The following is a 116,338-nucleotide window of genomic DNA, read 5'->3' on the forward strand; positions in this document are numbered from 1 at the left end:
GCGTGGGTTTTGGGCAAGCGCAGTTCACCTGTAAAAAAGGCCTTTTAAACATTTTTTGCCAAAAGTGGACGTGCAGCAAAATCAAAATTACCACGGGCCCGTTTTGGGTCTGAGACCTTACTGCCAGCCATTGACCTAGCAGTAAACTGTCATCGGTAACCGGGCAGTAATGACCTATGCCTGCCAAATGCCACTTGGCGCATGTCTGATACGTGTGTCAGAAAATAAAATTATTTTTCTGACGCGCCTATTGGACGCTCGTCAAAAATGAAATCACCGCAAGAGCCACATGGTAGCCGTGTGGTAACTCCATTTTGGTGCGTGTTGGGCGCGTGTAGACGCTTATGCGGCTTAGTAAAAGGGCCCCTCTGTTCAGCCTTTTCATGTAGTAAAGTCACTGTTACAAAAAGATAAATCTCTAGAGCCCTGTTTACTAAGCCGTACTAGAGACGCGTTAGCGTTTTTAGCACACGCTAAGCATCAGCATGCACTAAACATGTAGACACCCATAATATTCCAATGGCCGTCTACACAGCTAGCACATGGCAATTTTTAGTACGCACTAAAAACAATAGCACAAGAAAGAGAGAGGGAGGGCCATCAGAGCACAGGCTTTCCTTCCTTTCCTGAGAGGATATTAGATAGTTGGTTCACATTGACGTTCATTTAGACAAATTAGATTATTTGTTACAGTAGAGTTGGGGGAGGGGGGAGATTTAAATGAAAAACTTGAAGACAAAATATTATGTCGGTAACAGCTGATCCTTAGTTGGTGTTAATATTATTGTATGTTGAGATCATAAAGATGATCTGTTTGATGCTGTCTTCAATAAAAATTGTTGAAAACTAAAAACAATAGCACAACTTAGTAAACAGGGCCCATAATATACCTGCTGCTTTTACTGAGGATCAGTTTGCTCAGACTTGTGATAATACGTTCGTGTATTTTGTCTGCTAGACCAGCAGTTTGCCCGTCTAGATCTGGTCCTGAAATATGGTCTTATTTTTCTTTACTGTTTGAATCTGACATTGTCTACCTGCTGCAGCCTGTGAGCTCCAAGACATTTTCTCCTTCAGTGCTTAAGGCAATGACAGATGTTATTTCTCACTGTGAGCAAAAAGGCCAATACATCTTTTCAAACAGGTAAAGTTCATCTCAATTTAAATCATCAGTTGTTCGTCTAATTGCTAAAAGAAAAGAACCACAAACTATGATGATCCATCCCAAGAAAGGAACGTTGATTACGTGGATCCATCTACGTATTGACCAATTTCCTCTTTGTCTTTTCTTCCTAAAGTTTTAGAAAAAAGCAGTTTTGCTACAGTTAACTGATATTTTTTGGATAGTAATTCAGACTTAGATGAACATCATCATGGACTTAGGCAAAAGTACAGTACTGAAAGTTCCTTATTTCCAATTGATTCCATACATTTGGGTTTTGACAGATGTGAAATGTTTCCAGTAGTCTTATTAGATATTACAGTTGCAATTGTCACCCTAAATCATATCAGCTAGTATAAGTGGTCAAGTCAAATCTTGAGTTCTATGTTATTTTATTGGGCAAATGCAACAAAACGTTTGCAACAAACCTGTTGACTGTAGCCTCTCTTAAAATGCAACTGCTGCACAATAGATTTGTTGTCCTAGTAAGTTCCCCATTATTCTGGAAACCTGATGATTACAGTTTTCTATTTGATTCAATATCTTAGTAAGTCCTTTATTACGCTGTAAACCTGTTAAGTACATAAGTAACGCCACACTGGGGAAAGACCAAGGGTCCATCGAGCCCAGCATCCTGTCCACGACAGCGGCCAATCCAGGCCAAGGGCACCTGGCAAGCTTCCCAAACGTACAAACATTCTATACATGTTATTCCTGGAATTGTGGATTTTTCCCAAGTCCATTTAGTAGTGGTTTATGGACTTGTCCTTTAGGAAACCGTCTAACCCCTTTTTAAACTCTGTCAAGCTAACCGCCTTCACCATGTTCTCTGGCAACGAATTCCAGAGTTTATGCGTTGGGTGAAGAAAAATTTTCTCTGATTTGTTTTAAATTTAATACACTGTAGTTTGCTTGTAATTCCTTGTTATAATGTGTAAACCATGTTAACTGAGTCTGTTATAGAACTGAACTTGATTTGGATAATGTGGGATGTAAGATGTGGGGTCCTTTTACTAAGCTGCGGTAAAAGAGGGCCTGCGTTAGTGTCGGCGTATGTTTGATGCACACTGAGATTGTTTATTTTTGGGAAACAGAAATGGTTGTGCAGTAAGTGAACCGCTTACCGCACGGCCATTTTGGTGGCATTGAGCTGGCAGTAAGGGCTCCCATGCTATCCCTGCAGTTACTGGGTAAAGTATTGTGCTGCCCGATTACCACTGGTTAATTTCCAGCGGTACAAAAATAGGAGGTATTTGCGTAGTTCTGGAAATGGCACGCGCTAGGGGTGGGAACTACTGCCAGGCTCCCGTTCCGGACTGGCACGCAGTAAGCCTGCCGCTGCTTTGTAAAAGGGCCCCTAAATAAATGGAAATGGAAAAAGCTTTTGGTAAAATTGTCTTTGATTCTATGAGCTGTTTCTACAGGTGTTCCACAGAGATCAATCCTTTCAGCTACTTTATTTAATGTTTACATGCAAGTGCTTTGAGTGCTTTTAAAACATTTGGAAGAAGTCTTAAAAATAATTTGCTGAGGATATTCTCTTCTGCTTTTTGTTTTAAAGGCAACCTTCATGATGGGTTGTCAAAAGAAATGTCTATGCCTGATTCAGGAATGGCTGTTTTTAAACCTTTTAAAAACTGAAATATTGATTTGTGGTAGATTTGTCTTCATTTATTTTACCATCTTTTTTGGAAGTTGACACTGTATCCATTCTTTTATGTACACAGTTTAAAGGAATGGGAGTTTTCTAGGCTTCTCTTTTTCTATGAAGCCATTTGTTAGTACTTTGATTTCTTCCCCTTATTTTCGTTTGAGACTGTCAAACTTAAAATGATTCTTTATCAGGTTTTTGAACAGTTCTTCAGGCATTAATCTTGGTTTACCTAGATTATTGCAATTCTCTGTTTTTAGACTGCCACGCACATGTTAAAAGCATTACACGCTGTTCAAAATTCAGTTGCTTCTGACTGGATCCTCAAAATTTGAACATATCAGTTCAATTTTGTTTTCTCTGCACCGGTTTCATATTTGTCTGAAAGTTACATTTCTTTGGTTTTTTCATGAGTCTTTCATGTGATGCTCCTTCATAGTTTGTGTCAATTTTAAACCCTTATGTTCCTACTACTACTGATTTCTCTCTGCAATCAGAAAACACTAGAAGGCTTCAGTTGCTAAATTCTCAGCAATTGTCTTGCTCAGACTTATAATAAGTCATTTACAGCGGTGAGCATTTTTGAATGGAATAATTTACTGAAAGACATTAGAATGATGGAAAATTAGTGTGTCCTTAGAAAGCACCTGAAGGCAATTTTATTTAATGAGGCTTTTGCTTCTTAGCTTGATGCTATATGATGGCAGAATATTGTTGACTTTTTTGAATGATGGAGTGTATAATATGTATTTTCATGTTTTGATTTTGTATGGTCTCTTATGTTTTATTGTTATTATTATGTTTGTGAATCTGTACTCTGCCTAGAACCTGGGACAGAGTGAATTAGAGTGTTTTAAAATAAATAAAATAAACTGTTCCCTAATTACCTATTATATTAACGGGATGACTCCTAGTCATGGTACACAATATAAAAGGGTAAACAGCTGTCCCCTGTTTTCCTGTTTCACCCCACTCATGATTTTATAAATCTCTATTATATCTCCTCTTGGTTTACTGTGCTCCAAGCTGAAGAGCCTTGATCTGTTTTCTTTTCTGAGGAAGGAACTATATCTCCAATTTGCTACCCTTCTCTATACTGTTTCTAGTTCCTTTATATCTTTTTTGAGATGCGGTGACCAGAAGTCCACACAGCACTCCAGATGTGGTCACACCATGGAGCGATATAGAGACATTATGATATTCTCCATTCCACTCTCCATCCTTTTCTGAATAATTCCTAACATTACACGGTATCTGGAAGAAAAATAGACTCCCTTACATAGTTTCAAAATACTTGGCAATTGTTTAAACATTTACCCCCCTGTTTACTAAGCCATGGTAGTGGCCGCTACCACGGCTTAGTAAACAGGGGGGGGGGGGGGGGGTTAGCATGACCTTTGAAAATAAATTAATATAATGCTTTTTTTCTTAACACAATAACTTGTGTTCAAAGCATCCTCCTTCAACCTTGACACATTCACAGTCTTCAATGCCACTGAGCCGTTGGCTCATTGAATTCTGAGGTTTCATAATAAACAGTGCTGAATTTCAGGCAAAATTTTCTACTGCAGTAGGACATATTTGGATTATTTGGAAAAATGTTGGGGTCCCTTTTTTTCCAGACACCATGTATATTTGCTTTTTTGATTGTTTTTGACACACTGAGGTGAGGATTTTGATGTATTGTCCACAGTGACTCCAAGATCCTTTTGCTAATAAGGATTCCAGTTTCATGTACTTATAACTAAGATCACTTTTCCCTATGTGCATGACTTTGCACTTATCCATATTAAATTTCACTGGCAATTAATATTGGGTTGTATTATATTCAGGTGTCAATAAAATAGTTGGAACATAAAATAGTTGAAGGGGGAGGGTTAAAATGTAAAGGTTTGATGACTATCAATAAGGTGTTCATGTCAAACATGCTATTACTGTGTTATAGTAAAGTTGTATTTTCTGATTTGTCATCAATAAAAACCGTTGAAACATAAATTTCATTGGCCATTTAGATGGTCAGGTTTCTAGTGTGGCAAGGTCCTCCAGCAATTCCTCAGAGCCTGGTTGTATTTTAACTATTAAAATAATTCTCCGAGGACAAGCAGGCTGCTTGTTCTCACTGATGGGTGACGTCCACGGCAGCCCCTCCAATCGGAAACTTCACTAGCAAAGTCCTTTGCTAGCCCTCGCGCGCCCGCGCGCACCGCGCATGCGCGGCCGTCTTCCCGCCCGAAACCGGCTCGAGCCGGCCAGTCTTCTTTTGTCCGCACTCGGTACGGTCGTGTTTTCGCCGTGTCGAGCCCCGGAAAGTCGACCTCGCGCGTCCAATTTGTTTGAACGTGTTTTTTTTCCTTCGGGAAAGCTTTGTCCTAGTCGGGAAGTGCTCCGGAAACCCCCCGCCGGGTTTCGTGTAAATCCTCCCCGTACTTCCAGCTTTTTTGCCCCGGTAAGTTTTCTTTCGTCGTCGGGGTAGGCCTCTTTTCGGCCTCGGTCGAGATTTTTTCTCCCTCTAAATTTGGTGCTTCAAATTTCGCCATTTCGGCTTTTGATTTCGCCGGCGTGATTTTTCCGCCCATGACATCGAAGCCTTCCAGCGGCTTCAAGAAGTGCACCCAGTGCGCCCGGGTTATCTCGCTCACTGATCGACACTCGTCGTGTCTTCAGTGTCTGGGGGCCGAGCACCGCCCTCAGAACTGCAGTCTGTGTTCCCTGCTTCAAAGGCGGACTCAGGTAGCGAGACTAGCCCAGTGGAACGTGTTGTTCTCGGGCTCTTCGTCGGCATCGGCACCGGGATCTTCGAGTGCATCGACGTCGTCAGCGTCCAGACCATCTTCCTCGGCCGCCCCTGCATCGAGTGCATCGAGGCATCGGGCCTCTGCATCGGCGCCGAGACATCGGATAGCTGCATCGACGTCGGTGGTACCAGGACCTCGTCTGCTGATGTCGTCGGACGGTGGTGCATCGGGTGGAGTGCAGGTGAGGGCTGTCCATTCCCCTGCTGGTGGCGGTGAGCCCTCGGGTGGGTCTCCGCCTACCCTGAGGGCTCCTGCGGTACAGCCCCCCCGAGATCGACCTTCTTCAGTCTCGGCCCCGAGGAAGCGACGGGTGGATTCGACGTCCTCCTCGTCGGTGCCGGGGAGCTCCGGTGACATGCTTCGGAAGAAATCGAAGAAGCATCGACACCGGTCTCCTCCCCGTGTCGGCACCGAGAGCTCTGGGTCGCCGAGGGATTCGGCACCCAGCAGGCATCGGCACCGAGAGGACCGCTCACCCTCTGTTCAGGAGGTGTCGATGCGCTCCGCTCTGGACAGCCTGGAACAGCCTCCACGCCCGGAACAGGTACTGACGTCGACGCCTGCATCGACCTCTCAGCCTTTCTCTGCAGCCGCTCTAAACGAGAGCCTCCGGGCCGTTCTCCCAGAGATTCTGGGAGAGCTGTTGCGCCCTACCCCTCCGGTACCGGCGGTGCTTGCGCCACCGGTACCGTCGAGCGTGGCGCCGGCTGGCCCATCGCCCAGGTTGAGGTCCCCGACGTCGGTACCGCGTGCGGTACCGACCGCGGCCACCTCCCAGGAAGGCTCCCCCGACTACGTCGGCGGAGGGAGCTTCGCCGATGCGGGCGAGGGAGTCTACCTCTCGACGCCCCCATCGTGGACGGGGTTCCACGGAGTCGAGCAGGGCGAGGTTGCAGACACAGGTCCGTGAACTTGTGTCTGACACCGAGGGTGAGGCCTCGTGGGAGGAAGAGGAAGATCCCAGATATTTCTCTGACGAGGAGTCTGGGGGTCTTCCGTCTGATCCCACTCCCTCTCCTGAGAGACAGCTTTCTCCTCCCGAGAGTCTGTCTTTTGCCTCCTTTGTCCGGGAGATGTCTACGGCCATCCCCTTCCCGGTGGTTGTGGAGGACGAGCCCAGGGCTGAAATGTTTGAGCTCCTGGACTATCCTTCTCCACCTAAGGAAGCGTCCACTGTTCCCTTGCACCATGTCCTGAAGAAGACATTGCTTGCGAACTGGACCAAACCATTAACTAATCCCCACATTCCCAAGAAGATCGAGTCCCAGTACCGGATCCATGGGGACCCAGAGCTGATGCGCACTCAGTTGCCTCATGACTCTGGAGTTGTGGATTTGGCCCTAAAGAAGGCTAAGAGTTCTAGGGAACATGCTTCGGCGCCCCCGGGCAAGGACGCTAGAACCTTAGACTCCTTTGGGAGGAAGGCCTACCATTCCTCTATGCTCGTGTCCAAGATCCAGTCTTACCAGCTCTACACGAGCATACACATGCGGAATAATGTGCGGCAGTTGGCGGGCTTGGTTGATGCTCTTCCCCCTGAGCAAGCCAAGCCTTTTCAGGAGGTGGTCAGGCAGCTGAAGGCGTGCAGAAAATTCCTGGCCAGAGGAGTTTATGACACTTTTGATGTTGCGTCCAGGGCCGCTGCTCAAGGTGTGGTGATGCGCAGGCTCTCATGGCTGCGTGCCGCCGACCTGGAGAATAGAATCCAGCAGCGGATTACGGACTTGCCTTGCCGTGCGGATAACATTTTTGGCGAAAAAGTCGAGCAGGTGGTAGAGTCTCTCCACCAGCGGGACACCGCATTCGACAAGTTCGCCCGCCGGCAGCCTTCAGCTTCTACCTCTACAGGTAGACGATTTTTCGGGGGAAGGAAGACTGTTCCCTATACTTCTGGCAAGCGTAGGTACAATCCTCCTTCCCGACAGCCTGCGGCCCAGGCTAAGCCCCAGCGCGCTCGCTCTCGTCAGCAGCGTGCGAATCAGCAAGGCCCCGCGGCTCCCCAGCAAAAGCAAGGGGCGAGCTTTTGACTGGCTCCAGCAGAGCATAGCCGACATCCAAGTGTCAGTGCCGGGCGACCTGCCTGTCGGAGGGAGGTTGAAAGCTTTTCACCAAAGGTGGCCTCTTATAACCTCCGATCAGTGGGTTCTCCAAATAGTCCGGCAAGGATACACCCTCAATTTGGCCTCTCAACCTCCAAATTGTCCACCGGGAGCTCAGTCCTACAGCTTCCAGCACAAGCAGGTACTTGCAGAGGAACTCTCCGCCCTTCTCAGCGCCAATGCGGTCGAGCCCGTGCCATCCGGGCAAGAAGGGCTGGGGTTTCTATTCCAGGTACTTCCTTGTGGAAAAGAAAACAGGGGGGATGCGTCCCATCCTAGACCTAAGGGCCCTGAACAAATATCTCGTAAAAGAAAAGTTCAGGATGCTTTCCCTGGGCACCCTTCTCCCCATGATTCAGCAAAACGATTGGCTATGCTCTCTGGACTTGAAGGATGCCTACACACACATCCCGATACTGCCAGCTCACAGACAGTATCTGCGATTTCAGCTGGGCGCACGCCACTTCCAGTACTGTGTGCTACCCTTTGGGCTCGCCTCTGCGCCCAGGGTGTTCACAAAGTGCCTAGCTGTGGTAGCAGCGGCGCTTCGCAGGCTGGGGGTGCACGTGTTCCCATATCTCGACGATTGGCTGGTGAAGAACACATCCGAGGCAGGAGCCCTGCAGTCCATGCAGATGACTATTCGCCTCCTGGAGCTACTGGGGTTTGTGATAAATTACCCAAAGTCCCATCTTCTCCCAGTGCAGAAACTCGAATTCATCGGAGCCCTGCTGGATTCTCGGACGGCTCGCGCCTATCTCCCAGAGGCGAGGGCCAACAACTTGTTGTCCCTCGTCTCGCGGGTGCGAGCGTCCCAGCAGATCACAGCTCGGCAGATGTTGAGATTGCTGGGCCACATGGCTTCCACAGTTCATGTGACTCCCATGGCCCGCCTTCACATGAGATCTGCTCAATGGACCCTAGCCTCCCAGTGGTATCAGGCCGCCGGGGGTCTAGAGGACGTGATCCACCTGTCCACGAGTTTTCTCGAATCCCTGTATTGGTGGACGATTTGCTCCAATTTGACTCTGGGACGTCCCTTCCAAATTCCTCAGCCTCAAAAAGTGCTGACCACGGATGCGTCTCTCCTGGGATGGGGAGCTCATGTCGATGGGCTTCACACCCAAGGAAGGTGGTCCCTCCAAGAAAGCGATCTACAGATCAATCTTCTGGAGTTGCGAGCGATCTGGAACGCTCTGAAGGCTTTCAGAGATCGGCTGTCCCACCAAATTATCCAAATTCAGACAGACAATCAGGTTGCCATGTACTATGTCAACAAGCAGGGGGGCACCGGATCTCGCCCCCTGTGTCAGGAAGCCGTCAGCATGTGGCTCTGGGCTCGCCGTCAAGGCATGGTGCTCCAAGCCACATATCTGGCAGGCGTAAACAACAGTCTGGCCGACAGGTTGAGCAGGATTATGCAACCTCACGAGTGGTCGCTCAATTCCCGTGTGGTGCGACAGATCTTCCGGGCGTGGGGCACCCCCCTGGTGGATCTCTTCGCATCTCAAGTGAACCACAAGGTCCCTCAGTTCTGTTCCAGGCTTCAGGCCCACGGCAGACTGGCGTCGGATGCCTTCCTCCTGGATTGGGGGGAAGGTCTGCTGTATGCTTATCCTCCCATTCCTCTGGTGGGGAAGACTTTGTTGAAACTCAAGCAAGACCGAGGCACCATGATTCTGATTGCTCCCTTTTGGCCGCGTCAGATCTGGTTCCCTCTTCTTCTGGAGTTATCCTCCGAAGAACCGTGGAGATTGGGGTGTTTTCCGACCCTCATCACGCAGGACGAAGGGGCTCTGCTGCATCCCAACCTCCAGTCCCTGGCTCTCACGGCCTGGATGTTGAGGGCGTAGACTTTGCCTCTTTGGGTCTGCCAGAGGGTGTCTCCCGCATCTTGCTTGCTTCCAGGAAAGACTCCACTAAGAGAAGTTACTTCTTTCATTGGAGGAGGTTTGCCGTCTGGTGTGACAGCAAGGCCCTAGATCCTCGCTCTTGTCCTACACAGACCCTGCTTGAATACCTTCTCCACTTGTCTGAGTCTGGTCTGAAGACCAACTCCGTAAGGGTTCACCTTAGTGCAATCAGTGCATACCATTACCAAGTGGAAGGTAAGCCGATCTCAGGACAGCCTTTAGTTGTTCGCTTCATGAGAGGTTTGCTTTTGTCAAAGCCCCCTGTCAAGCCTCCTACAGTGTCATGGGATCTCAATGTCGTTCTCACCCAGCTGATGAAACCTCCTTTCGAGCCACTGAATTCCTGCCATCCGAAGTACTTGACCTGGAAGGTCATTTTCTTGGTGGCAGTTACCTCGGCTCGTAGAGTCAGTGAGCTTCAGGCCCTGGTAGCCCAGGCCCCTTACACCAAATTTCATCACAACAGAGTAGTCCTCCGCACTCACCCTAAGTTTCTGCCAAAGGTTGTGTCGGAGTTCCATCTGAACCAGTCAATTGTCTTGCCAACATTCTTTCCCCGTCCTCATTCCTGCCCTGCTGAACGTCAGCTGCACACATTGGACTGCAAGAGAGCATTGGCCTTCTATCTGGAGCGGACACAGCCCCACAGACAGTCCGCCCAATTGTTTGTTTCTTTTTATCCCAACAAGAGGGGAGTGGCTGTAGGGAAACGCACCATATCCAATTGGCTAGCAGATTGCATTTCCTTCACTTACGCCCAGGCTGGGCTGGCTCTTGAGGGTCATGTCACGGCTCATAATGTTAGAGCCATGGCAGCGTCGGTAGCCCACTTGAAGTCAGCCACCATGGAGGAAATTTGCAAAGCTGCGACGTGGTCATCTGTCCACACATTCACATCTCATTACTGCCTGCAGCAGGATACCCGACGTGACAGTCGGTTCGGGCAGTCAGTTCTTCAGAACCTGTTTGGGCTTTAGGATCCAACTCCACCCCCCGAGGGCCCTGTTTGTTCTGTTCCAGGCTACACTCTCAGTTAGTTGGTAAATTTTTTAGGTCAATCTCAGTTATGTCCTCGCCGTTGCGAGGCCCAATTGACCAATGTTGTTGTTTTGAGTGAGCCTGGGGGCTAGGGATACCCCATCAGTGAGAACAAGCAGCCTGCTTGTCCTCGGAGAAAGCGAATGCTACATACCTGTAGAAGGTATTCTCCGAGGACAGCAGGCTGATTGTTCTCACAAAACCGCCCGCCTCCCCTTTGGAGTTGTGTCTTCCCTTGAAGTGTATTGTCTTGCTACATACTGGACTGGCCGGCTCGAGCCGGTTTCGGGCGGGAAGACGGCCGCGCATGCGCGGTGCGCGCGGGCGCGCGAGGGCTAGCAAAGGACTTTGCTAGTGAAGTTTCCGATTGGAGGGGCTGCCGTGGACGTCACCCATCAGTGAGAACAATCAGCCTGCTGTCCTCGGAGAATACCTTCTACAGGTATGTAGCATTCGCTTTCTGTGTTATTTGCACACATCATCACCTCACTTGTTCTTTTTTCCAGATGATCTATGAATATGTTAAATACCAATTCATGACGCACTCTCCAGTGGGAAAACTTGACTGTTTAGGCTTATGCACTTTTCTATTTTTTAATCAGTTACCAATCCATGATAGGACATAGTTTTCATTCTGGGATTTTTTAATTTCCTGAGGAGTTGCTCAAGTGGCACTTTGTCAAAGACCTGAAACTCCAGATTACTTGTACAGTGTACTCTTGCTATTCATCAGGGTATAGTTAAAAAAAAATCTGCATGAACTGTAAAAATGTGCAAGGAGATGCACTGTTCCTATGGGAAATACAGGGTTGGGTTCTTGCCAGCTCTGGTTCTGCGAAAAGATGAAAAATGAAGCATTGTTCCTATAAGATATACAGGGTTAAGGTCCTGCTTGCATTTTTGTCAGGCAATTAAAAAAATACTGTACACAACCAAATACTGTGCCAGCAGTGACTCTACAGCTTTCAGTTCTGGACACACATTCGAAGCCATTAGAAGCTCCTGATTAGCTGTGATGGGGGATTAGCTGATATATATGTAATGCCCATTTACCTGGGTGCTTCTGGGTCTGGGGTCTGAGCGGACTGGAGCCCCCTCTCTGGAGAGTAGACTCCATTAGACCCTCACTCACTCACTCGGTGCACAGTACCTCCACCTGGGGAATGAAGCATTAGTGGGTGATATTATCCTCTTCTTCCCCAGGAACTTCAAAACAAGTCCAAATGCTGCTGTGGGAGATAAGGCTGGCTTTTAACTTAGTCAAGTTAAAAGCCACTGAAGTCCAAAAACAACTCTGGGGTCAGCAGTTCATGCAAAATCAACTCTGGAAAATCAGGAACATCAACCAGGATCAACTCTCCAACATTTAGGGCAAGTCTTTTAAAACCATCAATCCTTCTAGTATTCTTCAATGGAACTCCTGTATTCTCGTTCCTTGTATTTATGTACAGAGACTTTTCAGCAGGGCTATTTACACTTTTTACAGACTCCTGTCCATGCCTATCCCAGAGAATAATGTCCCAGTGGCTGTGCTCCTCACTTTTACAGTCTAGACCCTCCTGGCCTGACCTTTCTTCCAAGGTGACCTTTGCGTTGGCTCACCTTGGTCCTGGAACGGGCACTCCCTGGCGCCTATCCCATGCTCCCAGGCTGGGTCTCTTCTCTGCTCACCTGTAGCTCTCCTCTGTCACAGTTGCCGCTTTGCTGAGCTACAACTCCTCTTTACAGCCAAAGGTGTACTTGCGATCCTCCTTCTCCTTTGGGTCACTTGGCAAGGGCTTGCAGGCAACCAAAGACTCATCTAAACAGCAAACACTTAACTTTATCTCCTCCTAGTCTCCCCCCCCCCCTCCTTGTCACTGTTCAGAACTAGGGCACTGTCTCTCTGTATTTTATTCCAAATTACTCCCCTTGGGTTGGGCTTCCTCTCACCCAGGGACCTCCCAGTCACTCCCCTCAGTAATCCCAACCTAACGGGATTATGTATAGATCTTCAGTAAAGTGAAAGAAAGAACTTGTTTTAAAATGCACATGTGTGGAATAACTGGAAACACAGCATGAAAGGCGATTTGTTGGTTACATATAGATCTCTACGAATGCACAAATCTGCAAATAGCGAGAACGCCCTGCACTCACCAGTCTGCCCTTTTTTCACATTCTTATTTATAGTTAGCTACTATTCTCAGTGAAGTATCAACAAACTAACCCTAGAGCAAACAAACGGGCTCATTCAATTCTGGTCTTGCCAATCTGCATGCAAGGATTTCCAGTTCTGATATTTTTAGGAAAATCAAGGAGAAGAAAAAAAATCTGAACTGTAACAGGACAAACCCAGGTGTGGACCAGTCTTTTTGGCTGATCTGGGTTGAAACTGATAACCCTAATTCTGATTCTTTTTTAGCCAGATACCTCAGTTGAATTTCCTTTGCACCAGCTCCTGTAACATTATTTCTCATAGTCACTCCATTCCAGTTCTAGCTTCCTGAACTCTGTTTCTGTTTTATGTGACTCTGTCTTCTTTCATTGCTTTGGTTGGCCTCATTTTTTCAGAATGAACTGAGCTGTGTGATAAACTGTTACAGTTGTATTTGAATTCCAGAATGCTTTTCTGTGAGCCCAGTAATTCCATTTTTTGTAGTACTTTGACCTTTTCCAACTGCTAGCGTCATCTTGTACATATCATATCCGTTGCCTGTATATTTCTGTTTGTCAGTAGCATTAATGTGCTGCCCTCTGAGATGCAAGTGAAGCAGTCATGGGACTGTAAAGAAGCTCAGATGTGCACCAGAGACAGAGACATAGTAAAGGTCAACCATAGTCTCTGTGCGTAGGACAGAAGAGCATTTGGAGTTTTGATCTAAGTAGAAGAACGGCGAGGAGGAATGCTGGGTATGAGAAACTGACTATGGAGGTTTTTGGAGTTTCAAAAGCTTGAAGCATGTCGAAGTAGCATTAATTTAGTCATTGGGTCACTAATCACCAAAGATTCATCACTCAAAATGGGAAATAACCGTAACATCAGCTTCAGATGAAGTGACTCCATCAAGCGTAATACAGTGTAATGGATTAAAACTAGCCCTTTGATATTTCAGTGAGATGACTGGAAGAAAATGTCAACTCTGTCAAACTGAATGCAGACAACGGTGGAGACGTTGGCCCTGATGCAGAGAAGTAAACGTGGGTGCTAGAGGCCATTAGTGCCCTACCAGCACCCACATCTACTTACGCAGAATGTTCAGAGGCTCAAAGCGTGGGAACAAACAAGCGCCAGACGAACAACACAAATAGCATGCTAATGTAGTCAAGCTCATGTTAATGTATTCCTCCCCAACGCTTAGAAAAGAGCACCCAAAATAAAACTGCCTTATCGCTGCAGAAAATATTACCAGGTCAGAGCAGGCATTAGGCTGTTGGAAGAAAAGATTCATGACAGATGTATGAGAATCATGAGAAATCCTTCTGCAAAAACGGCTGGTTTTCATTGCTTTTGAAAGCAGAAAGAAGCCTGTGCAAGCCCTTAAGTGCTGGTCGTGAGAAACAGCAGACCCAAGTGAATGCACACATTGGTGCCTGTTTCCTGCATCTAAATATATGCATCCAAGCTAAAAAAAAATGTTTTAAATGCTTATATTTAGGCCACAGAAAACAGACACCAATGTGTGCTTCACGTTCAGGTTTTATCCAGGCTGCGTATGCCCCAAGCACAATCCTCCTGCCAGACTCCCTAATGCTCAGTTCTATGAATGGGCCTATATTGGCATCTCATTAGCGTTGAGCATTAGGACACTGTTCTGCGCTGTTCTGGCGGTATTTTTACAGCGCTATTTGGCACAGTCCTGGAGTTTTGAGCATCGGGGCCTTTGTTCTTTAATTACGTATCAGGAAAGATCTGCTGTGCTAAAAAGAATTACATTACTAGACGTATTTAGTCTTAACAAAATAAACAGCAAGAGCTCTTCTGTATAGTAAAGCAATTATCACAGACTGGACGTGAATGAAGTGATGGAATCAGGCTTGATCCTCAGCAAATAAAATGGAAGGTTTGCATGTTAGTCTTGTATCTCAATCAATGTTGAGAAACAATCATGTCTTTAATGCTCTCTCTTCTGGGACATGGAAACATTTTGATGCTATTTGTACAGCAATGATAACACAAATGTTTAAAAAAAAAATTGTGTAAATTAAAAAAAATTGTGTAAATTAAATAGCTATAGTAAGGCCCTGATGAAGTCAATTTGTGAAACTTGCACGTTGGTAGTGCTCTCGTCTCAAGCCCACCCAACAGTAGCACACGTTTAACAGTAGCTGGTGGGGATTCCAAGCTCAGTCAGCTGAAGACTATCCCCTGATGGTAATGAAAACGCTATTGTCCATGATACCGGCACCCGCACATGCCTGCTGCAGGCTGCCAAGGTGGAAAGAAACGTTTTCTCACCAGCTGAGATATTTTTTTGGTAGTGGTTGGGGGGGGGGGGGGGGAGAACACTTGGTGACCACCCACTTCTTGCCTAGGTCCAGCCAAGATCTGTTGTCTGGCTGTGTCCCTGTCCATAGGTGAAGACAAATTAATATAGCCTCCTGGCTTGGTTTTGCTGATTCTTGGCTTAGAGATTACAGCAAATAAGGATAGGTGATAATGTTTCTACATGGAAATTGTTAAAGATTGGCATTGTCAGCATCCTGTTTAATAACTGATGGGGTGAGAGGGCACATTTTAGCCCCCCCCCCCCGGCGCCGCCGACCCCCCCACCATTGTCGACCCCCCCCGCCACTGCCACCGCCACCGCCACCACCACCACCACCACCACCACCAACAACTTTGCCCCCCCCGCCGATGACCCTCTCAACCCCCTCCCGCCGCCAACCCTCCCCCACCACCGCCGTCGCTTACCTTTGCTGGAGGGGGACCCCCAACCCCCGCCAGCCGAGGTCCTCTTCTTCCGGCGCAAGGCTTCGTTCTGTTTCTGTGAGTCTGATGTCCATCCCCTCCTACCTGTTACACTTGTGCTGCTAAATGGGAGCCCTCGAAACCGCCACCAAAACCCATGGTACCCACATCTAGGTGCCCCCCTTCAGCCATAAGTGCTATGGTAATGGTGTAGAGTTGTGGGCAGTGGGTTTTGGGGGGATTTGGGGGGGCTCAGCACCCAAGGGAAGGGAGCTATGGACTTGGAAGGTATTTTACTTTTTTTTTTTTAATTGTTACAAGTGCCCCCTAGGTTGCCTGGTTGGTGTCCTGGCATGTGATGGGGACCAGTGCACTACGAATCCTGGCCCCTCCCACGACCAAATGCCTTGGATTTGTTCATTTTTGAGCTGGGCATCTTTGGTTTCCATTATCGCTGAAAAACGAAACCGCCCAGCTCAAATCCACACAAATCCGATGCACAAACCGTATTATCAAAAAAAAAGATGGACGCCTATCTTTTTCGAAAATATGGTCTGTCCCACCCCTTCAGGTACCCGTTCTCGGAGATAGATGCCCATGGAGATGGGCGTTCGCGTTCGATTATGCCCCTCTAAGTCACCTAGACTACTGCAACGGAATCTATGCGGGGTGCAAAGAACAAATTATTTAAAAACTCCAAACTGCTCAAAGCACAGCAGCCAGGCTTATATTTGGAAAAGCGAGATTCGAAAGCGCCGAACCCTTACAAGAAAAACTGCACTGGCTCCCAATCAAAGAATGTATTGTGTTCAAAATCTGCACCCTGGTTCATAAAATCATCTACGGCGAAGCCCCGGGATACATGACAGACCTCACAGACCTACCAACCAGAAACACAACAGGATCAACATGAACATACCTAAATCTCCACTACCCAAGCTGCAAGGGCCTCAAATACAAATCAACCTATGCATCCAGCTTCTCCTATATAAGCACACAACTATGGAACGCACTACCAAATGCCGTGAAAGCAACATATGACCACCTAAACTTCCGGAAACTACTAAAAACTAATCTGTTCAAAAAGGCATACCCTAACGATCCAACTTAAATGTCCTAACTCTGCAACATAACGTAACCAAAGCTCGTGCAGCTCTTCCTCCTTATGAGTACCCAATATGTCTGTCACACATGAACTCTACTCTGCCACAACATCACTCTGTATTGGTTCATACCAATATTGGCGATCGCCTGTATGATAACATGCAAGCCACATTGAGCCTGCAAATAGGTGGGGAAATGTGGGATACAAATGTAACAAATAAACAAACAAACAAACAAATAAATAAATAAAACAGTGCCCCCAACACTATTATATATCTGCCATCTTTATCCATCATTGTTTTATGTGCTTGAAAAGTAATTGTTTGTGGATCAGGATGGCGGTTTGGTGCCACACAGCACATGTATTTATTGGTACTTATATCACACATTTTCCAAAGAAACTTCAGTTCAATGTGATTAACTGTACATACAATTAATGAAATAGATTACACTGTTTAAAGTAATAAAGATTAAGAATTCAGGAACTTATAAACTTAAACTTATAATAGGAATGTCAATGATAAGGAAGGAAAGAGCTGCAATAACATATTGTAATATTGAAACCACTTTGCTGGTAATATCTTTGGCAGTATATTAGGATTTCAATTTTAATACCAGGTACAGACGTACAGATTCACGTTTTTACCCAATTATGGAATATTAATAAGCAGGTGTGAGAGATGTACTGGCATGACTGTTCAGTCTTGTCAGCTCTCCAACTCAAGGTTCAAGGGGAGTAATCCCCAGAAACTCTTAGCTTTAGAATTGCCAAAACACAACCATAACTCCATCAACTGATGGCCAATTTTCAAAAGCTAAATAGCTACTATGGAGGTTAAATCAACTGAAAAACAACCAGTCACCCCAGCTGGTTAAAAATGTGTTAGGGTTTCCTCAATGCTTGTTTTTTTTTTTTTTTTTACCTGATTGATGAAAATCAATCCAGGGTGTGTTTTACATAAAATTAATTACATTAGCAAAATATGGAACGCTTCACGAATTTGCGTGTCATCCTTGCGCAGGGGCCATGCTAATCTTCTCTGTATCGTTCCAATTTTAGTATATGTGCTGCCGAAGCGAGCACGATCCTAAAGCAGGTCCCATCTCTATTTATAGCCCTAGCATCCAGCAGTCTTTTAGGTTACAGTGAATAGATTGTATGCCAGGCAAGAAAATAAGCAAATCTTCAAATGCCATTCTGAATTAATTATAGCTGAAGAAATTAGTAGTACTTTATTCTTTTGTGAGTAATTAGAATAATTAGGGTGATAATTGATACTATGCAGCAGCGTTTCTATTCATTTTTACTTTTTTTTTTTAACAACTAAAGATATATTAACTCTCCCCCCCCCCCCGAACTGCAAATGTTAATTTAAGAAGAGAATGCAAGGCAGTAATGTACATGTGTCCTCGACGGTAGAAAAAGTAACTTTATTTCTTTTACCCTTTTGCCACTTGGAAGCGTACTGCATCCTGGGAAGTATATATGTAAATGTACCTGTGCAGAGTGAATCGTCGACTGGCTGGGAGTGACGTCTTCTGCGGACGCGACACTGACTAAGGCAGTGTGGTGTGCGGCGCTTGGCAGTGACATCAGCAGGGCTCTGAGGGATCGCGCCTCAGTCTGGGGATTCTGACCCTACTGCACGACAGTCAGACATGAGTAGACTGGTGCAGCTTTCCCCGTTGTAGCAGCCCGGTGGGCTGGGATTGCGTTGCCCACCGACCCAGTGGCCCTTGGACTGTCCTTTCACCTGCCAGGCAGTACCGATTCAGCACTCATCCTTTCCTCACCCCAGTTCTGTCCATTAGCTGCGGAATGGATGTAGCTTATGTCTGTGAGTGGGATAGAATACCCAGAAGCAATCACTGTCCTTCTATCCCTTTGGTCTGTGCTTGGTCCTGTCGTAACTTGATAGCTTTTACCACAGATCTCAAAAATGAAGAGGAAAAAGGTATGTGTGTCAGGGTGGGCTGGCAGTTGTGTGCTGAGATGTAGTCTGCTCTTTCTATCGTGTGCCCAACCTTGAGCTCTCTATATTTCTAGAGCAGTGATGACAGGAGTTTTTTTAAACCTATTTTTTTCATTGTTTTCTAGATCTTACACACATGATTCATATTCTGGACACGGAGCACCCATGGGACGGCTATTCCATTAACTCTGGGCACAGTGAGCCCATCACATGCTTGGAATGGGACCAGTCAGGTAGAGTTCTCCATCCTTTTTCTGTGTGCCTGCAGCAACAGTCTTGCCATTGAGGCCCAGGCACAGGTGACCTCTTTGCAGTGGCGTAGCAAGGGGAGGGCGGGAGGGGCGGTCCGCCCCGGGTGTCAGCTCGGGGGGGTGCTTCCTGCCAGCTTCCCCCCCCCCCCGGGGTGCAGCACGATGACCCCCCCCCCCCAACGACCCAGTGCCTACCCTCCTCCGTCCAACCAGCTCCATACCTTTAAAAAAATATCAGAATCTGAGGCGAGGCGCAGTGCCTCGTGCCTGCACGTAAAAGAAATGTGGACCGTCCCATCAGGCCTTCCCTCGCTCTATCTGTCCCGCCCTCCGCTGATGCAACTTCCTATTTCTGCAAGGGCAGGACAGACAGAGCGAGAGAAGGTCCGATGAGACGGTCCACATTTCTTCTACATGCAGGCGCGAGGCGCTGCGCCTCGCCTCGGATTCCGATATTTTTTTTAAAGGTAGCAAGTTGGTTGGACGGAGGAGGGTAGGCACTGTGTCGGGAGGGGGGTGTCGATGCGCTGAGGGGGGGTGTAATCGTGCTGCACCTGTGGGGGGGGGGGTGCAACGGCGAACCGCCCCGCCCCGGGTGGCAGCCCCCCTTGCTACGCCACTGCCTCTTTGGTCCTGCCCTGGGGACTGAGTGTCACTTCTACTGTGACTGGCTGAAGGGTTGTAAAGGACTATTAAAGGAAATAAATGCAGCTGAGAAAATGAAGCACTGATGTCTCAATAGGTGACAGAGTGGGTTTGTTGGGTTTTTTTTTTTGGCTCAGTAGGTGAAGTTAGGTTTTTGTTTTGTCACAGGGGGCCTATTATATATTTTTGGCTTAAATTTTGTTTGTTAGATTCTTGATATACCACCTTTCTGTGATACAACCAAATGTTAATCACTCTATATATAAAGTGAATAACTATATTGTTTTTATTTGTTAAAATCAATAAAAATATATTAACATATGAACACATACAAAAAGAACACAGCAATCAAAAAGAGAGTCATTGCACCTCCTCTCTCCAAGTGCAGTTCTATAAATACTAAGAGAAAGAGAGAGAAAAAATAAGGGTTCTTGCCAGATTCTCCTTTGTCATGCTGCCCAAAAGAACAGTTTGTAGTAAAAAAATTGGTGGGGTTAACGGACAAGTAAGTTGAACATAAGAGGAATAGGGTGTAGAAGGAAAAGAGCATTGGGAGGTAGGCGTAGAAAGGTGGAAAGGAGTGGATATGGGGTAACAAAAAGGATAATGGGAAACATGGTCAATGTGTAATTATTGTCAATTATTAATCATGTGGGCAAGTTTTGGTTAGGTTGAATCATTCGGGTAGGCTATCTTGAAGAGATGTTCACCTATTGTTAAACAAATGTTGTTTTCTTACAGCTATGATCAATTCACATTAAACATTTTGGGCCTTGTTTACTAAGCCACGCTGTAGACGCACTAATAATAGAGAAACCCGGAGATCACGTGATGCTGAGCTAGAGAGTGGATGTCGCTGAGCTGAGCTCCCGGCTTCCCTGGCTTAACATCCACCCCCACGCTTCTTTTTAGTTTTTTTTTTTTTTAGTTTGTGTGCAGTTTTGATACTTTACCGTGTTCGGTGTGCGGCTGAGAGTGCTGGTCATTCGCATCGGGCTGTGATGTCTAAACAGCCGAGGAAAGAAGGGGCTTGGAGCCGTGCAGGAGACTAAAAATGGTGGACAGAGAGAGCTCAAGTCCGAAGTCTGTAGGTTCCGCGTGGGCTGTGGAGATTGCTGCGGATGTCTCCCTCATGTTGGAATCTTGTGGATCAGAAGCTGCAAAAGATAACCGATCAGCTTGCAGGAATCGATGGTAAATTGGGCACCATTTGCTCGGACCTTTCCGTATGTCAGCAGTCCCTTTCCGTTGTTGAAGATAAAATTCATCAGCATGAGGAGTCGCAACAGACTATGCAGCAGAAACTGGATCAGTTGGAGGCTAAATTGAAGGATTTCGAAAATCGGGCATGTAGGAGCAACATTAGGATGGTGGGGCTCCCTCAGACAATCAAGGATTCGGAGTTGCGGGCGTTCTTGGAGGAATGGCTTCCCAAAGTTTTAAAGCTGCAGCTTTTGGCAGGCCCACTGCGCATTGAGTGCGCACATCGTTTGGGGCCTGGGTGAGCTTGAGACCCGCACCCTCGGATTGTGATCTTTAATGTGCTAAACTTTGCCCATAAACAGATCTTTCGGGCTCTTTATTTATTTATTTATTTATTTATTTATTTGTTACATTTGTATCCCACATTTTCCCACCTATTTGTAGGCTCCATGTGGCTTACATAGTACTGGAGAGGCCTTTGCAGTCTCCGGTGTGAACAAATACAGGGTGATGTTGTGGGAAGATCAAGTTCATGTGGCACAGCCACATTAAGGAATCGGAGAACGGAAGAGTTGTGTTATGTCCATTACGTGCTTTAGTTTGGTTGTGTTGCAGAGGTTAGGCATTTAAGTTGGATCGGTAGGATATGCCTTTTTGAACAGTTTGGTTTTTAGTGATTTCTGGAAGTTTAGGTGGCTGTACGTTGTTTTCAAGGCTTTTGGTAATGTGTTCCACAGTTGTGTGCTTATGTAGGAAAAACTAGATGCGTAAGTTGTTTTGTATTTAAGTCCTTTGCAGCTTGGATAATGTAGATTTAGATGTTACAGTATGAAAATTGTTTGATCCGCTGTTTTGAAGATTTTTCTGCAGGGGTGTCATCACGCCACCGGGCATTTAGAGAGGCTTGCAATTTATTATTTTCTAAAAAGATCCAGTTCACTTTGCTTTACTCAGCCAGATTGAAGATTTGGTATGAAGGACAGCAACGTTTCTTCACTACAGCTGAGGAGGCTCTACAGTTTGCAAAATGGGCAGTGGGCCCCTCTGAGCCACATTGAGCTTCTTTCCCTTGGACAGAGCCCTGGTGTTCAGCATTTGCCCTGATGTTTTGGAGTTTGTGTCGGGAGCATATCTCTCTAGGACAGAGTTTTGGTTTTTAGTGCTTGTTCTGACAATTTGGAGGTTATGCTTAGAGAGACTTTTTTTGGACGTTTAATTTTTTTTTTTTTAATGCATGTGGGGAAGGGGGGGGGGAGCTCCTGTGATCTAGTCCTGGACGAGGGTATGTTTGGTTTTAAGGGTAGGTAGGGCATGGGGGAGGGGGGCATATTAGCTGTGGTTGTGGGTATGTGTGTAAGGTATGTTCCTGTTTGTTCCTTGGAGACAATTAGAATGCATCAGGTAGGCTTGGGCCGGTTGGATGTGGGAGGGAGCCCATGGACTGGGGGGCGTCCCTTTTTGCTTTCTGCTGTACAGTGTTTTTCTGCTAATACGTGGGATTTTTGGGCCTTTGGGTTCACTTAAATTAATCTCTTGGAATCTGTGGGGGGTCTCTTCTAATAAAAGGTATTGCAGGCTCTGCAGTGACACAAAGCAGATGTTGCTTTCGTGCAGGAAACACATTTGTCTTTGGTGGAGCATGCTAGGTTTAGGAGGGGCTGGGTTAATTCTTTGGTGGAGGCCCCTGCAGTTCACCGTAAGGCGGGAGTGATGATTCTTTTCCGAAAGGGGTTGCATGTTTTGGTTAAATCCACTGTGGCAGACCCGGAAGGCAGATATATCTGGCCTCAGTTGAGCTAGTGGGTTGCCTCTTGGTGCTCTGTAATGTCTATGCCCCAAATCTTTTTCATAAGCTTTTCTATCAGGGTTTGATTACTCTGTTGACCTCTTATAAAGCTGAGAATGTTGTTGTTGGGGGGGGGGGGGGGGGGGATTTTAATTTGGTGTTTAATTCTTCCCTCGATAGGTTGGGCTTTGGTGCTAGGAGTGCTGGAGGGAGTCTTGGTGTCTTGTCGCTGCTCTGCAATGCACTGGATTTGTGGCGGGTCCTTCACCCTTTGGAGAGAGATTACATCCACCTCTCTAGAGCCCATGCTTCCCAATCTCGTATAGATTATTTTTTTTTCTCTTGTCCCCTTTTTTCTCAAATTCCTCAGGCTGAGATTGGCCCTTATGCAGTGTTGGATCATGCCCTGATTTGTTTTTTGTTGGAGCGTCTGTCTGATATAGGAGGGGGTTTTAACTGGCGCTATCCCTTAGATCTAGTTGGAGACCAAAAGTTTCTAGCTTTTTTGTCGGAGCGCTGGGATGATTATGAATTCCATAATGGTGTTCACAAACATCAACCTGCTCTCTTTTGAGAAACGGTGAAAGCTGTGTTGCGGGGGGGGGGGGGGGGGGGTATATTATTTCCTATCGGGCTAGGGCCTGAAAACTCAGAGACAAAGAAATTATTCGTTTAGAGAAATTGATTAGGTGCTATACAATTAAATATGGATGCGCCCCCTCTGAAGTGCAGAGAGAGGCTTTGCTAGTATCCCAGAGGGAGTTGAATGAACTTTTGTATCAAAGGCCGGTTAAATCTCAGCTTTATTATAAATATCAATTGTTCCGTTATGGTAATAAGGCTGGGCGTTTGTTTGCTCGTATGGTCAGGAGATGGGACGGGTCCTCTCGGATTCTTCGGTTGAAAGCTTCAGATAGTAGGATGCTACGTTTGGATAGTGATATAGCTGACTGTTTTTGTCAATTTTATGAGTCTCTGTATGCAGCCCCGGAAGTAGATGGGTTAGACAGTGATATATACTTAAATAATTTAGAGTTGCCTAAGCTTTCCCCTCAACAGCTCCGGTTTTTTAAATCAGCCGTTTACGGAAGGTGACCTCATGTTAGCTTTACAGCAGAGCGTGTTGCATAAAATTCCTGGTCCAGATGGTTATCGAATAGAATTTTACAAGCAGTTCTATGACCGGGTCAAGTCTCCGTTGCTGGCCTTGTTTAACTCGATGGTGGCTAATCAAACCATCCCGTATACCTTTAAGTTAGCACGGATAGTCGTGTTGCCCAAAATGGGAAGAACCTAGATGATCCTGGTTCCTATAGACCTATTTCTCTCCTTAATGTTGATGCCAAAGTTTTAGCTAACAGATTGGCTAACGTACTCCCAGACCTAGTTGATGTGGCCCAGGTGGGGTTTGTGAAGGGTCGAGTGGCAGCCAAGAATATTCGTTCTATTTTGGCATCTTTGAAAGTTGTGGCTCAGAAACACTTGCCTTCTCTTCTGGTTAGCTTTGTGGTATTGCGGCATTATGGTTTTGATGGTTTCTTTGTGGACGCGATCCGGGTTCTTTATCTGGATCCGCAGGCTTGTATGTAGATGAATGGGGTATGTTTCCAGCGGTTTGAGATTTCTCAATGCAAACGGCAGGGGTGTCTGTTGTCCCCTCTTTTGTTTGTTTTGTCTTTAGACCCTTTGGTTAGAGAGAGAACTCACCATCCGGACATTACTGGTGTTCCTGACGACTTGCTGACGACTTGTTGGTGCATCTTACTGATTCCCTTCAGTCATTGCCTGCATTATTGGAATTATTTCAAGAGTTTGGTGATTTTGCTGGTTTTAAGCTTAATTATTCCAAGTCCTTGGCTCTGGCCTCTACAGAGGACTTGCGGAGACAGTGGGGACCTGACTTTCCCCTTTGTTGGGGGAGTGGCTCTTTTTATTATCTGGACCTCCAGCTTTCCATGAAGTCGTCGGACCTGTATCATCTGAATGTTACTCGATTGCTGCGGGCCACGGAGACACAGTTGAGAACATGGTTGTCACTGACTCTTACGTTGAATGGTAGAATTCAGTTGTTCCGCATGTTGGAGTTTTCACGATGGCTTTATTTGCTGCAACTTATGCCATTGTATTTTATTTATTTATTTGTTACATTTGTATCCCACATTTTCCCACCTATTTGTAGGCGCAGTGTGGCTTACATAGTATCGGAGAGGCGTTAGCAGACTCCAGTGTAAACAAATACAAAGTGATATTGTGGTAAGATAAAGTTCATGTGGCACAGCCGCATTAGGGAATCGTGCAACGGAGGAGTTGTGTTATGTTCATTACGTACTTTAGTTTTGTTGTGTTGCAGAGATCTGGCATTTATGTTGGGTTGGTAGGGTATGCTTTTTTATATTTTATATTCTTCAGAAAGATCTTAAATTGCTTTATAGATTGTTAGGGGGTTATTGTTGAGGAGGTAAAAAATCCAAACTCCCATTATCATTTCTATTGGGTTCCTGGAGTGCGGGTGGGTTGGGCTTGCCTGATTTTAGGCAGTATAATGCGACCGCACCTCAAATATTGTGTTCAATTCTGGTCACCGCATCTCAAAAAAGATTAGTGGAATTAGAAAAGGTGCAGAGAAGGGCAACGAAAATGATAAAGGGGATGGGACGACTTCCCTATGAGGAAAGGCTAAAGTGGCTAGGGCTCTACAGCTTGGAGAAAAGGTGGCTGAGGGGAGATATGACAGAGGTCTATAAAATAATGAGTGGAGTTGAACAGGTAGATGTGATGCTTCTGTTTATGCTTTCCAAAAATACTAGGACTAGGGGGGCATGCAATGAAACTACAAAGTAGTACATTTAAAATGAATCGGAGAAACGTTTTCTTCACTCAACGTGTAATTAAACTCTGGAATTCTTTGCTGGAGAATGTGGTAAAGGTGGTTAGCTTAGCAGAGTTTTAAAAAATGTTTGGCCGGCTTCCTAAAGGAAAAGTCCATAGACCATTATTAAATTGAACTTGGGGGAAAATCCACTATTTCTGGGATAAGCAGTATAAAATGTTTAGTACTTATTTGCTCCTTGTCATTTTTATTTTTTATTACGAGCTCCGAGTTCAGCTATCCCGATTCATTTATGAACCAGTTTATTGTTATCCTCGTTGCATGTGCTTTGGGGGGATATGGTGAGATTTTGGGGCTTGGACTCTCATACGTCTGATTTGCTTCCAATCTGTGGGAATTTGTTGTTTACGCTGGGTAATGAAAATTGCACTTTTCGTTGTTGGGCGCGAATGGGTATCACCCGCTTAGAACATGTTTTGACAGAACGAGCTTCTCTGTTGAGCCTGGGAGTTTTAGGGATTGGTTTTGAGATCAATAATATTTTTGCCTATAACCAGTTAGCACATTATGTTAACTCTTTGTGTGCCAAAGCTTTACGATCTAGACATAGTCATCGCTTACGGCAATTTTTTCAGCTGGTACGGTCTCAGGTCTTCACAAAGCTCTAGTAACTATACCTTTTCTCAAAAAAAGGGAGTTGATTAGACAGCGTTGGGCCCGGGACTTGGTCAGGCCCAACCTTTCATTGGATTTTAATGTCTTGACTTCCAGGATTCCCACGTTGACTGTTAATGCAGATTTGCGGGAGTGTCAATATCGTATTTTACATAGAGCATATCTTACGAAAGTTCAGATCTTTAAAATGAGGGGGGGTGGATACTCCTTTGTGTGCGAAATGCAGACGTGCTCCAGGCTCTCTCTTCCACTCTCTTTGGGATTGTTCCTTGGTGCAGAAGTTTTGGATCTCTATTTTTTGCTATTTGATGTTTTTGTTGGGTGAGCTTTTTGTATTGCAGAGCAGTCCTTCTAGACAATTGGTTCGTAAGGCCTGTTTGGTTGGTAAACGGCTCATTTTGAGTCTTTGGACCAGTGATTCCCCTCCAGACTATTGGCACTGGTGGAATAAATTTCATGGGCTTATGCTATTTGAGCGTTGTGGAGTCTGTTGGTGTCCCAAGTTTCTTGATTGTGGACCCTATATACAATCTTTACACACCTGTGGGAGAAGTTTGGTGGTTAATTCTCTCTAAGAGTCTCCAGAGAGGTGAGGCTTGTTGTTGTTGTTTTTTTTTTTTGTTGTTCCCTGCGCTTTCCCACTCATGGCAGGCTCAATGCAGCTTAGGTACTTATTTGTACCTGGGGCAACGGAGGGTTAAGTGACTTGCCCAGAGTCACAAGGAGCTGCCTGTGCCTGCAGTGGGAATCGAACCCAGTTCCCCAGGACCAAAGTCCACCACTCTAACCACTAGGCCACTGCTCCACTCCATGGTTTGTCTCATGGTTCAGGTTATGACTCTGCTGAGGTACCTACACACATAGGTTTCTTTCTTTTAGGTGGGGTGGGAGGTGTTAGGTGTGGGGGGGCCTCGGTTAGTGGGAAGATCTGGACATTGGACCATTGGTGCATACCTACTTCCTGGCATTGGTTTCATTTTACTTTGTCTTTAGTTCCCGCCTCCCTTCATTTTACTTTATTACTTTGCAGATGTGTGTTACAAGAAAGGCAAAGAAAAGGGGAAAGAGGGAAAGGGAAGAGAAAGGGGAAAGGAAAAGAGAAGGACAGGGAGGAAGGAAGAAGAAGAAAGGAGAAGGGAAAAAGGAGAAAGAAGGAACGAAAGGAGAAGGAAAGAAAAGGGGAAGGAATAAGAAGAAAAGAAAGGAAGGGAAAAGGAAAAAAAAGGGAGGTTATATATATATATATATATATATATATATATATGTATTTAAAATGTCTCTTTTCTTCCCCCCCACCATCATAGCCCTCTTCTCTACTGGTATTAGGCTGTCTATGAGGAGAACAATTATACTCGGTAATTTTGGGATGTACCAATTGTATCTCATGTACTCCGGTGATATGGGGGGGGGGGGGGGGGGAGGAGGGAGATCATTTTGTGAACAGATTGATGGCATTTTAGCGTTCTCATTATTAGTATGTCTGCTGTGATTAGGCCTTGTATATGCTTCTTGTCACTGATTATTTATCTATTGGTTGCACTATTCTGTCATCAGTAAAATTGTTATACTCTAAAAAAAATAAATGGTGGGGGTGGGGATAAATGGTTAAAAGTTTGATGACATAGTATTATTTTGTCTGTACTTTGTGCATTTTTTTTTTAATTGAATCTCTGAATCCTCATTCTTGTAAATGTGTTTACTTTGAATTGTCATCAATAAAAATGTTGAAACATAATAGAGAAACCCATAGGAATATAATGGGTGTCTCTATTGTTAGCGCGCCTATAGTGCGGCTTAGTAAACAGGGCCCTTTGTGTATTAAATTCCACCAGTATTATTCTTCCAGTGGTTTGCTCTTAGTTTCATGCTTAATGAAAGTAACAGTGTTTAATTAAAAAACAAAGAAAAGCAAACCCATAAAGTTTTGTATAGCAGACACAATTTTTGCTAACGGGGACAATTCTATAAACTAGTTCCTGGAGATGTGCACAACCTACGCACGCCAAAGGTGCTATTAATTGACAAGCGCCTGTGTGCGCTAGGTGCTGTTCTGTAAGGTAGCACCCAACTGCAAGAGGGTGCACACATGGGTGGAATATGGACAGCCATGGACGTGCCTCCCCCTTAGGTGTTTTTGGGGCTCATTTTCAAAAGAGAAAAACGTCGAAAAAGTGGCATAAAGCAGCATTTGGATGTTTTTCTCACCAAAACCTGCAATAGGGTAAGCACTCTCAGTGTTGCTTTCTGAAAGATTTCTCCTGTGCCGTACCATACCATTGCATTAGGAGGGATCTAGCAAAGCTTGAAGAATGGTCTAAAATTTGGCGGCTAATATTTAATGCTAAAAAAATACAGGGTCATGCGTTTGGGCTGCAAAAACCCAAGGGAGTGGAACAGTATAGGGGGTGAAGTAGGATGAAAGAGGAGAGGGACTTGGAGGTGATCATATCTGATGATCTTTAAGGTGGTCAGACAGGTAGCAAAGGTGATGGCAAAAGCTAGAAAGATGCTTGGGTGCATAGGAAGGGAAAGGGAAATGGGACTTGATATACCGCCTTTCTGTGGTATTTTGCAACTACATTCAAAGCAGTTTACATATATTCAGGTACTTATTTTGTACCTGGGGCAATGGAGGGTCAAGTGACTTGCCCAGAGTCACAAGCAGCTGTAGTGGGAATCAAACCCAGTTCCCCAGGATCAAAGTTTGCTGCACTAACCACTAGGCTACTCCTCCAAAGGGAGGTGATTGTGCCTCTGTATAAATTTCTGGTGAGACCACACCTTTGAAAAGAGATAAACAGGATGGAGTTGGTCCAGAGGGTAGCTACTAAAATGGTCTGTGTCTTCTTTGTAAAGTGTACGGGGACAATCTTAAAAAAATCTTTCTTTGGAAGAAAGGCAGGAGAGGGGAGATATGACAGAGGCATATAAATACCTCCATGGCAAAATGCACAGAGGCAAGTCTCTCATTTGGAAAGGAAGCTCTGGAACAAGAGGGCCTAGGATAAAGGTGAAAGTAGATAGACTTGGGAGTACTCTAAGGAAATACTACTTTATAGCAGTGGCGTACCAAGTGGGGGGCGGGGGGGCGGTCCGCCCCGGGTGCCAGTGGGTGGGGGGTGCTCCGCTCCCGCCGCCTCCTGTAAACAAAAATCGGTGAAGCAGCGTCGCAGGCAGCGCCTTGCCTGCCCTGCTTGTGAAAAAAATCAAATCTCCTTCTCCTCGTCTTGACGTCGACTCGGGCCTTCCAATCAATCACTATGTCCCGCCCTCCTCTAAGGTAAATTCCGCGAGGGTGGGCGGGACATAGTGATTGATTGGAAGGCCCGAGTCGACGTCAAGACGAGGAGAAGGAGATTTGATTTTTACAAGCAGGGCAGACGAGGCGCTGCCTGCGATGCTGCTTCGCCGATTCAGACAGTAAGAATGGGACTGAGGTGGGGAAGGAGAGGGGCGAAAGGGACTCTGGTGGGGGTGTTCAGAGGGGAAAAGGGGAGGGGACTGGGGTGGGGATCTCAGACAGGGGAGGGGAGAAGAGGACTGGGGTGGGGGTCTCAGACAGGGGAGGGGAGAAGGGGACTGGAGTGGGGATCTCAGATGGGAGAAGGGGAGGGGAGAAGGGGACTGGGGTGGGGGTGTTCAGAGGGGAAAAGGGGAGGGGAGAAGGACTGGGGTGGGGGTCAGACAGGGGAGGGGAGAAGGGGACTGGGGTGGGGGTCTCAGACAGGAGAAGGGGAGGGGAGAAGGGGACTGGGGTGGGGGTGTTCAGAGGGGAGAAGAGGACTGGGGTGGGGGTCACAGACAGGAGAAGGGGACTGGAACTGGCGGCTGAAAAAAGGGGCAGTTAGAGTGGGGACAGATCCTAGATGGAAGGGGGAGCGAGAGGGAGGGCAGACCCTGGATGGATGGGAGAGGGAGGGCAAATGGTGGATTGAAGGGGCAGAGAGAAAGGGCAGACAGTGGAGTGGATGGAAGGGAAAGGGCAGACAGTGAATGGAAGGGGCAGAGATAGAGGGCAGATGTGGATGGAAGGGGCAGGGTGAGAGGGCAGACATTGGATGGAGGGGACAGCAGAGAGGGCTGACACTGGATGGCAGAGAACGAAGACAGATGCTGGATGGAAGGAAGATGGTGAAAAGAAGATGAGGAAAGCAGAAACCAGAGACAACAAACTGTAAATAAAATATATATTTTTGTTTTTTGCTTTAGGATAAAGTAGTATTGTAGCTGTGTTAATAAATGTTTATAATAGAACATGTAAACAAGGTAATCTTTTTATTGGACTAATTTTAATACATTTTGACTTAACTTTCGGAGAACAAAACCCCCTTCCTCAGGTCAGGATAGGATACTGTAACAGCACTATACTGTACTGACCCGAGGACGGAGGTTTTGGCCTCTGAAAGCTAAATGTATTAGTCCAATAAAATGGTATTATTTTACTTTCTATATTTGTTTTATTTCTATTTGTTAATTTGTAAAGTGGTGATTGGTACTTGTTAGTTTTTTTCAAATTTACATCTGCTGTCTTTATATTTTGCACAGTACTAGGGGACAGTTTCTGTTTCTGTGGTGTTGCATTGTATGCAGAGTCTGGCATTGGGGGGTTCAGTTTAATTTTTGTCTAAATAGAAAGTTTATGATTACTTATCCTATAGTGGATTAGGGTGTATCTGTGTTTGTGAAAAAGACATGGCTTTCAGTTGGCATTGACTGTGCAGGATCTACGATCTGTACTATTCTGTCTGGTTTCGTTTTACAATAGGTGAATTGATGTTCTAGTGCTCACTGTAGTGTTTAAAATGCTTTCCTTTTCCTTGTGTGACTTGTAGAAATGACTGCTTATGGTATGGTAGAATTGCTCTAAAGGTCCTGAGTGTTTTGTATTCTCGGCATGCCTAGTACTGGGGGGCGGGGGGTGTTAAAAAATGACCGGCCCCGGGTGTCAACTATCCTAGGTACGCCACTGCTTTATAGAAAGGGGTGGTGGAGACAAAAAATGTATCTATTCAAGAAAGCATGAGACAAACCTATAAGACCTCTAAGGGAGAGGAGGAGACGGTATGGATGGACCATATGGTCTTTATATGATGTCATTTTCTCTGTTTCATTGAATTGGTTTCCATGAAGATACCATCAGCAAATCCTTTTGTCAGAAATCCTGGCTAAACCTGAGTCAGTGGAGGAAGGAGGGTATCAGAAAATACCCTATAGATTTCAATGGTAAAACCGTCAGGCCCTGGAGATGCTGTGTCTCTCACTGATGGTGGGGTTCTGTAAATAACTGTAAATAATTAAGAAAACTGTAGTTTTTGTAATGAAAGGGAGTCCTTAAGATCAGGGATGGGAACCTGCAGCCCACGGGCTGAATGCTGCCCACCATTGAATTTTATGGGGTCTTTGAGACCAAGGGAAGTGTTCACGGAAAATGTCATTAACTGGTTTTGGCAATTTTACTTTATTTTGCAAATATTTTCAGAATAGCTGCTCTAGCAGTTTTTCCATCATTTTTAGTTAAATGTTTACATATTTATCACAGAAGGTCTTTGGAGTTCTGTGCCTTTTCGGTTCCATTACGTAATGTTGCAGCTGTTAGGGATAGTACTGATAAGTACATAAGTATTGCCATACTGGGAAAGACCAAAGGTCCATCGAGCCGGCATCCTGTTTCCAACAGTGGCCAATCCAGGTCACAAATACCTGGCAAGATCCCAACAGTGGCCAATCCAGGTCACAAATACCCAGCAAGATCCCAAAAATGTACAAAACATTTTATACTGCTTATCCCAGAAATAGTGGATTTTCCCCAAGTCCATTTAATAACGGTCTATGGACTTTTCCTTTAGGAAGCCGTCCAAACCTTTTTTTAAAACTCCACTAAGCTAACCGCCTTTACCACATTCTCTGGCAACAGATTCCAGAGTTTAGTGAAGAAACTTTTTCTCCGATTCGTTTTAAATTTACTACATTGTAGCTTCATCGCATGCCCCCTAGTCCTAGTATTTTTGGAAAGCGTGAACAGACGCTTCACATCTACCCGTTCAATGCCACTCATTATTTTATAGACCTCTATCATATTTCCCCTTAGCCGCCTTTTCTCCAAGCTGAAGAGCCCTAGTCACTTTAGCCTTTCCTCATAGGGAAGTCGTCCCATCCCCATTATCATTTTCGTTGCCCTTCTCTGCACCTTTTCTAATTCCACTATATCTTTTTTTTTTATTTTTATTTATCATTTTATTTAATTACATTCACATTTATGACTTAAATGTAAGGGAAAACAGAAATTGATATTAAAAAAAGAAAACATTTTCTCCCACCAATATATGTTATATAATCGTCCACAACTGGGAGATCCAAGATCAGGAAAACAATCTCAAAGAAAATAAGAAAAACTCAAAATGGTTAATCTTACAATTCACTTTTTCTGAGGGAGGAAGGTTAATCAGTAATTGCAGCCGGTACAGTGGTAACTAAAGGAAGTTGCTGTAGAGGGTTCTTCATCTGTTCTTTCACTCCACAAACTCTTGTAATTTCTTAGGTTCAACGAATAAGTAATTATTAAAATTCAAAGAAATAGAACACTTACAAGGGAATCGCGCTAGGAAGGTCCCACTTAGGGCAATGATCTTTGGCTTAAAAGCCAAGAGTTCACACCTCCTAGTCTGCGATTCCCCTGATTAGTCAGGAAATATATTTATCTTTGAACCCAAAAAACTATCAACCATGTGTCGGAAATACAATTTCAACCACTATATCTTTTTTTGAGATGCGGCGACCAGAATTGAACACAATATTTGAGGTGCGGTCGCACCATGGAGCAATACAAAGGCATTATAACATCCTCATTTTTGTTTTCCATTCCTTGTGGTCCTCTGTATAAAGGTTGCTCATGTCTGTTTTAGATGAATAGAACGCTGTATAAAACTCCTGAAATTGATGTACTAGTTCCTTTTCTTCACCTACATTGCTGACAATTGGGGGAAGGGGGGGGAGGGAGGGAGGGAGGTTAGGGGGTTAATTTTGTCAAAATATGTACCAGACTTGCTTTGCACTTATTGTTTTATTTGCTCAGTAAACATATTTCCAATAAATTTGTACTTTAACTGGTGAAGTTGCAGAATTTAAAGCAGCATTATTCGTATGAATACGTTGATCTCCCTCTAAATTTCTTGTAATTTATCCTTCTGTTTATTCCATCTATGGGAGGAGGTCAGGATGTCTCCTAACTTGATTGCTGTTTTCTGTTAGGTTCCAGGCTCCTGTCTGCTGATGCTGATGGCTGTATAAAGTGCTGGGGGATGACTGGCCACTTGGCTAACAGCTGGGAACACACTGTAGGGAGTTCAGTGGAGGGGGATCCTATCGTGGCTCTCTCCTGGCTACACAATGGAGTAAAGCTGGCCCTCCACGTGGAAAAGGTATTTAAGAGATTTCTGAACATCGTCCAGGGCCTTTACTGCATGGTAGAGTCTGGAGCAGTATTCTAGCAGCGATTCGTATTCTGTGATAAGTGCAGCCAATGTTGATGTGTGCAGTGTGCAACAGCCCTAAGAGAGTATTGTAACTGAGAATTGTAACACTTAAGTTATTGGTGATTTTTTTAGAATAATTCTAATTTTCTGAGAAATCCATATATAGAAAACAAGGGGGAAGGAGGGCCTTTATCTCACTCTGCTCAGTCTTGGTGTTCTAAACTCAAAATTGAGCAGAACTGACAAGTTTTACTTTTCTTTTTAAAAAGAAGGCCTCAGTTTGCCAGAGCTGAATGAATCTGTCCTGGGATTAATGCTTATTGAAAATTCCATTTTCCCCTCCCCTCTCTTTCCAGTCTGGCGCATCTAACTTTGGGGAGAAGTTCTCCCGGGTCAAGTTCTCGCCTTCTCTCACTCTGTTTGGTGGGAAGCCCATGGAAGGGTGGATCGCAGTCACCATCAGTGGCCTGGTAACGGTCTCCTTATTGAAGCCCAACGGACAGGTGCTGACTTCCACAGAGAGTCTATGCCGCCTGCGCTGCAGGGTTGCATTGGCAGACATTGCTTTCACTGGTGGGGGTAACATTGTGGTGGCCACATCAGATGGCAGCAGCACCTCTCCCATCCAGTTCTACAAGGTGTGTGTCAGCGTGGTGAGCGAGAAGTGTAAGATTGACACAGAGATCCTGCCCTCGCTGTTCATGCGCTGTACCACGGACCCTGCTCGCAAAGACAAGTATTCTGCTGTCACACACCTGAAGTTCCTGGCTAGGGACATGTCTGAGCAGGTGAGCTCTCTGTAGGAAGAAAGGCTGCCAGCACCCCTCTACCCCCCTTCCTTCTGCTCATCTCTGCTTTGCCTGTTTTGAAGGTGCTACTGTGTGCTTCCAGCCAGATGAGTAGCATTGTAGAGTGCTGGTCCCTACGGAAGGAAGGACTCCCAGTCAACAACATCTTTCAACAGCTGTCTCCTATGGGTGAGCTCTGTCTGTCCCAGGGGTTACACTCATTGCTGTCTGACTTTCTTCCAAGGCTATATATATAACACAATAAGAGGAATCTGCCCCTTCACAAAGTGAAACGATAAATAACAAGGAAAGAAAAACTATGGTCCAAAATCAATTTTTTATATAAATGTACACACTTCTATATCAATATGCACCTTTAATGTAAATCTTAATCATCTGTCATTCTTCTTGTGCTTTAATCTCAACAATATATATTTATCGTAGACACCATCATTAATCCTCAAGCCTGCTTCCGGGGTTATTGTGAACAAAACTAATCATTATTGCAACAGCTTAAAGCCAGAACATCTTCACGGGAACACTACTACAAACCATATACAAAAAACACAATCAATGATGGTCAATTGAGGTTTTTTTTTTCTTTGATGACAATCCTATTGAGTGGATCGCAATAACCCCGGAAGCAGGCAGTGTTCCAAAACGCTTGAGGATTAGTGTTGGCGTCTACAGTAAGTATATGCTGTTGAGATTAAAGCACATGAAGAATGACAGATGATTAAGATTTAAATAGCTTATGGTGTCTCCTCTTCTTTAGTTATCACCTTTAGATACAGCATTCTATCAGAGTTCATATTTATACAGAAGTGTGTACATTTACATGAAAATTGATTCTGGACCATCGTTTTTCTCCCCTTTTCCTTGTTCTTTGTTGTTTCCTCCATGGCTAGCTTATTTTAAGCCCCCCCCCCCCACCCCTCCACTTCTCCCTTTAAGCTGTGCGGGAGTCCTCCACTTACAGTCCTGCTGTTTCACCCTCACATTTTCAGTAGTGAGGGACAGGCAAGCTTTGCAGAACTCCTGGGGAATCTGTCTGTCCCTAGTGACTGAAAACACAATATTGAAGCACCACCACCCACTGGTAGCAATGCAGTTGGAGTACTCTCACACAGCTTAGAGGGAACAGTTCTCCCCCCCCCCCCCCCCACTCCCGCTCAGGATGCAGCTTCCTTAGTCTCTTAAATGTGTGGCTTGCTCCCCAGATGTTGCTGTGAGAGTAGAGTTGAGCATATTAATCCAGTGCTATGGGGGAGGAGGGTGCTTGTGAGCAGAGTTAATAATCTGTTGGTTATGTTTCTTGTACTTCTCCAAAATAGGATAAGATATGTTCTGCCCGCATCTCTTTTTTTTTTTCTCTTCTGTCAAGTGTGGCACTCTGCAGTAAAAAGCCACTTCTGCTAAAAATAAAAAGCCTAATGGGGCTGTGTAGGTGCAGAGTCACTGGATTTAATCCTCTGATAACAGGCGGAGGATAGCATTCTGTGTAGAATGTATGTATTGTTCCTTAATGAGATCACATTATGTGCTGCCTGTTTTAATATCCACTTCACTGGAGAGACAAGAGTCAGAGATTAATGTGCTACAGCCCAGATTAGCTGAATAAACCAAGTTCTAGGCCTCATCAAGTGGGGTTGGATGTAGAAATGGGAGGGAAGAGAGGGCTCGGTGGGACTTTCTGTTTATACATTCCACATCTCCCTTAATTTTGTCTGACAGAGACTGCTACTTCTGCGCAGAAGGGTTTTATGGGGATTCTGTAATGGAGGGGGGAAGGAAGCAGAATCGTTGACCTCCATGTAAAACATGCTAATAGCTAGAATATGTTTTTTTTTTAACTATTTTGTCTCCTTGCCTTCCCCCCCCCCCCTTCCATGAAGCATGATATATGACGTGACATGGTTTTTGTAGCCCACCAATTCCCAAGGTACTACATAGTAACATAGTAGATGATGGCAGAAAAAGACCTGCACGGTCCATCCAGTCTGCCCAACAAGATAAATTCATATCTGCTACTTTTTATTTGTACCTGTCCTCTTCAGGGCACAGACCGTATAAGTCTGGCCAGCACTATCCCCGCCTCCCAACCACCAGCCCTGCCTCCCACCACCAGCTCTGGCACAGACCGTATAAGTCTGCCCAGCACTATCCCCACCTCCCAACTACCAGTCCCGCCTCCCACCACCATCTCTGGCACAGACCGTATAAGTCTGCCCAGCACTATCTCCGCCTCACAGCCACCAGCCCCGCCTCCCACCACCGGCTCTGGCACAGACCGTATAAGTCTGCCCAGCACTATCCCCGCCTCCCAACCACTAGCCCCACCACCACCGGCTCTGCCACCTAAACTCGGCTAAGCTCCCAAGGATACATTCCTTCTGAACGGGATTCCTTTATGTTTATCCCACGCATGGTTCAAAGCGGGTTACAAATATAAGCAGCAGCAGCAGCAGACAAGCCAAGTCTCTATTGCTCACCTTTTTGCCCATCTTAAGATTCACTTTTGCTAGGCACCTCACTTGGGTATCTTTCATCTGCCTCAGAATTCATTGCTCTCCCAGCTCCAGGTCAGCCCTTTGGGTGTGCTGTGACTCTCTTTGAACTGTGTTTTCTTTTTTTTTTTAATCATGGGATCTACATTCATCTTTCAGAATAGATTTTTTTTTAGTTTTCTTTCTTGTGTAAGCCCTGACCACAGCACAGGGGAAGCTGATGGGGAACATAGTCAATAGCCAAAAGAGTTAATGCATCTTTCCATTAAAGTTGGAGACAAGCAACCGATGATCCTGAAGTGGCGTATCCTGTCAGCAACCAATGATCTGGGGCGTGTGTCGGCAGTGGCTCTACCCAAGCTGCCCGTCTCCCTCACCAATCCAGACCTGAAGGTGGCCAACGATACAAAGTTCTGTCCTGGATTAGGTGAGGAGGCATTATCGGCTTTCCTTTTCTAACACCTCTAAAATCTGCTTCTCTTCCAGACACAACCAGGCCATTAGTTCTCAAGTGCAAATTAGACAGGGGCCGTCTGGCTGTCACGGCAGCAGGGTGCAGTTCAGATATTTTAAGGAGCAGTCAGTGACAGCCTCTCTGAAGGTGCTGTTCTGATTGACAAAGTTCTGCACAAATGCCTGGCTTGTGGATTCCTCGGTACCTTGTTCTGTTCATTTCTCTTTAGGTGAAAAGAGGGTTATGTGAATGCACAGTAGAAGCGTCTCTCATGTTTTTTTGTTCTGTTTCTTTTTGCTTTCAGGTCTTGCCTTGGCTTTCCATGATGGCAGTGCCCACATTGTGCACCGCCTCTCCCTGCAGACCATGGCGATGCTCTACAGCAATTCCTCCCAGCGCTCTGCGGATGAACAAGCGGTTAAACGCCAACGCACAGCTGGCCCCTCCGTTCACTTTAAGGCCCTGCAGCTGTCTTGGACTTCCCTCGCCATGGTGGGAATTGATAACTATGGAAAAGTAAGTGGAAGCCAGATCCATGGCAAGCTACAGGAAAGTTCTAAGAGATTTTCTCACTCCGTGAGTTTGCAGTGGGTCACTTTGCCAGTTGGGATGGGGATCTAAGTGTCTTGCTCGGCAGCACTTGACCATTCTGTGTTCTGTGCAGTTGAGCATGATGAGGATCTCTCCGTCCCTGGGCCATGCGCTGGACATGAACACGTCACTGCGCCACCTGCTGTTCCTGCTGGAGTACTGCATGGTGACGGGCTATGACTGGTGGGACATCCTGTTGCACGTGCAGCCCAATATGGTGCAAAACTTGGTAGAGAAGCTACATGAGGAGTACATGCGTCAGAACGCAGCCTTGCAGCAGGTGAGCATCAAATTTATCAGGCTTGGGAGAAGGCTTCCCAAGCAGGAAGTTCGTGCACTTGGAGCCTTATGTCTGCTTCTCTTTGCTACATAGCAGAATTTTTATATAACCCCTTTCATATTCTGTGGGACTAGCAGCCAGCACTCTCTGGTCCTGGAGCACTGCCTGGTATCTTGGTGGTGCTGTCCTTTCCATGATGGCTATGTCCAAAAATGAGAATTAAAAAAATTTTTTTTTCCTGTGTGCAGCTCCATTCCTGATCCAAGATGTTCTGCCTGGTGTTTGCATTGTACTTTCTAAAGGGAAAAAAGCGTTATGAGATTGTGAGTGTGTGTATGTACCCCTCCCTAAGCCTTATCTCCAGGAACTTTTCCATTTGGTGTTGTGTTGACATGAAACTTTGAGGATATGTCATGGAGGACACTGATTCTGATCAGGGTGGGGTTTTTCTGTTCTTTTCAGATCCACATAATTATGCATCCTGGAGTGTCTGGAAAGTTGGTGGGATTAATTCTAGGCGGGAAGGTCTTGTCAGCTGTGGTTTGGTGTAGAGAGTTAAGCTAAGACACTGCCTCATTTCCTGCCTAATCTGTTTTTCTAACTAGGTCCTTTCCACCCGGATTGTAGCCATGAAAGCCTCTCTTTGCAAGCTCTCGCCCAGCACCATTGCCCGTGTCTATGACTACCATGCCAAGCTTTTTCTCATTGCCATCAGCTGCACTCTAAAGTCTCTGCTCCGCCCACATTTCCTGAACACACCTGACAAGAGCCCTGGGGACCGGCTGACTGAGATCTGTTCTAAAGTTACAGACACAGGTAAAGCCAGACTTCTTTCCTAATGTCTGAATCAGGAGTTTGATTAGTCATCCCACTGGGTTACTAAAGAAGGTTTCTTTGTCAGCCTATCCAGACTGGTCCAGACACTGACGTTAGGGTTATGTATGCCTACCAGCAGGTGGAGACTGAGGACACTTGTTTTGATTAGAATAAGATCCCTGTGCAGATACCAGGCAGCCAGTATTATTCAGGTCCCAATGCACAAATCTTGTGCTTGCAGTGTTTACTTTAGACTGGTTGTTGCCGGTCTAAAACAATTTTTATTTAATGTCTAATGCAGAGAGGGGTTCTGTGTCGCTTTTAGTGTTCGCTGTAGCAGCTACCGATAATCCTATACAAATGTATTTGTATTAAAATAAGCATTCCGAGTAATGCACAGAAAGGAGCACCTACCTTTAATGTGCAGAATTTTCCGGCAGATCTGTCCGTGCGGATTGTGAAATATTGCAGGAAGACCTTGGGAAATTGGAAGACTGGGCATCCAAATGGCGGATGAAATTTAATGTGTACATAAGTGGGGGCGGAGCAAGATGGCGGCGGTACCAACTGCTCACGTGTGCGACTAGCCCAACGCTGCTGAGGTTTTGTGTTTTCTCTTAGTTTTTCTTTGCAAAATTTCTTCTAAATATTTCTTGCGAAATGCCACATACTAAGAGAAAGGGGACCGTTAGGACTGGAGCCCAGCCGTCACTAACTTCAACGCCCGACCAGCAGATGATGGAACGGTTTGTCACGCGGCAATCCACTTTGCAGGCGTTAGGAGGTCCCGCTGATTTATCGTCGCAAGGAGACGCCGAAAACTTGGGAATAGACACTTCGTTATCTCCTCCAACGCTCTTCCCACCTTTGCAACCAGTAGTACTCGACTTCGAGTGTGGATCGTTAACCCCGGAAGTCGGTGAAGGTGCTCCACTGCTGGGCCAGCGAGTTGGGTCCTTAGCTGGGGCTACTCTGACATCTGAGCAGAAGGGCAATGCAGCCCTACAGGAGAGGCCAATAACATCTAAGGCCCCACTTGCAAAGGAAACGCTGGAGGCGATATGGAAGACGCTCCAGCGTTTGGACAATACTGTGAAGACTTCAACAGGCAAGAGTGACATGCTTTCAGAAAATGTACAGAATTTAAATGTTGCATTTACAACAATGAAAAATGAGGTAAATGAGAAAATAAACCTTTTAAGTGTTGACTCTACTAAAATGAAAGAAATAACTAAGAAATTGATACAGGACAATACACTGATTCATAATAGACTTGACTACTTTGAAAATTATAATTGAAGATTAAACCTTCAATTGTTAAACTTTCCTCGAACACCAGTGTATTCTCCTATGGACATATTTAAAAGATATTTGCCTCTGGAAATATACCACCTGTGAATAAAATCTATTACTTACCAACTAAAAAAACAAATGGAGATTTATAGATTCCTCAACAACCACAAAGAGATCTGAATGTTTCAGAATTATTGGAAACCTCTCTGTCTTCTATAACAGAGAGACAAACATAGCTGGTATCGTTTGTATTCCAACAAGATTTAGACTTTGTGAGAAAAATGGCCTTAAGAAATTTGCAGGTTCCTTTCTATGGAGGGAAAATCTGGGTTTTCCCAGACATTACGTAGAGGAATGTGGTAGCCGTGTTAATCCACTCTTAAGGTTATCAATAGAAATCAAACAAAACATGGAAAAGAAAATAAGATGATACCTTTTTTATTGGACATAACTTAATACATTTCTTGATTAGCTTTCGAAGGTTGCCCTTCTTCGTCAGATCGGAAATAAGCAAATGTGCTAGCTGACAGTGTATATAAGTGAAAACATTCAAGCATTACTATGACAGTCTGACAGGGTGGGAGGATGGGGGTGGGTAGGAGGTATGCATGGGGACATCAAAGCATATCATTGATATTCTAACAGGATGGGTGTGGATAGGTGAGAGGTGGAGAGAAATATAGCTTTATGGTTTATAATGGGCTAGGAACCCCAGATTCTTGTTAAGTCCTTTCTGTTGGGTGTTAAAATATTCAATCATTCTGACTTCAAAGGTCTTACGTTCTTGTATGGTTTTAAAGTTACCTTTCAGGATTCTCACTGTGAAGTCACTGGTACAGTGTCCTGGTCCTGTAAAATGCTGACCAACAGGGGTGGGAACCCTACTGGCACCAGTATTGTTCATGTGATGTCTATGTAAATTGAATCTTGTCTTAAGCATCTGGCCTGTTTCTCCAATATAGCATCCTTCGTTACATTTTTTACACTGAATAATATATACCACATTGGAAGATGAGCAAGTGAAAGATTCCTTTATGTTGAATATCTTTCCTTTGTGGATGACTGTGGGGTCCTGTGAAATATTTTGGCATAGTTTGCAACTGGATAAATTACAGGGAAGTGTGCCCTTCTGTTCCTTTTCAGTCTGTGATGGAAGTTTACTTCTGATTAGCTTGTGTTTTAAGTTGGGTGGCTGTCGGAAGGCCAGTATTGGTAGGGATGGGAATATCTCTTTCAGTAATTCATCCTCCTGGAGTATAGGTTGTGGAACCTTACATCACTTATATACAATGTCAGCTAGCACATTTGCTTATTTCCGATCTGACGAAGAAGGGCAACCTTTGAAAGCTAATCAAGAAATGTATTAAGTTATGTCCAATAAAAAAGGTATCATCTTATTTCCTTTTCCATGTTTTATTTTGTTTGATTTCTATTGATAACCCAGACATTACTAAATTGACACAAGCTAGAAGAAAAGACTTTTTAGCACTACGACCTGCTACTTTGTCATTGGGGGCTACTTTTAATTTGAATTACCCATGTAAATGCAATATAAAATATTTGGGTTGTAAAATATGTTTTCTTCATACCTGACCATTTGAAACAATTTATAGATCAGAAAAAGCTGTCATGAAACAGGTTGGAGCCAAGCAGTATTGATTTCAGGGTTAAGATTTGATTTTCCTATTCAAGTGTGAATACTTGTAAATTGATTAAAAATGATAAAGAATTTAAAAAACATGTGTACATAAGTATTGCCACACTGGGACAGACCAAGGGTCCATCAAGCCCAGCATCCTGTTCCCAACAGTGGCCAATCCAGGTTGCAAATACCTGGCAAGATCCCGAAAAAGTTTAATACATTTTATGTTGCTTATCCCAGCAGTGGATTTTCCCCAAGTCAGTTTAATAATGGTCTATGGACTTTTCCTTTAGGAAGCCATCCAGACCTTTCTTAAGCTCCGCTGAGCTTTACCACATTCTCTGGCAATGAATTCCAAAGTTTAATTACATGTTGAGTGAAGACCGATTCGTATTAAATTTATTACTTTGTAGCTTCATCGCATGCCCCCTTAGTCCTAGTATTTTTGGAAAGAGTAAACATACTTTGTAGCTTCATCGCATGCCCCCTTAGTCCTAGTATTTTTGGAAAGAGTAAACAAACGTCTACCCGTTCCACTCCACTATTTATTTTATAGACTTCTATCGTATCTTCCCTCAGCCGTCTTTTCTCCAAGCTGAAGAGCCATAGACGCTTTAGCCTTTCCTCATAGGGAAGTTGTCCCATCCCCTTTATCATTTTCGTCGCCCTTCTCTGTACCTTTTCTAATTCCACTATATCTTTTTTGAGATATGTTGACCCGAATTGAACACAATATTCGAGGTGCGGTTGCACCATGGACTGATACAAGGGCATTATAACGTCCTCACTTTTGTTTTCCATTCCTTTCCTAATAATACCTAACATTCTATTTGCTTTCTTAGCCGCCGCAGCACACTGAGAAAAGAGTTTCAACGTTATCACCAACGACGCCGCCAAAGTCCCTTTCTTGGTCTGTGACTCCTAATGTGGAACCTTACATTACGTAGCTATAGTTCAGGTTCCACTTTGCACTTGCTCACATTAAACGTCATCTGCCATTTACACGCCCAGTCTTGTAATTTTTCACAATCCTCTTGTGATGTAACAACTTTGAATAAGTTTGTGTCGTCGGCAAATTTAATTATCTCACTAGTTACTCCTATCTCTAGATCGTTTATAAATATGTTAAAATGCAGCAGTCCCGGCACAGACTCCTGGGGAACCCCACTATCTACCCTTCTCCATTGAGAATACTGACCATTTAACCCTACTGTCTGTTTTCTAGCCTTTAACCAGTTTTTAATCTACAATAGGACAGTACCTGTTTCTGGGACATAGACCATAGAAGTCCGCCTGGCCCTATCCTTATGTTCCAACTGCTGGAGTTGCCGGCAAAGCCCACTCTAGTCTATTTGTCTTCTCATTTGCAGGACACAGACCATAAAAGTCTGTCCAGCACTGTCCACATGTTCCAGCCACTGAAGTTGCTAAACCCTTTCCAGCCCATCCTAAACCAGATTGCCATATATGGGACACAGACCATACAAGTCTGCCCGGTATCGGCCCTAGTTCATCACACCAGTCGCTATCTAAGCATCTCTCAACACATCCACACATGCAGCCATTAAAGGTTAAGTTTTTTTATAACTTCCATTTTCTAATTAGAGATCCTCTGTGTTTATCCCATGCCTTTTTGAATCCCGTCATCATTTGTGTCTCCTCCTTAATGGAAGACTTTTTGCATTTGTGTTGTTAAAGCGAGGAGGAGGAGGAGACAGCACTTAAAGAACTTGGTACTCAGTAGATGAGAGGTTGGCGCAGGTGCAGCTTATACTTCCAATAGAACCCCGCAGGAATTGTTTCCATCCCCACGGGAATCCCGCAGGAACTGTTTCCGTCCCTGTGGGAACCCTGCAGAACTGCTTCCAACCCGGCGGGATTCCCGCAAACCCCATTCCCGTGCAGGTCTCTAGTCTCTACTTGCTGGTAGGCATGCATAACCCACATGTAAGTGTCTGAACCAGTCTGGAAAGCCTAAAAGACAGAAAATTAGCAGGTAAGATCTAATTTCTCTTTACCATTAAAATGCATCCTCTGTTCTAAATGAAACAAGTAAGAGATGTACCCTCTTGTCTTTGTATGCTTTCTGAATTGGCCAGACCTCTACTTTTGTCCTTCCTAATCAGACATGTACATCTTCTCTCACTGCTTTACCTTACTGAGATGACCCTTCTAATACCGAGGGTTGATGGTGCTTTGCCAGGGCCCAAGTAGGGACAAGGCTGGCATGATGGGGTTCTGCTGGTAAAGGCTTCTCCTTGTTCTCATGTTTCAGATATTGACAAAGTGATGATAAACTTGAAGACAGAGGAATTTGTCTTGGAAATGAACACTCTGCAGGCTCTGCAGCAACTCATCCAGTGGGTGGGGGACTTTGTACTTTATCTGCTGGCCAGTTTGCCAAACCAGGTAAAAGCAAGACCCAGGCAGAGGTGGGGAGGATGCCCTCTGCCCCATTTTTCTCTGACTGCTTTTGTTTTCCATCTCTGTTTTATAGGGGTCTCCTGTGCGCCCTGGGAATACCTTCCTACGGGATGGCTTTTCACTGGGAATGCTGCGAGAGCTGATGGTGGTGATTCGCATTTGGGGTCTGCTGAAGCCCAGCTGCCTCCCCATCTACACAGCGACCTCTGACACTCAGGACAGCATGTCACTGCTCTTTCGGCTGCTCACCAAACTGTGGCTATGCTGTAAGACTCCCTCTGCTGCAGCAATGAGAGTTCATTCCCATTCGTCTTCCAGGCTGATACACGAAGCCTTGGCTGTTATCGGTCACATTATTTATCTCTATTGGATGCTTGGTGTCCCATTGGAGACAGGGGTCTAAACCCCCCCCCCCCCCAAAACCCTAAAACAACCCTGGGATAAGCACAAGGGAAGTCCAGAGAGTTGGGTGGGGTCTGTGATGTACCAGGAACTAAACAGGACAGAGACTAGATGGATGTCTGATCCTTCTGTGCCATCATCTTTATTTTTAAGGCCTTACACCCCACTCTTCCCCCTACCTGCTCTCTTTCAGCTCTACCCTCTTTTCAGGCATTTCACACCTATATTATTCCAGGCCTGAGAGCAGCAGCCCCTAAAGCCACAGGATCAGTATTGCTGTCTTTTGACTGAGAAGGCAGCTGGGGTACATGCCAACCTAAAATGTTACCCTACAGGATGAAGTCTGTATAGCAGGGAATCGGAGGGGCAGCACCCACTTTCATCAATTTTGCAGTAAAGCGATGATCCCTGCATGTTCCAGTGTACAGCACCTGCTCACTCAGTTGTACAGTGAAGCAAGGGCCCCTGCACTCACAGCCACCCGCAATTCTACAATAAAACAGTGACCCTTGTGTGCTTTTAACACCTGCATCTTTCATGTGACTTTCAGCTCGTGATGAGAATCACCTGAGTGAGCCGGACGACGCCCTGATTGATGAGTGCTGCCTTCTCCCCAGCCAGTTGCTTATCCCCAGCATGGACTGGTTGCCCATCAGTGATAGTCTTGTTAGCAAGTTACAGAGTAAGCAGCCCCTTCGACTGCAGTTCGGGAAGGCTCCTAATCTGCCCAGCCACGCTATGGGCTCGCAGGTTGATGCCATTGCCAGGTATGAAATGCCAGTAAAGGAGTTCTGGAATGGGCCTCAGTTTGTGAGAGCTCCAGTCCAGCATTCCTTGGGCTGGGTTGGAATCCGTCACCATGTGCCTTCATTTGTATCTGTCCTTGGAATTTTCCTGTTTTTATTCTCTCCCAACTCAGCTCAGTCACGTCACTCACAGCCCTTTCTCAGCCCTGTGATTGTGGGTCCTAAATCAGCCACTAGTTTTTCCTACAACTCCTTTCCTTGGAGGTTGGGGGGAATTGAATATGGCCTACATCCACGCTTCTGTTTTCGTTATGGGCCCTTCACCTGTCAGTATACTAATAGGGTCCCTTCCTCTGTCGCCTGGAGTTTTGTATATGCTCTTTTCACTGTCTTCCCACCACCTTTTTAAACAGCTCCTGGTTAGAAGCTAGTTCCATTATGAGAGATCTGGAGTCAACCATGTGCACCATCCCACCATCTTTCTTTTTCATCGACATGTCACGAGTCAGCGAGCACTCTCCTGATCTATTCTGAGTAGGGCTGCAAATTTAACATATTAATGTGGTTAACTAGCTAAAATTTGAACTTGCGCTAATTTTAACATGATTAATGCATTAGGCTCCTTGCCCTGCAACCTGGCATCTCTTTCCCTTTTTTCCTTTCAGCATCTCTTGCTCTTCTGCCATACTTCTGCATGCCTGGCATCTCTCATTCTTCCTCTCCTTTCCCCTGGTGGCCTTTCAGACTTGCATTTTAATGCCAGCAGATCTAAAGATGTGCTGCTTCTGTCCAGCCCGGAGCCCTCCTTCTGTAGCATTCCACCTCCTCTGATGGAACTTTCTGTTTCCAGCAGGTGGAACATTGTAGAGGGAGAGCTTCAGGCTGTACAGAAGCAGCATGTCTTTAGCACTGCTGGCCTTAAAGGCAAATTAGGGAAGGGGGGCGGTTGGGGTGAGAGTGAGAGATGCCGGAGTGTATGGGAAGGGAGGAGAGAGGCGGGCAGAGATGCCGAGACCTGCAGGAGAAGGAAGAGAAAGGGGGAGGGGAGCGGCAGAGGGAGGCAAGCAGAGATGCTGGAAACTGAGGGAGAGGAGGACGAGAGATGTGCGATTGTGGGCACAGGTTTGAGAGGGACAGATGCTGGAAATAGGGATAGAAGAAAGAAAGAAGATATATGCTGGATATGAATGGAGGGGAGGAGAAGGGAAGAGCGAGGGAAAATGCATGTGGATGGCAGGGAAGAGAGAGGGAAGAAATACTGGCATATGGATGGAATAAAAGAGAGACTGCCCATGGGTGGAGGGAAAGGGAAGAGAGAAGGGAGGAAATTGCTGCCCGTGGATAGAAGAGAAGGGAGGAGATTGTGTTCATGACTGTAGGGGAAGGGAAGAGATGGATGCTAGATTTGAGAAGGAAGCACAACAATGGAAGAAAGTTGAATGTGAAAGATGGATAAAGGGCAGGAAGTGAAGAAGAAAGGAGAGAAAAGAAATAGTGAATGACCAGGAGGCCCCTAGAAAGAGTTCAGACACAGACAGAGGGGAAGCATGATTAGAAAAATAAAATCGCAACAATTAAAAATAATTTGACATTCTTTCAAAACGGTTTACATATTATATACAGGTACTTATTTTGTACCTGGGGCAATGGAAGGTTAAGTGACTTGCCCGAGTTGCAAGGAGCTACAGTAGGAATCAAACCCAGTTCGCCTGGTTCTCAGGCCACTGCACTAACCATTAGGCTGCTCCACTAATGTTAAAATTATTTCATGTTTTTCAATTGAAATAGGCCAGAATTTATATCTGTTGTCTATATTTTGCACTGTACAGGAGTAAAAGCGAGGGAGGATGCTTTATGTGATTAAAAATTTTAATCACAATTAATTGAAGAATTGAATTCTTATCAATGTGCAGCCCTAATTATTAGATGGATATGTAAGACTTCACCTCCTGGAGTTTACAGTTTGAGAATCGGCATTGGTAATCTTTAAATGTGTTCTTATTAATATGAAAGTGTGTGCTAGAATGTATGTATTTTAAGATCTTTCTGAAAGGGAGGTGCTGGGTTTTCAGAGCTGCACTCTTATAACTCCTGGGACCTGGATGAAAATAAATCTGCGTTTGCTGACTTAACAGCTTAAGGCAGAGGGCATGTGACATGTTTTTATCTGTGTTCATGCAGGGCAGGCTTCCTGTTCTCCCCCTGCATCTTGCCTCCTTCATTCTGTTCTGCCCCACCGTCTCTCCCCCTGCAGCACACTTCCATTGTCCAGTTCTGCACCACTGTCTGTCCCCCTGCAGCATGCCTCCACTGTCTTGCTATGCTGAAAACTCTTGATTTCTTTCTCGGTGTTATCCTCTCTTTCAGGGCACCTGGACAACCAAAACTTGATCACCTGAGGCGATTACATCTAGGAATATTTCCCACGGAGGAATGCAAAGCTTGCACGAGGTAAGTTGCGGGCTTGTCCCCATTCTCTCTGCCCCTAGGGCTCAAGGTAGAATGGATGCTCACTCCTGTTCTCCCCCTGGGCACGAAAGTCATGGATGTCTCTTTGCAGGAAAAAAGTCTCTGCTTGGGGAAGGTAAAATCCAAATTCTGGGCCAGTCCTTCAAAACAGCAATGTGACAAAGGACATATGTTTGTTTAGTATGTTGGAGGAGCAGCCCTGTTGCTTGAGGCTAAGTCAGACCTTTGTTTCTTCAACAGATGTGGCTGTGTTACAATGCTCAAATCTCCCAACAAGACCACAGCGGTGAAACAATGGGAACAGCGCTGGATCAAGAACTGCCTATGTGGGGGGCTATGGAGACGGATACCCCTCAGCTATTCCTGATCTCTGGCTCTCTGTGGTGTCTTTCCTAAGAACGTGATCACGCCGCATGCTCTTTCATAGGCTGCTGTGAGCCTGGGTAGATCCTTCCAACCCACTCTGTCTGCTGAGCAGTACTTGTACATACATTGTTTGTTATCCAATTCTCTTGTCATAAATCTTTCTAAAACGTTTGGAGTATCTTGTTGCAAAGAGTTGGACCAGGCCATTGTTTTTGCTGTGCTCTGTCAGGAAGGGGGCAGCGTCCATGCTAGGGGTATGTTTTAGTGCTGGATGTGGACTGGGTGCTGCTGGAGATGTCATAGGAGCCAACTTTTCAAAATTATTGGGGGTGCTAAGCCTAATGGAAATAACTCCTCCCTGGACACATGCAAGGAATTTTCTCAGTATTGGGGGTGCTTAAGCACCCACAGAGTTGGCTCCTATGGGATATGTGGGCACATAGCAGTGCTTGGAGAGGCTTTCTGCGATGGGCAGACTTTACTGAGCCTGGGCCTTTTTCTGCCTGTTTCTCAGTCTTGTTATAAAAGCATGAGGCACAAATCAACCCTAACTGTCCTTCTGTTTTTGATACAGTGAGAACATTGTAATGGAGGTGTGGCAGTGTGGTGTTAGGATACTGACCTGTCTAGCTCACTAGAGACAGAAAGAACTTTAGAATATGCAGTGAGTATCCCATTCACTAGTACAGAGGCAGTAGGAATTGAGTGGATACAGTCTATTCCACTGTCCTTTCCCCTTCCTTTGCCATTTTGTTTTAAATTAATTTTATGGGGGGAGGGGAGAGGACGGGCACAGAGAATATCTCACCAGTAATGTGTTTGTTTCCATTCTGGTGAAGCTGCTGTAGCTGCCTCTCAGAGCCACCTGAAGCAGAGCAGCAGGCACAGCTGGGTTCAAGTACCATCTTCCTGGTGCACAACAATGACTGGGAGCCAAGGGAAATTTCATGCAGAGGTGATTTTGGTCTAAGCCAGGGATCCTCAGTCCAGTCCTTGGGATACACCTAGTCAGTCAGGTTTTCAGGATACCCACAATGAATATGCATGAGAGAGATTTTCATGCCCATTGTATGAAATTTATCTCGTGCATATTCATTGGTATCCTGAAAACCTGACTGGCTAGGTGTGTCCCGAGGACTGGATTGAGAATCCCTGCTCTAAAATGTTCCCACTGCTGAAGAGAGAAAGGGAGGAGTTAAAAAAAAAAAAAAAGAACTGGTACCATGTCCTTTTCCCTGCCTTAATTGAAATCTGTTCAAAAAGTTGTGAGCAGATTTAGGTGGTATTTGAAACACGAAGACCCTGCCTACCTACAAGGAGGTGGAAATATGCTGTAATTCCTGGATGGATTTCTCATTCATGCCGCATCTGAGGTGGAAAAGCCCTTCTGTGAGCTCTGAGATGGGGGGGGGGGGGGGGGGGGGGGGGCTACTGCTGCAATCTTGCAGTTCCTGTGTTTGTTTATTTAAAGGCTTAATATGCTGATATGCTGCCCAGCATCAAAGCCCTACATTTGTTCATTAACTCTTTGCTAGGCCTTATTGCTGGGGGGTTGTGTGTGTGTTTTATTGTGTGCTTGTGGAAACTGATTAATGAGACTCTTTAGTGAGGCAATAAGAACTATTGTGATTTTCCACTGGCCCACCTTTCTCAATGTGCTGTCCTGTGAACACTCACTGCGGTGTTTGATAATCTGGAATTTTTTTTTGGGGGGGGGGGGGGGGCAGATATGGCCCTTTTTTTAAATTCCAGTTTTCTCTCTCAAATTTTGGGCAAACAGTACAGGAGCATGGTTAATTCTCGATGGGCGGGACAGGTTCAGGTTCCCTTCAGGCTCTACAAGCAGCTCAGATTGGATATGGCAGATGGTACACCTCTGTTGGCCATTCTAATGTACACGCTGCTGTTTTATAGGTGGTTTGGTAACAGTCAGCCCCTGGCCACTGCTGTCCTTTCAGCAGGCTGCAGATGTAGCATTTCCTTTTTTGGCAGTGTTGAAGATAGTGGTAGAGAGCTGCACGGGGACAGAAATTTCACCCATTCCCAATAGAATGTAACCCATACCTGCTGCGATCCATTCCATCCCCACAATTAATCTCCTGCATCAAAACCCATACCCACAGGAATTGACACTACTATTTACTTGCTCACAACCCCCTGTTTCCTCCTCCCATGGGTTTTTTTTTTTTTTTTTAATGGTGGTCACTATTTAACCAATGAGTATTCCATGCCTCAGTCTGGTATTCTGGTTGTCTCTCTGGGCATTCCAAGCCTCATTCTGGTGCTCCAACTGCCTCTTTTAGTGCATTCCAAGCCCCATTCTGGAGTCACTATAGATTTTGACTACACTCCCAGGAATCCCATGGCAACTTCTTCCATCCCTGCGGGAATTCCAAGGCAACTTCTTCCATACCTGTGGGATTCCTGTGCCGCTCTCTAATCCAACTCTGCCCAATATTCATCAGAAATTTGTATGCACTTCTTCCAGTACATGAATCCCCTAATGACAGGTTTGAGAACCACTGGCAAAGGCATTTAATGTTTGATCACGATGTGACTGGCCTCGTGGATCAAACTAGGGCCTACATACAAACTACTGAACCAGGTTAACTTGATTATGATACTGGCTTCTTTAGTGAAGTGGTACATACAAATGAGATGAGCCCCCGTGGAAGAAAACACAGTTTAGCCCCCCCCCCCGCACCCAAGTAGTATCCACGCCATGAACTTTCATGTAATTTTTAAACTCTGCGTTCATGGAGATAGAATAAAATAGTGCAGTTGCTGTGTTAGTCCACTTTTAAAGTACTAAATAAAAATAAAACAAAAAAAAAAGTGATACCTTTTCTTCTGTTGGTCTAAATACATTTTTGATTAGCTTTAGAAGGCCAGAATGTCTTCATCAGGCTCTTACAATATGAGCAAAAGATGACAACATTGGAATATGTAAGTGAAATATAGAGGCATTTAATGACAAAAGGGTTGGGTGAGCAGAAGCTGAGAAAGCAGTATAATTTTATAGTTTACTAGTAAAAAAAGGCCCGTTTCAGTTTTTAAGGAAACGGGCGCTAGCAAGGTTTTCCTCATAGTGTGTATGTTTGAGAGAGAGAGTGTGTGTGTGACAGTGACTGTGTGAGAGAGAGAGAGAGAGAGAGAGAGTGACTGCGAGTGTGTATGTGTGTGTCAGAGAGAGAGTGAGATTGGGTGCGATTGTGTCTGTGAGAGAGTGTGTGTGTGCTAGAATGACAGTGTGTGCGAGTGCATATGTGAGATACAGCGAGACCGAGAGTTTGCTGAACCCCCTTCCCCTTCCACCCGTCTGAGTTCCTGAAACCCCTCCCACTTCTTCACATGTGAGTTTCAGGACTCCCCCTGCCACTTCTTGCCATCCCCCCACTCCGCCTCTCCCCCCTCTCTGAGTTCCAGGACACCCCTCCCCCCTCCTCTTCTTCCCCTCTGCCCCTACCCTTCCAGTTGATTTCCAGGAATCCCCTCCCCCTGTGTCGTTTCAGGACCCCACTTCCCTCCCCTGTCGTTTCAGGACCCCCCCCTCCCCACTTCCTGCACGTTTTTACCTCCCGCACGCTTCACACAGCCTCTTCTTTCGCTTCTGTTTCAGCTGTTCCTGTGGTCCCGCCCTCAAGGGCAGGACCACACGAGCAGCCGCAACAGAAGCGAAAGAAGGACCCCCTTCCCCCCCCCCCCATGTCGTTCATGACCCCCCCTTCCCTCCCTGTCGTTTCAGGACCCCCCTCCCCACCTCCTGCATGTTTTTACCTCCTGCACAGTAGAAGCGATAGAAGAGGCTGTGTGATGCGGATGACGTCACTGATCTACTGCCGGAAGCAGACCACGGAGCCAAGGTCGCAGGTAGAGACCGAACGTTGGAGGTGAGAATTATTATATAGGATAACCAGGTATGAAACCTGATATCAATGAGATAGATACTGAGATAGGGTGTGATCCATTTTGTGTTTATAGTTTATTAAAAATTTACTATACTGCTCAAACTAAATCAAAGCTTTGAACTGAATGCCAGCTTATATGACAGGAGGAGAAAAGGAAGACGCGAATCCAGATACAGAAATGTACAGTGACCATTGAGGAAGACTCCGGACTTACCCATTATTAAACAATTGGTGAAATAACATAGTAGCATGGCAGATAAGACCTGTATGGTCCATCCAGTCTGCCCAACAAGATAAACTGAAAGCATAACGTATGATGTGATACTATGTATGCACAAGAAAAAGTTTTACACCATTACTGGAAATGGACCATGCGAGGGCAAATGATGATTTCCAAGGATTTTCCTGCTACTTCTTCCTTACTCCAACTCATCAAACAAGGTGAACAGCAAAGGGAAATTAAAGCAGCACCCCAATATTACCAATACCCAATTTTCCATACACTCCCCCAACTGCAAGAAACCATCTTAACTTGATTTAAAAGTTTTGAATGCATGCTCAGAACGGATAGATAGTGAAAGATCATTTGGTGCTGTGAAGTGCTTATAATAAGACGTGATCTTGGCATCTCTGTCTACTTCAGGAGAGGAGGCTGCAGGGACAGTGCAGAGAAAGGAATCTGTGGCCAAGTGATGTGGGTGATAGAGTACCAAAGGCAGCGATTCTCAATAAAACAAAACTGAACTGAGCTACCACAGTAGCTGCAATCCAGTCACTGCAGGAGAGGCGGCAACTTCAGTTATCAATTATGTGTTTTACCCATTGCATGAATTTAGAGATACGAGTGTATACACCAGGTGGGTGTGTAGGTAGGCCAAACGAGACAATGCCATGTGCCTCCCCATGGCACACTAGAGGTCCACCAGAATCACCCTGAAAAACAAAAGCAAGTTTTAACAGTAATACCTCTGTTTCACTATATAAAACAGAAAAGAGTTGCATCAATTTTTGTGAAAAAGTTGAATGTTTCAATACTAATTTACCTAGAAAAGCTCAAGCCAGTTTCAGTTCCTGGAGCAGAAGGGACACACCCCACCATCCCTTGCAAATGAACTATTGGAGATGATAGCAGATAAAGGTTGACTGAATCATTTAGATTGGCCAGTTGATATTCATCACCTTCAGTGCATGTAGGAATTCCCTTAAGTAACTCCCCTTCCCCCATATCCTTTAGCAAGAGCTCGCAACCCTTTTCCCTAACTCTGCCCTCATTTTTCTTCCAAGCCTTGCCCCAAATCTGCTGGCCTCTACCACTTGTACTAGTTAGCCATTTCAGGTTTTGTCAGCCATCCCTTGGGCTCCTCTGTCCCAACAGCTATCATCCAGCCTCTCCATGCTCATTGGAGTGTGGGTCTTAAGTGTGGTCCCTGAAAACAGGGATTCAGCCCATCCCCACACAAGCCATCTCTTTGTTTGATTGATGACTTGCTGTGGAAGGATTGTTTCCTTTTTTGTTTTGTTTGGAGATCTTTTATTGACAGTTCTTCAATTTGACTCGACATGGATTGTGTTTCAGTGATAGGGCCTGCATCAGGAGTCAACAACTGTGATTGTCACACACAAAATATTATTATTATTTGTTGCATTTGTACCCCACATTTTCCCACCTATTTGCAGGCTCAATGTGGCTTACATAGTACCGTGAGGCGTTAGCCACCTCCGGTGATGAAACAGATACAGAGTGATGTTAAAGTCGAATAAGATATATGCGTTACAGACACATTAGAGAAAATATAGGTCTAGAATCCAGCTTGTCATAAGTAATTGCATCTGATGATATTCCCTCTATGTTTGGCGGGAATATCATCAGATGCAATTGTTTATTACAAGCTGGATTCACAGTTGGTGATGTTTGACTTTGATCATTTTACCAAGTCAGGTTTATTATATATATGATATGATATAGATCTAGTTTGATTCAAGACCTATATCTTTGAATGAAGAACTGTTAATAGAAGATCTCCAGCCATTGTCGTCTATTTCACTGTTCTTTTGTTTGCCCTTGCTGCCTATATGCATAGTAGTGCTGATTCTACTTAATGATTTAAATAATGTAGCCAGATCTGGAACTTTCCTGTTTAGTCTGAGTGTTTATGCTTACGAATTTCCAGCGCATTCGCCTTACTTTGCTTGGTTTCTTCTACCCGTTGGCTAGTGAAGTAGTGAACTGATCAATTTGTTTTTTTGCCCCACCATCATTTTTGCATATCTACCATCCTCCTGCTCCTCGTCTAGTTTAAACCCTGTCTATTTATTTGTTTTGGATTTAGCTCACACCTTTTTCAGTAGTAGCTCATGTACGTACTCGAGAGGCTCCCTTTTCAGTCATTTTTTTGTTCCAGCTATAGCTCCAGCCTCCAGTATATCTAAAACTTTGGTCTTGCCATATCCTGGCCTCCACCTCCTGCTATCGCAATCAGCACAGTTCCATCCTAGGAGCACCTCTAGGGAGCCAGAACTTATGAATCCTTCTGCGTCTCACTGATTCACCAGGAGCTGAAAGAAGCTGGCTAGTCAAGATGCAGATTGAGAAAAAAGACTTACCCTAGAGGCGTCTTTGTTGTCTCTCTTAGTACCAGCACACATCATGCTCTCGGTGATTTTGGTCTGATTCATGAGCTTTGAGCATTCGGGATTACTAATTACTTCAACATTGACCTCCTGCAAAACATATGAGCCTCCCCAGCCAGCCACGTTGCATATGGTGTTTACTGGAACCACGCTGTCTTTCTTGGGTAGAGGGAGGAGCTGGACGCTCTTGCTCAATTTGGCATGGCCATGCAACTGCAAGCATTAAATGCAGTTATTAAGAAGACATACCTTCTGGTTGAAGCATCAAATCTAGTGCCCTCTCCCTCATCCCCCTCCCCCCTCAGTCTCCGCTTCCTCTGAACACAATAGCTTGAACCTGTTCTGCTGTGGGCTGGCCTACTTCTTTTCATACTGTTCTTCTATGAATCTGTTCTTTTTGATCAGTGGATTTGTTCTCATATGGGTCAGCTCACTGTTGTCTGAATGGATAGAATAAAATGGAATTTTTCTACAATTCCATCTCCATTTAAAGTTAAAAAAAAACAGCAAAAAACTAAAATGATGGAGTGAATCAGCTGGAGGCCAAACCTATGGTTAAATATTATGTATGTTAACCTGTACTCCATCTAGAATTGTGGCCAGAGCAGACTATACATATTTTAATTAAATAAATAACTGCTTGTATATGACACCTTGATGCTGTGTTATACAAAGTACCAGTCATGGGAGGAAGTGACGTCATGCTACAGAATGGAGCAGTGAAAACGAAGCTCCCGCTGATCAGCATTAAAAAAAGCATTTAAGTAGCGATCCTTACCCCGCAAATCGGCTGAAAAGCATAGCGACTGATTGGGGAAAAAGAACGAATCCAAATGATGTCGCAAGCGAAGGCAAAATTGCCGGATCTGGCAGCGTTCTCATATAAACAACAGAAAGGGAGAACGGAACAAAATGGCGCCCATAGCACGAGAGGGGATCATGAAACTGCAGAGCGAGCACGCGATGAGCCCTCAAATGAAAGAATGGAGGTAGAACCAGAGATTTGGGAGAAGCTCTGCTCATGGTTTCAAGAGATTAAAACGGACCTCAAAGAAGTGCGAAGGGACTTTGCCCAGTTGAGCGCGGAGCTGCGAGGTGAAATAACTGAGCTAGGAAATCGAGTCCTGGAGATAGAAAATGATCAAGAGGAGCAGGGAGAGGCGATGAAAGCTATGGAGCAACAACTGGAGGAGAGGAAAAGTGAAGCCAGATACCTCCTAGACAAAGTTGAGGACTTAGAGAATAGGAGCAGACGCTCCAATATAAGAATTCGGGGGGTACCTGAAACGCCTGAATTTAACAATTGTGAAGAGGTGGTGAGATCCATTGCAGCGCAATTATTATCTAATGAGTCTGAATGCTATGATAAAACAACAATCAGCATTGAACGTGCCCATAGGGCACTGGGTATGCGGAAACAGAATCAGCCGAAGGACATAGTGGCGTGTTTTACAAAATTCACAGTGAAAGAAGCAGTGATGAAGAAGGCAAGAGGGGCAGCCCCTATAACTTGGGAGAGCTACCCGATTGAATTATACCAGGATTTATCAGCTTTGACCCTTAAACGAAGGGGAGAACTCCGTCCGTTGACAGCGCAGTTGAGAGAGGAAGGAGTGTCATATAAATGGCAGTACCCATTTGCCCTAACCTTTTTTCAAGAGGGAAAGCAAAGGAGAGTGGCGTCAATAGAAGAAGCGCAGGAATATCTGAAGCGAAGGGAGACTACAGAAGATACTCCACAAGATGAGCAAGGAACGGGAGTCTGCCCCCCAAAACCCAAATGGCAAAGGGTATCGCAAGGCCGGGGACGCCTCCGACGACAAATATCGGGCAAGCAAGCACATTCACGAACGGGAAAATGATATGGACAATAGACTGACTGGAGAGGAGTCATATGACTGATCACTGGAACAAGTTGGCAAAGAACTATATCAATAGGAGGGGAAGGAGAAGTCACTAGAGCGAGCTGAGAGACGGGAGATGACGTTGCTCCTCTCAGCTAGAGGCATGTATCCAGAGGTGAATGGGACATGTCTTTTGTGTGAAAGGGGGGGAAGGGGGGAGGGAAGGGAGGGGGGCAAGATGGGAGTATCTGGTGGTTGCTGACTAGGCTAGATCATAGGGGAAAGCAATATATAATATGTTTCATTGTGTGACATGGAATGTTAAGGGCCTCAACTCGCCAATTAAGCGTAAGCGTATGTTTACAGAACTGTTAAAAATGAAAGGTGATGTAATTATGTTACAAGAAACGCATTTAAAAAAATGTCATGAGAAAATGATAGCCCACAAAAGATACCCAGTAATGCTCCACGCTGCGAACAGGCAGCGTCATAAAAAGGGAGGAGTATTGGTAGCCTTCTCAGACAAACTGCCATGGCGCATTATTAAAACAATAGAAGATAAGGGAGGCAGATATCTTATGGTGATAGCCTCGCTTTATAATACTCAATATACATTTATGACAGTGTATGCACCTAATGAAGGGCAAGGTAAATTTATAGAAGAAATTGAAACAGTGCTGCAAGAAAACATGCAAGGCCAATTATTAATGGGTGGGGATTTCAACCTGACACTGAACCCGGTGATGGATAATTCAAAAGGGCAGGCGGGATATGCTAGAAAAGACAGAGAAATGATCTCCAGTTTTATGCAGAGGTGGGGTCTAATAGATTTATGGAGGGTATCACACATGCAGGAAAAAGATTATACATATTATTCAGCATCGCATAATTCATACTCGAGAATTGATCTCTGGCTTGGGGATGGGATGATGGCTAGAGCTGTACAAAAAATAACAATAGACATTCGCACATGGTCTGACCATGCTCCAGTCCAGCTGACTCTTGGGAATAGAAATGCAGAGGGAGGCAGAAGGTACTGGAGGCTGGATGAAGCTCTCTTACATGACCCAGAAAATGTGGGAAAGGTAGAACAATATATAAAAGATTACATTGAGTTTAATGACGTGGAAGATGTCCACCCAGAGAGCCTATGGGAGGGGTTAAAGGTGGTATTGAGAGGGCAGCTAATCTCCCTCAGGGCCCACTTAAATAAAACAAAAGCAGCCAAAGAGAGAGAACTTAGAGAGGGGATAGCACAAATAGAACAGCAACATAAGGCGAACCCTGAGGATATAAATCTCCAGAATGAGCTTCATAAATATAAAATGCAGCTTAATGAGTTGCAATTGGCAGAAGTGGCGAGTCAGTTGCAACAAGTTCAACAGGAGCAATATGAGCTGGGGGATAAAGCAAGTAGACTGTTAGCAAACAAGCTGAAAAAGCAGATGACACGAAACCATATCCATAGTATCAAAACACAACAAGGCCAGGCAGTCACGGAAACAGGGGATATACAAGAAACACTTCATGATTTTTACACAAACCTTTATAAATCAGAGGTGGACGCTACAGTCGGGGAGAGAACTACCTACCTACAGGGGGTAGAGCTACCGCAATTAACGCAGGGAGAAAGAGAGAGGTTATCGGAGCCCATAGGAATAGACGAGATAAAGGAAGCAATTAAGAATTTGCCACATGCCAAAGCTCCAGGGCCAGATTTTATAAGCTATTTGCCTCGCTGTTGGCACCACTTCTGTTGAGACTTTTTCATGAGTATGATCAAGCGCAAGAGTTGCCCTACACGTGGCGGCTGGCGGCGATTACCCTGTTACTTAAGCCTGGGAAGGACCCTCAAGAGTGTGGGTCATATAGACCTATCTCCCTACTAAATGTGGACTATAAAATATTCACAAAAATACTAGCCAGTAGACTACAGGTGATGATGCCCAGATTGGTAAATGAGGATCAGGTGGGCTTTATTGCAGGGCGTCAGGCATTTGATAATACTAGATGCTTACAACATCTCATTCAGCAGGTCAGGGATGAACAGGTGCCAGCAGTTGTTCTCTCGGTGGACACGGAAAAGGCGTTCGACCGAGTAGAATGGCCTTTCCTCTTTGCGACCCTTGATAAGATCGGTGTGGGGGGGAGATATCTGAAATGGCTACAGCTCCTATACCAGGCTCCCCTGGCGATCCTGAAAGTCAATGGTTCTTACTCTGAGCCAATACATCTTAACAGAGGTACTAGACAAGGCTGTGCAGTATCACCATTACTGTTCGCACTGACAATGGAGCCACTGGCATGTAATATCAGAAGGGAGGAAGGAGTTAAGGGGATAGTGCGTGGGAAAAAGGAGCATAAACTGATGTTATTTGCAGATGACATCCTTTTGACGCTGACAAGCCCAGAATCTTCCATAAAGCAGGCCATAGAGATAATGAAACAATATGGGGCTCAATCGGGGTTTAAGGTAAATATTAATAAAACAGAGATATTAAATCTCACAGTTCCTAAGCAGGAGGTAGTACGGCTCAAAAATGAACTCCCTTTTATATGGGCCACTAAATCTATAAGATATCTCGGGATTCAGGTTACTCCTAAGTTGGAGGAGCTATATGAGGCCAACTATCCTCAAAAAGTGAGAGAACTATTTGGTGAACTGGATAGATGGGAAGGCCTAAATATATCCTGGACGGGGCGTATTAATGCGATAAAAATGATCATATTGCCAAAGATTCTATACCTTTTTATGGCACTACCCATCCCTATCCCTCGAAGCTTCTTTGTACATTTAAACAGGAAAATGTTTGCCTTCATTTGGCGAAAGAGACCACCGAGGGTGAAACGCAATATTATGTACCAACCAAAAGAGAGAGGAGGGATGGGAGTGCCAAATTTCCTCTTATACTATCAGGCAGCCCAATTAAGAATTTTAGCCGATTGGCACCCGGCTGTTAACAAAAAATGGTTGCATTGGGAAAGAGCATGGTTGGGAATGAGAGAAATAGGAGACATTATGTGGTCATTGGACAAGGATCTTAGGAATATAGGTAGAAGAGCTCCCATAGGAATTAGGCACATTTTGACCACCTGGCATCAAATTAGGAGGAACTGGTTTCCTGAAAGAATATACTTTCACAAGACAGGAATAGGTAGGGCCCCGGGGTTTCCGCTTGGAGGGACAGAAATTAGCTACAAACATTGGGCACGCGCAGGGCTCTACACTTTGGGTCAACTATGGGATGAGGACAAAATGGTAGACTTTCCAATATTGCAGGAGGAATATGGGCTGCAAGCCAGAGATCAAGTATTTTACTGTTGTATCCGTAACTATATCCTTAGCAAGGCACGAGAGGAATTGGAATTGGGGGAGACATCTCTGGAAATTGCATTGGGGAAGGGTGGGGGTAGAGGGAGTATATCGCGTCTATATCTAGCTTTGTTAAGTCATACTGACCCCCAAGCAATGTATGTGAATAGATGGGAAACAGCATTACAAACCACAATAACTAAAGACTGCTGGAAGAGGGGATATCGTTATCTCTTTAAACCTTCTCTGGCTCAGAGTGCAATTGAGAATGGATATAAGATATACTACTGGTGGTATTATACGCCAGAGAGACTGCATCGCATATATCCAGAGGTATCGGCAGACTGCTGGCGAAACTGTGGAGCGAAGGGATCATTCATGCACATCTGGTGGGAATGCCCCAAAATAATAGAATACTGGAAGGCAATCACCTCAATGATTACTAAAGTGATTCAACAACCCTTCCCTTGCAAGCCCGAAAATTGTTTACTTCATATCAAGCCGATATCAACGACGGGGCTGCAACATAGGCTGGCGACACAATACCTGGTCGCGGCTAAAATTGCTATAGCAAGAAACTGGAAAAAAACAGCAATCGCCGGATATGCAAAAAGTATGGCAGAGAGTGGACATTCTGTATCAAATGGCCAAATTGACAGCTATCAGAAGAGGGCGAATGGGACCCTTTGGTAAATTATGGCAGTCTTATGAACAATTTAAGGAACAGCAAGAAGCACCACCATGATACGGGGGGGGGGGAGGGTGGAGGGGGAGGTTGGAATGGGAAGGTATAGGGATAATATCAGATGTTAGATAAGTAGACTAGACACTTTGTGTAAAGTTGTTTTATTATTTCTCTTCTTGTAATGTAAGATAAATCTATACCAATAAAAAAGAAGTGGAAAAAAAACAAAGTACCAGTCATGCTTGAGCAAGGCTAGGAGGAAGATGGGGTGAAGTGTCACAGGACCACCACAGTTTTATGCCTGTCCAGCCACTGCTCCTTCTTGCTGTACAAGACAATAATGCTTGGTGAAGGTGTGGATGGATCTATTGGCTGTGTTGCAGACCTAAGTGAGGCAATAGAGGTTGCCATTGCTCAAAGTTGATAGGCTCACACCCTGTCTATAAGATCCAGTCCTTCTGTTCTGTACATGAAGTTGATAATGCCTGATTTTCATAGCACAAGTGCCCTTTTATCGACTGGGCATCCGAGCCTTTTGGGGTCAAAGGAGAAAAACAACTGTAAGACCCAGTTGATTGAGTCCCGTTGATATAGTTTCCAAGTACATGAGCGCAGTACAGGGGAGTATAGGGCTTTTCCTTTGGGTTAGCATGTGGTTCAGGAAGAATGCAGGTAGAATAATGAACTGGTTGGTGAGAAAAACAGACACCCCTTTGAGGAGAAACTTTGGGTGTGTCTGGAGGATGGCACAGTCACATTGGTTCTGCATGTATAGGGAATAGTCAACCAGGGCTTGCAGTTCACTTACCTGTCTTGCAGAGGTGACGGTGATGGGGAACATGGTCTTCAATGTGAGTAGTTTTATAGACAAACCTTCCAGCAGTTTAAGTGGCAGGAGCATGAGTTGATGGAGGACCACATTGAGGTCCCATGCTGGGGGGGGGGGGGGGGGGGGTTGAGCCTGGCATTGCCTGGCAATGAGACGGTGAGCTGCTTTGGACTTGCTCCCTAATTCTATAAATAACATGCCTAGTTATACACACAATTGTGTTTGTAGTTATAGAATAGCACCACGTATGTGTGTAGCTTAATTAATTGGTCCTTAATTGGTGCATAATTGGGAAAAACTATCGATAATTGACTTTAGCACTAATTTGAAGTTACTCACCTAAGTGAGTTATGACTCGATTATATAAAATGAGTATGTAAATTGTCTAGTATGTAACTGCAAAGGGGGCATTCACATGGGAGGGACATGGGCACGTCATGAGCCTTCAGACTATTCAAGCACACACTTTATAGAATACTATCAGTTATGCACACAAGGTGCCACATTTAGACATGCATTTATACCTGCAATAGACATGAAGTAAGTGGTTATGCCTAAATGTCTGCATTTCTGCCAACTTACTTACTTATTCTTTAATTGATTTGGTCTCAAATTTGCCATTATAGAATACTAGCTTAGTGCTTATTATTCTTTTTTTTTTTAATTGTAATATTTAGCAACCTATATAGAATTGCCCTTTTGTTGTCCAGTTGGGTGTGGTATGCTGTGCTGGCACTCAGATGGATCTGAATGGAGGTCGAATTTAGTTGTGATTCCACCAGACCAAGTAGGTATTGGAGCAAGGCAGGGATGGGACTAGAGAATGGGTCTTATTGCGCAGAGGCACACCAGGACAGGAATCTCTTCCATTTAAAACATATAACTTCTCCTGGTGGAAGGACACCCAGCGAGGAGGACATCAGAGACATCTGGGATAGATTCAGAGCTGCTAATGTCAGCCTTTCAACATCCAGGCAGTGAGGGCCAGGGTGTGGAGAGTGAGGTGAAGATTTTGCAGACTTTCTGTCAGAGTGCATGTGAGCCAGTGTCATCCTGTTGGTTTATGTAAAACACGGCAACTTGATTGTTCACTTGAATCAGGATATTCTTGCCCATGAGGTCTATGCTGAAGGCACTCAGCATGTTTCCTATTGCTTTTAGTTCCATAAGGTTGTATTGTCAAGCTTCAGGAGGGGACCATGTGCCACTGGAGGTGGGTCCCCCAGCCACTCTTAGAGGCATCTGTCTTCAGGGACCAGTGATAAAGGTGATGGAATGACTTACCAGTGCAAAGGTTTGCTCTATTAAGCCACCATGCAATGGCTTTCTGTGCTGGAGCATTGATGGGGAATCCTGTGTGACAGTGGTTGCCGCTGCTGGTTCCGTTTCTTGTGCAAGTGTCACTAGAGGGGGCAGATGTGGAGTATTGTGAGTGGGATTACATAGACTGCAGCTGCTAGGTGCTCCAACAAGTGAAGGATGGCCCTGGTGGTGGAAGTCTTTGAGGCTGAGATGGTCTGTGCCAGGAAGATGATTGAGTCTGCTCTCATGATTAGTGGAAAGCCCTTGGCTATCGAGATGTTAATGGCTGCTTCAATGAACTCCAAGGATTCTTATGGTTAATGAGGAAACCCATTTCTGGAGCAGGATGATGGTTTTCTAGATTGAGGTTTGGGTCTGTTGTTAAGGGGGCCATTCATCCAGGTAGGGGAAGATGCAGATCCATTGCTTGCAGAAGTGAGTTGCTGCAGCTGTGACACATTTGATAAACATCCTTGGGGCTGAACAGAGGCCAAAGGAGAGTACCTGGTACGTGTAGTAGTGGGTCCCAAGTAGATCAGGATGTGGGTGTAAGCGCCCTGGAGATACAAAGAGGTGAGCCAGTCATTGGCTTGAAGGAGTAGCAGTATCATTTCTAGTGAGTGCATCAGGAATTTTTCCTTCTGAATGTATTTGGTGAGATTTTACAAGTCCAGGATCAGGTGGAATCCCTGTATCTTTTTGGGAATGAGAAAATAGCAAGAAAAGCAGCCTTGGTTTACCTCTGGGAGGCACCCACTCTAATTGCCTTCTCCTCGACTAGGGAGTTGGCCTGGAGTAGGGGGTGGAGGTTCCTGGAGGATGAAGGTGGATTGTTGAGGGGAGGGGGTTGACTGAAATCTGATGTGGTATTCGGTCTTGATGATGGACAGTAGCCATTTGTCCATGTTGATTGATGCCCAAGTGTCCACAAAGGGAAGCATCCTCCCACTGGTATGGGGAACTGGGTCAATGTCAAAAGTTTGGTGTGGTCTTTTATGACTGGAGAGAGGCCTGTTTTGCTGTCATTTGTCCCTTGTGCAAGGTCTTTGCTGGTAGGCAGAGTGGTACGTACAGGACTACTGTTGATTTGGTTGCCAGCTGAGTTTGTTGGCTGTTTCCAAGAGATGGGGTAAGGCTTGTGTTGCTCAGAGTGCTTGGATCTGGAGGGGTTTTTGTCAAAGCTATCTTTAGAGAGGGTCTGGATAGTGGTGCAGCGATTCTTGATAGTATCCACTATCTCCTCCACTTTGCCTAGCAGATGCACCATGTACAAGACAGAAGCATTTCAGGGACAGTCATAGGTGTCCTCCTATAAGCCTGAAACTCAAAGCTGAACCAGGTATCTGGCTACTATGGAAGATCCAGTTACACAGGAGGATGTCTTGAATGCAGAGTGGATGAGGTGCTTCCTGCACTCTTCAAAGTCTTTGTGGATGGGAAATAGGAAGCTCTTTGTTTCCAGGGGGAGGGATGTTAGTGTGCCCTTGGCCTTTTCCAGAAGAAAGTCCTTATAGCAGACCAGCTAGTATGCTGCAATGTGGGAGCAGAGCGAAGTGCCCTGTAAGACGTTTTGGTCCATCAGGGCAAGAGTCTGCAGGTCCATTCCAAGGGGTGTGCTAGCCCTTGAGCATAAGCTCTTGGATCTCTTTATAGTAGACTCAACAACTATGGACTTATGACATTGTTGTGTCATATCAAGTCCTGGGATTGGTTGGACCTGGTATTTGACTTCCAGTCTTTTTGATATCAGGGCATCTTGCCTTTGCAGTTGAGGAGACGCTGATGCAACGCACTGCTATCACAGGTCTAGGAGTATCCGTGTAGTTGATCTCTTGGTGCAGGTCTAGTATATTGCAGGGAGACAGAGTTGAGTGGTGAGCTTCTGAAGGAACTTTGGGTAAATTACATCTTTTGGATGTAAAACAGGGAGGGGTAGAGGGGTAGGGCCTTTAGAAGTGACGCCCAGAGGGTTGTGCAGGGTTCTTATAGGTCTGATGTGTTTGCTTTCCAAGAGGAGTCTCCAGTGTCACTGTTTTCTCTATCCTTGCAGGACAGAATTGGCACTATTTGAAGCATAGAGGTCAATGATGAGGTGCGCCCCTTTGGAGGTAGTGTGCTAGGAGGTTTGGGCAGTGCTGCACCAATAACTTACTGAGAAGCTCTATCAAGTGCTGTGTGTTCCCAGTAATTTCCAGGTTCTGCTGCTGCAGGGTAGGCTTGCTTCTGGTGTGTGCCGCTTGTGGCAGTGTGCGGGGCTTCTATGTTGAGAAGGAGGAGGAACTGGAAGAGGAGATCCTCTTTCTGCTTCATTTGTCTTCTCTGAGGACTGTGACTGCCTTTGTTGCTGTGTGTCCTTTCTACTGAGTCATTCGTCTGTGTTGTGCAATAATCTGTGCCTCCTGTGGCAGTGCTAGTCTCCTCCATTACTGGCATTGTCTGTCGGCGCTGTGCTTAGTCAGCACTGGCTAACTTGTGCCAGAGAGAGGGAATCCCTGGCATCAGGGAGTGGTGACATCACTGTGAAGGCAGGGCTTGGGAGGAAGATCACAGCCCCTGCAGACACCCTGATTCAAGCAGTGGAAGGCGGGAACTTGTAGCCCATAGGTGCCAAGGGCTGCCCTTCAGCATTGGCACCATTGACCAGAAAGCAGAGTTGAACCAGTTTGGCGGAGATCTCACAAGGTATTTCTTCTATTTTTCTGGGCTCTGGGCAACATCTGGGTGCAGAGGGGGCAGACTTGTAGGAGATGCACAGGTTCCAGGCAGCATACGTAGAATTCATGTCTATTCAATAAGCTCATGTATCTTGTGCAGTTTGGCCATATTTTAAACCCCAGTTTGGGATCTGTCATATTGCATAGCTGCAGATGAACGTTGCAAAGATGGGAAAGCTGTAGGTGATCTGTCCGTTGGGTCCATCAATGGTGCCAATAGTATGGTGCCCTGGTGGTCTAGTGATCTCTGGGGAAGAAAAGAGCCCTCTTTTTCCTGCCCGGCACATCTGCAGACTGTCTTGCTTCCGGTGCCGCTTCAAAATGGCTACTGAGAGTTCAAACGGCCTTGCAAGACTTCAGCAGAAGTTTTGCAAGGTCACTGCTTGAACTCTTAGCAGCCATTTTGAATCGGTGCCAGGAGCAAGACAGGTCTACAGCTGCGCCAGGAAGAAAGGATGGGGCTCTTTCCTGTCCCGAAGAGGCCACTAGACCATCATGGCACTACAATAAGGTAAAGGAGGGGAGGGGTAGTAAATGGAGTCATGTGGGTGGAGGGAGGCTGGAAAATTGGGGAGGGTATATACATGGGGCGAGAGAGGGAATCTGACTTTCTTTGGAGGGGTCAAAGTGACAAGGGGCATGATGGGGTGGGGTGGGGTGGGTGTGACAGGGGGCGGGGCATGTGTCCTGTTTTTCTTTAGGGCAAATATGGTAACCCTACTCTGGGAGAGCAATTTTCTATTGATGACATCATCTACACATTGCTGACTCATCCTGGTTGGCCATGGAGAATGCAAGAAAACCTGGACCCAGTATGCTGGAGGCTGCTAATGCCACCCACCATCCTTGAACTCAGTAGTTCAGTGTCCTTGCTTTATACGTGGGGTCAAATCCCTTAATTCCTGGGCTGTCCCTATTTGTTTTACAATCAAGTCTGAGAAAGAACAACTGGAAAGAATCTATCTAGAGGCTGAAATCCCAACTTTTGCTTTAGTTAAATAAAAATTGACTCTTTTAAGGAATTTTGATAATCTTCTGGCTTGTATTGATGTGACATTTTCCAGTAATCAGTAATGGGCCTGCTGGCACTAGACCTGGAAATTCAAGGCTGGGCTATGTCTGGGCACTGGCTTTGAATTTCTGGGTTTGCACCTGACTGGCTATGGGTTACCGCATAAAAGTCAGTCCTATTTATGCAGTTAACCTGGCTGGTTGAGTTCTGAATATCAGCACAACCAGCCAAGTGCCGACTCTGTCCCAGAACAGCCAGTTTTCAGTTCAGCACTAACCGGTTATTTTCAGCAGGGCTAACTAGTTAAATGCCGCTGAAAACGAACATGCAATTTAACCAGCCAGAATCCATTTCTGGACAGTTAATTCGTGTTGCATATTGACTCCAATATATTTTATGTTAAGAGAGTTTTAGTAGAAAATAACTCTGCTCTAATGATCTTAGTCCTTTTCCTGGTGATTTATTTGACCTGCACTCTATCAGAACCCAGTGGTGTGCTGGAGCAGGCTCTCACAGGCTCGCAAGAGCCGGTTGTTAAGTTTTTAAGAATTTTGGGAGCTGGTTGTTAAAGTAGGGCCCTCCACAGTTACTTTAACAACTGGCTCCCAAAATGTGGGCTTGGGCCCCCTTCTGAATTATCTTTTACTTTGCTGGTGGGGATGCTGAGCCCTGCCAGCCAAGTAAATAGACTGCTGCTGCTCTCCGCTCCTTGTTTCCAGCTCTGGGCAGCAGGTTGGGACTTCTCGAGCATGTGAGAGAAGTTCCAGCATGCTGCTCAGAGCAACACGTTGGGAGTAGTGGCAGTCCATTTATTGTCTGCCAGCAAAGGTATACCTAGTGGGATGAGATGAGGGAGGGATGAGAAAGAGGCAAGTGTTGCCCACCCCCCACAACCCCTGGCCTTTCCAACTGCAGAGCTGGCTACATCCGGAGAAAGAGCCTGTTGTTAAAATTTAACCAGCACACCCCTGTCAGAACCCCTTGATCTCCTCCAGTGCCCCCTCCAAATAAAAAGCCAGTGTCCAAGGCCTGACTTCTGTCCTGTGGATTCAGAAAGAATCAATGTGCCAGCTTTATGTAGATCAATAAAGGAACCACAGCTTAAGATTCAGACATATGAGACAGGTAGGCTCTGAACAGGGAAGATATTTCATTCATTAGGCAGGCCCCTGGGAATGCTAGAGAGATTATAATACCCTCCTGTGACTATCAGGACAAAAAGGAAGAGGAAGCAGAGTCCATGTAAGGGTATTAGACACCATAAGTGAACCTTCAGCCCTATATACGCACCCTCCCCCTTTCCCATTACCTATCAGACCTCGCCTGAGATTTTGCTAATTAAACTCAACAATCATATTACCCCAGCATTACCCCTCCTGTAAAAAGACAAAATTATACATCACACTTTAAAATACTAAACTTTGAGTCCACACACAAACAATAATGACAAATTCCAAAACCTATTTATCTGATAAATGTACTTTTGTAGTTAACATACACACAAATTCTTCTTTGATTTTGGGTCACTGTTGGGACTTATTATTTTGCTTTTGATTGCAGCAGCTTTTTGCCACCCATTGGATGCTGCTGCCTAGTGTATATGAATTATATAAACTTTGTCTTCAGTTCAATGATAAACTGGTTCATAGGCGCCGACTCCATGGGTGCGGTGTGTGCTTGAGCACCCCCAATATTTCACCCACTGGAAGTTCGTTCCCTCCCTCCCTCCGAGTTCCAGGGTCGTCCCCCACTCCGAGTTTCAGGGTCGTTGTCCCTCCCTCCGAATTTTAAAAGTCATCTTGACTTACCTCGTCGGGGTTACGGTGGCCGGCAGCAGGGGTAAAAAGCGTGCAGGCTTGGCCCTTAGTTCAGTTTTCCCTTCTCTCTCAGCTCTGGTCCTGTCCTCATTTCCTGTTTCCGCAAGGGCAGGACCAGAGCTGAGAGAGAGAGAAGGGAAAACTGAACTAAGGGCTGAGCCTGCACGCTTTTTACCGCTGCTGCCGGCTGCTGTAACCCCGACGAGGTAAGTCAAGATGACTTTTAAAATTCGGAGGGAGGGGGCCTGGAACTCGGAGGGAGGGAGGGGGACCCTATGGAATTCGGAGGGAGGGGCACTGTGGAACTCGGAGGGAGGGAGGGAACCCTGGAACTCAGAGGAAGGGGGACAGGGGAGAGGGAGGGGGATGGGGAGAGGAAGGGGGAGGGAGGGGGGACTGCACCACCTGCAAAAAAAAAAAAAAATTTCAGCACCCCCAATCATTTTGAAAAGTTGCCTCCTATGAACTGGTTTTTCCAGTTTGGCTGTCTCTTTTGTGCGAGCTTTGAAATTCAGCACTACTGGTAAGGATCAAATTCTTTGGCAGGAAAACAAAATTGTTATCTCAGGCTAAGATTCTACAGTTTTATTTTCAAGATATTTACACATGTAATAGTAGTATGATCATAGGTGCCTGGTATAAGAGGCTTGGGGAGGCTAAGCCTCCCCAGCCAGAAGTGCAGCAAGGGCGGGGCAGGGCGGGGCGGGTGCAGCTCGTGAACATCCCTCCCGGCTCCCCCCCCCGACTGGTGCGCGACGGTCCCGATCTTTACCCCCCCTCGTCCCCCCGACTAGTACGGTGCCGCTCTCCCCCTCTGCTCCTGTCACGTCGTCTTTCAACGAGGCTTCCTGTTCCCGTAGCAGCAGCAGCAGCGTCAGCATCAGCAATGATGTAAGCACCGCTGCTTTCAGCCTGCCCCGGAAGCCTTCTCTGGACAGTGTCCCTCCTACACGGGAAGCTGTTCAGAGAGTGCTTCCGGGGCAGGCTGAAAGCAACGGTGCTTACATCATTGCTGATGCTGACGCTGCTGCTACGGGAACAGGAAGCCTCGTTGAAAGACGACGTGACAGGAGCGGAGGGGGAGAGCAATACGGTACCGCACTAGTCCGGGGGGGGGAGGGGAAGCGATGCCAGACAGACCGACCAAAGGGAAAGGGGGGTGGAGAGAGGAGGATGTGAGATGCCACATCTAAGGAGAAGAGGGAGGAAGGAAAGCAATGCAGGGCATGGGAATGGGAAAAGGGGGTTGGAGAAAGGAGTAAGAGTGATGGAAGCAAGAAGGGGAGGGAAGAGAAAGGTGGGATGCGTGAGGGAGAGGAGAGATGCATGAGGACGCTGGAGGAGAGACAGAGAAAGTGGAAAAGTGCAGGGGAGAGCCAGAGAGAGATGGGGAGAGAAAGAGGGGACATGGAAGAGAGCAGGGGGGAGCCAGAGAGAGATGGGGAGAGAAAACAGGGGACATGGAAGAGAGCAGGGGAAAGCCAGGGACATGGAAGAGAGCAGGGGAAAGCCAGAGAGAGAGATGGGGAGAGAAAGAGGGGCCATGGAAAAGAGCAGGGGAGAGCCAGAGAGAAGATGCTGGATGGAAGAGGGGTACAGAGAGAGAGAGAGATTAGTGGAAAGATGGGGGGAGAAAGAGGGGACGTGGGCAGGAGAGAGAAACTGCTGGGGAGAAACTGGGGCCTAGCTGTCAGACAGAGAAATGCTGAATGAAAGGAGGGAGAAAGAGGGAAAAGCTGTAAGGAGGGGGCAGAAAGAGGGATGTAAGGGTAGGGAGGGAAAGAGGAAAGACACTGGAAGGATGGGGATAGAGAGGACATGCTGAATGGAAAAGGGTCAAGAGAGAACTGTTTTTAGAAGGAAGGAGATATAGAGGGAGACAATAGACGGAAGGATTGGGAGAAGGTAATGGGTAGAAGGATGGAGAGAGAAAGAGGGATGACACTGGATGGAAGGGTAGGAGAGAAAGAGGGAAGGTGCTGGACATGGATGGATGGATGGAGGGGCGGGAAGAGAGGAGAAATCTGGACATGGATGGAGTGGAGGGCAGGGAACAGAGGAGAAATGTTGGACAAGGATGGAGGGTAGGAAAGACAAAGGAAGTACATACACATGGATGGAGGGAAGGGGATAAATGCTGGATATGGATGGAGGGAAAATTGCTGAATTTAAGGCCTGGATCGGAACACTTTGAAGTCAGATGCTGAAACTGGAGAAAGGATAGGGACAGGGCTACAGATGGTAGACAGGATGCATAAAGACACACAAGGACGCATAAGGACACAGGAGGATGGTGGACATGGTGAGAGAAAAAATATCAAATGGAAAGAAGACACTGGGACCAAAGTGAATAGAAAAACTAAATGATCAGACAACAAAGGTAAAAAAAAGTATTTTATTCAGAATTTATTAACTGGAATATGTCAGCTTTTGGAAATGTGCATCTGTGATATTTTGCATGTAAGTTTCAATTTTTCTAGTATTGCTGCATGCTGAGTCTGACTTCTTGAGGTAACTTTCCAGTTTTGCCTTCATATCTGTTGTGTCGTGTGTTTTTCCTGTGTAATCAAGGTGCAGTATTCTACTAGTGTGTAGTATTTACAGCCCTTTTTGGGTTTTTTTTTGTTTCACTAGGTTTTAGAGCCCGGTGTAATTACAGTGCTGCCTTTCCATGCATAAGGTTGTAGCTCGTCCTGTCCTTGGAATTAGTGCTGTTATGGTTTGCTAAGGTTATGAGTGTGTTTTTGCACACGTTTGTGTATAGTGTTTTGCAGTGGAGAGATTGTGTATTGGCCTTACTGAGGTGGCACCAAAACATCAGAAAGGGTTTTAGAGCCTAAATCACGACACACTACCTCTTGAAGGATCTACATATAGTCGTTAATAAAAGGAGCTCATTGTGAACACTATCCACCCTAAAAGGGTGTTTTGTGGCTCTACATGAGAATTGTGATATTATGATCCCTTGTTTCATATTGTTGACGGTCTGCATTTTCCATATGGGTGGTATATTGGTGTATTAGGGTCTGCCTAGTGTTATGGTACAGTAAGGTTCTGAGTGTGTTTTTGCACAAATTTGTGCATAGTGTTTTAGAATTGAGCGATTGTGGTTAGTATATGCTTTGAGCAACCACTTTATTCTTTGACATATGATACATATCTAATATCTATATTTAATAAAAGGTATTATGACTTTTATTTTTATTTATTTATTTTTTTCTGTGTGTTATCAGACAATTATGGATTTAAGCTCCACCCCCTAACCCCACCCCCTTTAGCCTCCCCAAACAGTTGGGCCACCGACCGCCTATGAGTATGATCTAATTTACTACCTCTTAATTCTTTGTTTTTCACTTGTTCATCTGTCACTTTTGTCTTTTTTTTGTCTCTCTCCAATTTTTTGGGTAGTACATATAAAAAATTTCTCTTCTGAATACAAATTAGTTGTGTATGCACTATAACAAAAGATGTCTTTTCTGCATTCCATAGTAGATAGGTTCACTACTTATATTCTGTCTCTTATCAATATTTTTAATGCATTAGTTACAACTAAAGTGCACTATTTTCACATTCAGTACAGAATTTAGGGTCTTTCTTTCTCTTTAGGCATAATCTTTGAGATTCCTTTTACATAGACCTCTCTGCCCCATCTTGATTGAACAACTATATGTGATGTCTTTTGTCTGTTTCGCTAGGATTTTTTCTTTTTTAACTTTGATTTTTGTTGCATTGCATTCAAAATTGTATCTAGCAACACAGGATTTAACACAGTCCTGCTGAACTTTTTGTCTTGCTGTGATTTGTGCAAGGCAAAGTTTGTCTGCTGAAGGATAGCATGTGTATAATTTTTGATGGTCATTGTACACGGCTGTCGTGTTGAATTGTTTTTCCCTTTTTTTGTTTTTTTTCCTTCTTCTGTATTCTTTGTGACCTTTGTTTAGTATAAATGGCGAAATTGTGCTCCTAACTACTTGATGCTCTAATTTTCTTTGATCTGCCAGCTATGAATTAATTTTCTTACTACAAATATAGAATTTTATTTTTCCCTAATTTGTTTTTCCATAAATGAAACATGCCTATCTAATGCTTTTAAGAAGCTTGTTTGTAATAGCCCAAGGATAGAGATTTCAACATTATGTCTTGAATTTTATGGAATACACTTGTGCAGAACTTATATGCATTCTCACATTCAATTTTGGAAAAATTTATGTAGAAAGTTACAAAAATGTTTTAACAAATGAGAAGGTCTATTTGTAATGAGCTTAAAATAGGCAAGTTATGTGAACTGTTTTAACACATACTGTGAATGGTCACATGGAAGGAGGGCATGACAGTTGTACAGCATGTATAGAAAAGATATTGCAAGTTTGTTAGAAGGAATGAGCAACGTGAATATATATGGAAGTCTTTTGAACAGGGATATGTATATGAATTATGATATATTCTGTAAGTTAAGATCAGAATAGCAATTGATTTTATTCTACATTCATTATAACCAGAATTGCATTAAGTTTAAAACCTGAAACCAACATTAAGCTAATGGCATTTTTGTTAAGGAACTGGACATTGCTCTGTTTAATTGTTGTTTTCATTCAAAGTTCTCTTATTTACTTCAGAAGCATCATGTTATCCTGTTTACAAATATCAGCCTGACCAGCTGGTATAAAAGACGAATTTCACCCATAAAACGTGGCAAGACCCAGTCTCTATGGGACTGTTTAGTATCCACACAGTGACACCTATAGCTGCATTGCTGGAAGGACACCTTTAGTTGGACCCATTTGTGTGCTTTAAAGACATACTCCATTTATTGGGTGAATTGTTAAACTCTAGCATTTAAACTGTTGGTTTGATTTGACGGAATATTAATTTTTTTTGTATAATCTTTAATTAATTAAGTTACATTTTGAGTTATTGTTTTATATTTATTTATTAATTTTCCATACATTTGCAAGTTTACACTTGTTTAAGAAAGTCAGTAGGAGAAAAGGAAAAATTACAATAATGAAGTAATAAGTTTTTAAACAATTTATAAATTTTAAACAATTTATAAATATATATCTCATACCAATTGGGAGTTCAAAATTATCTAAATTGTTGAAGACTAATTAAGAAAAAAGAAAAAAAAAGAAGAAGATTATACGGACGTGAATTGGGCACTATATTTCATTATCGAGCAATATTACTAGTTGGAGTACTTGTTCCAACAGTCCTTTTAGATGTAATAAATACCTCAAGTTGGGAAGGCTCATAAAACACAAATTTTTCAGACTGGTAGTTAACCAAACACTTGCATGGAAATTTAAGGAAAAAGGATGCTCCCAACTGAATCGTCTCTTGTTTTTTCTGAAGAAATCTTTTTCGGCGCACTTGTGTTTCCCAAGACACATCTGGGTATACATTAATTTTTAGTCCCTTGAAAAGTTTATCTCGATTTTTATAAAATAATTTTAATACCCAAGCTTTATCAGGTGATAGAGCTACAGTAGCCACCAACATAGCTGGTACCACTAAGTCTTTCTCTGAAGATTCCAATAATGCTGTGACATCAAGGGGTTGGTTTTCCTGTTTCTGCTGAGGTCTGTGTGGAAGGTAAAATACTTGTGCAAATGGAGGAATAGTCTCCTCCTTAATTTGACAAATTTCTTTAAAGTATAATTTTAGCATCTCTCTCGGAGCCATAGTAATGGTATAGGGGAAGTTTATAAACCTCAAATTATTACTCCTTGAAAGATTTTGCAAACTCTCATTTTTCCTTCTTAGGTTAGTTAAGTCTTTAAGCATTACATTCTGGACTTCTTGTAATTGTTGAATATCTTTAACCTGTTTTTCAACTTGTACATTTAGTTGTTTTACCTTATCTTCCATGCAAACCACATCTTGTTTAACTTGCTGTATCTGGGGTATAAGTGCCTTGCCCAAATTCACTATTAGTGTCCATAAACAGTCTAACGTTACTCCGGGAGGTTTATTTTGCAAATCCGCAAATGAAAAGGTTCCTACCTCCATTTGCTGTGAAGAAACTGCTGCCAAATTTGAGATATTTCCCTCTGACGATGTTACAACAAGCGTAGACATCCCTGCTCCTCGCTGATCTTCCTTCGCCTCACGTCTCTCTCCTTCTACCTCCCTTTCCGGGTTCAAAGTCAAAGATGCCTTCACTGAGGAGCCGAAGTTTCGCGGGACTGGTGGGGGAGGCGGTGCTCGGTCGTCGGGGCTTAGAGATATTTCCAGCTCTAGGCTCCCCTGCGTGCCTTCAACCGCCGCGGGAAGCAACAGCGAGCCACTCACCAGCGTACTAGTGTCCGGAGGTCGCTGCACAAATGTATCCAACGGGCCTCCTCGGGTCGGGGTACCAAATCGCTGTGAGGCAACGGGTGCGGCTTTCCCCCTTGGGCATTGTAAGAAATCCAGAGCGGTAACTACCACCTAGAATAAGGTAAAGTTGCAGGAGCTCTAAAACACGTCCGATCTAATCAGTGGCCATTTTGAACTCTACATTTTGAGTTATGATAATTTCTTTCTTTGGTTCTCTTCTTCTGACCCTAAGTCCTTTCTGCTTGCTAGGTGTAAACTCATATGTTAACATAATTAGTTTTAATATTATTAAAACAATTGATTGTTTCATGTTTGATAATGCTTCTGTTCACATAATAAGATTTTTATTATATCTTACATATACCTTGAACTGTGCAATGAATGACATCTGAGAACATCCTTAAGTTAATGACATGTTCCTCATGAATTGGACAACTATTATATGGACTATTTACCTTCCTGGACACCATGCGGCCCTCTAAATGGAAGTCTTCTAGATGCAACATGATGCCTGCCTGTGTGAACCTTCCCACGGCATAATCCCTACACTGCCCTATAACTTTCTAATCACATTCTGTCTTGCATTTTTACAGGCATTGCCAGACAGAAGGGGGGATGGTACAGCAAATACCAAGGCCTTGAAAATAGGATATCTAGTACACTGCAAACACTACACCCACACATCTTGGAAGGATCCTGTTTATGTTGGTCCTTTCCGAATTGAGGCCCTGTCAGCCACAGCAGCGAACTGACAACCAGTCTCCTGTATAGACATCTTTGCCTCATGCAGCCCACAACCCTGAAACAACAGTGCCTGGAGCCATAGACTTAAGTTTGCTATCTGGAGCCTACTGTTTGTGGGCATAGCTGTGCTTGTGCTAGTATCAATATTGCTAGAAATACATTGTATTATCTGTTGTTAATTTTTTCCTTTCTGTTTATGATTACATTACAATTAGATGTTTGTAACATAGCCAATTGTGGATCTTTAGACTGGCAACGATGGTATTGTCAATATTATGTTTATTTGTGTATTTATGTTAAAATTAGTCAGTATACATCTTCTTGTACAACTTGGGCTAATGTATGGTGGTATACTGGACCCAACAATCCAACAGAAAAATACCAATTGGCTTGGAATAATCCCTTATGTCATAATATAACCCTTGTCTGACAACCAGTAGACTGTACAAATTGTGAAGAGGGAAAATGTACTTATTATCTAATACTGGTTCACTTAATCCCTTACTGCCTCAAATTTCAGAAGCAAAGATTCCTATTAAGTTCCTCAACGTAACCAGCCTTAAGGAAACTTTTATTCTTGAAACTGGTTTCGGTGAAGCTAATTTGTGGCTAGATTGGATTTGGTATACTATCGAGAGTTTAAATATATCTGATTGTTCTGCTTCTCGCCCTGAGCCTTAAGGTAGTCCCTTTTGCCTTAAATTTGGTAAATGATTACAATGGAACCATGTGCATGTTAAAACTGCTTCAGGGTTCCAGTAAAACTATTGAACCACACTGCCTTTCTCTCAGCCTACTGTTCCCTGACTTACCCAAGGGAGCAAAAACACCCCCCCGGTATTCAGACCACCAGTCCCTAGGACACTTTTTGAGACCTGTCTAACCCAAGAAAAAAATCCTGAATCCCTTTTCAATTGGTAACATTTTACTATGTAACTCTACCTTAACCTCTACCATTGACCTTGACTTTTCTGACTTTTCCCGTCCTTGGGCAGACATGTGGTATTGTGGAACCAAAACATTATACTCAATGCTGCCCACCAATTGGCAGGGCAAATGTGGTCTAGTCCAATTAGTAATTCCACTTACCATAGTAACCCAATCAATTGATAATCCAGTTCTTTCTAGAAAGAAGAAATCCCTGGTTCCTTTGATGATAGAATTTTATTGACTCTATAGGTGTACTAAGGGGGGGTACTAGATGAACTCAAGGCCCGCAACCAAATTGCTGCATGTTTTGAATTCTCTTTGTTTTGGTGGTCCACTATTAACAAGAATGTTGATTGGATTAATTACATTTATTATAAATCAACAGCGCTTCATTATTTATACTCGAGATGCAGTTAAAGGTATTGCTGCTCAATTAGATGCCACATGAACTTGCTGAGAATTCTGGTATAGATACCACTTGGACTGGGTGGATGGACAATATTTTTGGGAAATGGAAAAAATTTATAGTATCTAGTTTAACCACAATGTTAATAGTTATTGCTGTATTTGTAGTTCTTGGCTGTTGTGTAATACCTTGTATCAGAAGCTTAGTACAACGTTTAATTGAAACTGCTTTAAGTAAGAGAGAACCCATAGGACACTATGTTCTATATGAAAAACTACACATTAACACAGATTGAAGATGTATGTTGATGATGATGTTTAAATCTTTTATGATTTCCTTTGCCTAGCATTGTTATCTTCCTCCAGGATCATTTAGATGGGAGGATATTGTAAGGTTGAAGAGGGGCAATATACATTTCACTGTAACCACATTGTCTTGTTATACTTAGCCCAATCCCTGCTCATAATTTTTCTATGTGGATATGGAACATGACTTGTATCCATAAATTCCCCATGTACGATGCAGGCCCATATGCTTCTTAGTGCCCATACATGAGGTCGTTTGGCCAGGACGGGTAAGATGGACTTTTTACAGTCAACAGAATTTAAGTGGTTTGTGACCTAAGACCGCCTACAGCCGGGGCACTAACTATCGGGCATACACCTCACTTCAACCAGGTGAAGCCCTTACTAAAGGCCTTCAAGGGGGGATATGTATATTATGGGTACAGTTATGAACTATGAAATATGAACCATGGTTAAAGCCTGTAAGAGCTAAGACCTAACAGCATATAGGCTGACAGGCATAAGTGTTTGAGTGTCTCTTAGTTGACCTCTTTACTGGATCAGAGCTCATAATCTGCTGGCACCTAAGAAAACACTATAGATAATAAACATAGTTATGCACCCTAGAGCAGAGTCAAAGGGCAAAGGCCATAAATCGTGAGGCCCAGGAACTTATGATCTGATAAGATGGCCTTGGAAAGGAGAAGACCATAAACAGACATGGGAATGTGTGAGTGACATTGCCGAAGGGTTAGAAGGTAAAGTTTGCCTTTTTACGGCTGATACTAAGATTTGTAACAGAGTGGACACCTGGGAGGGAGTGGAAAACATGAAAAAGGATCTGCGGAAGCTAGAAGAATGATCTAAGGTTTGGCAATTAAAATTCAATGCAAAGAAATGCAAACTGATGCACTTAGGGAGTAGAAATCCACGGGAGACGTATGAGTTAGGTGGGGAGAGGGATCTTGGGGTGATAGTATCTGAGGATCTGAAGGTGACGAAACAGTGTGACAAGGTGTTGGCCGTAGCTAGAAGGGTGCTAGACTGTATAGAGAGAGGTGTGACCAGCAGAAGAAAAGAAGTTTTAATGCCCCTGTATAAGTTGTTGGTGAGGCCCCACCTGGAGTATTGTGTCCAGATGGCTTTGAAAGGAGACTAGATGATCCTGGGTAAGATAACTTATTGAAGGCTTGTAAATCATTGTTAAACACAAATGTATAAAAATAGCTGTCTCAGTTCTATATATTGGAGCGATAGATACAGCTAGCATATTTATGCAGTAGTTCTATCCTCCCATGAGAAAATATCAATATACTTGGTAAAGAAATTAAAGAATTGTTTTTCTCATATGCTGGCCCTTTTATCTTTTTCTAAATTGCGGGTGGTTGGTGAGTACTAATTTGGGAGGTGATACAAGCAGCCTTCATACTTTAAAAACACTAGATAACCACCCAGCCTGCCTGGTAGTAAGGCCAGCCCTGTACCTGGCCCTTCTCTGCCTTTAGTGCAAACTGTGCCAGTCTGACTTTACCTTCAGTAACATGATGTCATTTTCTTTGGTTCCAGGATTGTAATGTAGAGTCTTGAACTCTTTCAGCGAGAAAATTTGCCAGGTAGACTTGTCTTCGTTCAGATTATGAACACCAAGATGAGCTGTCATGTTCCTGAAAATGATATTACATAGACACAAGCAAATAAAGATCTGTTCTGATCTCTTAGCAAAGCAAAATTCACACTCCCTGCATTTCGCTTTCTGTTTGCTACAGACCGGGAAAGGCAAATTCTGGTCTTCAAGTGCCATAAATTGGTTAAATTAAATTGTTTTGGAGGCTGTATCTTAAAGGATGTAGGGGAAGGGAGCAGAGGCTCTTTAGAGAGAGATTACCAAAATGATGGTGGTGGAGGGAGTGTGGCGGAAAAACTTATACCAAAACCTCTCTGATGGGAAGGAGATAGAGACATTCAAATATGCTGAAATCTTCTGCCTAGGGTACAGTGGCAGCCAAAAAACCAAACAGGATGCTATGAATTATTAGGAAAGGGATGCTAAATAAGACCGAGAATATTATAATGCCTCTGTATCGCTTCATGGTGTGACCTCTCCATTTGTTGCATTCAATTCTGGTCAATGTATCTTAAAAAGGAGATAGTGGAAGTAGAAAAGATTCAAAGAAGAGTGACCAAATGATAAAGGGGATAGAACTCCTCTCATATGAGGAAAGGCTGAAGAGGTTAGGGCTCTTCAGCTTGGAAAGAGATGGCTGACAGGAGATATGATTGAGGTCTACAAAATCCTGAGTGGTATAGAACAAGTAGAAGTGAATCGATATTTTATGGGATTGGAGAACAGCGGACGTAGTCCCTCTTCACAAAAGTGGTGATAGGGAAGAAGCTGGAAACTACAGGCTGGTAAGCAAGCCTCACTTCAGTTATTGGAAAAGTAATGGAAGCAATGCTGAAGGAAAGGATAGTGAATTTCCTGAAAGCAAATAAGTTGCAAGATCCGAGACAACATGGTTTTACCAAAGATAAATTGTGCCAAACAAATCTCATTGAATTCTTTGTCTGGGTGACCGGAGAATTGAATCAGGGACACAGTTCCCGACAGGAGGCTGTTGAATAAACTTGGCAGGCTGAAGATAGGAGCCGAAGTGGTGAACTGGATTAGGACTAGTTGACGGACAGACATCAGAGGATGGTGGTTAATGGAATTCGTCGGATGAGGGAAAGGTGAGTAGTGAAGTGGCTCAGGGATCGGTGCTGGGGCCGATTCTGTTCAATATGTTTGTGAGTGACATTGCCGAAGGGTTAGAAGGTAAAGTTTGCCTTTTTACGGCTGATACTAAGATTTGTAACAGAGTGGACACCTGGGAGGGAGTGGAAAACATGAAAAAGGATCTGCGGAAGCTAGAAGAATGATCTAAGGTTTGGCAATTAAAATTCAATGCAAAGAAATGCAAACTGATGCACTTAGGGAGTAGAAATCCACGGGAGACGTATGAGTTAGGTGGGGAGAGGGATCTTGGGGTGATAGTATCTGAGGATCTGAAGGTGACGAAACAGTGTGACAAGGTGTTGGCCGTAGCTAGAAGGGTGCTAGACTGTATAGAGAGAGGTGTGACCAGCAGAAGAAAAGAAGTTTTAATGCCCCTGTATAAGTTGTTGGTGAGGCCCCACCTGGAGTATTGTGTTCAGTTTTGGAGGCCGTATCTTGCTAAGGATGTAAAAAGAATTGAAGTGATGCAAAGAAAAGCTACGGGAATGGTATGGGATTTGCATTACAAGATGTATGAGGAGAGACTTGCTGACCTGAACATGTATATCCTGGAGGAAAGGAGAAACAGGGGTGATATGATACAGACGTTCAAATATTTGAAAGGTATTCATCTGCAAACAAACCTTTTCTGTAGATGGGAAAACGGTAGAGCTAGAGGACATGAAATGAGATTGAAGGGGAATAGTCTCAAGAAAAATGTCAGGAAGTATTTTTTCACGGAGAGAGTGGTGGATACTTGGAATGCCCTCCCGCGGGAGATGGTGGAGATGAAAACGGTAATGGAATTCAAACATGCATGGGATAAACATAAAGGAATCCTGTTCAGAAGGAATGGATCCTCAGAAGCTTAGCCGAGATTGGATAACAGAGCCGGTAGTGGGAGGCGGGGCTGGTGGTTGGGAGGCAGGGCTAGTGCTGGGCAGACTTCTACGGTCTGTGCCAGAGCCGATGGTGGGAGGCGGGGAATGTGGAATGTGTTTGCTGTAAAACCTATCTCTAGAACTGTATTACGCCACTTATCTACACAGCTGGTTGGGATAAGGGGAAGACAAGGCTACAAAATGCACCATAAATGTCCAAAAGCACAGTTTTAGAGTAGGAATATCCAGGAAGAAAGCCAGCACAAGTCTTATCTGAGTGAGTTTCCTGGAGGCAGGAGACAAGTGAGGACCTTCAAGCTGCCCAGCTCTCAACAGAAACTAGTCCCTCCTAATCGTTTTAGATTGTCTGCAGAAAGCCAGGTGGGATGGGGATGGGGATGGGGATGGGGATGGGGGAGGGGGAGAGTTCAGCACAATTATAGTCAAAGAAAGAGAGTTCTAATACTATCTGGCAGTTTTGAAATCTGAAATCTAGTTTTTCAGATATCAATAAAGCAGTTTGAAAACAATCAGGTCACACAGTCAGATCACAATATTTGCAGAGCAGTTTAAAACACTTTTTTTTTTCTCTCTCTTTTTAGGAAAGATATAAGTGCAAAGACAAGGGCAGACAAGAGAACCAAGAGCACAGTTTTAGAGTAGGAATATCCAGGAAGAAAGCCAGCACAAGTCTTACATGAGTGAGTTTCCTGGAGGCAGGTACACACCCCCTCCACATATATTCAAAACTGTCTTATAATATCTGCTTGTTTATATTTCTACTATGTACCCAAGATTTTCTGTAACACTAAGTGTCTATTTTCTAATCTGTTTCCACTAATCATGATATATTGTAAGCCACATTGAGCCTGCAAAGAGGTGGGAAAATGTGGGATACAAATGCAATAAATACATAAATAAATAAATAAATAAATAAATAAATAAAATGGCAGATACAAATCAAGGTAAGGTATACACAAAAAGTAGCACATATGAGTTTATCTTGTTGGGCAGACTGGATGAACTGTGCAGGTCTTTTTCTGCCGTCATCTACTATGTTAATATGTAAAAGTACAAAGACTAGAGGACACTCAATAAGTTACATGGAAATACTTTCAATGCCAATAGGAAGAAATATCTTTTCACTTAACATATAGTTAAGCTCTGGAACTCTTTGTCGGAGGATGTACCAACAGCGGTTAGCATATCTAGGTTTAAAAAAGGTTTGGACAAGTTCCTGGAGAAAAAGTCCATTGTCTGCTATTGAGATAGGCATGGGGGAAGCCACTGCTTGTCCTGGGATTGGTAGCTTGGAATGTTGCTACAGTATTAGGGTTTCTGCCAGGTAGCTGTTCTCTGGATTGGCCACTGTTGAAAACAAGATACTACTGGGCTAGATGGACCATTGGTCTGACCCAGTATGGCTATTCTTATGTTCTTAAAAGGTAAAAATCATTCTATGATGGAGGGAAATTTGACAACAAGGTGTAATTGAGGTAGATTCAGAAGGGACAAAGAGAAATCATACTTTATGAATAAAATGGTGGACGCCTAGAAAAGTTTCCCAGGGGAGTTGGTGAAAGCAACAGTGACAAAATCCAATAACACCAGAAATAAGCACAGAGGATCTTCAGTTGTGGGTATGTGAGACATAATGCTTGGGATAAGCAGGGAAGATCTCTTATCTGTAAGGTAGTGAGTTGTAAAGACTGAGATAAGCACAAAGGATCCTTCCCTGTGGTGGAATGAGGGGTACAGCCTGGAATAAACACAAATAAATCTTAGCTGTGGAGGAATGAGGGGTAAAGCCTGGAATAAACATGGAAAATCCTTAACTGTGGGGGGAATGATGGATTACGCCTGGGATGAGTACAGAGGATCATTAGCTGTGGAGGGAGTGAGAGATAAGTAACAAAAAGACTCAAGCATAACAATCATATAGGTACCAAAAGAAAAAGTACAACTCATGTATATAACTATACAAACCAATCTCCTGAATTCACAAAACATATTTTGCAAAAATATAAATTTTCAGTTTTCTCCAAAACAACAACTAATAATAATAAGAACAAATATCCTGTGGAAGAAAGTTCCAGATTCTAATGGCCTGAAAAACAAAAGATTGACCATATAGAGGGGCATAATCGAACGTGAACGCCTATCTCCATGGGCGTCTATGTCCAAAAATGGGTACGTGAAGAGGAGGGACAGACCGTATTTTCAAAAAAAATGGACGTCTTTTTTTTGTTTCAAAAATACGGTTTGTATGTACCAAATGCCATGGATTTGTTCGTTTCTGAGCTGGGCGGTTTTTTTTTTTTAGCAATAATGGAAACTAAAACTGGCCAGCTCAAAAACGTCCTAATCCGAGCCATTTGGTCGTGGAAGGGGCCAGGATTCGTAGTACACTGGCCCCCCTGACATGCCAGGACACCAACTGGACACCCTAGAGGTCAGAGTGGTGGACTTCAGAAACAGCTCCCACATGCATAGCTCCCTTACCATGGGTACTGAGCCCCAAACCCCCTCCCCCAAAACCCACTACCCACAAATGTACAATACTACCATAGCTCTTAGGGGTGAAGGGGGCACCTACATGTGGGTACAGTGGATTTTGGAGACCTCCCATTTACTAGCACAAGTGTTACAGGTAGGGGGGGGTGGGCAGGGCCGGTCTTAGGCAGAGGCGACCAAGGCGACCACATAGGGCCTCGCGCCTAAGGGGGCCCCGCGCTCAACTCTGCCTCGCTCGTAACTCCGCTCCGACCTCCGCCGCTGCTCGCCTTAGTCGCCTGAGATGATCCAACAGTTGTGCACTTATGCCAAATTGAAATCGGATTCCATACAGGCAGGAGATCAGGAGAAGTGTCTCTCTCATCTAACGACGCTTGCGGACGGTGCAAGGGTTGGTAATGTCTGCCTCCCTGAGAGGAATTTGGCCCAACAACATTAGTTGCTAGAGAAGCTGAGCAAGTAAGATCTTCTGGCTTGGAAGAGGCTGTTTCTAACATATCTGGGTTATTTTCACATAGATCTGCAGATATTTCTCCTGATAAAAATTTGGATGGCAATAGCAGATTTAGCTAAAACACTGCTTCCAGTAATTAATGATATGACACCTCGAATTAATCATTTGGAAGCTAGACTGCAATCACAGGAAGAAAAGATTACTACGCTAAAATCTGAGAATGGAAATCATGAAGTAGCAAAATCTGATATAAAGTAGGTACAATCAGTTCAAACTATTTAGTAACTGATGTGGCTACTTGCCTCTCTGGTTTGATGGGTTACAGAGTAATAGGGGAATTTGAAAGTACTGGATCTTTTCTTAATATTTTTCCTTTATTCTCCTTTGTTATGAGAATTGGAACTACTAATTGTAGTGGACTTGAACTGAATAATTTCTGGGGAGGGGAGGTTTCATGATAGCTTTGTGCTTATTATTTCAATCAGTTTTTTGTACAAGTTTAGCTTCATTTGACTTTATTTGAAATTTCATAAATAAAAAAATGTTCTAAAAATGGAATAATCTTATCAATGGGGTGGAGCTAGGGTGGGGGCGGGGCTAGGGTGGGTGTGGCTAGGATGGGGCCCCACCAAATTGGTCTGCATAGGGCCCCGCACTTGCTAAGACCGGCCCTGGGGATGGGCCTGGGTCCGCCTGCCTGAAGTGCACTGCGGTACCCACTAAAAGTGCTCCAGGGACCTGCATACATGCAGGCCTCTAGGACTTGTTGCTGCTGTAGAACCTTGGCACACCAGTTGACACCTGAAGACTAATGTCTCCGAAAACGTCCTTTATTGGAATAAGCACATTTACTCACAGTTAACTGCAGATCAGAGGTTGTGCCCCACTGGCAAAGAGTCTCCCTGGTACTGAGATTAGCAGTAGGTCAGAGCTGGCAGAATGCTGTACAATGCCCACTTTCAGTAACCTGGGTAACACATGAAAGGGAGCTAAAACTGGCTTACAAAAATGGTCACTACCTCATGGACTACCGGAAACAAAACAGGGCACACTCTGACCCAGTAAGCAGAGGGAAAAGCACCATGGGAGTAGAGCCTACCAACTACCAACATCGTGAGCATTTAACACAAGCTAGTGGAATCACGGAGCCCAATACCCTACACCCACCACAATGCATTGCTGATGTGTCTCTGCAGTGCGCATAACAGAAAAGGTGTCACACTCACCCGAGAGCCACATCAGAACCAGGGAAAGACTGTCAGAGGATAGAACACATTCTGCTGTCATGGAGGTGGGTACGGCATTTGAGGCTGGCATACAGGCTGGGAAAAAAAGTTTGTAAAGTGGGTTTTTTTTGGTTGGAGGGGGTTAGTGACCACTGGGGGAGTCAGGGGAAGTGATCCCCGATTCCCTCCGGTGGTCATCTGGTCAGTTGGGGCACTTTTTTGGGACTTGGACCTGAAAAAAAGGGGTCCAAATAAAGCGGACCAAATCCTCGTCAAAAATGCCCTTCTTGTTTCGATTATCAGCTAAAGACGCCCATCTCTCCTCGGCCGATAACCATACCCCAGTCCCGCCTTCACCACACCTCCGACACCCCCCCGTCCACTTTGTTCGTTCCTGCGACAGAGTGCAGTTGAAGACGACCAAAATCGGCTTTCGATTATACCAATTTGTTCGCCCACGGGAGAAAGACGCCCATCTCCTGATTTGGATCAAAATATGGGCGTCTTTCTCTTTTCGAAAATAAGCTGGCTAGTGATCTATATTTTTGCACCTTTCAAAGATGGTAAGACGATACACATTTCGACCCTTAAAAGAAATACCTGACAAAGAAAATAATACAAGAAAATCATAGAGAGCATCACCATATAGGGCCAGATTCTATATGTCACTTAAAAAAATCTGCGCAGTAAACATTTCCGCCTAAGCGTATTCTATAAGTGGTGCCTAGATTTAGGTGCGGTATATAGAATATAGAACTCTGCCAAGCTAACCGCGCGGGTGGGGGGCAGTTAGCTTGGCAGAGTTTAAAAAGGGGTTAGACGGTTTTTTAAAGGACAAGTCCATAAACCGCTACTAAATGGACTTGGGAAAAATCCACAATTCCAGGAATAACATGTATAGAATGTTTGTACGTTTGGGAAGCTTGCCAGGTGCCCTTGACCTGGATTGGCCGCTGTCATGGACAGGATGCTGGGCTCGATGGACCCTTGGTCTTTTCCCAGTGTGGCATTACTTATGTACTTATGTACTTACTTGATATCCCACCGACTGAAAATATGAGCTTCCATTTACACCAATGAAAACATGGCATAAATCCATGCACATAGGTTTACATGCACTGGGGCATATTCTATAACTACGCACATAAATTTGGGAATGCCCAATTCCCAACCCATAGCTACGCTCCTTTTGAACTGCATGCATTAGAATTTAGCGCAGTTCTTTACAGAATACTCTTAGCAAGTCGTGTGTGTGAATTCTAAATATTGCTAATTAGTTCTCATTATTGCTTGTTAAGCCAATTAAGTCACATGCGTTGTTATAGAATACTCCTGGATTTTGGCACAGATCTCTAGGCATGTTCTATAGAATCTGGCAGATGTTTTAAATACTAAACAGCTAAGTTGTAAAAGAATTTGTGCTTCTATGGGGAGCCAATAAAGACCAGCAAATAACAGGGTCACAACAAATCTACTTTTCCTACAAATCAGCCTAGCAGCTGTGTTCTGAATCAGCCTTAGCTTCTTCAGTAATTTCTGCGAAATACCTAGATATAGTGAATTGCAATAGTCTAAAGATGACAAAATAACAGCCTGAGCCAATACTCTGAAATGTTGAGGAAAAAAGATCGAATTAAATGTAAGTGCGATGAGTCAAAAAGAACCCCCAAGACCCTGGAATTCTTATCCTCTGAAAGACATAACCCATCCAGTGAGGGGTAAAGCCTAGTGGGGGGGGGGGGGGGGGGGGGGGGAGTGAAAGGTGAAACCTTAGATAAGCACAGAGAATCCTTAGTTATGAGGGATTGAGAGGTAAAGCTTGGAATACGCATAGAAAGGAAGTGAGAAGTAAAGCTTGGGAGAAGCACAAAAGATTCCTGGTTGGAAGATCCCTGTTTCCAATTTTGTGTTTCTTTGATCAAAGTTATCTGATGAGTATTCATCTAGTAAGACCTAAAAATAAGACCTGTTGATGGCACTCAAGGCCAAAGTGTGCTACCCCTGTTCTCCACATTCCTTCCTTAAAGACATCACCTAAAACCATAGGCTTCTTCCCGTCCTTCTCTATATCTGCCTAACACTGATCTTTTTTATGTTTCTTTTTTCACTTGTCTCTTCTCTGTCTCTATATCTACCCATGTATGATTTTTACCCCTCATGCTCCCTTTCTTTTACCCTCTAGTCCTTAGTCGCCTTCTTTTCACCTCTCATCTATCTACTGGCTTTTTAAATCTCCCTCTCAGCCCTCTCCAGCAATCCCATTGCCCTATCTGCCTTTCTCCTTTCCCAGTCTGATATCCCACCTCTGTCTTTCAGCCACATTTAGCTTTCTTTCATTTTTCTGCCTCCTTCTCAAAAGCTATCTAGTTTTCCACCTCTTTCTTTCTCTTCTATGTGCAGCATTCCCCCTTCCCTTCCTTTCTGTGTGCAGCATTCCCCCTCTCTTCTCTTCCTTTTCTTTTCATCCATGTGCATTTCTTCTCTCTTTCTTCATTTCCTTCCATCCATGTGCAGCATTTCCCCCTCTCCCTTCCCTCCCCTCCCCTCCATGTGCAGCATTTCTCCCCTCTCCCTTCCCTTCTATCCAACTACAGCATTCCCCCCTACCCTTACATCCATGCACATTTCTCCCCTCCCTTTCCTTTCATCCAAATGCAGCATTCCCCCCTTCTCTTCCATCCTTGTGCTGTATTTTCCCCCATCCCTCCTGCATGTCTGGCATCTCCCCTTCCCTCTGCCCCCTCCTACAAAATTGATGTTTGCTGGCACGGCAACAGGAAGTTGTGACAGAGGGAAGGACCCTGGGACTGGCCAGGGAGAGCCTGATATAAACAGTGTTGGCAAACATGCAAGTTTGTAGAGCTCATGGGGGGTGGGGGGAAGGAGAAACACTGGGGGAAATGGATGCCAGACCTGCAGGAGGAAAAAGAGGAGAGGAAGGTAAGGAGGCAATGCCAGATTCGTGGGAGAAGTGTGCTGAACTATTTTTTGGGATGGCACTTGTCACTCCATAGCAATGCCTATGGTGTGCTGACACTTTCAGTTTTGGTTTGTGCACAATAAAGCCACATTCACCATCCAGCATACACCCCCCACATTTGACTTGGTGTTTACACACATAAAATTTGTATTGAATGAACTTACTGCATTCCACAGTATTATGCTTGTGGTAGAAGCCACATGTTCAGACATTCACGCATGGCTGTATCGAAAGCCTTTCTGCATCTGCCCCTGAGAGGGTAAAAAGAGGCTTGTCCGGGTCCCTTGAAGTGCTTTGTCCTCTCATTTAGGTCATAGGAGGCAACTTTTTATAATGATTGGGGATGCTAAACCCTACACAAATCACATCTCCCTTGATACAGTAAAGGAGTCTGTTAATACTCAGGGTGTTTAAGCACCCGCAGAGTTGGCACCTGTGGGCATAGGAGCCAACTTTTCAAAACGATTGTGAGTGCGTGTGGTCAATATTGGGGTGCTAAAGCACCCATAGAGCTGGCTCCTATGCCTATGGAGGTGACAGTGTGGTTTAACAGTAGGGAAAAGAGAGAGCTGTTAATTAGGAGGTCAAACCTGAGAGACTAGATAACTGTGTGGATGCTGAACGGGAAAATGGCCTAGAAAAAAAGTGTCAATAAACTATCATCCAAGCTCCAATAATTAGCTTAAGCCAAAGCGCTGATTCATAAAACTTGTGATGGCAACATTGGCACTTGCCATAAGTCTCTTGATATCCAGACAATCAATTGTCTGGATATCAAGAGACTTGTGGCAAGTGCCAGTGGTGCCCTTTAGCTATTACAGGTCCGGTTTGGACGAATTCCAAGACAGGCTTTACAATAAAAGTGAAGGGCAATACTTCAAGCAACACTAGGAATGTAGTGTATCTCGCGGAATGTCCTTGTGGATTGTTTTACATGGGCCGCAGCAGCAGACCTCTAAGAACCAGGCTAAATGGACATAAATCGCGTATCATTATTGAGAATTTACATGCACATTATCAGCCATTGGAAAGAAAAACATCATCAATGGAATAATATGAAATGGCGTATTATCAATGTTATATACAAAGGGTGGGAGGGTGGTAACCTTGAACAGAGATTAAATTACAGCAAACAATTTTGGATTTTTACATTGAACTCCCGCAAGGATTAAATGCAGAGTTAGAATGGATGACGTTGATCTAGCCGGGGTATCTTGATTGGTGGAATTGTTTGATTAATTTCTATAAATCAGCTGCTAAAAAATGCTGCCGCCATCTTTGTCAGTCAAGAATTGGACATTTCTGATATGGTTGGCAGCTACATCTCTTTGGGAAGAAGAATATTTAAAAGAATTGAACTACAATTATTACCAGTAGGACTGGGTTTCAATGTGTTTTTTCTTTTTAGGGGGAATATCCTTGAAACAGCCGAGTGGCGAAACATGATGTCATGTCGGACAGCTAATTCCCCTTGGAAACAAGCTATGCAAGCTAAGTTCGCTACTTAAGTTTGTTTATATATAAAGAATGGCTATCTTATGATAGGAATTCGGAAATGCTAACAAAAGTAATATAAAATAGAAAAATATATAACTAATAAAACTTTTTAAGAAGGCTGGTGACGATAGGAGAGTGGAGGCTAAGATTATTTATTTATTATTTATTTGTTACATTTGTATCCCACATTTTCCCACCTATTTGCAGGCTCAATGTGGCTTACATAGTACCAGAGAGGCTTTGAAGTCTTCGGTGAACAAATACAAGGTAATGTTGTGATAGGATAGAGTTCATGTAGTACTGTCATAGAAGTGCCCCACAACTTTGGTGGACTGAGGTCTTCTAAACCAAAAAATTAAATTATAGATAGCTCATCACAAGTTTCTGGAAAAAAAGTGAGCAGTCTGAGATTGAAGCAGAAAGCCACGTGGTAGAACCATGCTCCAATGGCTGACCGCGCAGCTTCTATTGTGAGATTAATGAAAAAATATTCTTCAGCGATGCGGTAAGCTAAAGGATGCAAATCCAAAGCACACAGAACTTGTGCGCTAATCAGGGAAAGCCTGCCGGACACACGTGCACAAAGGTTTTGCAGTAAAGGTGGTGTCACTTTGTATATATCTAAACAAAATGGAGGTGCTTGTACATATCTGCACATCTGTGCAGGTTATTCTACACATAAATATTAGCCTCGCAAAAATGTCTTGCATGTGCAGAACAACATGAGCAGATGTGTGCTGGTACTTTTGTTTTCTTTCGGACATATGCACAGCGAAACCGCTAGTATCTCCACTCACAGCTTTTACTTCCATTCTGCCATTTAAAGTTAAAAGTGCTTGTTATGGTCATGGAAAATAAAAAATTAACAGTAAATCCCCAAAACTGGCATAAAATCCTCTCAACTAACACTTCTACACTGCCCAGGGTCACTGAGAGACAGAGCCAGGCCCAAAGCAGGGCTGCCTCAGCCGCCAACTTCCCCACTCGGGACACATGCAGCTGCTGCTGCCACCCCTCACTTGCTCGCTCGCTCACTCAGGCAGTCTCTGCCCCCTACCTTCCTGCATCAGTGTGTCTGCCCCTCCCCGGCCTCCAAGAGGGGCCCAGCACCGGAGTCTGTCTCTCTCCTGCTCCTGTGTGCCGGGACCGGGTTATCGATAACCCGGTCCCAGCACACAGGAGCAGGAGAGAGACATAACGCGGCACCGGGCCCCACTTGGAGGCTGGGCCCAGGGAACTTTGCCCACCCCCCTCTTGGCAGCCCTGACACTGCCTCAGAGCTGGCAGTGAATTTCTCATATTCTGCGTGTGTTAAAATCCCCTGTTTACTGCTGTGCATTGTGGCAGGTTACCTAATGGCATCATTACCATGCATCTTAACATACTGTGCATGAGTGTGTACAGCACAAGATAACTCCTGCACTGAGCCTGTTTCTGCATTCTGTACCCATTAACGTGTGCGTACATCTCAGGGTAAGCACACACTTCTGCTTGCAGTAGCTTTTTGCTTCAGCTCCTATAGCTGTGAGCAGTGGCGTTCCGAGGGGCGCTGACACTCGGGGCGGATCGCCGATGTGCCCCGCCCCCCGGGTGCAGCGCGACCCCCCCTCCCGGTGAAGGGACACCCGCCACCCTGGCGAAATAAACCCCCCTGGGTGCACGCCGCTGGGGGGGGGGGGGTCTGTTCCGGGGCAGAGGGAGCATGGAAACCAACGACGCTGACCGGCGTGGCACCCCCCCAGCGGCATGCACCCAGGGCGGACCGCCCCCACCGCCCCCCCTTGGTACGCCACTGGCTGTGAGTTTTGTCCCTTGGTAGCAATGCTGGACAGGCAAATGTCAATCTCTTACTTTCCCATACAGTGTGCTGCTGTCATCACAAAATCTTCCGTCACCAAGAATCCACTGCAAAGCTGGATCTTATTGTTCTGAGAAAAAGTGATGTAAGCCAGCCATGGCTTTGAGTGAGGTTTTGCTTCCTTACCACCGATGATGTTCTGTCGCAGGACCTCTGGAAGGAGGAAAGATTTCACAGATTACTACACAAAGATGCTTTCTGCAGGCCCTGTGTGCAAAAAGTGATCACTGCTAGTTACAGACACTTATGCTAATAAATGCAGGGTCATACCCAGGGGAACGGTACAGTTTAGGGGGTGATCAACTTTTGGACTTCAGTGTGATCGTATGTGATGATCTTAAGGTAGCCAAACAGATAGAAAAGGCGAGGACAAAAGCTAGAAGGATGCTTGGGTGCATAGGGAGAGGAATGGCCAGTAGGAAAAAGGAGGTGATGCCCCTGTAGAACACTCTGGTGAGATCTCATTTAGAATATTGTGTACAATTCTGGAGACCACACCTTGAAAAAGATATAAACTGGATGGAGTCAGTCCAGAAGGCAGCTACTAAAATGGTTAGTGGTCTTTGTCATAAAGCGTTTGGGGACAGACTTAATCTCAATATGTATACTTTGGAAAAAAGGTGAGAGAAGAGAGATATGATAGAGACATTTAAATACTTATGCGGCATAAATGCACAGAAAGCGAGTCTCTTTCAATTGAAAGGAAACTCTGGAACTAGGGGGCAAAAAAGATATAGTGGAATTAGAAAAGGTACAGAGGAGGGCAACGAGAATGATAAAGAGGATGGGACGACTTCCCTATGAGGAAAGGCTAAAGCGGCTAGGGCTCTTCAGCTTGGAGAAAAGACAGCTGAGGGGAGATATGATAGAGGTCTATAAAATAATGAATGGATTAGAACAGGTAGACATGAATCACTAGTTTACTCTTTCCAAAAATACTAGAACTAGGGGGCACGCAATGAAGCTACAAAGGAGTAAATTTAAGACAAATTGAAGAAAATATTCCTTCACTCAACGTTTGATTAATCTCTGGAATTCATTGCCAGAGAATGTAGTAAAAAAAAGAAGTTAGCTTAGCGGGGTTAAACAAAGGTTTAGATAGCTTCCTAAAAGAAAAGTCCTTAAGCCATTATTAAAATGGACTTGGGGAAAATCCACTGCTTATTTCTAGGATAAGCAGCATAAAATGTATTGTACTGTTTTAGGATCTTGCCAGGTACTTGTAACCTGGTTTGGCCACTGTTAGAAACTGGATGCTGGACTTGATGGACCTTCGGTCTGTCCCAGTGTGGCAATACGTATGTACTTATGAATATGAAAGGGGATAGACTCAAAATTAACTTGAGGAAATACTTTTTCATGGAAAAGGTGGTGGATTTGTGGAGTGGCCTCACAATGGAAGTGGTGGAGAGGAAAACAGTACCTGAATTCAAGAGAGCTTGGGACAAGTACATAGGATCTCTAAGGGACTGATAGGGAGAATAGATGGCATGGATGGGCAGACTGGATAGGTCATATGACCTTTACCTGCCTACATTTTTCTATGTTTCTATACAGCAAACAGTGCCAAATGCCTGGATTTTAAAGCACATTTTCAAAGCCATTTACCTAGGTGAAACTACCCCTCCTTAGAATAGGATAGACCACACTCTTCTTTTTAAGGGGCTGTGAGGAGGTGATGATGACATTTTCAAAAGTATATGGGCTCTTTCCTCACTTTTGGCTACCAGCATAAATGAGCAGATGCAGACTATGGCCCTTATTTTAGAAGCCCAATAAGCAATTTACGCATGTAAATATCGGCCTTTATGTTATTTCAACATTTTATGTTTGGTTTTCATTGCTCTTAAGTTAGAAAGCCCTATTTTCTTGAAGTTTTGAAGATGTATATACCACATAGAAATTTACGTTCTGGCACCCAGGAGTTGCTGAAGGTATCACAAAGAATGACGTTGCCTTCATTTGTAGGGGCACCAAGTTGTGGAACAAAATTTCTTTGGAGTCCTGGATTTGCTTTGCCCACGTAATGTATGGGAATGGAGAAGTTTATTTATTTATTTGTTACATTTGTATCCCACATTTTCCCACCTATTTGCAGGCTCAACGTGGCTTACATAGTACCAGAGATCATGCAAAGATGTAAACTCAGCAATGGGTGAGCAGCTTGATCTGGAGTTAGCAGTCTTTGATGGAGTGAGTTTGATACACTGACCTTCCAACAGCATCTTAAATGATCTCTTGACTTTAGCTTGATATTTTGTTACTATAGATAACTTGTTAGTCTCACTCACACACACAAGGAGTGACATGGGCTGCATATACTGCAGCAGGACATGTTTATCCACTCCTATCCTAGCTGAGATAATATTTAACTCGTGCAACTTTCTTTAAATTAGACACCTTACTTTCTAAGTCCTCTTATTCTCTTACCTATCTGTATGTTCCATCTTTGCTTATACCCTTCACTGGCAATTAAAATGTTCTATTATGTATTGTGTTGACATTGTAAGTAGTATACTATAAAAAAACCGTACCACGGGCCTTTAAAAATGGAACACAGTTCTTTAATGAATGAGCCTTGACAAAAAGACCCGACACGGGTATTTTAGCTAGTGACAAAATACCTTTAAAATTTGCATTTATTTTGTTATCTGCCAATCACAATTAATTATACAAATGGCATCTTGAATAGTGACAAAGGGTTAACAGGGCTTTTGTTCACATTATGGTTTGTTATACTTATTGAAACCCTTCTGTTTGGCAATACAGTCTGAGGTATACAGATTTTTTTCTTTTGACACTTGAGTTAAAATGAAAGTCAGTATTTTATTGCTTATGAAAATCATTTTTGCTATGTTCTAAAAGAAATATTGAAGACATTTTATTAAATGAATGCTGATGTGAGAAACATATGTATGTGAACAAAAGCCCTGTTAACCCTTTGTCACTATTCAAGATGCCATTTGTATAATTAATTGTGATTGGCAGATAACAAAATAAATGCAAATTTTAAAGGTATTTTGTCACTAGCTAAAATACCATTAGCAGTTACAAATAAAATGTACATAATTAATTGTAATTGGCAGATAACGAAACAAATATACCCAGAGCTCCAAAAGATAATAGAAGCCCTGTTAATGCTACAATATATATGTGTGTGTACATGCACACACGCACATACATATGTATATGTGTATGTGTGTGTGTGTGTGTATGTATGTATGTATGTGTATGTGTGTATATATATATATATATATATATATATATATATATATATATATATGTGTGTATGTGTGTGTGTATATGTATACACATATACATATAGTGACAAAATGTTGTTTTTTTTAAAATTAAGATCAAGTAATGCCACTAGATATTATAGTTTTGGCTTTTTTATATTTGAAGATGTATATATTTATTCATTTCTGTGCTGATTTGAATGTTTTTGAAGGTTTATGATATTATCAGTGTAATGTTTGAAATTTATTGTATATTTTAAAATGTTTTAAAAAATTATTTTTGACCTGTTAGTTTAAGCTTTTATGAATATGAAATTTAGTTATAGCCAGTATTATATAATATGACCTTTTTATAAAATATATTATAAATAATTAAAATAAGCGTTTTAAACATATAATATTAATATATGAAAATTTTTTTTGTCCAAAAGTAAGGAATAATATATTGTAGAGGAATATATTCGAGTTATTCCCCAAGTTTTCCACGTCATCACTGTGGTGAGTTACCATTTTTGTTTTGATTAATTATCCATTTATTTTCAAATTACTATATAATAATATATGAGAATGTTAAAATATTAAATGCAATGTTAAAATATTAAATGCTTTAGGTGTTTATATAGGCTTATATATGTATGCTTGATGAGTCTAAATATTAATCTTTGGTTTTACTCATTATACTTAAAAAAAATTTTTTTAAATATATTATTTCTATGTTTTGTATTCTATGTAGACCCCTGACGCAGGTGCTAGTCACCGAAACACGGCCCGTGTCGGGTCTTTTTGTCAAGGCTCATTCATTAAAGAACTGTGTTCCATTTTTAAAGGCCTGTGGTGCTGTTTTTTTTTTGTTTGGACTTTAGTTTGTACTTTGTTCCCTCTCTTTTGTTATATCCAAGTAGTATACTATGCCATATGTTGTATTGTTATTTGAATAATTTTACTGCTTAATTGTCTATTACTCATGTTTTTGATTTATTCTTGCTGTACACCACCTTGAATGAATTCCTTCAAAAAGGCAGTAAATAAATCCTAATAAATAAATAAATAGACCAACCTTTACCTGATTTGCTATCAGAGCAGTGTCCCGCTGACGAGAAACACAATTCTGGTAATTTCGTGGTGGTGGTGTGTCACAGTTGGTTCCCCTAAGGATTTAGGAGAGTTCCTAACAGGAATCCATACCTGCTTCCCACATATTTTATGGTCTTTGGGGAGCGGGATATGGGGAAGTTGGAATTTTAAAGAGGTTTTTTTTCACAAGCTGGGTGAGCTAAACTGACCTTCTCTGCTTACCTTTGTTTCTATCTTACTGTGTTATAGTACATTAAAGAGAGATTTGTGATTACATAAACTGAAAAAGGTATAAGCCAAATAAATAAATAGGGAAACAATTCTGCATGTCAGATTCGGTAACACCTCAGGATTACAGGAAGCTGCTCCTAACCTAATACAGCATATGATTAGGGCACAAGGCATTTCAAAGCCCTGATCCATCACCTTTTACCCTTATATTCTCCTTGCCATGGTATGTGGCCGGTAGAAAGTCATACTTTTTAGGTACATTTCCCCTTTTCAACTAGTTCTCTTGCTATTCAAACCCTGAATAAATATTCTGTTTTTCAGACATTTCTTTTCTTGCTTTTCTCCAGAAATTCTGAGACTTTGGTTCTTTAAATAATCCTATGAGTTAGGTCTGGTATGTACATGGGATCTGCATGTCTGCCACAAGTATAAAGCAGCAGTAGTGCTGGGTTTTCCTTATCTCTTTTTAACTCTTACAACTGCAACACTGCACTCTGAGAGCCAGATCCGGCTCCTTGGGCTTGCGGGGATGAGCCTTCCCAGTCATGGCTCCACTCAGTACCCTGGGCTCTGCTCCACCAAGAGTGACTGGGCTAGTCATAGACTCAAGGGAATGCTAGAAATGTGCTGTTTGAAAGCACAGTAAAAGCTTTCTCCCATGCTGTGCCTAGGGGAAAATCCTTTCCTAAGTACCGCCCAGAATTTTTATTTTTTATTATTTATTTGTTGCATTTGTATCCCACATTTTCCCACCTCTTTGCAGGCTCAATGTGGCTTACAATACATCATGAGTAACAGAAATACATGAAAAAGTATACATTTAGTGATAACTGAAGGATTTTGGGTAGCATGATCATGATAAAACATGATAGTATTTTAACAAGCAAACATATTAAGAAATATATAAGAATTATATAAGAAAATATACATTTAGTAGTAGCTAAAGGATCTTGGGTACCATGATAGAGAAAAAACATGGTAGTGTTTTGGCAGGTTGACATAGTAGAGGCAGTTTTGGATGTGTGTATAGGAGTTTATATTTGTTGATCATTGTTGTATGCCTTATTAAAGAGATGAGTCTTCAGTAGAACTCGGAAGTTAGCTAACTCATAGATCGTTTTTAATTTGCGGACATCGTATGACATGCACATGGATCAGTCCTGGAACTCTGTGGGGTACTACCAGTGCTGCTAACCCCTGATGCAGCCTATTTGGCGAAACGTGGCCACGTCAGGAATGTGTGAATAAAAGACTTTTCCGGATTTTCAGTGTCTGCTTTGGGTTTTTTCCTTCCAGCCTAAGTATGGGACCATTTCTTTTAAGAGGTTATTGCTGGCCACTGTGCTGTACATTTTCCCTCTACTTCTATAATTTTACGCATCCAGTTATGTGCTTGGTGCGTAAAATTGTACGCAAGGTGATAGAATACTGCCAGTTCTGCTTGTGACTTAATTGTTAAATTTGGCACTAATTGGCAATAACAATCAAAAATTGGATATAACTAGACTTAATTGGCATTAATTTGCTGTTATGCACATAACTGTATTTAGTCGGTTTTCTATAACCTTAGGGGCCTTTTTACCAAGCTGCAGTAAAAAGAGCCCAGTGGCAGTGTCTGTTTTTGCCACGCACCAGGACCCTTTTTACCACAGTGGGTAAAAAGGTTGAAAAAGAAAAACACAAGGACATGTGGTAAGCTTGCACTTACCGCATAGCCATCCGGGGAGGGGTGCATTGAAATGGCAGTAAGAGCTCCTGTGCTAGCCTGGTGGTAACCAGGCAGCGTTGCCGGGTAACCCAAAAAGGTTGCCACGTAGCAACCCTTTACTAAAACGTCTCTACAGTGCACAACTGCAAGAAGGGTGTAGATGTGGCAGGGCATAGCTGGGTCAGGAGTCTCTATAATTAGAATATTGTCAGTAATGTGCATAACTAACAGCAGTCCAGCAAGAGCATTTACACCAGCCGTTGACATGGCATAAGTGGTCATATAAATAGGGACTTAGCTAGTATTCTATAATGGATATAGAATTTGCACTTAGCTCATATCATCCCAGCACCTAACTTAGGCGACCTATAGAGAATTAACCCCTTAAAGGGTGAAGCAGAGACACAAGTGCAGATTTGCATATGAACCATACTCACGGGCCTTGGCAGCACAGAGCGGGGCCAGAGAAAGCAGGAACATGAACGAAAGTCTCATCTTCTGCATGTGGCCAGTGAGTTTCCAGAACGAGGGTATAAGCATTCTCCCCTTTTTATACACATGCACACCTATCTGCATCAGCTCACTGGGCTCATTTCTTGGAAGAAAAAAAAATAAAAGGCACCCTGTAATCTCACAGATTTTATCATTTCCTTCTTTCATTTCCTACCAAATTTTGTAGTTAGTTTGCAGAATCTGACCACAACATCTAGAGAGTGCCTTGGACCTCCAGTGTAAATTCTCTGGTCGCTCTTAACTTAGAAAAGACTTCTAAAAAAATTCTCATTTATGCACGTATTATGGAGTGCCTTTCCTTATTCTATTTTGAGACTATAAACTGCCTTCACTTGCTTTCAAATAAGGCAGTCTAGCAAACCTAAATGTAAAGTATAACTTTATCCTCCTGAGAGAATTATTGCATGTTGTGGTGAACATCATGAGGATCAGAACTCAGTTTGTCTAGCTGATGTGAATGTTTCTTTTTGCTGGAAAGTTTGCTAAAAGACCACAGGACTATTTTTTAAAAATATATTTGAAAAACAAATATTACAATTAAAGATTCTAAATCATCACCAAGCCCAAATTATGGGAAGAAGAGTAAAATAAGAAAAATAAAGATGCAAACAGAGCACCTGATTATTATTTAAGATTTAAAGGACGTCTTGCTCCTTGATTGGAAGACCAGGGTGGTTGTATGAACAGTCTGCCTCACCTCCCCCCTTTTACATGTTTAGAGCCACAGTCTGGACACCAGACTTTTCCAGTAAGAAGTGAGCAGAGCAGATGTTTATTTTTAATTAGTTGAAATATTTTTTATTGAAGTCACCAAATAAACAGATCACCAACAGAAAAAACATTAGCACAATCAATGTAACAGAACAGAATATTCTCTCAACAAGGTGACAACAGCAAAGAGTTTTTCAAAAATACCCCCCCCCCCCCACCACCACCACCAATGTACCATCCTCCCTCATGGTTTACAAACCCCAATATGCAACATCTCCCACCCCAACATATTCCCCTTCCCTCCCCCCCCCCCCCCCATCTATAGACACAATATTTGTATTTATTTATTTTATACAACTGGGCTTTATGCTGCAACCATCTCCCAGACTTTCAAATTTGACCGAATTGACTGATCAGCTGGATTTGGGGAGAGATTATACACAAACCCCTCAGACTCCAAAAGAAATCCTCTATGGATCTCAATCCAGATGCAGCACCCGCAGGGCCAAATAGAACCAAATCAAACCCAACTAAAGTACACTCATTGGCTGACTCAAAGAGGGGTCAAAGCTGGGATAAATCAGCTGGCGCTCCCCCACCCCACCCTATTATTGAGAAATGGGGGAGAGAAACTCTGCTACCATACTTCTTGGGCCATCCCTGATTACTGCTGTCTCCACCATGGTGTGGGCTGTTGAAGCTCCTGATCATCAGCACTCAAGGAATGGATTGATTTCAAGTAGTAAACAGAGAGCAATGCAGAGCGGGGGTTTTTTTTTTTTTTTTTTGGGGGGGGGGGGGGGGGCTCCATTGCCCCAGGTACAATAAAAAACCTTAGATTGTGAGTCTACTAGAGAAAGAGAAAGTGCCTGAATGCAAGATGTAAATCGGCTTTTGATTGTACCACAGAAAGGCAGTATATAAAATAATCACATTTTTAAAAAATGCAGAGTTTGAGGCAGGTTGCTCCCATCAGGATGTTCCTGACACACACTCCACAAATACAATGACAGTGGGAGTAATTCAGATAATCATTCAACTGCTAATTCCAATATATGAAGACAGGAAAGCATGGATCTTGGACTTGGACATTATGGCCGTTAAGTACATGTGGTTAAATAATGGTATTTTACCATATCTGCTATAACCTATTCAGGAGGGATAGAGGGATCGATGCAGAAAGCTACTGTGAGTCTAACCACATAGTTACTGCTGGTAGTGTGTGGGTTGTACATGCCAAACAATGTAGAAAGGAATTGAGCACAGGTGTTTTCTCACATGGAATACATAACCATACATTGCATTAAAGTGAATGCATGTGAGGCCATTAAGAATTCCACAGGAATGCAGAGAAAGAATCAGTGACTTTTAACGCAGTTACCATGAGAATTTTTTCGCCATGTCCAGGACAGCATAACCCAACTTGACCCTCCTGCTCCGATAGCTTTCTGCATTGGTACCTGGTGTCTAGTGACACCTCTTGCCCCCCCCCCCCCCCCCCACACACACACACATACAACTTTAAAACAAATTCCCTGGTGTCTGAGGCATTCATATCCCCCGATCTTCCCACCCCCAACATTTAATCACAAAAATCTCTGGTAGTATAGTGGCCCCTCTCCCTCCCACTGTGTCGCCCTTTCCCTCAACTGTAAAAAGAATTTCCTGGCAAATACCCCCTCCCTCCCCCATGCATGCCTTGATATGAGGCAGGAATGGTGTCCACTTGCCTCTGGTGCTGCCAACATTCAAAATGGTGGCACCTAACCCTACACAGTGGATCCTAGGATGCACTGGGAGGAGTCAGTCTACTATAAGGTAATTTTTCCTTATTCAGTAATGTGGATGGAGACTCACTTGGGGTCATTCGCTTCTCCAACTTTAACACACAGCTGGCTCTTGATACTGTGGTTTCTTTTTGCAATAAATGTTCTTCTTGAATTAGCAAAGCTATGTCCTCCCCTAACACTACAATGTATTTGTTAGACCCTTTTCCTTCTGCCTGGCTTAGTGAATCCAAACTCGGGCTTATTCCTTTTATTATGCAGATGTTTAACTCTAGCCTAGCTTCTGGTGTTTTTCCAAATGCTGGAAACAAGCTTTGATTCCCATTCTTCTTAAAGAACCTAATTTAGATACCTCTGTTTATGCAAACTACCGGCCAATCTCTAATCTGGTCTAGTTGTTAAAAATATTAGAATCATTAGTTTTCCAACAATTTTTCTCAGTTTGTGGAAAAATCATTTGTATTGCACCCTTGTCAGCCAGGTTACAGATGTGGTCATACAGAAACAATTCTTACAGTGCTCAAAAGCAAAGTTCATAAAGCATTGGACCAGTGTAAAGTTGCACTGGTAGTGTCTTTAAATCGTCGTATAGCTTTGGATGTAATCGATCAAAGTCTTCTTTTAGTTCAGCTCAAAATTATTGGTTTATCTGATACTCTACTGTGATGGTCGAAAACATACTTTTAAGGTAATTTTCAATCATTCCACCTCATGTGTACATTATTTGACTAGTGGGGTTCCCCAAGGTTCAGTCCTTTGTTACTGTTTAATATATTTCTTACTCCGCTAGCTACTGTTGTCCAGACTTTCGGCATTAGTGCTTTTTACTATGCAGATTACATTCTTCTGCTTCATTTTACTGATCCTTTGAATTCCAATCTGCATCCATTGTAAACTTGTTTGGACCGAATCACCAGCTGGCTCACGGAAAATCTACTCATTCTAAATCTATCTAAATCAATAGTGACCTGGCTCACTGATCAGCTTTCCTGTCCAGTTCTTGCCCCTTCCTTACTAAATTAAACTGGTTTAAATATCTAGGGATAACCATAGACAGTTGTCTTACGTTTGATCTTCATAGTTTCTCAGTTGTTAAGAGATGCTTTCTCACCCTTTAGCAGTTATGGTTAATTCAGCCATTTTTGCTTTTATTACATCTCGCATAGATTACTCCAATGTGGTTTTGGCAGGCTGACCACAATTTATTTTATTTTATTTATTTATTTAGATTTTGCTCACACCTTTTTTAGTAGTAGCTCAAGGTGAGTTACATTCATATGCTTTCAAATGCCTACACTCAGTTCAGAATGCTACAGCTTGAATCATAGTAACATAGTAAATGACGGCAGATAAAGACCTGTACGGTCCATCGAGTCTGCCCAACAAGATAAACTCATTTTACATGGTATGTGATACTTTATATGTATACCTGAGTTTAATTTGTCCTTGCCTTTCTCAGTGCAAGAACAGTACTGGGCAGACTTCTATGGTCTGTGCCCTAAGTTCTGAAGCTAACATCGAAGCCCCTTAAACTTTACACTCCAGCCCATCCCTATCTATTCAGTCATGATCAGGGCATAGATCTGCCCAGCCCCCGTTTTGTTTCCAATTACCGGCGTTGCCACCCAAACTCCGCTAAGATTCCACGGAACCATTCCTTCTAAACAGGATTCCTTTGTGTTTATCCCACGCGTGTTTGAATTCCATTACAGTTTTCATCTTCACCACCTCCTGCGGGAGGGCATTCCACATATCCACCACCCTCTCCGTGAAAAAATACTTCCTGACATTTGTCCTGAGTCTGCCCCCTTCAACCTCAATTCATGTCCTCTAGTTCTTCCGCCTTCCCGTCTCCGGAAAAGGTTCGTTTGCAGATTAATACCTTTCAAATATTTGAACGTCTGTATCACGTCACCCCTGTTTCTCCTTTCCTCCAAGGTATACATGTTCAGTCAGCAAGTCTCTCCTCAACGACTTGTAGAGGGGCATCAACACCTCTTTTCTTCTGCTGGTTATGCCCATCTCTATGCAGCCTAGCATCCTTCTGGCCATGGCTGTCGCCTTGTCGCATTGTTTCTTCATCTTCAGTTCTTCCGACACCCACACCCCAAGGTCTCTCTCCTGAGTCGAGCTTACTAATCTCTCCCCTCCTATCCGGTATCTCTCTTTTGGGTTTCCGCATCCCGAGTGCATCACGCTACACTTCTTGGCATTAAATTTTAACTAAACAGTTGCACCAGTGTATGCTCTTCTATGACCAATCTATAATATTATATATATATATATTTTTTTTTTAATATATATTTTTAATATGCAGTGCTCAGTATTTGCTGTTGTGTCCAAGGACCATATGATATGGAGTTAGCCAGCAGCATTCAACCATCACAGCACTGTTCCAGCCTGCCTACCTTCCATGTTACAAAACTCTGCTGCTGTTAATTTCAATATTGATAATATGAAGGTAAATGCACTTATCTTGGTAGGTGTATTGAATTTCAATGATGGGTCTTTTTGTACTGCTGCTGGTCAACATTCACCCTGGTGCAATTGTGATCTGTGTTTAAAATCAATATTCCAATGTTATTCCTGATGTGGGGCCATGTTTCTCCATCACGGCATTTTCAAGGGAATGTATGTATAAGCTGTAGAAAAAACTAAAAACCCAGATTCAATTGAGATGGGGTGGGGGGAGATATAACAGCTCTATTGACACAACAAGAGTAGAAATTCATATATCTATGGGATACGGTACATCCAAAAAGACTTAACAAGGAAATTAAATGGTTAACACCTTAATCTGACATTGAGATCTCATAATACATTAATCAGTAGGACCATTAACAGCTGAGGTATGACGCATATAATACGCGTCGAAAGTGAGCGCCAGGGTCGTGTTAGCAGGGAGGCACTTGGACTGAGATCGCTCCCGGTAAGCCTTGAAACAATTGTTGAGGAGTTTTGGTTAAGAAGGATATGGATATTTAGCATGGAAATACATTAGGATTGCGTTTGATAATAGAAGGTACAAGAAGATTAAATGCCATGTGGTTTTTAGTTTTTTCTACAGCTTAAGGATACATTCCCTTGAAAACGCTATGATGGAGAAACGTGGCCCTACATCGGGAATAACATTGGATCACTCAACCACCTCTGGGTAGACGGAGTCCCAAGCGTATCCCAAAGAACTGGACTGGATAGCAAGTGGAGGTGAACTCAGGAGGCTTTAATGGCAGTAAAAGAACACAAATCAAAAGGTAAACAAACGGCTCAGCAAATGTAAGAGAAGAAAGGACAATAAGCAGCCTAGCTGCACATCCTAAAGCTAGCTAAAGCAAAACAAAACCTTAAGCATACAATATTGGCAAATAGTAAGACAGCATAGCTGTACAAGAGGAGCAAACATAAGAGCACAAGAGACTAGTCAAAGACCCGCCCTGGTGGGCAACAGAAAACAGTAGCACTTAGCTGGAAGCGGTGAGACCGCTGGCAGTCAGATAAAGGTTAATTCTGTCAGGAATCTCATGTAAGCCATGGTACCTCCACGGCAAGCTCTCTCAGAAGCAGAAGGTGAGCAGCAGAAAAGTAAAGGAACTCAAAATAGTCTCTTGTTTCTACAACAGACTATTTTGTCCCAAGGCACATACAAAGCAGGGTAGCGCATACTCTCTTCTGCTACTGAGCGTGTGGTGTTGGCTTCACCTTGGTCTCCCCGGAATGTTCAGAATAGTTCTGCTTGTTCTCGGCTTAATCTCTCCTGCTCCGCCAAACGTTGACATAGACTCTCCACCTCAACTCTCCAGTCTTCCATGTTCCCGGCCCACAACGATTTCTCCAGGAAAAACAGGGTTTCTTTTTTTAACACTCTTACCTTGGTTCTAAATGAACTTCAAGTCCCACAGGTTTCAAAAATAAGGGAAATGTACCCCACACTGAACACTTCCGAAGTACCTGAGCTGAATGCTCCCAAGGCAAGCAAATCAATAACAGTCTCTGAAGTACCTGAGCCGAATGCTCCCAAGGCAAAAGACACACCAGTACAGCGCAGCAAGCAGGAACCAGGAACAGCCCACTTAGAACCCTCTGTGCTCCGAGCACAGATAGTCCAAAACACAGCACAGAGTCTACTCACTGCAGCCAGCGACCAAGGACTCACTGTGGATGACTGAGGACTCAGCTGAAGGGCAAGAAGCTCTCAGGACTCCAAGGCTTGGCGGGGGGGGGGGGGGGGGGTGGGGGTACCAAAAAGGGTACCGAGAAATGATGGGCCACAACAAAGAGAGCCTCCAAAAGACCAATGGACCCCGGAGCAGCCCCACATGGCCACAAGCAAGCAAGACCACCCCAGAGCCCAGGAAAGCCCTGGAAAGGGCCACATTTATATTTTAAACCCTTTACAGTATGTAATTTATCTTGAAAATCAAGCATGGTACTGGAAGACTGGAGGGTGGCCAATGTAATGCTGATTTTTAAAAAAGGTTCCAGAGGGGATCCTGGAAATTATAGATCAGTGAGCCTGACATCGGTGCTGGTCAAAATGGTAGAGACTATTATAAAGAACAAAATTACAGAGCATATTCAAAAGCATGGATTAATGAGACAAAGCCAATATGGATTTAGTGAAGGGAAATCTTGCCTCACCAATCTATTACATTTCTTTGAAGGGGGTGAGCAAACATGTGGCTTAAGGTGAGCCTGAGGGAGGGAAGGGTTAGGACAGCTGTTGTTGATTCCATCATTAGGCATGTAGATAGCTGGGTAGCTGGTGGACTGAGGATCACCTGGTCACTTGCCTGCCTGGTGCGAAGGTAGCAGACCTCACATGTCACCTAGATAGGATTTTAGATAGTGCTGGGGAGGAGCCAGCTGTCTTGGTACATGTGGGTACCAGTGACATAAGAAAATGTGGGAAGGAAGTTGTGGAAACCAAATTTAGGCTCTTAGGTAGAAAGCTGAAATCCAGATCCTCCAGGATAGCATTTTCAAAAATGTTCTCTGCTCCACGTGCAGGACCGAAGAGGCAGGCAGAGCTCTGAAGTCTCAATGTGTAGTTGAGATGATGCATGGATGGTGCAGGGATGAGGGATTTGGATTTGTTAGGAACTGAGCAACATTCTGGGAAAGGGGGAGCCTGTTCCAAAAGGATGGACTCCACCTTAACCGGGATGGAACCAGGCTGCTAGCACTAACACATTTAAAAAGGAGATAGAGTAGCTTTTAAACTAAAATGGGAAAGGAGGGGGAGCAGACAGTCAGCCAAGAGCACATGGTTTAATATGGAGTACCCTTGGAGAATACTTTTGAAACAGGACGTTTAGGGAATCCCAATAGAGAGGTTTCAATAATGGTGAAAGAAAGTCAGGCGTGTTTAAGGGGAGAGCAGAGTAAAGGATGCAAATTAGCCCTAAGCAGCTTGTAAATTCAGGGAAAAAAAGAAACATAGTTTGAAGTGTCTGTACACAAATGCTAGAAGCCTAAAAAATAAGATGGGAGAGTCATAGGAGCCGACTCTGTGGGTGCTGTGGGTGCTTGAGCACCCCCAATATTGAAAAAATTCCTTGTATGTGTCCAGGGAGGGGTTATTTCCACAAAATAAAGAGGAAGATATAATAGGCATCTCAGAGACCTGGTGGAAGGAGAACAATCAATGGGACACTATAGTTAACAGGGTATAAATTATATTGCAATGATAGAGTGAATCAAATTGGAGAGGGAGTTGTGCTATATGTTAAAGAGAGAATTGAGTCAAACAAAATAAACATTCTACATGAAACAGATAGCAGCATGGATTCCTTATGGCTAGAAATTCTATGTCTGAAGTAGAGAGGTGTGGTAGCCGTGTTAGTCCACTTTTAAAGGGAATCAATAGAAATAAAACAAAATAAAACATGGAAAAGAAAATAAGAAGATACTTTTTTTTATTGGACATAACTTAATACTTTTCTTGATTAGCTTTCGAAGGTTGCCCTTTTCCGATCTGACGAAGAAGGGCAACCTTCGAAAGCTAATCAAGAAATGTATTAAGCTATGTCCAATAAAAAAGGTATCATCTTATTTTATTTTCCATGTTTTATTTTGTTTTATTTCTATTGATTACCTATGTCTGAAGTGAAAGAGAATACTGGTAGGGCTGTACTACCATCCGCTGGGACAGAACAGACAGATGAACAAATGTTTACAGAATTTAGGAAAGCTGGTAAATTGGGCAACATTATAATAATGGGTGATTTCAATTCCCTAATATTGACTGGATAAATGTTGCATCGGGAAGCACTAGGGAGGTAAAATTCTTAGATGTAATAAATTAATGCTTCTTGGAGCAACTGGTCCAGGAACTGACAAGAGGGGGAGATATTTTAGATCTAGTCCTTCGTGGAATGCAGGGCATACATAGTACAAGAGGTAACAGTATGGGAAAGAGTGATCATAACATGATCAAATTTGAGCTAATACCTAAAGTGAAGTCACAAAGGAAATCTACTGTAGCAGCATTTAATTTTTGAAAGGGTGACTACGATAAAATGAGGAAAATGATTAAGAAGAAGCTAAAAGGTATCTTATTTTGATTTGGTACAGCGATAAGCACTGAGTTTGATGTATTTTGTGGTATGTGCATGCTTTATGCTTTGGTTATATCTTCCAGCTTTCCCCCCTTTTCCTCTTCTTTTCTTCTTTCCACCTTTTTTCTTAATTTGCTTCTGGAAATGGTTGGTTATCTCTTGTTTGTGAGCTCCAGAATTGCCACCACTTGTAACATGTTGCTTGGTATTTTGTTGTGAGCTCTTGCTTATATTTGTACTGTATTGAAAGTCAATAAAAGAAATTAAAAAGAAGCTAAAAGGACTGGCTGCAAAGGTTAGGACATTAAATCAGGCATGGATGTTGTTTAAAAATACCATCTTGGAAGCCCAGACCAGATGCATTCCACGAATTTACAAAGGTGGAAAGAAGAGCAAATGAAAGCCAGCATGAAAGCCATCCTGCAAAGAATGGAAAAAGGACCCCTAATGAAGAAAATAAGAAGCAACATAAGTACTGACAATTTAGATGCAAATCATTGATAAAGAAGGCTGAAAGTGAATATGAAGATAAACTTGCCGCAGAGGCAAAATCTCACAGTATCAACTTTTTCAGGTACATCAGAAGCAGAAAGCATGTGAGGGAATTTGTGAGACCTTTAGATCATGAAGGAGCAAAAGAGGCACTCAGGGAGGACAAGACTGTAGCAGAGAGACTGAGGACCCCTTTTACAAAGCGGTGGTAAGCCCAACACGGGCTTACCGCTCGCTAAACAGGAAGTACTGACAGGCTTTCACAATAGCCCGGCAGTACTTCCCACCCCCAATGCACAGTCATATCCGGTGCTACAAAATATATATTTATTTTTGTAGCACTGGGGTGTACCTGGTGGTAATTGAGCAGTACCACACGCTGCCTGGTTACTGCTGGGTTAGCACGGGAGCCCTTACCACCACCTCAATGGCTGGTGGTAAGGGCTCTCCTTGAAATGGCCGCATGGCAAGTGCTCTACTTGCTGCATGACCATTTTCTGCAGAAAAGAAAGACTACCCTTTTATCAGCTGTGGTAAAAGGGGGCCTTGGCGCATGTCAAAAACATGCGTCAATACCAGCGCAAGTCCTCTTTTGCCGCAGCTTGGTAAAAGGGGCCCTGAATTAATTTTTTGTTTCGGTCTTTATGGAAGAAGATGTAAGAAATCTATCTGTACCAGAAATGATTTTTAACAATGACAATGTGAAGGAACTGAAAGAAATCTTGGTGAATCTGGAAGATGTACTGAGTCAAGACCAGGGGCATAGCTGCGGGTAGGCCCAGGCCCACCCATTTTTGGATCAGGCCCACCCAGTCTCAGTGATCCACCAATCAGTTGCCAGCTAGCTGCACACTACTCAGCCATAGTACTCCAATTGCATTGTGGAGGAGTGGCCTAGTGGTTAGAGTGGTGGACTTTGGTCCTAAGGAACTGAGTTTGATTCTCCCTTCAGGCACAGGCAGCTCCTTGTGACTCTGGGCAAGTCACTTAACCCTCCATTGCCCCAGGTACAAATAAGTACCTGTATACAATATGTAAACCACATTGAGTGGGAAAGCATGGGGTACAAATGTAACAAAAATAAATAAAATATGTAGGAAGCAGAGAAGTACCCCCAAGCTAAGCTCTGGTGCTATTTTTTTTTTTAAATTTATCAGTGCTACAGGCCTCCAGCAAGCAAACTATCAACCCTTCAGCCTTGTTTGCTACTGCTCAGGAGTCGGGCATTGGGGGGGGGGGGGGGGGGGGTGATCCACTCTGTGCTCTTAGGGCTGCTGTCTGCTGTTCTGCGTCTGTTCCCTGCAGCTGCTGCCTGCTGTTATTACAGGCAGCTCCTCTAGCCTCACTATTCAATGTCACTTGTCTGCCCCTGCAGCATGCGTGGTGAGCACAATGATCCTGCATGACTCGGGTGGACTCGAACCTGTGGCAAAGTCGGGGAGTCTGGAGCCCCGCCAGCTAGTGCTGCCTTTAACTTAGCCGTCTTGGCTGGCCCCATCCTATGTAGCTGGGGATATCCGGGCACTTATAATATTCGTGCCCCAGACTCCAGGAGTGTGTCAGTAGCCTCTGTAGTGGCACTGACGTGAAGCCTACTCCCCTGTGGCCAATCTCCAGCACTGCACCTCCATGTGCACACTGATCAAGGTCAGTAGACTTCTATGGAATTACTGCACTGGAAACTTCACTGCACTGTGCTCAGGTGGAAAAACTTTTTTTGTATTTAATGCTGGTGGGCCCTGCAATGTCCAGTAAAAAAAAATGTTTTGTATTTCATGCTGGTGGGCTTTTGGGTGGAGGTGGATGATTGGGAACGGTAGGGGAGATGTCAGACTATGGGGGAGGGAGGGAAGGGTAGGCTGTTGCCAGAATATGAGGGGGAGGGGGGAGGGAAGGGCAGGGCAGGGCTGATGCCAGGCTACAGGAGGGGTGGAGGAGGGGTAGGGAAGGGCAAGGCTGATGCTGGGCTACAGGACAATTTCTAATTTTTGATCCTTTTTTCTGAAATTGGTGAGGGTTTGTCTGTGTTCTGTATGCAACCCAAGGTGAGAGATTCTGCTGGCATGTGGTTTGTGTGGGGATCTATATGAGTCTGACTTGTCTGTCTTTTCCAGTGGGACAAGTATTGCTGTTGTGTATATTCACAGTTATTGGTATTTGTGTGTTCAGATTTGGTGTTAAGGTTTGCTACATAGGCTCTGAAAAGCTTCTTCATAAGATTTAGTGTTACTTCACAAAGAATCTGACAATGAAGGGATTTTATGTTGCTATTACAGAGGTCCTACCAGAATTTTAGCACATTTTTTCTGTGGAAAACTGTAAGAGGAAACATCTTAGCTGTGGACTATGACAGGTCTGCCGAGTAATTTTAGACTGATGTCCAATTTGCCATTTTTATCTAAAGTTTTAGAAAAGGTGGTTTTAACACAACTGCTTGATTTTGTTGAGAAGCAGGGGGTTCTTTCTGAGTTTCAGCACTTGACTGTCCATGGTTACCACATAAATAGGACTGTATAAAAGTCGGTCCTATCTTAATGTGGTCCACCACAGCTGGTTGAGGGCTGAAAATTGCACTTAACTAGCTGTGGTTTTGCTGGCTCCATAAACCTAAAAATTCAATGCTGGATCAGATAACAAAAAATCTAGTAATTAATTTAGGGGTCGATATTCAGCTGGTAGCACTTAGCGTTTTGCTGACCACTACAGTGTTATACCTGGAAATTCAAGGCATGGGCCAGCATTGAATTTCCAGGTATAACACTGTAGTGGTCAGCAAAACGCTAAGTGCTACCAGCTGAATATCGACTCCTAAATTAATTAATAGAATGTTGTTATCTGATCTGCTACTTTATTTTTGCTTTGGCTCCGTTGTTGGATCTGTTGCCATGTTGTTTACTTGGACCTTCCTTGTTAGGCATGATGTCTTTCTCTCCTTGGAAAGATATTCTAAGTTTCAGTGAAGGACAATTAAAGCATATGCTTTTCCCAGAACTTCTTTGTAAACATACCAAGGTCTTTGAAGACCACATTAATCACTGGGAGGAATTAAGTAAGATGATGGTATGAATGGATCTCCATGGGTCAACACATATAGAATATTGTTGACATAAAAGGCTTTTTTGAGGATTAAGGATAACTAAAGCACCAGAAATGTACAATGATGATGAAAAAGTTAAGGATGATTTAGATAAAGAATCTTAATTTCTCAGGAAGAATGATGTCTGTTTTGACATGTTCTATATCTATAAGAAACTTTTTGAACAATTTAGGAAAGATATTAAATTGAACAAGAATGAAAAGTATAGGATAGATGAACTTGATTGTAAGTATGGAACAGTTTATCCATGGCATAGAGATAATAGAAACCATAATAAAAGAGAGGTTACCTTTGAATCTAAGAACAAAGTAAAATTGAGAAAAAAAAAGAAACTAGTGAATAAGGAAAGTATTTATAACCCTAGTTATGACAGAGGAAAGAAAAGCATCAGGAGTGATTCTGAGGAGTTTTTGTTCCCTCCTCCTCACCCACTTTGTTCTAATGTTCATTAAAAGGTTTTCCAGTTAGGCAAATTATAGAAGAAAAAATCTATTTCAGAAAGTCCAGCTCAAGATAAAGGAAGAAAGACATTTCAGAACAACAGAAGAAGGTGAGGAAGATGGAGACTAGTCAATTACAGATACAGGATGAATATTAAAAGAGGTATTAGTGGACATAAGAACATAAGAATAGCCATACTGAGTCAGATCAATGATCTATCTAGTTCAATAAGCTGTTTCCAACAGTGGCCAATTCATTGTATCTGGCAGAAACCCAAACAGTAGCAACATTCCATGCTACCAATTCCAGGACAAGCAGTGGCTTCCCCATGTCTATTTCAATAGCAGACTATGGACTTTTCCTCCAGGAACTTGTCCAACCCTTTTTTTAACCCATTAGTTCCCTGATGTTCCCATATGGCTTATTATGGGAACATTGGGCATTAATGGGTTAAACCCACATATGCTAACTGCTGTTACCACATCCTGTGGCAACGAGTTCCAGAGCTTAACTATTCATTGAGTAAAAAAAAAAAATATGCCCTCATTTGTTTTAAAAATATCTCCATGGAACTTCAATGAGTGCCCCCTAGTCTTTGTACTTTGTGAAAGAGTAAAATATCAATTCACTTTTACCCATTCTACATCACTCAGGATTTTATAGACCTCAATTATATCTCCTCTCTGCTGTCTCTTTTCCAAGCTAAAGAGCCCTAACCTCTTTAGCCTTTCTTTATATGAGAGGAGTTCTATCCCCTTTATCATTTTGGTCGCTTTTCTTTGAACATTTTCTAATTTCACAATATCTTTTTTTGAGATACAGCGACCAGAACTGAATTCAATACTCATGAGGTCTCAACAAGGAGTGATACAGAAGCATTACAGTATTCTTGGTCTTATTTACCATCCCTTTCCTAATAATTCCTAGCATCCTGTTTGCTTTTTAGGCCACCGCTGCACACTGGGCAAAATATTTCAGCATATTGTTTACAATGAATCCTAGATTTTTTTGAGTGCTGACTCCCGAGGTGGACCCTAGCATCTAGTCCAGGTGATTTACTACTTTTTAATGTGTGGTCTTGACCAGTGGCGTAGCTAGACCTGCAATTTTGGGTGGGCCCAGAGTTAATATGGGTGGGCACTATGGCCTAATATTCAGACCGCAGGAGCTAGCTGGGCTTCCTCCCGCAGTCAGAGCTGAGCTGGATATTTGACCCTTAGTGTCCAATGTTCCCATCAATCTGTTCCCATATGGCTTATTACGGGAACATTGAACACTAAAGGGTTAATGTCAGGGCATTGCCGGTGACTAGTATTGAATATCTGGTTTATTTTTGGCCACTTTAAACATAACTGGCCATGCCGATATTCAGTTAAGTTTAAACTGGCCAAAGATATTCCTGCTTTTTGGTGGCCTAATTTGCTCACAAAACTTAGCCGCCAAGGCACTGAACATTAGTAGATAGCTGGTTATATCGTGCAATATTACCAAGTAATCTGCTAAGCACTAACCGCCAATATTTAGTGGTAAATAACTAACGATCTCCCATTGAATATTGCCAGATAGCCGGTTAAATGCCATTTAACCTGACAGGAGCCATTCCTGGCTGGTTAAATGGTTTTAAATATTGGGTAGACTGAGCACAAAAAATCTACAAAACATCTAGGAAATGGCCATTCTCCAAACCAAAACGTTTTTCTGGTTCGAAAATCTCTATGTTCCATTGAGTTTTGGATGCTTTCAGCAAAACATCCAAAGATGGATTTAGACATCATATCAAAAATGCCCCTCCAAATGTATCAAAGGCGGCACTTGGGTCTATTAAAACTAATATGACATTTCCAACAATCATCAACAAACTCCAACAAAACAGTTTCCTTACTATGGAACTTCCTAAAACCAGATTGAAACTCAGAAAGAACCCCCTGCTTCTCAACAAAATCAAGCAGTTGTGTTAAAACCACCTTTTCTAAAACTTTACATAAAAATGGCAAATTGGACATCAGTCTAAAATTACTCGGCAGACCTGTCATAGTCCACAGCTAAGATGTTTCCTCTTACAGTTTTCCACAGAAAAAATGTGCTAAAATTCTGGTAGGACCTCTGTAATAGCAACATAAAATCCCTTCATTGTCAGATTCTTTGTGAAGTAACACTAAATCTTATGAAGAAGCTTTTCAGAGCCTATGTAGCAAACCTTAACACCAAATCTGAACACACAAATACCAATAACTGTGAATATACACAACAGCAATACTTGTCCCACTGGAAAAGACAGACAAGTCAGACTCATATAGATCCCCACACAAACCACATGCCAGCAGAATCTCTCACCTTGGGTTGCATACAGAACACAGACAAACCCTCACCAATTTCAGAAAAAAGGATCAAAAATTAGAAATTGTCCTGTAGCCCAGCATCAGCCTTGCCCTTCCCTACCCCTCCTCCACCCCTCCTGTAGCCTGGCATCAGCCCTGCCATTCCCTCCCCCCTCCCCCTCATATTCTGGCAACAGCCTACCCTTCCCTCCCTCCCCCATAGTCTGACATCTCCCCTACCGTTCCCAATCATCCACCTCCACCCAAAAGCCCACCAGCATGAAATACAAAACATTTTTCTTTACTGGACATTGCAGGGCCCACCAGCATTAAATACAAAATTTTTTTTTCCACCTGAGCACAGTGCAGTGAAGTTTCCAGTGCTGTAATTCCATAGAAATCTACTGACCTTGATCAGTGTGCACATGGAGGTGCAGTGCTGGAGATTGGCCACAGGGGAGTAGGCTTCACGTCAGTGCCACTACAGAGGCTACTGACACACTCCTGGAGTCTGGGGCAGGAATATTATAAGCGCCCGGATATCCCCAGCTACATGGGATGGGGCCAGCCAAGACGGCTAAGTTAAAGGCAGCACTAGCTGGCGGGGCTCCAGACTCCCCAACTTTGCCACAGGTTCGAGTCCACCCGAGTCATGCAGGATCGTTGTGCTCACCACACATGCTGCAGGGGCAGACAAGTGACATTGAATAGAGAGGCTAGAGGAGCTGCCTGTAATAACAGCAGGCAGCAGCTGCAGGGAACAGACGCAAAACAGATTGAAACTCAGAGATCTTGATACCACTTTGTTATCCGTGTAAATGCAGGATTAAATTAGGTAGAACTAAATATGTCTTCTTTGCCCCAGAACAATTAAGAAAGACTGTGTTCATGAGGAGCTGGCTAAACTAAAAGCAGAGAAAGTGATGGGATACATCTGAGGGTACTCAAAGAACTTGGAGAAGTTCTGATGGCTCTGCTGTCTGTCTTGTTCAATGCTTTCCTAAAATATGGAGTGGTCCAGGAGGACTGGAGAAGGGCAGATGTGGTCCCTCTGCACAAGAACGGAAGCAAGGGGGAGTTTGCAAATTACAGACCGGTCAGTCTGTTTCAGCTGTTCCTCTGGTCCCGTCCTCATTTCCTGTTTGCGGAAGGGCGAGACCAGAGGAACAGCTGAAACAGAAGCGAAAGCGAAGGCAGTCTGAAGTAGAGAGCTGCACGGCTTCCGTCCCCGCGGGAATCCCGCGGAACCCGCGGGATTCCCGCGGGGACGGAGGCAGTTCCTGCGGGGTTCCCGCGGGGATGGAAGCAGTTCTGCAGGGTTCCCGCGGGGACGGAGGCAGTTCCTGCGGGGTTCCCGCGGGGATGGAACCAGTTCTGTGGGCTTCCCGTGGAAGTGTAAGCTGCACCTGCACCAGCCTCTCATCTACCGAATACCAATTTATTTGAGTGCTGTCTCCTCCTCCTCTTCTTCTTTGCTTTAACAGCATAAATGTGGAAAGTCTTCCATTAAGGAGGTGGTAGAGTCACAAATGATGACGGAATTCAAAAAGGCGTGGGATGAACACAGAGGATCTCTAATTAGAAAATGGAAGTTATATAAAAGCTAACCTTAAATGGCTGCATGTGTGTGGATGTGTCAAGTGACGCTTAGATGGCGACTCTGGCTGTGATGAACTAGAGCTGATACCTGGCAGACTTGTATGTTCTGTGTCTCATACATGGCAATCTGGTGTAGGATGGGCTGGAAAGGGCTTAGACAGCAACTTCAGTGGCTGGAACATGAGGACAGTGCTGGACAGACTTTTACGGTCTGTGTCCCACAAATGAGAACATGAATAGGCTGGAGTGGGCTTCGATGGCAACTCCAGCAGTTGGAACATAAGGATGGGGCCAGATAGACTCCTGTGGTCTTTGTTCCAGAAACACGAAAGAAAGACCATAATCAAGTATATAATATCACACTCGTTGATTTAATGATGAATTGATCATGAGTGTGACTATTGGGCAGAGTGGATGGACCGTTCAGGTCTATTTGCTGTCACTTACTATGTTACTATTAATCCTCTTTGCTCCCAGGCTGGTGCACAGACCTCAGCTCTGACACAGGCACGAGAATCAGATGTCACCTGACCTACTGGCGCGTGCATGTGGCGGCCTCTCAGCACACAATCCCAGTGAATCAGAGACAAATCTTACATGTGCGCACCAGAGTGTTCCAAGTTCCAACTTCCGGTCCGTCCTTGCCTACAGTGCTGTGGCTCAAATCCAGAAAGGGAGCTGACTGGAACTTTCTTTTATGTACTATTAAATTCTTACGGGGATGGGTGGGGATGGGTTAGATTCTTGCGGGGACGGGTGGGGACGGGTTGGGATGGTTTAAATTTTTGCGGGGATGGGTGGGGATGGGTAAGATTCCAGCGGGGATGGGTGGGGACGGGTAAGATTCCAGCAGGGACGGGCGGGGATGGGTAGGATTTCTGTCCCCATGCAACTCTCTAGTCTGAAGCGGCATCCGTGCGTGCTGCACTTCACTGTTGCTGGTGGAGCAGGAGGTAAAATGTTTTAAACAACAGCTGACACGTACGAAGGGCTGGGGCACCCACACACGTCCTGCTTGCACTCGGAGGCCACAGAGAGAGAGGGAGGGAGCCACGGGGTTGTGGAACTCAGATGACAGTGGGTGCATGGAACTCGTATGGCACGGGATGAGAGGGGGGGTCCCGAGATGAGAGGGGGAGGGGGTCCTGAGACAACAGAGGGGGGAGGGGGTCCTGAGATGAGAGAGAGGGGGAGGAGGAGGGGGAGAGGGGAGGAGGAGGGGAGGGGGAGGGGCGGGTCCTGGAACTCGAAGGGGAGGGGTGCCTGGAACTCGGAGGAGAGGGAGGGAGGCAGGTAGGGGGGCATGGAACTCGGAGGGAGGGAGGCAGGTAGGGGGCCTGGAACTCAGAGGACGGAGGGAGGGGGCCCTGGAACCTTGCTAGCGCCCGTTTCCTTTCTGTTGGAAA

At 44.0% G+C, this 116,338-nt stretch overlaps 2 protein-coding genes and 1 non-coding gene across 4 annotated transcripts; 1 reads left to right on the forward strand and 2 right to left on the reverse strand.

Annotated features, from left to right (window-relative positions):
- Positions 1 to 17,627: 17,627 nt before the first annotated feature.
- Positions 17,628 to 17,734, reverse strand: LOC115481268. Its single transcript, XR_003943924.1, has one exon. It is a non-coding gene; the product is annotated as a U6 spliceosomal RNA (small nuclear RNA).
- Positions 17,735 to 18,220: 486 nt separating this feature from the next.
- Positions 18,221 to 49,290, forward strand: MED16 (mediator complex subunit 16). 2 transcript variants are annotated; one of them, XM_030219002.1, is made up of 14 exons: positions 18,223 to 18,605; positions 18,749 to 18,856; positions 33,262 to 33,431; positions 33,842 to 34,273; positions 34,357 to 34,462; positions 37,052 to 37,207; positions 37,539 to 37,750; positions 37,899 to 38,105; positions 38,711 to 38,921; positions 44,132 to 44,265; positions 44,354 to 44,546; positions 45,233 to 45,449; positions 47,796 to 47,879; positions 48,138 to 49,290. In XM_030219002.1, the coding sequence occupies exons 1-14, from the start codon at positions 18,470 to 18,472 to the stop codon at positions 48,262 to 48,264; spliced, it is 2,493 nt and encodes an 830-aa protein (XP_030074862.1). In that variant the 5' UTR covers positions 18,223 to 18,469; the 3' UTR covers positions 48,265 to 49,290. The 2 variants fall into 2 exon arrangements, 1 of the variants encoding a protein (XP_030074862.1); XR_003943813.1 differs by lacking the exon at positions 45,233 to 45,449 and having other exon boundaries at positions 18,221 to 18,605; positions 48,138 to 48,229.
- Positions 49,291 to 52,053: 2,763 nt separating this feature from the next.
- On the reverse strand, positions 52,054 to 97,992 carry LOC115479509 (mast cell protease 1A-like). Its single transcript, XM_030217451.1, has 5 exons — positions 97,855 to 97,992; positions 91,159 to 91,318; positions 78,532 to 78,664; positions 54,776 to 55,015; positions 52,054 to 53,104 (listed from the first exon to the last, which is right to left on the reverse strand). The coding sequence occupies exons 1-5, from the start codon at positions 97,955 to 97,957 to the stop codon at positions 52,967 to 52,969; spliced, it is 774 nt and encodes a 257-aa protein (XP_030073311.1). The 5' UTR covers positions 97,958 to 97,992; the 3' UTR covers positions 52,054 to 52,966.
- Between the last annotated feature and the right edge of the window lie 18,346 nt (positions 97,993 to 116,338).

This window comes from Microcaecilia unicolor, chromosome 11 (genome assembly GCF_901765095.1).
Source record: "Microcaecilia unicolor chromosome 11, aMicUni1.1, whole genome shotgun sequence".
NCBI classification, from domain to species: Eukaryota; Metazoa; Chordata; class Amphibia; order Gymnophiona; family Siphonopidae; genus Microcaecilia; species Microcaecilia unicolor.

What these genes read in the sequence shown, in the direction of transcription:
- MED16 (XM_030219002.1), top strand. Translation starts at nt 18,470, where the DNA reads ATGGATGTAGCTTATGTCTGTGAGTGGGATAGAATACCCAGAAGCAAT. An exon ending in GAATTGATAACTATGGAAAA is followed by an intron (nt 37,751 to 37,898) that starts GTAAGTGGAAGC and finishes TGTTCTGTGCAG; the next exon opens with TTGAGCATGATGAGGATCTC. An exon ending in TGGCCAGTTTGCCAAACCAG is followed by an intron (nt 44,266 to 44,353) that starts GTAAAAGCAAGA and finishes TCTGTTTTATAG; the next exon opens with GGGTCTCCTGTGCGCCCTGG.
- LOC115479509 (XM_030217451.1), bottom strand. Translation starts at nt 97,957, where the DNA reads ATGCTTATACCCTCGTTCTGGAAACTCACTGGCCACATGCAGAAGATG. An exon ending in ATGACATCATGTTACTGAAG is followed by an intron (nt 55,016 to 78,531) that starts GTAAAGTCAGAC and finishes TAATGCTTGCAG; the next exon opens with TTGCATGGCCATGCCAAATT. An exon ending in ACAACAAAGACGCCTCTAGG is followed by an intron (nt 53,105 to 54,775) that starts GTAAGTCTTTTT and finishes TTTGTTTTTCAG; the next exon opens with GGTGATTCTGGTGGACCTCT.